Source organism: Hibiscus syriacus, unplaced genomic scaffold, assembly GCF_006381635.1.
Source record: "Hibiscus syriacus cultivar Baekdansim isolate YM2019G1 unplaced genomic scaffold, ASM638163v2 tig00110114_pilon, whole genome shotgun sequence".
NCBI lineage: Eukaryota > Viridiplantae > Streptophyta > Magnoliopsida > Malvales > Malvaceae > Hibiscus > Hibiscus syriacus.
The window spans coordinates 2,785,063-2,925,234 of NW_024062594.1; the positions used below are offsets into that span (position 1 = coordinate 2,785,063).

General features: G+C 33.9%; 6 protein-coding genes, 1 long non-coding RNA gene and 2 pseudogenes across 10 annotated transcripts; 5 read left to right on the forward strand and 4 right to left on the reverse strand.

Moving 5' to 3' along the window:
- Positions 1–47,839: 47,839 nt before the first annotated feature.
- LOC120215330 (probable methyltransferase At1g27930) lies at positions 47,840–48,732 on the reverse strand. Its single transcript, XM_039213047.1, has one exon. It carries the CDS (start codon positions 48,730–48,732, stop codon positions 47,875–47,877), a length of 858 nt encoding a protein of 285 aa, XP_039068978.1. The 3' UTR covers positions 47,840–47,874.
- Positions 48,733–49,897: 1,165 nt separating this feature from the next.
- Positions 49,898–53,292, forward strand: LOC120215331 (ranBP2-type zinc finger protein At1g67325-like). Of its 4 annotated transcripts, none has more exons than XM_039213051.1 (10): positions 49,898–50,031; positions 50,284–50,329; positions 50,416–50,531; positions 50,984–51,260; positions 51,498–51,568; positions 51,938–51,989; positions 52,088–52,197; positions 52,348–52,372; positions 52,450–52,601; positions 52,881–53,292. In XM_039213051.1, exons 1-10 carry the CDS (start codon positions 50,023–50,025, stop codon positions 52,881–52,883), a joined length of 861 nt encoding a protein of 286 aa, XP_039068982.1. In that variant the 5' UTR covers positions 49,898–50,022; the 3' UTR covers positions 52,884–53,292. The 4 variants fall into 4 exon arrangements, with proteins under 4 accessions (XP_039068982.1, XP_039068980.1, XP_039068983.1 ...); XM_039213049.1 differs by having other exon boundaries at positions 50,984–51,266; positions 52,881–53,290; XM_039213052.1 differs by having other exon boundaries at positions 51,938–51,983; positions 52,881–53,289.
- A 5,181-nt stretch (positions 53,293–58,473) lies between these two features.
- On the reverse strand, positions 58,474–60,602 carry LOC120215388 (4-coumarate--CoA ligase-like 1). The gene is given in 6 exon segments (XM_039213104.1): positions 58,474–58,733; positions 58,808–58,875; positions 58,973–59,023; positions 59,025–59,318; positions 59,395–59,982; positions 60,067–60,602. Coding segments are annotated over 6 exon segments (1,668 nt in total). The 5' UTR covers positions 60,496–60,602; the 3' UTR covers positions 58,474–58,495.
- A 5,454-nt stretch (positions 60,603–66,056) lies between these two features.
- On the forward strand, positions 66,057–69,851 carry LOC120215152 (annotated as a pseudogene).
- A 296-nt stretch (positions 69,852–70,147) lies between these two features.
- On the reverse strand, positions 70,148–71,554 carry LOC120215078. The gene is made up of 3 exons (XR_005524918.1): positions 71,409–71,554; positions 70,714–70,850; positions 70,148–70,355 (listed from the first exon to the last, which is right to left on the reverse strand). It is a non-coding gene; the product is annotated as an uncharacterized LOC120215078 (long non-coding RNA).
- Positions 71,555–78,926: 7,372 nt separating this feature from the next.
- LOC120215153 lies at positions 78,927–102,900 on the reverse strand (annotated as a pseudogene).
- Positions 102,901–110,816: 7,916 nt separating this feature from the next.
- On the forward strand, positions 110,817–116,292 carry LOC120215332 (histidine kinase 3-like). The gene is made up of 11 exons (XM_039213053.1): positions 110,817–111,305; positions 111,541–111,777; positions 112,044–112,213; positions 112,438–112,650; positions 112,912–113,098; positions 113,182–113,233; positions 113,371–113,600; positions 113,715–113,813; positions 113,959–115,067; positions 115,323–115,685; positions 115,768–116,292. The coding sequence occupies exons 1-10, from the start codon at positions 110,817–110,819 to the stop codon at positions 115,564–115,566; spliced, it is 3,030 nt and encodes a 1,009-aa protein (XP_039068984.1). The 3' UTR covers positions 115,567–115,685; positions 115,768–116,292.
- Positions 116,293–117,136: 844 nt separating this feature from the next.
- On the forward strand, positions 117,137–118,967 carry LOC120215333 (nuclear transport factor 2B-like). Its single transcript, XM_039213054.1, has 2 exons — positions 117,137–117,491; positions 118,594–118,967. Exons 1-2 carry the CDS (start codon positions 117,198–117,200, stop codon positions 118,666–118,668), a joined length of 369 nt encoding a protein of 122 aa, XP_039068985.1. The 5' UTR covers positions 117,137–117,197; the 3' UTR covers positions 118,669–118,967.
- A 16,963-nt stretch (positions 118,968–135,930) lies between these two features.
- Positions 135,931–136,140, forward strand: LOC120215182. Its single transcript, XM_039212917.1, has one exon. It carries the CDS (start codon positions 135,931–135,933, stop codon positions 136,138–136,140), a length of 210 nt encoding a protein of 69 aa, XP_039068848.1.
- The last annotated feature ends 4,032 nt before the right edge of the window (positions 136,141–140,172 follow it).

The following is a 140,172-nucleotide window of genomic DNA, read 5'->3' on the forward strand; positions in this document are numbered from 1 at the left end:
TTTGAATCTGAAATGAACCAGTTGATTACTGAACTTGAAGTCAGAGGCCAAAAGATGGAAGAATCCAATGTTGAAAAAGAAAAATGGGAGCTGGAAAGAAAAAATTTCAACACCAGACTTGAGGTAGAGCAGGAAGTGGTTAGAAATTGGATGCGAAGATGCAGAAACAAAGATGTTCAGATCCAAAAGCTTAATCAAAGAACGCAAGAAGCACGAACAAAACTTGAAGAAGATCTGGATCAGTCTAGAAACAAAAACTCAGAGTTTAATGCTTACATTTTGCAACTTGAAGAATCATTGTTTCAAGAAAAGGTTCGTCTAGGACCTAATGATCTCAAAGAAAGTAATGAGGAAAATGCTTCACTGCGAAGACGCATTAGAGATCTTGAAAAAATTCTGCACAATTGTCAAGTCAGAATCACTGAATTAGAGTAGACTCTTGGAGAAATGAATGAACAATGGCAAAAGTCAACTGAGTTCTATGTTGAAAGAAGTGAAGAAAGAAGTAATATGGTGTTCGAGGCCATGGTACAAATGAGCGAAGTTGCTAGATATGTTGGGGAACTAGCTGTTGAAGCCAAAATAATTGAGCATCACGTTGATCCAGTTTCTAAGTGCGGAAAGAAGGTGTCATGGTTAATGAAAGAAATTATAAAGCTTAATAGGAAAGCTACGCCTTATCTGTAGTTATGAACTATTATAAAGAAACTTTTGTATGCCGATGAAAGTTGTTCTATGACAGTTAACTTTTTGGGATCAATGTTTTTACATACATGCATTTTGCATACATTCATCATTCATTTCATAATTTTCGCTATGTATTATTATTTTATTTATTAAGTTAAAATTCATTAATTAAAATTTGAAAAAATAATATTAAAAGATTTTTCAATCGCAGTTACTCTGGCCAAAAGAGAAATACTACATCACTACGGTACTAGACAAGCTACTAAGAGAATTATGGAGGATAAAATACAGCGTATTGAGGAACAACATCATAAAGAACAAGAAGAAATGAGAATGAAGTTGGAAAAAATTGAAGCCAGTATTGCAAATTCACAAGACAGTATGATGAAGAAAATAGAGGATATGTTTAAAAGGCAGGCTATCAGTGGAAAAATGCATGAAAATCCTGTATCTTTTGACCAAGATCCTATGTATCCTCTAGGTTTTCCACCAGAACCAATTTATCATTCTGGTACTACACCTATACAAATCAATGCTCGTACATCTGCATTACAAGAAGTCAAACCACATGAAGATCAACAAGTGGATCCTGCATCTTCAAGCAAAAATCCGCTTATATCAGATGTGAAAATAGGGGATCTTAATACTGATCATTTGATCCCGGATTTGAATGAGCTGAATGAGAAACAAAAAGTAAATGAAGAGCTGACCAGACAGATCAAGAGCTTAGAAGAACGAATGAAATCTGTGGAAATAACTGAATCATTCTATGGGTTTGATGCTAGTGAGTTGAGTTTGGTTCCAGACCTAATCCTTCCCATCAAGTTCAAGGCTCCTGAATTTGATAAATATGATGGTACTACATGCCCTTCATCCCACATTACTATGTTTTGTCGCAGAATGGCAGGATATGTGAAGGACGAGAAATTGTTAATTCACTGCTTCCAGGATAGTTTGACAGGACCGGCTTTAAAATGGTATACTCAATTGACCAAAGCCAACATTAGATCCTGGAAAGATTTGGCTAAAGCATTTTTAGAGCAGTATCGCCATGTAACAGACATGGTTCCTGATAGATGGACTCTCCAAAATTTGGAGAAAAAGAATAATGAAACATTCAGACAGTATGCCCAGAGATGGCGTGACACTGCGACCCAAGTTCAACCACCTTTGTCAGAAAAAGAGGCCACAGTAATGTTTGTCCATACATTAAAGGCTCCTTATTTAAACCATCTAATGGGGAATGCAACCAAAAAATTTTGCAGATTTGGTTATTTCTGGAGAACTTATTGAAAATGTCTTGAAAAGTGGCAAGATTGAATCAAATGATGGGTCTAGTTCCAAAAGACCTACTTACCGGAAAAAGGAGAATGAAGTCAACAATGCCAATTCTTACAGCAAGGATTCATCGAAAAGTGTTACAATAACCCAGCCAAGGGTTAAGAAAGAGGAAACAAACACTAATCGAGCAGAGTCCAGAGGATCTCGAAAGGAAAATGAAAGGTTGTCTTTTACACCTTTACCAGTACCGTATGCAGAGATCTATGATTCGATGTTAAAAGCAGATGTTATACGGCCTTATCCCTTGGTTCCCATGCAACCACCATTCCCTCCTTGGTATGATACAAAGGCACACTGTGTTTACCATGAAGGAATTACGGGTCATTCCATTGAAAACTGTTTAGCATTCAAAAAGGGTGGTTCAAAATTTGATCAACACTGGGAAGTTGGAATTCAATACACCATCTGCATCAAATCATCCATTGCCAAATCATGGAGATAAAAATGTGAATGTAATTCAGGAAGAGAACAGAAAGAAAGCAAAAACTGACATTTCTGAAATTAAATCTCCGTTTGTTTGGGTATTCCAGCAACTCTCTTTAGCCGGTATAATTCCACAACAATTCAAGCCAAAGCAGAATGAAGGCAAGAATTATTGTGAATATCATCAGGAGAAAGGGCATAAAATTCAACTATGTCCTGAGTTTAGGGATTTGGTGCAAAAATTGATGAACAACAGAGAAATAGAATTCTTTGAAGAAGAACCAAAGAAAAAAGAAGATGATGTTTGCTCATCAGAGGATTCTAAACCAACTCAAAGAATAAATGATCCTGTGATCATTAATATAAAATCATCTACGGCGAGTCCTGCACCAATAAAGCCGAAAGTAGTTATTACCACTCCTCTACCATTTCCATACAAAGATACCCGCAGGGTACCTTGGAATTATACTACCAATGTTTCAATGGTAGGAGGATCTGTTTCTCTAGAAAAAACAGAAGAGAAAATACAAAGTCTGAGTACAACATCGGCATCTGAAGCAGTGAGCGAGGTCGGTTTCTTTACAAGAAGTGGGAGATGTTATTCTCCCGAAACATCCAATACTTCAGAACAAGTGAAAGCCAAAGGAAAAGCCATGGCAATACCTCAGAAGGTATTTGAGGATGAATCCCTTCCAGCATTTAATGAGCCTGTGACAGAAAAACAAGCTCAAGAATTTTTGAAATTCTTGAAACATAGTGAGTATAGTGTGGTTGAACAACTACACAAACAACAAGCGAGAATTTCTATTCTTGATCTATTGATGAATTCAGAAGCGCATAGAAATGCTTTGATGAAAATCCTCAATCAAACATTTATCCCCGAAGATATATCCCTCAATAAACTTGACAGAATTGTGGGACATATAGCCGCTGACAATTACATAACGTTCACGGATGATGAAATACCGGAAGGCGGAATGGGGTCAGTAAAAGCTTTGAACATCACGACACATTGTCATGGTCATGTGTTGCCAGGAGTATTGATTGACAATGGGTCTGCTCTCAACTTGATGCCTCTAGTCACACTTCAAAGAATGCCTCTGGATCAATCACACATGAAGAGTTATCAGAATGTAGTGCGAGCATTTGATGGTACTCAAAAAGAAGTGCTTGGGAAAATGGAAATACCTTTGTTAATTGGCCCAGTCGTGTACAATATTGACTTTGTGGTAATGGACATCCACCCCACATATAATTGTCTATTAGGGAGGCCATGGATTCATTCAGCAGGAGCCGTTCCTTCTTCATTACATCAAAAATTGAAATTTGTTGTTAATGGACAATTAATATGCGTCGGTGCTGAAGAAGAAATCATTGCGTCTGTAACCAGCGATGTTCCATATATCGACACCAATGATGATGCTCTTGAATGCTCTTTTCGAGCTCTTGAATTTGTAAATGCAACCTTTATTGCAGAAGGAAGCAAAATTCCATATCCCAGATTGTCTGATTGCACCAAGATGACGGTACAACAAACTTTAGGCATCGGAGCTAAAACTGGGAGAGGTCTAGGAAAGAATCTTCAAGGGATTTCAGTTCCTATCAGAATAAAGATGAAAAAAGACCGTTTTGGGCTAGGGTTTAAGCCCAATCTTCAGCAAAAGAACAAAGAGATGAAAAGAAGATGTGAAGACAGAAAGGCAAAATTGAAAGGGGGAGAAATCCTTTGGAAACACATGTCTTTCCCACAGTTGAAGACCATATTCAGATCAGGGGGAACAATTAATGTAGAACAGCAGCTTGTTGAAGCCTTTAAAGAAGAAAAGTTGATGAAAGATCAAGACATAGTTGAAGAAGCTATGAATGGATTATTTATCAACATGATCATGAATGACAACAAGACTGGCAAATACTTGGATAGGATTCGACCATGTCTTCCTGGAGAAACACTCACCAATTGGACCACTGAAGATCTTCCTATAGTTTTTAATATTAATACAGAGTAATATTCAGAACTAATCTTTATGTTTAGCTCAAAAATATGAAAACTTTTTGTTATCTTGTAAAAGAAATTATGTTAAATATAAGAAATTTTCTTTAAAATTTTCAGATGGCAATCATTCTTTACATTTTATTACATTTTTACATTTCATAAATTTACTATATTCTTTCGGAAATATGTCCGACTTAAATTTGCAGGTGTCACCGTGTTAATAGCATGTGTATTCCTAAATTTAATCCAGTGATAAATTTAGAGCATCCTATATGTCTGGAAGAAATCAATGGTTGTGAGGATGAACTGGAATGTGATATTCCTACTGACCTATTAAGATTGGTAGAAAAAGAAGACAAACAAATTCTACCCCACAAAGAAGAGGTTGAGACTGTGAATTTGGGAACAGATGAAGAAATAAAAGAGGTGAAAATTGGTACCACTCTGACAGTCCAGATAAAACAAGAATTGATAAATCTCCTTCAAGAGTTCAAAGATATCTTTGCATGGTCTTATCAAGATATGCCCGGTTTAAGCACAGATATAGTAATACACAAGCTTCCAATCAATCCAGAATATAAACCTGTCCAACAAAAGCTCAGAAGAATGAGGCCAGAAATGTTGTTGCAAATCAAAGAAGAAGTGATGAAACAGATCAATGCAGGTTTCCTACAGGCATCTAAATACCCAGAATGGGTAGCCAACATTGTTCCCGTACCAAAGAAAAATGGGAAAGTTCGAATGTGTGTGGATTACAGAGATCTCAACAAAGCTAGTCCAAAAGATAGCTTTCCATTACCCCACATAGACACATTGGTGGACAATACTGCAGGGCACGCATGGTTTTCATTTATGGATGGATTTTTAGGATATAATCAGATAAAAATGAATCCTGAAGACATGGAAAAAACAACATTCATAACCATGTGGGGCACATTCTGTTATAAAGTGATGCCATTTGGTTGAAAAATGCAGGGGCAACGTATCAAAGAGCCATGGTAACTTTGTTTCATGACATGATGCACAAAGAGATTGAAGTATATGTAGATGACATGATTTCCAAATCCCGAACTGAAGAAGAACATATTCAAAATCTGAGAAAGCTTTTCCAGAGATTGAGGAGATATCAATTAAAGCTCAACCCCGCTAAATGCACTTTTGGGGTAACTTCTGGAAAACTTTTGGGATTTGTGGTCAGCAAAAAAGGAATCGAGATTGATCCAGATAAAGTCAAAGCAATTCAAGATCTTCCACCACCCAATACAAAAAAAGAAGTTCGAGGGTTTTTGGGGAGATTAAATTATATATCTCGGTTCATTTCTCAATTAACTGACAAATGTGATCCAGTGTTCAAATTACTTCGAAAGAACAATCCTGAAGTCTGGAATGAAGAATGTCAAGAAACTTTGGATATTATTAAGAAATATTTATCCAATGCCCCAATTTTAGTATCACCAATGCCTGATAGACCATTAATTCTCTACTTGACGGTCTTCGAAAATTCGATGGGATGTGTACTAGGACAACATGATGAATCTGGAAGAAAAGAAAAAGCTATTTATTATTTGAGCAAGAAATTTACTGATTGTGAAGTTCGATATCCACCAATACAAAAATTATGTTGTGCTTTGGTGTGGACTACTCGAAGACTCAGACAATATATGTTATACCATACTACTTGGTTGATATCAAAACTTGATCCTTTGAAATTCTTAATGGAATCACCAGCTTTGACAGGCAGAATGGCTAGATGGCAGATGTTATTATCTGAGTTTGATATTGTATATGTCAACCAAAAAGCGATAAAAGGAAGTATAATAGCTGATTTTCTGGCCAGTCGTGTATCAAATGATTATCAGCCTTTGAACTTCAATTTTCCCGATGAAGATTTGTTATGCATATCCATGAATGAAGAAGTCAGAACAAATGATGAATTTGCAACTTGGAAACTTTATTTTGACGGAGCATCTAATGCTTTGGGACGAGGAATCGGGGCAGTGTTAATTTCTCCAGAAAATGTTTATTATCCCTTTACAAGTAGACTGGAGTTCTTTTGCACCAACAACATGGCGGAATATGAAGCTTGTGTCATGGGATTGAAAGCAGCTATAGAAAGAAAAATCAAATTTCTCAAGATATATGGAGATTCATCTTTGGTGGTGTATCAATTGCGTGGAGAATGGGAAACAAAAGATCCCAAATTGTTAGAATACAGAAATTTTACCCTTGAATTAGTGAAGGAATTTGAGAGAGTTACCTTCAATTATCTCCCTCGAGAAGAAAATCAAATGGCAGATGCTTTGGCTACATTAGCTGCTATGTTTCAGGCAACTAAGAAAGTTGATATGATGCCAATCAAAATGCAAGTATATGAAATTCCTGCACATTGTTATAGTGTGGAAGAAGAGGTAGATGGTAAACCATGGTATCATGATATTCTGCAATATATCAAAAATCAAAGTTATCCACCAAATGCATCAGAAATTGATAAAAGAACTTTGAGAAGAATGGCTGCTGGATATTTTCTTGATGGAGAGATTATGTATAGAAGAAGCAGTGATCAAATTCTATTGAGATGTTTAAATACCAGCGAAGCTCGAAACGTCATTGAAGAAGTACACAGTGGAACATGTGGAACACATGCAAATGGTCTTTCCATGGCCAGAAAAATAATGAGATATGGATACTATTGGGCTACTATGTACATAGATTGCATTGATTATGCAAGGAAATGTCATAAATGCCAGATATATGCAGACAAGATTCATGTACCCCCATCTCCTTTACATGTAATGACAGCACCCTGGCCATTTTCTATGTGGGGAATAGATGTCATTGGAGCAATCACACCAAAAGCATCGAATGGACATTGCTTCATCCTTGTGGCAATTGATTATTTTACCAAATGGGTTGAAGCTTCTTCATATGCCAATATTAAGAGGTCCACAATCTGCAAATTCATAAAGAAAGAGATAGTTTGCCGGTATGGCCTACCAGAAAGGATCATTACAGATAATGCTCTGAACCTGAACAACAAAATGATGACCGAACTTTGTGCACAGTTTAAGATCAAACATTCAAATTCAGTGGCATATCGTCCAAAGATGAATGGGGCAGTTGAAGCAGCAAATAAGAACATCAAGAGAATCATTACAAAGACTACTGAAATTTACAAAGATTGGCACGAAAAGTTACCTTTTGCTCTATATGCATACCGAACTACTGTTCGAACATCTACTGGGGCAACGCCTTTTTCTTTAGTCTATGGGATGGAAGCAGTATTACCAATTGAAGTTGAGATTCCATCGCTTCGAATATTGAGAGAAATAAAATTGGATGAATTTGAATGGATCCAAGCTAGATTTGATCAATTGAACCTTATTGAGGAGAAAAGATTGAAAGTTGTTTGCCATGGACAGATGTATCAAAAACGGATGATGAAGTCTCACGACAAAAAAGTACATCCAAGAGAATTCCAAAAGGGTGATCTAGTACTAAAAAAGATCTTGCCTATACATAAAGATTTCCGTGGGAAATGGATGCCTAATTGGGAAGGGCCATACGTTGTGAAAAAGGCCTTTTCCGGAGGAGCATTGATCTTGGCAGAAATGGATGGAAAAATTCTGAGAAATCCAATAAACTCAGATTCTGTCAAGAAGTATTATGCTTGAAGAAAAAGAAAGAAAAAAAAGAAAAAAAAGAGAAAAGAAAAAAAGAAAAAAAGAAAAAGGGGGTCAAGGTGAAAACCCGCAAAGGGCATCTTGTAACCAAAGGAAGGATTTGAGTTGAAAACCTGAAAAGGCGGCTCAAATGCAGGTTGATATTAGGCATCTGGCAATTGAAATATCTTAAGATTTTGACAGTTTGGGAGAAACTTCACATCTACAAGCATTTTGACAACGTTTGAGATCTTCCAGACAAAAGCTTACATCATTACTCTAAATTGTGTCAACTTGATTAATTTAGAAATACATATGATTATAATTTGTTGAGACATTGGAATTTTTATTATTCTTATGCTTGCCAAAATTTTGAATACAATTCTATTTATTTCAAGTTCAATTTATTTGAGATTCAATTTATTTTTGGAAATTCAATTTATTCTTTTTTATTGAATTAACATAATTTTGAAATAAATTAAAGATTTCTGAATATCACTTTATGTTAATACTTTTAAATACATGGAATACAAAGTAAGCAAATCATCACTAGCTTAAAGCCATGAACATCAAGATTATTACACGGGATCCTACCTACAACAAAGTCGAATCCGCCAAATCTACTCATCAATTGCTCCAACCGATCACCATTCAGTTCTTGCACATCTGTTTTCAAAGATATACTAAGACAGTAGAAGGCAACTTTTGTAGCATTGATTCCAGCAAAAAGAAACAAGACATTGATATCACTAGGAAACATGTCTCTATACAGATCCTTGTATATGGTTTTTTAAGGAAACCTAGAAGCATTTCCACCTCATCAGGTTCAAGTGGAGTAACTTTATTCCTTCCAACCCATACTAGATTCCATTTTCAGCACTCATCAAGAACATACTTCTGGACACTCGAAGGTGACTCATTGTCATAAGCTTCAAAAGCCTTACAAATCCTTTCTGTCAATTTGGCACTTCCTGTACATGTTTATAAACAGTTCAACTTTGTTCTTGGATCCCATGAAAGCCATCATTTCTTTGTCAATGGAAAAGCATCAGCACATGGAGGAAGCAGAATAAGAGAAAATCTATTCTTAATTGGCAGAATTATGAATATAGCCCTTTTCAGTGTAATAGCATGGAAATACTTCGAATCTACAAATTCTGGCTCTATATCAAATAAGTGTTGTGATATCTTAGTCCAATCATTGAATTTGGAAGATGAATTTGCTCAATAGCATCTTCTGGAAGTGTTCTTTGAGTTATCTGATCTGATTTGGCAGAACCAATCATTGAATTTGGAAGATGAATTTGCTCAATAGCATCTTCTGGAAGTATTCTTTGAGTTATCTGATCTGATTTGGCAGAACCAATCATTGAATTTGGAAGATGAATTTGCTCAATAGCATCTTCTGGAAGTGTTCTTTGAGTTATCTGATCTGGTTTGGCAGAACCAATCATTGAATTTGGAAGATGAATTTGCTCAATAGCATCTTCTGGAAGTGTTCTTTGAGTTATCTGATCTGGTTTGGCAGAATCAATCATTGAATTTGGAAGATGAATTTGCCAATAGCATCTTCTGGAAGTGTTCTTTGAGTTATCTGATCTGGTTTAGTAGGAACTACATAAATAATCATTGGAATTAAAAGATGAACTGCATGATCGTCTTTATTATGAAGTTTCTTTTCAAGCTTCTTTTGCTTATTCCTTTCCCAAAAATCATAGCACAAGTTTCGCCTTTGCTTGTAACTGGGATCATCACATAATGGCTTCCCATCTTTTACCGGAAGAAAGCTATTTGAAGTTTCAGCCCATGAGAATCCCATTTTTGTCAAGTATAACAGTTTATTCTCCTCATCAGAATCAGAATTCAAGATTTCTCGGTATTAGAAGAACTATCGATATCTGTGAAATCATCTTGAAAGGTCACTTCATAATCAGATGAATTGTTATCAGAATCAACATGTTGCCTGAATGCAAGCTTTTCAAGAGCCTATACTATTGAGTTTTATTCTCAAGAGGTTTTGTGACATTATATCTACATCTACATTTGTCAAAGATGATATATTCTTTGATTTGAAAAAGAAAGATCTATTGGGTTTTTACAATTGAAGAAATATTCAATTCACCAATCTGAAATCAAATAACTTAACATTCATGCATCATATTTTAGGTGTTTACAAAAATAGGTGCATTTTCATTCATTTTTATTTTTGTTGAATTTTTAACAGGAATTTCAAAGATTTTAGCAAAGATTCAAATCTATCATTTGAAAGATTAGCTTTTCCAGAGAAAGTTCATAATGAGAAGAACTCATCTGAAGAAGGAAGAAGAAGTTCATAATGAGAAGAATTTGTTCAACCTTTTACCTGAATCCATCATTTGATGGATCAGCTTTTCCAGAGAAAGTTCATAATGAGAAGAACTCATCTGAAGAAAGAAGAAGAAGTTCATAATGAGAAGAATTTGTTCAACCTTTTACCTGAATCCATCATTTGATGGATCAGCTTTTCCAGAGAAAGTTCATAATGAGAAGAACTCATCTGAAGAAGGAAGAAGAAGTTCATAATGAGAAGAATTTGTTCAACCTTTTACCTGAATCCATCATTTGAGAGATCAGCTTTTCCAGAGAAAGTTCATAATGAGAAGAACTCATCTGAAGAAGGAAGAAGAAGTTCATAATGAGAAGAATTTGTTCAACCTTTTACCTGAATCCATCATTTGAGGGATCATCTTTTCCAGAGAAAGTTCATAATGAGAAGAACTCATCTGAAGAAGGAAGAAGAAGTTCATAATTAGAAGAATTTGTTCAACCTTTTACCTGAATTCATCAATTGATGGATTATTTTTTCCGGAGAAGTTCATAATGAGAAGAACTCATATGAAGAAGAAAGAAGAAGTTCATAATAAGAAGAACTTGTTCAACTTTTTGCATAATTTTATCGCAGAAGGAGATAGATTAGCATCAGCCTTTCTAGAAAAAGTTCATAATGAGAAGAACTCATCAAGAGCTTATTCAACCTTTTGAATGACTCTATCACAGAAAGGAGGTCATCGTCATCCCCAGCAGAAAGTTCATAATAAGAAGAACTTATCTGGAGAGAGAGAAGAATTTATTCAATATCTCCATTATGATCAAAGTAAAGTCAAAATGGATAAAAAATTTTATTATCTTTTCATCTTTGCCCTATTCTTGTTAACACAAGAATGAGCAAAGAGGGGCAGCTGAAGATATTAATTTTTTATCCATATTATTATTATTAATATTATTATTATTATTATTATTATTACTATTATTAATATTATTGTTATTATTATTATTACTATTATTATTATTACTATTATTATTATTATTATTATTATTACTATTATTATTATTATTATTATTATTATTAAATATATATTAAATAAACATATATATATAAATAATAATTACAGACCAATTACAACTGGACCGGCCCAGTTACAAACAAACCAGAACCGGTCCAAATCAAACCAGAAACCCTAAACATTTGAGTTTCCAGTTAGGGTTTCCTAACCCTAATCTAAACCAGCCGCCATCTTCAATTCCAGCCGTTGGATCTAGTTTGATCCAACGGTCCACAGTTTGCCAGAGGAAACCCTAGGGTATCTATACCCTAGGGACACGTCCCAGCGCCGCCGCTGCTGCTTCCAGAAGCCTTCACTGCCGACACTTTCTCGCCGCCTCCGTAGCCGCACACGTCTTCCCCAAACGGTGAGTCACCACTGGGAATCCGGTGACTCACCAAAGAGCATTCTTCGAACCGGTCCGACGGCTACAACGGTGGTGGCTATAAAAGCCACCACCCCAACCTGAAAAAAAAAAAACAGAGACAGAGGCAGAGACGGAAACAGAAAAAAAGAGAGAACATAGAGAGGAAAAAAAACAGAGAAAAAATATATACTAAAATATACCAACGATCTCAGTCAACATCAACGCAGTAAGGAAAAAAGAGAGAAGAGAGGAAAGAAGCTTACCCTGTCATCGGAGAACCCCAACCGTCACCGGATCTCACCGGAACCTTCGAAACACCGAAGGTACTTTTGTAGATTCGCTCCGATTGGGAGCTTTTTAGGAGGAAATAATACCGGAACCGTCCTTAGGACGGTCCGATCTATCTATTAGTATAAAAATATTTTTTTCCGGCCACCGGATGCGGTGGCCGGCGGTTGCATTCACGGCGGCACACGGTGGCCGACCGGTGACCGGCTTCCCTCCGATGAGGGAAGCTAGAGAGAAGGCAGAGAAATTTGTTCTCTCTCAGTTAGAGAGAGAACAGAAATGAAAAAATGAAGGCTGGCCCTTTGGGCCAGCCGGTTTTGGACCATTTATAGTCCTTCCCGAACGACGTCGTTTCGGGAAGGACTATGCGCGTAATTATAAAATAGTTAAACCACGTCCGCAGTCATCCCAATTTGTAAACTTTACATTTTAGTCACTAAATCAAATTTATAATCCTTTTAATTTGGTTCTTTAATTTTAATTTTATTCATTTTAGTCCTTTATATTAAAATAATATATTTAGGATAAATAGCAGATTTAATCCCTTAATTTTAATAGATAATATTTTAATCCTTAGTTTATATTTTTAATTTATTTTATTATAATATCCGAATTTTAGATAATTTTATTTTAGTCACTAAATAAATAAAATAAAGAAATAGCATGTTTAATCCCTAATACTTTGATTAATATGAATTAGATTTTTAATTTTATTTTTACTGTAATTTAGTCATTTAATTTATAAGTTTTCATTTATTTTATTGCTTTTAAAATATATTGTTTTAGTGGTATTTTTATTGTTTTAATTTTATTTGTTTATATTTTTAAATATTTTTATGTATTCATAAATATATATATAATAAATCTGGAATAAATTTTTTAATGTTTATTTTTAATATCGAAGAAAAGGACAGTCTTAATACAACTGGATGTCCTATTCTGATATTTTTTAAACAATATTATTTAAATTAATATTTATCAATATCAAAGAAAAGAGCTGTCTTAAGGCACCTAGAATTTCTTTTCTGATATTTTAAATAAATAAATATTTTTTATATATAATTTTGAAATAATAGAATTATAAATTAAATATATTTTTGAATTTTTAAAATTTTAATAATAGAGACAATTTATAATTAAAAAGTACCAATTTTGGGCGTTGTAGGGGTGCTAATCCTTCCCTAAACGTAACCGACCACGAATCCCTTTTTATTATTAAGAACGAATTTTTGGTTATAAAACGCAGATCAGTTCATTTTTTTAATTGATGTTTTTTTTAAAAACTCTTTTAAAAGAAAAAATTTTAGGTATTCGACCTACCTGATCCAAAAGGTCGATGGCGACTCACAAATTATTTTCAAAATTATTTATTCACATCAATTTCCCCGCCAAATTTAATATTTCGTGCCCGGACGAAAACCGGTTACGACACATATTATATAAAACTGTTCCAACCTCCGTATCCAAATTGGTATGACATCAACGTTCATTGTGAATATCATGCCGGAGCTCAAGGACATACCATCGAGAATTGTCTTGCCTTCAAACACCGAGTCCAAAGTCTTTTGGATCATGGAACCTTACAATTTATGGTAAATGATCGACCTAGTTTGGTAACCGAGGGTCCTGATAGATTAATACCAAAAGTCTTCAAAGGTAAGAATATCAGTAGGGGCGCCCAGAGAGAAGAAGATTTACTGAGGTTTGAAGCTCAAATACGTCATTTGAAGATTGAAAACGATAAATTGAGCACCAAAATGGAAACCATACATGAAGACTTCTAGAAGGTCAGTCAAGCCTTTCATTATGCTGGTATAGGAAACACCCCAGAAGAGTGGATAGCAGGGGTCACCAAACTGAAAAAGAGTTGCAACATACATGAAGATCTTGTCCAAAAACTTTTTAAACACAAATGTTCTCTCACAAAGGAAAATGATCAACTCCAAGAATTGACATAAGAGATGAAAGAACACCAGAATGTCATGGAAGAAGCTGCAGTCCAGACAAGCAATATGGCCCATAAGCTGATAAACTAACTTGGTTTTAGAGAAGAAAATGGGAAAGTTATTCCCTATATGTAAAGTTTTGTTGAAGTTAGGACTGAAAGTTGTCCCCTACATGTAAAAGTTTTGTTTGATGTACTGAAGCTTTTGTGTTCAATGAAATCTGTTCTAAGATGATCACTCTTAAGTAACACCTTTTCATACATGCATTTACATTTTGTATCTGTGCATTTTCATTTTGTATTTTTACTTTTTATATATTTGAATTGCACATTTTACATTCTTATTTTTCCATTTATGCATTTTTCACATTTTTTATTTAAGTACTGTCATGTACTTTAATTATAAAAACATGTTAATAATTAATGAAAGGTTTTGTAACAGTAAAACCAAGGTCATTCATTCATATTACTTTACTGTCATCATGAAAACAATGGAGCAATCTTATAAGGGACTACAAGACCAGTGGCCAGAACAATTGACAGGGTTACCTCCGGATATAAGGAAAGAAACATCAGATTCAGTACCAGATGGATCAAATCAAATTATTCAGTATGTGACATCTGATAAAGAAGAGATAATTGATAAAGAGCAATCATGCTGTCAGATTGAAGAGTCGAAAATGGTAAAACCCTCAGGGGCATCCCAATAAAACCCAAAGAATAGCCTTGTTCATTATTCGCAATATGAGGAAAGATTCAAGAAGATGGATGAAGCAATCAAAAATATGAAATGTGTTGATACTTCCCACAAAGAATTAGAAGCAAGAGAGCTTAGCTTGGTTCCAGATTTGATTATTCCCCATGAATTCAAAATGCCTGATTTTGAGAAATATGATGGCACAAGTTGTCCCCTAATCCACCTGAGAATGTTTTGCAGAAAAATGGGAGGATATTTAAATTCTGATGACCTGTTAATTCACTCTTTCCATGATAGCCTTGTTAACCCAGCAGTAGTCTGGTACAATCAGTTGACCCAAGAACATATCAAGAAATTGGGTAGATTTAGCTGATGCATTTTTGGGACAATATCGGTATGTTAAAGGCTTAGCTCCAACATGTATGGATCTTCGAAGAGTAAAAAGGAAAACCAATGAAAGATTTCAAGAATATGCCTTAAGATGGAGAAGAGTGGCAGCACAAGTTCAACCTCCCATGTTAGAAAAAGAGATATCACGTATGTTTCGTGATTCCCTTCCAGCGCCTTTCTTCGAGTTAATGCAGGCAAATCCGACAAAGGAATTCGAGAATCTTGTGACAAGTGGAGATTTAATTGAGAATGTAATCAATGAAGAAAACTCAAAAGTCACATCCAAGAGCCCAACGGATCAAAAAGCGAAAGCTGATGATGTGAATGTATGTCGCATCCAGAATCCCCGCAACTGCAAAAGAAAAAGAGCAAGTAACTGTTCGGATCGACCAAAGAAAGTCATGCGATCAAGAAAAACTTTAGAAGTGTTCCAAACTTCTATTTCAGACTTATACCCTCATTTGGTTAAAGGTCAGTACATCACACCAAGACCAATGAAAATGTCATCAAACCCTTCTGCTCATAGCTATGATCAAAGTAGTGTTTGTGATTTTCACTTGAGAGTATTTGGGCATTCCACGGGCAATTGTAGGCAACTGTTAAAAGAAATAGAGATGCTTGTTGACAAAAGAGTCATGACACAAGAAATGATCAAAAAATGGGGGGCAAATAAGGACAATGACCCTGGTCCAAATATACATCCAACATTAGAGGAGGCATGATGTATAAACAAGTGGAAGTGTTATCTACCACTGTAGTACTTTCTATTTTCAGCATCTTGTTTTAACTTGTTTTTTTCCTTTCCTTTTGGCAATAAATAAATTTGTGTTGCTTTTAAGGTTATGAGCATTGAATCAATTTTGCAAGCTTCCAGTTCCTTGAATATCAACTGGATTAAAAATTCTGCATGATTAGAGTTGTAATCTTTGACAAAATATCAAGATTAAAAACCAGAAAAACAAGGACCCTTGACCTTACCCCAGAAGAAATACACCCAAACACTATCCTATTACAAATATGAGATAACCTTCTCCATTTGAAAGACATTACAAAAGGCTTGGTATTTATATATAGGAGCGTACAACATGGGGCATCATTGGTGTATTACATTACAAAACTGACTAGAGTATTTTTCTATTGATAACGTTCAATGATGAACGTAATCTTCACAAATAGGTAAATCTAGTTTAAGTCAGTTGCTTGAGAATTGAATTCTAACAAAGAGATTTTCTGAATTCCACCAAAACACCTAGACTATAACAGGTTCTTCTTAATAAGCTTAAGAAATTGGATTTGAACACCCATGTTATATTATTATACAATAAAGTTTGAGTTGTCCCTCTAGAGCAATTGGTTAATCGCCCTGGCTTTATGGATGATATTCAGCTATTCTATTATACTATTATATGCAATAAAGTTGTCCCTCTAGAGCAATTGGTTAATAGCCCCGGCTTTATGGATATGTTTCAATTAGCCTGATAAAGGTGATTATATTATTATATACAATAAAGCTGAATTCAGCTAGCCAAAATGGCAAATGTGTTAACAAATGGACTAAGGGAGTTACGAAACACCTGTTATAGTCAACTTCACACAAGCACTCAGAAATTCATTTTTAGACCGATATTTTCGCACTACTTTGATTAGATGAGTCTAAATGAAAGATTCCAGAGAATTGAAATGGAAGAATTCTAGAAGGTCTAGTGATTGGTAATCCTAGTTGCGTCATTTTGTACGCATCCGGTTAAAATACCAAGTCCTTAAAGTGAGGTATGTGACAAAGTTCACAAAGAGATAGAGAGGAGTGACATCTTAAATAGATGTAAACATAGAAAATAGGAAAGCCATCCTAAAATCAAACCAAATCTTGATACTTGTCAAAGAATTATAATTCTCAAACATTACAGAGTTGTTGATTCTTTTGATATTCTTTGAATTCATGCTTATGATTTGATTATATTGTGAACCTGAAAGGGGTAATACTTTACAAAATTCTTTCATTCTTCAATAAAGAAAGGAGAAAAAACATTTTCAAACAGGACAGTCTCAAATAAGGAAGGTCTTTGAAACAATTGTTGCTTATTCTACCTCTGTTGTAGAAAAAGAATGAATGAGGCCAGAATAATGAAGCACTTCACATTTTTGAAAGCAAGTGGTATGAGAAGCCAGAAAGTCTGGAGAATTGAACTTGTGACACTCTCCTATGACATTATTAGCAGCTCATCAAGAAAGATTATCGTTTATCTCATGTTGAGGTCGATAAGCATTACCAGACAAATTATTTTTCCCAACCATCAATTCATGTTCTCTAGAAGATTACATCATAGAGCCATGAAGAAGTCACTACCTGCACTCTGGTTATACCGTGATGCTGGCTCAAGTCTTGATACATCATTGCTGCTTCTTCTATGCCGATCACTTTCTTTGTCAAAATGATATCCATTATGTCATTCAGAAGATTGTTGAATTTGAATTTGAGGACTTATGGCACAAAATAAGACGTTGGAACAAATTCTACATTTGTATGCCGTACAGGATTCCAAAAGTTTAGATAACCAGTTTTACCATCAATTAAATCTTTCCATGGTTAGGTAAGAGTGGGATATGACAGTGTGTATTTTGGAGCAGCAGAAGAGACAGTCAATGTGGCAGTCATTGCAAGGAAATGCACCAACAAAAATCGTCTAGCTCATCCTAATGATGTTTATTTCTTCCAGTAAGGTTGTTACATGGGATGCCATCGACAACAATGTTGAATCCGCCAAATCTACTCATCAATTGCTCCAATAAATCATCATTCAGTTTTCAAAGATATGCCAAGATAGTAAAAGACAGCCTCTCCATCACTGATTCCAGAGAAAAGAGATAGGACATTGATACCACCCAGTAACATGTCTCTAGTAGATCTTCCTCTTCGTGTATGGTTTTTAGGGAAACCTAGAAGCATTTCCACCTCATCAGGTTCAAGTGGAACAATTTTATTCCTTCCAACCCATACCAGATTCCATTTTCAACACTCATCAAGAACATACTTCTGGACACTCGAAGGTGGCTCATTGTCATAAGCTTCAAGAGCCTTACAGATCCTTTCTGTCAATTTGGCACTTCCTATACATGTTTATAAACAATTCAACTTTGTTCTTGGATCCTAGGAAGGCCATCATTTCTTTGTCAATAGAAAAATATCATGTATAGTGTGTGGAAAAAACAAGATAAGAGGAAATCTGTTCTCAATTGGCAGATTATGAATATAGCTTATTTTCAGTATAGCATCATGAAAATGCTTTGAATTTACAAATTCTGGCTCTACATCGAATAAGTATTGTGATATTCCAGTCCAAACATTAACTGGAGCAAGTGCCACGTTCTCGTAATAGGAATAAGGAGACCCAATAGCATCTTCTGGAAATGTTCTTTGAGTTATCTGATCTGGTTTGGTAAGAACCTTAAAACCAATCATTGGATTAGGAAGATGAACTGCATGATCGTCTTCATTAAGAAGCTTCTTTTCAAGCTTCCTCTGCTGCTTCCTTTTCCAAAAATCATAACCTGGGTTTTGCCTTTTCTTGTAATTGGGGTCATTGTATAATGAATTCCTATCTTCTCCTGAAAGAAGTGCGTCAGTAGCCTTAGCCATTTGAGCAGCATATATGAAATCTGTCAACTCTGCAATTGATGAATCCATATTATATCTCTCCATAGTTATTGAAGCCTTAGCCTCTGAGAATCTCATTTTTGTCAAGTATAACAGTTTACTCTCCTCATCAGAATCAGAATTCAGGATTTTCTCAGTATCAGAAGAAATATCAATATCTGTGAAATCATCCTGAAAGATCGCTTCATAATCAGATGAGTTGTTATCAGAATCAACATGTTGCATGGGTGCGGATTTTTGATAAGTCTGTACCATTGTATATGTAGTCTTGCTATTGCATCAGATTACTGTTCGCATAAATTGGTTTTTCGCCCACAGAAAAGTATATTTCAGAGACGGCCTTCACTGAAAGATGATAAGCCACTGTGTCAGCCTGGAACGGATTACTAAGCTATTTTTATTGCTCTGTCCGACTAAATCCCTCCAGATACAGAAAATGGTCACCTCATTCAGAAGACACATATCTCAGACGTTTCTGTCAGAATGATTGAGTACTTCTTAAGTTTGTGACAATATCAATAGAATTTCTCAAGTTACTTGACAATATTACTGTTTAGTGACACCAGAATGAGAGTATTCAAGATAAACAGATTTGGGGCACGAATAAAGCCACAAGTACCTACAATAGTTCATTGTCAAAATTGGACCTCGTGGGAATCATGACATTTCAGTTAAACATACATTGAGAGTTGAATCAGAAGCAGATATTGGGGCAGACTGAAAGCCCATTTCAATTAGAATCAGAAATATTGATGTATCCTGAACGTTTATATCAGTAAAATGCTAGGGCATGCTGAAAACCCCTTTCAATCAGAATGAAGAATGTTGATGTATTTTGAACGCTCATATCAACCAATATTGGGTCATGTTGAAAGCCCATATTATCCTATGTCAAGATCATTGACTCGAACAAATATTTCCAATGAGATACAAAGATATGAAGAATGAAAATGGTGAAACAGTAACAGTCAATCTGACTACACATAATTGCTTCGTTCATCAGGCAGTTGCATTAGGGTCCTGTTGTTAAACAAATATTTATTCAGCAAGTATGGTTTCAAATACCCAATCTTCTTAAACCATGTGTCACCTGACAGTGTGTTCTTTGTTAAGCTACATCATGGTTGCATGAACAAAGATGGTCCCTTTGTAGACCATTCAATCCAAGGATCAGTTCCTCGAGACCTCGAAATCTGAATTTGGCCTTTTGTGTCTCAGTGATAATTGAAAACATTTCTTTGAGATTCCTGTCAGTTAGTTTCAACCATATTGTTGAGGTTACGAAGCTATTTTTCACATCAGTTTTGTTTAATTGATGACGTTGAAGAGAGAAGCTCATGTATATTACTCTTTCCCGATTGTTACTAGGGTTATCATTTTCAAGCCAGCTAGACTAAACCGTGTTTTCATCTATTTGGTTTATCATGTGCGTTTCATCCCCAGCATCAAGAATTCTACGGATATCGTTCTGTACATGGATCCTATAGCTGAAGTGTTTCTATTTTCTACCATGCTCATGACAGAAGAAAACGTGATCTGTATCACACTTTGCCTTTGCCCGAGATGATATCAAGATCAGTTGGTGTCTCTTATTCAATTCAACACTAGCATATCTTGTGGATTTGACTAATTTTTTGGTCATACCAACATCACACTTGAATCCCCATGGAGTTTTGTTCTCAAATGGTCTAGTGACATCATACAAAAGCTTTGAACACTAGACAATGAGTTTCAATGATTGAGAAACCTTGGCAGAAGCCACATGAAAGGATAAATGTGTTTTCAAATGTTTTACATCTGAGCAGAAACCACATAAGATGAAGAATGTGTTGTCAAATGTTTTACGAACCAGTAATTATGATGCTGAACCAATATTGTAGATCATATGGTTTTCCTTTAGTGATACAAGATGAAGTTTGTCTTCTTCAACTTCAAGATCAGAAATGAGATATAATGAAGATTTCTTTCCACAGAAAGAGAGCTGAAAAATTGTGACAACAATAAACTAGTGGAGCCAACTAAGGTTGAACGACATGTTGTTGTTAAGCATCTCGACATGATATGGTCCAAGTTGCCTTATTCGAGATCTGATTATATGTGGAGACATGAAAGGAATTGGAATAAATCTTCCTTATGATATGTTTCAAGAGTTAAATTGGAACATACTCTACTCTCTTAATTAATCCCTGCTGAGTCAGACATATCTACATCTACACTCTTCAAAGATGATAGATTCTCTCTTCAAAGATGATAGATTTTTTTAAAATATGACAGATTTTCTTTTCAAAGATGAAAGCTTTATCGGATTTCTGCACAACTCCAAGCAAAGAAAGTTGGTTTTATCCAAGATAAAATGGGGCATCAAGGTCATAGTTCTGACTACGACAAGAGTTCCACAAATGAAATAATTCTTCTGAGACTTTCATGAAGCAAAGAAGACAGCAAAGATACAAGTTGATCAGATGATTTTGCATAAATGCAAGCTTGATAGCATAAGTTGCGACACTGATATCCAGAGATAACCCTGGCAATAAATGATGAACTGAAGGAAGATCGAGTTCACCACTTTGAAGTCAAATGAAGATTGCATCAACATTCATGCATTCATAAAAATATCATTTACACAATAGCCAATGCATTACATTGATACATATGAGTGCATTCAAACATGAAGTTTTACAGATCTTCTGAAGAACAAGAAGATTTAGGGTAAAAAAATACCTTACACGAAGAAGGTATTCAAAACCACAAATACAAGAATCATGCAAACATCTGAAGGAAGATCGACAGTCAATGTGGGATATGACAGTGTGTATTTTGGAGCAGCAGAAGAGACAGTCAATGTGGCAGTCATTGCAAGGAAATGCACCAACAAAAATCGTCTAGCTCATCCTAATGATGTTTATTTCTTCCAGTAAGGTTGTTACATGGGATGCATCGACAACAATGTTGAATCCACCAAATCTACTCATCAATTGCTCTAATCAATCATCATTCAGTTTTCAAAGATATGCCAAGATAGTAAAAGACAGCTTCTCCATCACTGATTCCAGAGAAAAGAGATAGGACATTGATACCACCCGGTAACATGTCTCTAGCAGATCTTCCTCCTCGTGTATGGTTTTTAGGGAAACCTAGAAGCATTTCCACCTCATCAGGTTCAAGTGGAACAATTTTATTCCTTCCAACCCATACCGGATTCCATTTTCAACACTCATCAAGAACATACTTCTGGACACTCGAAGGTGGCTCATTGTCATAAGCTTCAAGAGCCTTACAGATCCTTTCTGTCAATTTGGCACTTCCTATACATGTTTATAAACAATTCAACTTTGTTCTTGGATCCTAGGAAGGCCATCATTTCTTTGTCAATAGAAAAATATCAATGTATAGTGCGTGGAGAAAACAAGATAAGAGGAAATCTGTTCTCAATTGGCAGATTATGAATATAGCCTATTTTCAGTATAGCATCATGAAAATGCTTTGAATCTACAAATTCTGGCTCTACATCGAATAAGTATTGTGATATTCCATTCCAAACATTAACTGGAGCAAGTGCCACGTTCTCGTAATAGGAATAAGGAGACCCAATAGCATCTTCTGGAAATGTTCTTTGAGTTATCTGATCTGGTTTGGTAAGAACCTTAAAACCAATCATTGGATTAGAAAGATGAACTGCATGATCGTCTTCATTAAGAAGCTTCTTTTCAAGCTTCCTCTGCTGCTTCCTTTTCCAAAAATCATAACCTGGGTTTTGCCTTTTCTTGTAATTGGGGTCATTGCATAATGAATTCCTATCTTCTCCTGAAAGAAGTGCGTCAGTAGCCTTAGCCATTTGAGCAGCATATATGAAATCTGTCAACTCTGCAATTGATGAATCCATATTATATCTCTCCATAGTTATTGAAGCCTTAGCCTCTGAGAATCTCATTTTTGTCAAGTATAACAGTTTACTCTCCTCATCAGAATCAGAATTCAGGATTTTCTCAGTATCAGAAGAAATATCAATATCTGTGAAATCATCCTGAAAGATCGCTTCATAATCAGATGAGTTGTTATCAGAATCAACATGTTGCATGGGTGCGGATTTTTGATAAGTCTGTACCATTGTATATGTAGTCTTGCTATTGCATCAGATTACTGTTCGCATAAATTGGTTTTTCGCCCACAGAAAAGTATATTTCAGAGACGGCCTTCACTGAAAGATTATAAGCCACTGTGTCAGCCTGGAACGGATTACTAAGCTATTTTTATTGCTCTGTCCGACTAAATCCCTCCAGATACAGAAAATGGTCACCTCATTCAGAAGACACATATCTCAGACGTTTCTGTCAGAATGATTGAGTACTTCTTAAGTTTGTGACAATATCAATAGAATTTCTCAAGTTACTTGACAATATTACTGTTTAGTGACACCAGAATGAGAGTATTCAAGATAAACAGATTTGGGGCACGAATAAAGCCACAAGTACCTACAATAGTTCATTGTCAAAATTGGACCTCGTGGGAATCATGACATTTCAATTAAACATACATTGAGAGTTGAATCAGAAGCAGATATTGGGGCAGACTGAAAGCCCATTTCAATTAGAATCAGAAATATTGATGTATCCTGGACGTTTATATCAGTAAAATGCTAGGGCATGCTGAAAGCCCCTTTCAATCAGAATGAAGAATGTTGATGTATTTTGAACGCTCATATCAGCCAATATTGGGTCATGTTGAAAGCCCATATTATCCTATGTCAAGATCATTGACTCGAACAAATATTTCCAATGAGATACAAAGATATGAAGAATGAAAATGGTGAAACAGTAACAGTCAATCTGACTACACATAATTGCTTCGTTCATCAGGCAGTTGCATTAGGGTCCTGTTGTTAAACAAATATTTATTCAGCAAGTATGGTTTCAAATACCCAATCTTCTTAAACCATGTGTCACCTGACAGTGTGTTCTTTGTTAAGCTACATCATGGTTGCATGAACAAAGATGGTCCCTTTGTAGACCATTCAATCTAAGGATCAGTTCCTCGAGACCTCGAAATCTGAATTTGGCCTTTTGTGTGTCAGTGATAATTGAAAACATTTCTTTGAGATTCCTGTCAGTTAGTTTCAACCATATTGTTGAGGTTACGAAGCTATTTTTCACATCAGTTTTGTTTAATTGATGACGTTGAAGAGAGAAGCTCATGTATATTACTCTTTCCCGATTGTTACTAGGGTTATCATTTTCAAGCCAGCTAGACTAAACCGTGTTTTCATCTATTTGGTTTATCATGTGCGTTTCATCCCCAGCATCAAGAATTCTACGGATATCGTTCTGTACATGGATCCTATAGCTGAAGTGTTTCTATTTTCTACCATGCTCATGACGGAAGAAAACGTGATCTGTATCACACTTTGCCTTTGCCCGAGATGATATCAAGATCAGTTGGTGTCTCTTATTCAATTCAGCACTAGCATATCTTGTGGATTTGACTAATTTTTTGGTCATACCAACATCACACTTGAATCCCCATGGAGTTTCGTTCTCAAATGGTCTAGTGACATCATACAAAAGCTTTGAACACTAGACAATGAGTTTCAATGATTGAGAAACCTTGGCAGAAGCCACATGAAAGGATAAATGTGTTTTTAAATGTTTTACATCTGAGCAGAAACCACATAAGATGAAGAATGTGTTGTCAAATGTTTTACGAACCAGTAATTATGATGCTGAACCAATACTATAGATCATATGGTTTTCCTTTAGTGATACAAGATGAAGTTTGTCTTCTTCAACTTCAAGATCAGAAATGAGATATAATGAAGATTTCTTTCCACAGAAAGAGAGCTGAAAAATTGTGACAACAATAAACTAGTGGAGCCAACTAAGGTTGAACGACATGTTGTTGTTAAGCATCTCGACATGATATGGTCCAAGTTGCCTTATTCGAGATCTGATTATATGTGGAGACATGAAAGGAATTGGAATAAATCTTCCTTATGATATGTTTCAAGAGTTAAATTGGAACAGACTCTACTCTCCTAATTAATCCCTGCTGAGTCAGACATATCTACATCTACACTCTTCAAAGATGATAGATTCTCTCTTCAAAGATGATAGATTTTTTTAAAATATGACAGATTTTCTTTTCAAAGATGAAAGCTTTATCGGATTTCTGCACAACTCCAAGCAAAGAAAGTTGGTTTTATCCAAGATAAAATGGGGCATCAAGGTCATAGTTCTGACTACGACAAGAGTTCCACAAATGAAATAATTCTTCTGAGACTTTCATAAAGCAAAGAAGACAGCAAAGATACAAGTTGATCAGATGATTTTGCAGAAATGCAAGCTTGATAGCATAAGTTGCGACACTGATATCCAGAGGTAACCCTGGCAATAAATGATGAAATGAAGGAAGATCGAGTTCACCACTTTGAAGTCAAATGAAGATTGCATCAACATTCATGCATTCATAAAATATCATTACACAATAGCCAATGCATTACATGATACATATGAGTGCATTCAACATGAAGTTTTACAGATCTTCTGAAGAACAAGAAGATTTAGGGTAAAAAAATACCTTACACGAAGAAGGTATTCAAAACCACAAATACAAGAATCATGCAAACATCTGAAGAAGAGATGGACGCAATCCACAAAAATGATCATTATCTTGAGATTGGGGTATGTTACCCAATCAACATGTTATTTTGAAAGAAAATAATAATAATAATAATAATGAGAAAACGATTTCCATAGTTTCTCATTCAATCTTTTCTAAAAATGAAATTGATGAAAAGTAAGAAAACGATTTCCTTAGTTTTTTTTACTTAGTAAACTATTTCCCACATCTGTAAGTCCTGTAGTGCATGATGTTTTCAAAAAGCCTTCGGGAGCTTTTTGATGTTTTCAAAGCCTTCGGGTCATCTGTAAGCCCTTCAGTGCATGATGTTTTCAAAACCTTCGGGTCATCTGTAAGCCCTTCAGTGCATGATGTTTCCAAAAAGCCTTCGGGAGCTTTTTGATGTTTTCAAAGCCTTCGGGTCATCTGTAAGTCCTTCAGTGCATGATGTTTCCAAAAAGCCTTCGGGAGCTTTTTGATGTTTTCAAAGCCTTCGGGTCATCTGTAAATCCTTCAGTGCATGATGTTTCAAAAAAACCTTCAGGAGCTTTTTGATGTTTTCAAAACCTTTGGGTCATCTGTAAGCCCTTCAGTGCATGATGTTTCCAAAAAGCCTTCGGGAGCTTTTTGATGTTTTCAAAGCCTTCGGGTCATCTGTAAGTCCTTCAGTGCATGATGTTAAAAATGATGTTTCAAAAAAAACCTTCGGGAGCTTTTTGATGTTTTCAAAGCCTTAGGGTCATCTGTAAGCCCTTCAGTGCATGATGTTTCCAAAAAGCCTTCGGGAGCTTTTTGATGTTTTCAAAGCCTTCGGGTCATCTATAAGCCCTTCAGTGCATGATGTTTTCAAAACCTGCGGGTCATCTGTAAGCCCTTCAGTGCATGATGTTTCCAAAAAGCCTTCGGGAGCTTTTTGATGTTTTCAAAGCCTTCGGGTCATCTGTAAGTCCTTCAGTGCATGATGTTTCAAAAAAACCTTCGGGAGCTTTTTGATGTTTTCAAAACCTTTGGGTCATCTGTAAGCCCTTCAGTGCATGATGTTTCCAAAAAGCCTTTGGAAGCTTTTTGATGTTTTCAAACCCTCAGGGTCATTCATAAGACCTCTAGGCAGAATGTTTTCAACATTTCCATATTACTCAAAATAAGCTAAATGAAAAAAATTATTGTCTTTTTCGTCTTTGCTCTATTCTTGTTAACACAAGAATGAGCAAAGAGGGGCAGCTGTAGACATCAATTTTTTCATTTTAAATTATTATTATTAAAATTAAAATTATTATTATTATTATTATTATTATTAATATATTATTTATTATTTATTAAATATTACAAAGCCCAAATCACAGCCCAATTACATTCAAATCCCAGACCCAACCCAAACCTAAATGGAAACCCTAAACTGATTTAGGGTTTCAGCTAGGGTTTCTAAACCCTAGCACTACTGTTGCTGTCGCCATTTCCAGATGCTTCCAGCCGCCTCTGATGATTCCAGGTGTCTCCTCTCGCCATTGCCGACGGTCAGCCGCCCCACGTTGATGCTTCAACTGCCAGGTGACCCAATCCGTTGCAACCACGACGACGCCGCCTCGATGAAACTTCCAGAAGCGCCAGTTTCTCCTCCACGTCGCAGCTGCCAAGGTGAGTCACCACATAGCCCGGTGACTCTCCGAGAAGCCCCTCTGTGACCAGTCCATACCGAGCACCATGGTGGCTATAAAAGCCACCACCGAACCTGCAAAGAAAAAGAGGAACCACATCAAGCAAAGAATGGAGACAACAACCAACAGACCAGAAAGAGCAACAAAGAGATACCGAACAGACAAAAAAAAAATAATAACAACCCTCAGCAGCAAACAAAACAGAAAGAAAGAAAGGAGAAAGAACTTACCGAGGAAACAACGCGGTGACCGAAGACGCTACGTACCGAGGAAACATTCGAAATACCCGAAGGTATTTCTCTAGATCTGCTCCGATCAAGAGCTTTTTAGGGCAAACCAAGGCCAGATTCGGCCTTGGGAGGTTCGGGTCTTTATTTTGGGGTCTTTATGTAAAATCCGACCGCCGTATATGGTAGCCGGCGGCGGTGGTCGAGACCAAAGCACGGCCGTCGGCCGGAGCTCAATTCTCTCAGATGAGGGAATTGAAGAGAGAACCGAGAGAGAATGTTAAATTCTCTCTCAGTTAGAGAGAAGAGGAACGAGAGAAATGAGGATGCTGGCCCTTCGGGCCAGCCATTTGGTAAAATATAAATCCCTCCTCAAACGACGTCGTTTTGGGGAGGGACCCCTGTGTAATTTTACATACCGGTAAAACCCTTTCCGTAGCCATCCTAATTTGTAATTCTTACATTTTAGTCACTAAATCAATTTATAATCCTTTTAATTCGGTTCTTTAATTTTAATTTTATTTATTTTAGTCCTTTCTATTAAATAATATTTAGGATAAATACGTATTTAGTCCTTTAGTTTTAATAAATAATATTTTAATCCCGAGTATATATTTTTAATTTATTTTAATCTGATATTCGAATTTTTTTATAATTTTATTTTAATCACCAAATTAATAAATCAGGAAAATAGCATGTTTAATCCCTATAATTTTAAATAATTAATTATGAAATAGGTATTTAATTTTATTAGATTATAATTTAGTCCCTAAGTTTAATATTTTCATTTATTTTACAAACTTTATTATTTTATTATTTTTTCATACCATGTTTTAATTGTATTTTAAGCATTATTTAATCATATGTTACTTTTATATATTTATGTTCATATATTTAATTATCATTACTATTATTATTATTTTTATTAATTATGTCAATATATAGTCTTATAAATATATAATTTTATTTATTTATTCTATTTTCCTATTTATAAATTTAATTTTATAAATTACTTTTAAGAAAAATAATCATATTTTGATATTTATTTATTTTTAATATCGAATTAAAGAGCTGTCTTAAGGCACATAGAAGCCATTTTCTGATATTTTTGAATAAATAAATATCTTACTATATTAAAATAAAATGTTTTTGATATTTATTTTTAAATATCAAAGAAAAGAGCTGTCTTAAGGTACCTAGAAGCCCTTTTCTGATATTTCTAAATAAGTAAATATCTTATTTATGTATATTAATATATTTTCTTAAAATTATTTGAAATAGTAGAATTATGAATTAAATATATCTTTGAATTTTTAAATTTCCAATAATAGAGACAATTTATAATTAAAAAGTACCAATTTTGGGCGTTGTAGGGGTGCTAATCCTTCCCTAAACGTAACCGACTACGAATCCCTTTTTATTATTAAAAAGAACGAATTTTTGGTTATAAACGCAGATCAGTTCATCTTTTAACTGATGTTTTCTTAAAACTCTTTTAAAAGATAATTTTTAGGTATTTGACCTACCTAACCCAAAAGGCCGATGGCGACTCCTAAATTATTTTAAAAAAACCATTTATTCACATCACTTTTCCCGCCAAATAAAAAATTTCGTGCCCGGGCGAAAACCGATTACGACAATATCTTCTAATTTATATTTCACTTTCTTATTTTTACATGAATCACGTACCACATATAGACACCTACATTACTTTCACATAACTGATATTAACTTACCGAGTCATTTCATATTTCTTGTCCCATATATCATATCACATAACATGTATCATATAAACATGTATTCACACATATCATTCAACATATGCCATAATCAATAATCCACATATATCATGTTAAACCTGTGTTGATATTAATGAATTCATATGATCTACTAATAGACTTGTCGCAAGTCTTATTTCCCATTAACATCATATACTAAATAATGTGCACTCACCTTAGCCTTATTTGATTCGAATTAATTTTATTTCTTCGATTGTTCTGGAACTTGTTTAGGCTCAATATCTACATAAACATAATTTTAAAGACAATTATCAGAAGCCTAAACATTATAACTAGATTCCAATAACTTAAACTAATTAATAAACATAATTTACATTTTTCCCCTTAAGGGGTATCAGTACCCCTAAGTACAATATCGATACTTCCATTTAGAAGGGTATCGATACAAAACTGGGGTATCAGTACCCAAATTAAATTCGATATTTTTATTTCAAGGGGGTATCGATACACTCCTTAAGATATCAGTACCATTATTGCATTCTGTGATTTTTCGTTCAAGAGGGTATCGATACTCTCTGCCCAAAACAGGTTTTTTCACCCCGAAAATTCATCAACTCTTCACTGAATTTCCTCATACAAAGCTCCTTTCATACCACCAAACTCAACTACAACCATTTTAACTAACTTATATCATTCTCACACCTTATTATCTCCCATATCTCATTCAGATTCTTAAAACTAAGAATCTTACTAAATTTTCCATGTAATCCAAACTTACTTCTAACACTTATAACTTCTTATTCACACCTATGACAAGTCAAATTCCATCTCAAAGTTCCATTATTAACTCTTTTTCAAAAATTCACTTTGAAACCCATTCTCTTTAATCTTTCATAACTTCTTCATCTTTTGATTATAAGACAACTTAAGCTTTCCTTAAGCTTAAGTATCGCATAAGGATCAAAACCCATACTTTAAATCAACAAATAATCAGACAACTCACATTTGCTTGGCTTGAGCTTGAGCACACGGGGAAAAAGAAAGCAAGAAGAAGAAAGCAAAAAGAAGAAGAAAGTTTTCAGATAACCCTCTCCCCCACGTGATTCATTCTTATCAAGGAGAAAATATATTTCTTATCAAATGACCGTTTTGCCCTTTAATTCCTTTGATAATTATTAACAACTTTCATGAAATATTTCCAAATAAATCATCGAACTTTTCAATTATTCTACTTTAATAATCAAATTCTGAAGTTTTACAATTTAGTCACTAACCCATAATTTGGGATGTTACAAATCTCCCCTCCTTTTAAGAAAATTCGTCCTCGAATTTTTACTGTACATCTTGATAAGAACATATCTTCTATTGTTCTCCTATTGATTCTCTTACTTAATCTTTCTTGTCACCATCAGAAAACTTGTTTTTCAATCCTTTAGTTTTTCAACTACCTTATTCCTTTATATATCCATCTAATGTCAATTATTATATAAACAATAACCATTAATTTTAATCGTTTCCAGTCAACATCATGAACCAAAATACTTCACTATTAATCTTCAATTACCTTACCACGATAACTAAATTTTTGGTTCTTATATCATCTTTATCCAAATCACAATACTAATATTCTTTTATAATGTAGAAAATAATACTCTTATCTTGTTTGATCCTTTAACTCTATCATTTTCATTTATTTCTCCCTTTATCCTTTTATAATCAAGATCTCTTTATAACATAACTAAACCATATCTTTCGCCCGTTTTCTCTTATTCTTTTCGTATAACTTATACTTATCTCTGATTACCTTTCGTTATTCCATTACCTTTTCCCTTATGCTTTCACAACTTTATCCCTTCATAATTTATAATCAATGATTTGCCTTCAATTTCCAAAGAACTCAATCCATTTCTGTCTTTTCTCTCATTCGATTCTATATTTTCCTTTGACCTTTCTAAAATCCATATAATGTCACTTATCATGTAGACAGTAGTATCCATTTTCATCACTTATCATCATAAATCCATCAAATTCCTCATAAATTTTAATTGCCTTGGAACAATAACCAAACTTTTATTCCATCCTTACTTGACTGCCTCTAAAACTTCTTTAATACATATAAATTATTCTTCATTTCTTTAACTACGTTTACTTGACTAAGAAACATAACCTGTATCACACCTGATCCTTTATACTTCATCCTTTTATTTCCTTATCCATTATTCCTTCAAAATCAAAATCTCCTTATACATAGATCATATCTTTTAATTCATGTTCACATACTCTTTTCCTATCACTTATAGTCATCTTTAATTATTGATCTTTATCACATCTTTATAACTTTGATAATCAGCTTCACTTATACAGAACATCATTCTTTACCATCTCTTATACTTATATTTTTCTTCCTCAAAGCTCCCTTTAAAACATGTAAATACTCATCTCCTTGCTCTTCATCATATATATATGATCAAAATACATAACCATATCCAGATCCATATCATACTTGATTAACTCATTTTATTTTTTCTTCTAATCCTATAACTCTATCACCTTTACTCTTACAGCTAGTCAATAACAATTGTTCAATCTAGGGCACATGCCCTAATCAATTAATCATATACACCCTTTCCAATCAGAATTATCTCAACAATAGTTTACTTACCTTATCAAATCCACACTCTTGCTTATACACAATATTATCCCTTTGTTCCAAATTCATAAACTCTGGCTTTATATATCTTATACGCTTATCACTGATGCACTTATTCCTGAACTCCTCTACAAATAATAACTACATCACATAATCTTTTAACATTCTCATGGTGACATTTGCCACCATACTCTAGCTTGTCCACATAATAATGAAACTACTCAATCTAATTTCTCCACTTTAGAGAAATAAAAACATTCTAACATTATCTTCATATTATTTAACTAAAGGTCTGTAACAACAAAACCTTCCTCAAATTCACCCTTAAACTCGGGTGCTCTTAACCCTTTTAACTATTTCAGTACATTCATTCAATGAGTTAAAGAAGCATAAAATTGAAAACACATCAGATTATCATTCAATATCATGAAAAACATTCTCTAATCTTATACAGGCACTTCCTGAGGTGTTCGCTCTTCATCCTACCTGGTCAGGGCAAGTGAATTAATATCACCATCAGGTTTACCTCTCACTTCTTTCCTTTCAAAACTCTCATTATCATACTTCTATTTTAACGTAATAATATAATTCTATTAGCAAGACATCACACTCCTTACACTATCAGATCAGAAAATTTTCACTCTGTGTTGGCATGTATACTTTTTAACACATTTTCGACCTCGATTTATGCCAAGAATCGGCTAAACCCTAGCTATTATACCATTAAATGTAACACCTCAACCCGTATAAGAGTCCGAGGGACATTAACTTTTCAAAATTCTGTTCTTTACAAATCCGTAAAATCTTAAATTCATCATTTAAGAAAATGAGTACTTTACATTAATAAATACAATCAAATTGTTTTCAAAACCGATCAGAGCATATTCAATTCAAATCTTGTAATTACATGCCAACTAAATTCTATATAACAAAATACATATATTCAATATGTTTCTGATCTGCTTTTTGTAAGGAAGATGATGATCTGTCTTTCTCCTCTTAGCTTATCTTCTCGCTTTCCGAAACCTACGTGTGAAACACTCACACACTAAGTCGATGACTTAGTGAGGCATATAAAACATATAATATTACTCTACTCATATCGATGCACAAACAATTAATACTATCATATCATATAAAAACATATATATTTTCCTATAACCAATACATACATATACATGTATCGCTAACATGCTTATCAATACATATACTATTATTATTTCACAACAGAGCACACATAATATCATATCAATTGATTTATTTACTCTCTTTAAAGCCCATGTACACTTATGAGAACTTAAGGTATATGAGTATATTGAGGTTGTTCATAATTATGTTGTCACCACAGCTCGTATAAATGTCCCGAAGGACCAGTCCATATGTTCCGAAGAACATAGGTAATCAGTCCATATGTCCCGAAGAACATAGGTAACCCTCGACTCTTGGCATGCCAACTATACCTATAGCTCTTATATCATATAACATGGGCATTCTCTTATAATCACATGTTCATTCTCTTCTATCACATACCACATGTATGTATAAACATTTATCTCATAACATATAACATGTATCACATATACATGTAATCACATATATCATGTCTCGTAGTCTATATTATTCCACATATGTTCATGTAACCAATCATGTCATATCTTGTTCACATATATTCTCATATACATCACATAGCATATAGAATAACATTTAATCTTATACATATATTCATGTACATACTTTCATATAGTCTGTATATCAGTGCCTTATAACTTATTTCACAATTTTACTTAATTACTTATATCACATTAATTATATATTATTTCCATGAATTCACTTATATTGAATTCACTTATCTTATATTACATATTCCTATAATCACTTATGTCAATACCACATAACGTGTATTCTAATTTCATATAATCACATCTATCATATATACATTTCTTCACTTATCTCATAGTGATGTATCATATTACATATAATTGTATTCACCTAGTTTATATTCTTCATTCTTAATCACATTATCCAATTTAATAACATATATCATATATGTATATAATAACTTAGATCATATCTTCTAATTTATATTTCACTCTCTTATTTTTACATGAATCACGTACCACATATAGACACCTACATTACTTTCACATAACTGATATTAACTTACCGAGTCATTTCATATTTCTTGTCCCATATATCATATCACATAACATGTATCATATGAACATGTGTTCACACATATCATTCAATATATGCCATAATCAATAACCCACATGTATCATGTCAAACCTATGCTTATATTAATGAATTCATATGATCTACTATAAGGAATAGACTTGTCGTAAGTCTTATTTCCCATTAACATCATATACTAAATAATGTGCACTCACCTTAGCCTTACTTGATTCGAATTGATTCTAATTCTTCAATTATTCCGGAACTTGTTTAGGCTCAATATCTACATAAACATAATTTTCAAGACAATTATCAGAAGCCTAAACATTATAACTCAATTCCAATAACTTAAACTAATTAATAAACATAATTTACATTTGCCCCCTTAAGGGGTATCGGTATCCCTAAGTACAGTACCGATACTTCCCTTTAGAAGGGTATCGATACACAACTGGGGTATCGGTACCCAAATTAAATTCGATATTTTTATTTCAAGGGGGTATTGATACACTCCTTAAAGTATCGGTACCCTTATTGCATTGTGATTTTTCGTTCAAGAGGGTATCAGTACACATACATAGGGTACCGATACACTCTACCCAAAACATGTTTTTTCACCCGAAAATTCATCAACTCTTCACTGAATTTCCTCATACAAAGATCCTTTCATACCACCAAACTCAACTACAACCATTTTAACTAACTTCTATCATCCCCACACCATATTATCTCCCATATCTCATTCAGATTCTTGAAACTAAGAATCTTACTAAATTTTCCATGTAATCCAAACTTACTTTTAACACTTATAACTTCTTATTCATACCTATGACAAGTTAAATTTCATCTCAAAGTTTCATTATTAAATCTTTTTCAGAAATTCACTTTGAAACCCATTCTCTTTAATATTTCATAACTTCTCCATCTTTTGATTATAAGATAACTTAAGCTTTCCTTAAGCTTAAGTATCACCTAAGGATCAAAACCCATACTTTAAATCAACAAATAATCAGATAACTCACCTTTGTTTGGCTTGAGCTTGAGCATACGGGGAAGAAGAAAGCAATAAGAAGAAAGCAAGAAGAATAATAGAGTTTCCAGATAACTCTCCCCCACGTGATTTATTCTTATCAAGGGGAAAATATCTTTTTTGTCAAATAACCATTTTGCCCTTTAATTCCTTTGATAATTACTAACAATTTTCAGGAAATATTTCTAAATAAATCATCGAACTATTCAATTATTCTACTTTAATATCCAAATTCTGAAGTTTTACAATTTAGTCACTAACTCGTAATTTGGGATGTTATAATTTTATTAATAATAAAGTCAAATACACCTTAAGCCTAAATTGTGTGCCTCATTAAAAAACCTCCTTAAGCCTATGTGGAGGAAAAGAGTACAACACAATCAAGCATTGAAACAATGTTAAAAACAAACACAATCTAACTCTGCTGATCATGAAAGCACCCTGGATCAACCTGCTGCAATTAACTTAACCTTGCAACACAAACAAAAAGCTTACAGATTGTAGCTAAAAACACAACTAAACCCATCAATACCTTTTCACCCATGCAAACAAAGCAAAGGCAAACACCCCAAAAAAGCCACCCTAATTCACTAATACATGAAAGCAAAACCAAAGATTAACTCGATGTATTCAAAGAAACCTCAACCAAAACCTAAAGCAGCCACAAACCAGACCATGAAACGTCACAACATAAGACAACACACAAAATGAAAATTTTGCAGAACAGTTCTCCCCACTTCCCTGTATAACCACAACTCCCTAAATAAGAATTTCTTTGTAGCAGAACTCTTACTCGATTCAGACAATTTCGTTACAGAGATTCATTACCACCACTCTTTAAATAATTCTTGTCTACAAAGACTTGCTTTTGTAAGTTGATCAGCTATGGCATTCTTCGTTCTTGAGACATGAACAAATAGAACTCTCATAATCTTAATCATCAATCGATCAATATCCTCAAAAAATTTCCACCACATCCAAGGCCTAAGAGTGACAGTCGAGATCCAATTTAAGGCTACTTGAGAATCCCAATGATCAATTCAGCTTTTTCGGTCCAGCTTGCCTCCACAAATAACTCGAGTGATTTTAATCGCTAAAACTTCTGCATAGTCTGACCCTAATCCAGGTGCTAGCCCTAATAACATTGCTATAACAATACCAACATCTGTTTGGAGAACTCCCCAGCAGCCAGCAACGTCTTTTTTGGCAGCCCCATCTATGTTGAATTTTAATTGGCCGGCTATAGGAGGAGACTATCTCAAACCTGAATACTCTCATTTGCATTCAGTTGCTATGCAGTCTAATGGATTCTCCCACAAATTATTCTCATTCTCAATCACATATTCTTTTATTGCTTTGCACCAGATAAGCGTCCGCATCTTAGCATAAAAAATTGGGTCCTTGAATTTTTTTCTCGAAAAGTTTCTCGTTTCTAGCGAGTCAAAAACTCCAAAGTGTCGAAGCAGCACAAATAAGCCAAATCGATTTTGCATCTCCTCGCAATCGAACTTGAAAGCAAAATTCTAATAATTCATCTATTGTCATTGGTTTCAACCAATTCACCCATCACCAACTGCAAATACAATTCCAAAAGAAGGATACAACCTGACAATTCACAAATAAATGGTTAGAGAATTCAACTTCAGACCCACACCACGAACACAAGTATTGATACTCCTCTAAGGCCACCCCTCCTATTTAGTTTCAACATCCAATTAAAAATTTTCACTTTTGGAGGAACCTTTAAATCCCATATTCTATCGAAATTAAATTTCGGATCGTTTATTCCAAAGTTCACTATCAATTATGATAGTATCTTAACTAAGAAAGTTCCAACTTTTTCATGGATCCAGATTAATCGATCCAGTATATTCAGATTAACTCTTGTTGACATTACCAATTTTTTAACCACTTCCAGACTCTGTTTTTCATGTTCCAGCAAGCATCATGCAAATAAACCTCCCATACAACGTCTTTCCAGCTACAACAACCAATTTCCTTTGAAGTACCCTATACAAACGGGGAAAACATCTATAATAGGCTTAGATCCACACCAACAATCCTCTCATAACATCATTGTTTTACCATCTCCAAGCTGCCATGTTGGAAATAACTATTTAAACTATCTTTCAATCACTATCTCAGAATTCTTTTCAACACTACGACTTTTTTTCCACTACGACATGTTACTTCATATACTTTTTAAATCAACGCAATTTCAATCTTGTGAATCCAAATTATCTTCCTTAGTTCAACAATTTTAACATCAGAACCCATACCTTTTATGATCCAAGATAAGATCCTCATCTCGGTTATTCCCCCTCTGGTTACAGCTAAAATTCAATGGATTGAGATTCACCTTCCAATTCTTCCACATCTATGATTTCCCGAACCAAAACCTCTTCCGAGCCTTTAAACTCTATCCCCAATTCTCTATCGATCTATAATGTTTCATTCGCTTTCTTTTTTTGTCTCTGCCATATTGCTTGTAGGTCAGAATCAAATAGGGATCTGCCTTCAAGTTCAGTCAATTCTTCCCCACTTTGCACTTTCTTCTAATTTTTCTTACCTCGACAGTTTTTATTCTTCCTTTGGGTATCTGCGCATCTATCTTGAATTCTTTGAAGAGAACTATATTTTTTATTTTTCCCCACCTTTGCTCTTTGATTCTGCATGGAATTGTGCGTAAAAATATCCTCACTCAATTGTGATGACAAAGAAAGTTTATGCGTCATATCCTCCCAAACTATCCCCGATTTGGGTTTTCCACACACCCGATATGCCAAAACCCCGTCCTGTTAGACTTCTTCTCCCTTAGATCTTTTGTTAACACAATTTTTTGTGAGACCCATATTAACCACATCCTCCACAGCCTTTGACTCTAATCGACCTTCCCATATAGTCAAATCTTTTAAATTATCCTTCATTTCCTCATTAACACGTGCAGTCTTAAATAATTTCATGTTGTCATCTTCTTCCTCTCTCTCCTCGTGTTTCACCACATCCTCGATTTACTTTTGTTCCTTCCCCGAACCATCATCATCATTCCTCGATCCCATAATTACTTCATCCCCTATGTTTCTTTCCTCCTCGTCCTCACCTGACAAGTAGCCGCCTCTAGGTATGTTCCCCATACAACGTAATTGACTGTCATCTTCCTCAAGCCACCTCTCAAAATTCTTCACCTCCTATGAGTCCACGCTTCTTCCTGCCGATGATTCAGAATCTACTACAACAGTAGCTTCTTTTTCTTCTCGCTTTCGAAGCGATGAGTCAATTCTCCTCACAACCCATTGCTTGAAGTGTGTTTTCTCCCATCGCTAAGAATTCTCCCTATTGCTCTGATATCCTCTTAAAAGTGCTATGATTACAGCAGTGTAGCGGCATTCCAAACATTTTAATTCATATTACTCTTACCGACGCTCTGTATGATTCTGACCAAGGTTGAACTTCCTGAAAAACTTCATTTAAATACGACCAGTTATGCTCCTTCAAGATTTTGTATAACTCTTCATCATATATTTGTAATAAGAAATCTCTCCCTCCCATAAACTTGGTCTTAATTTCTCCTAGACCTCCTGCTCGTAACTTGTCTTCCATTTGACTCGAAGAACAAACCGTCGCCATTGTTCCTACCAAGCATTTCTGAAGCTTTCGAACAACTTCCTTATCTATATCCCATGTATTAACCTGCTCCTCCTTCTTGCTTTCTCCTCCGAACTTTCTCTACTAACACTTTTTCATTGTTCTGCCCTGGTTGTTGCATTAGAGGTTAATGGACTATTCAGTTTCCAGTTTTGATTCTTGGCTCTATATCGAGCTTCTTTTACTGATAATATATATCCAAATAACCATAATCCATTTAATCTTTGGACAACTCAAACTGTGTCATCTATGTTGGAAAATCTAACAAAACCACAACGTTTTCCTGTTCTGTCATTCTTCCTTGCTATATACGAACTAACCACATCTTCATGCCTACCGAATAGTTGTCTCAACCCACTCCAATGATTTCTAGGTGGTATGTTTTGAGCAAACAATGTTACTATCTCACCTTCCTTCCATGAGCTTTGATCCGCCGTTTGAACTTTCTGCACCATGGATTATTACAATAGTTCTATTCAAATATTCTCATATTCTCTTAAGTAACGAGTTCTAGACCCATTAGGAGCATTATAATATTCTCTTCGAATCTCTTCTTCCTTTAGTCTCTAAATAGGTTGAATATTAGATTTAAAATTTATAAAAAATATTCATCATCTTATTCTCTTCTCCTAAACAAAAATTATTCACCATCTTAAATTTATAATAAGCTAATAAAGGGAAAAGGTCAGTTGATGTCAAACAGATGAAAATCCAACATTTATATAGTTTTTTTAACATCTGTTAGAAGTCATAAATAAACTGTGGTGGATAATACATAACCCTAAAATATGATTATTTTAATAAGTTATATATTTTACTGATGATATTTATTTTAAAATTTATTTGTCATCCCCATATAAATAATGTGTATTGTTAACATATGTATATCCACGCTATAAAATATTTTTAGATCTCACACTATAAATAAATGAAAAGTGCACCAGTTTGGTTTAGGGTTTACCCATTTGAAGCATACTGATCTCTCTCTCTATATATATACACGTAGGTACATGAACCTTGATGTGTATATAACCCAATTGAACGTCACCATTGAGAGCTGCATTTAATCTAACTTCTTTTGTTTGATTCTTTTTAGCTAGCAATCATCTATAAACATTGGGAAAATCGTTTTGTTAACTAGAAGATATAATTATTGACAAAAAGGGTTGATTCTGATTGAGCATATATATATATATATATATTCCGGAGACAATCTGAAAGGGCTGGATTAGGTAAAATATAGACAGCAAATGTTTGCATCAGACAGTGTTAGAAACAAAAAAACGTGATGATTGGTCGGCATCTAATCCCTCATCGACTCATATTACCTAAGAGACAATAACCCTTGATTATTGCCAAAGGAAAGGGAAGTTGAAGAATGTCAAAGGCTACTCAAATTAATTAAAGAAAAGGCCATAATCTACCCCTTTTTATTGTTCTCGACTGGTTCTCAGTTACGAACCCATGATTTGGTTTTAGGGACCAAAATAAAATTAAAATGATTGGGGTCAGACACATAAAATTTATGTTGTAAAGATTTAAATTGAATTTTAAAAACTGTAAAAAGAACTATTGTGGCAAATTGACCATTTAAATCTAGAGAGGCTGGTGCCCTTGCATATGTTATAGGGTTAGGGTTTCGATAATCGACCTTAGACAATCAAGTTCGAGTTAAATATCTAAATTACTGTGCAAAATAAACGTGAGAATCTAAAATTCTCTAAACTCAGATTTAAAAAGAACGGAATAAAAAATCAAGAGAATGCCACAAAGAGGAGAGAAAATAAGAGAACTTTTAGAGTAAATGCTTTGATTTTTCAAAGAATGAATCATATAAATGAGACGAGAAAGACTTCGATTTATAGTTGAGAGCCCATCTAACACAACTTAGATAACTAAAAAACAAAATCACCTCTTGATTTTTAGCATTCTTCAATGAGTAAGTCAAGTCAGATAGTCAAGTAAAGCCCAATATACCGCACAGAACCTCTTGGGAAGCTATGTGCGCATAAGTCTTGGCCCTATCTCCTGGTCTGTCACACATGCATACCTCTAGATTCGTTCCTGATCTTAGTGTTGTATGAAAATAAAAGAACTAAAAGCTTCTTAGTGTTAGCACTCTAAGATCTTGGTCGATAATTTGTTAAGATCAATGATAGGGCAATTGGGGCATGAAATGCCCTTTATCGTGCCCTTAGTAATAAGATTTAAAATTTGAATGTCAATATTTATAATCTTTTTGCTCAATTCTTTAGGGGAAAAAAGGGTTTTCAAAGTCTAAGGTCCACAATTAATTATGCATGTACAACTTAACTATGCTTAGTTGAGATGAATGTCTTAACTTTTGTAAGCAAAACAAAATGGTTGCTAAGAAAGTAGTCAACTTGAGAATTCCCTTTAGCAAACTAAAGTAAAACCATTGCACTTTAAGAGAAAGAGATAAATAGCTGCTAATGAATTAATTAAACTAGAGCTTCAGTCTAGTGTAATGTAATGAACAAAATTTCATCATATAATTTGTAAAGTGCTTCATTCATTTACATAGTCTTCATTTTTTTTGTCAGCAAAGCTATGATGTTGTATTTAATCCGGTGATCATCATGATATTAGCGAAATAGAATGGTAAAAAACTCGGAATGTTCATAATATAGCACAGATATTCCACACGTATAAATTACGTAATCTATTTCGATCAATCGGAAATATCTATATAATTATACTGATTGAATATTAATTTGTTGTATCTCCTAAAAATCTTAGATTCGAATTAGCTCTTAACGTATAAACATGGAACGTCTCCGTCTGCACATTAAATACAAAAGCATTGATTCAGATTTTAGCAGTACTTGCAAAACACTCCTCAACTGTATCAGTTGGTCAGCAATGGCACTCAAATGGTTAAAAATAGATTTTGAAATTTATGTAGTTGTTTTCGTCTAATAATAATAATAATAATAATGTTGGTGGCATGTGAAAATACAATGAGTGCCACAAACATAATGGGCTGGTGAAAGAAACAACATGATCTATTTTGGGACCAAACAAATGGGGAAGCATCCGACACAACAATTAATCCACTTTTCTTGTAAGAGGGTTTGGCAAAGTTGTTTTGGTCATTATAACAATCAAATTAATGTCCCATAATTTAGTACTTTCAGAAATAAAGAACTAAGTGATGGGTGTTGTCCTCCCCCTTACAGGCAAATGATGCCTATGGATTACAAATTTGATGAGAATTTGTGGGCGGAATAAAATCAAAATGAGATTTTATCTCTCTACCCTTTAGAGTGTCTCGGAAAGTATCACGAAGGGGGAAGATAAGGTCTGAAGATCGAGTAGAGTACATGAGTGTTGCATGATGACTTGGTGAAGAACTTGCCCATGTCGAGAACCTGAGTGTAGAACATGGAGAATTTGGAGGACTTGATGCAATCGAAGAGCAAAGGACATTTAGAAGACCCAGCTCACACCAAATCCCTTAAAGAGAATTCTCAACTTGGTGCTCCCATTGCTTGAGAATTCCCTTTAAGATATTTGGTGTGAGTTTGAGTTTCCTAAAAGTCTTCTATTCTCCAATTTATCCATTGAATCCTCTAAGATTTGACAACTCTGCAATTCAGTCTTCACTATTGCTAAATCTCTAATTAGATCATCGTGCGGTGCTACGGCGTTGGGAGGTAAGTGACGATAATTTGTAACTTTTGTACAAATAAATTTACAAACAATCTACATCTCGACGTATAACTTTTACACAAAGAAATAATCTTAGTTGTAGATGCTAAACCCTTCTCTTCGTTATAAACCGATTACCATACCACCAAGAATCTTATCCAATAATTTTTCAAATTAAATAAATTTAATTAACAAATAATCTTTAAACAATAAAATTATATTATATTAGAATATATTATATTAGAATCCTAATTAAATATTAATGAAAATTTGAATCAATCTCTAGTTAAATTAGAATTTAGTATATGTTTTAGGTTAGGGATGGCAAAAAAACCCGAACCCGACGGGGAAAACCGAAAACCGAATTAAACGGGAACGGAGAAAAATCGTTTATGCCAAACGGGGATGGGGACGGGTTTAGTAATCCCCGCCCCGATTACCCGGCCCGATACACGACCTGATAAATATTAAAAATAATTATATATATATATATATATATATAATATTAATAAATTTAATTTAAATTAAAAAATATATATAATATTTATATATATAATTTAAATATATATATAATATTTATATATTTAATTTAAATATATATACCCGGCCCAATACCCGTTTATGCTAAATGGGGATACCCGTTTCCCCGTGGTTTTCTCCGATTACCCGATGAAGATCCCCGTTTAAATCTCCGCGGTTTTTAAGCGGGGACGGGTACGTATTTTTTAAACGGGGACGGGAGACCAATACCCGACCCAAACCCGACCCGTTGCCATCCCTATTTTAGGTTCATAGGTTTATCTTATTTTAATTATGGGTGTAACAAAGTTTTATCATAGTATATAACAAATAGGGTAAATTATATTAATGGTTATTGAACTTTTAAAGTGTTTTCATTTTGGTTATCAATTTTTAAAATTTTGTATTACAGTCATTAAAATTTTAATTTGGTTACTATCGTGATTTGTCATTAAGAAATGTTGAGGTAACACATTAAAGTCTTCTTCCCAAAAGAAATTCTCTAAGGCTCTAAATTTGCAGTTGCCACCAAAGCTAAATTATAGATTAATGGAGCAGGTGTTCATCAATCCTAAAGGTGGGAAGTTGTTCGGCCAAAAGAGTAACTTGGTCTGGATTCAAGTTGAGTATATAGTTGACAATGACAGATCAATGAGTTTTAACTTTCAGTTTCGATAAGGATTTATTAGGGATTTGAGGATATTAGAATGTTTTCTGACGAGTTCAAATGAAAGGGAAGAAATGGAAGAAGAAGAATATTAGTAGTTTGGTGATCTTTTCGATAGAAGAAACCACCAAACGGCAGTATAAATGATTACAGAAGGAGACAAGGAATACAATAAAACTTTTTGATCTGACACTCTTAACCGTAAATCAACTTGAAATTAAATTATGTTAAATTCTTGGCCAAATGGAGGCTTCCCACTATTAGGATTGATTGTCATTTGCTTTGTTAATTGAAAATTCAACTGTTGTAATATCTGTAAATTTGAAAAATAGGATTTTTTTCTAATAACAACTAATGGCTGTCACATTAATGAAAGCGAATTAAAAATTTAATGAATGTAATGTAAATTTTAAAAGTCTGGTGACCAAAATGAAAGCATCCAAAAAGTTTAGTGACTATTAGTGTAGTTTACCTTTAAATGATTGAAATCCTAAGATAGTGATGAAAATATCATGTTGGAGTTGTTATTTAAACATTAGTCACAGAGATCATAGGTTGTTGCTTCTTGAGGCCGCAACTTAGGGTTTGGAAAAGAACCTATGGAGAAAGAAAACGACATGAATCTGATTGACCGCACACACTTTCTTGTCCGAAAGAAGAAAGAGATTTTGCATGTTGCCATGATTTTTGAGAGGCTGCTGCTGCTCTGCTCAATCCTCTTGTTGTAATTCTGAAGCTGATATAATTATTGTTCGCAACAAATCTTCATCAGATATAATTACAAGCACTAATACCCAGCACATGTCAGCATGAAAAAAAGAACAGAAAAAAGGATGGAATTCAAAGCTGTTTTATCAAGTAAAAACTTGGCATGGAAACCATGTTTTCTTGTAATAGATTTTCCCAGCTCTAATCAAACATGCTTTGATGTTGTTGGTAGATCACAAACAAAACATAATGGGATTTACCACTATTTTAAGATTAAATGGTATTAAATGTTTGAAAAACCACCGTTTTGTTTCCCTAAAAAAGTCTAAATTGTATTGTTTTCTGGTTGGTGCTTTTATTCTTTGTGATGGGTTAAATTTGTCCATAATTATGTGTGGATATAATAATTTGATTTCATTTGTTGTACTGGAAATTAAAACATAATTATGGCAATGAAAATATCATGTTTGACTCTTCATTGGAAGCTAAAATCATATGTTGCTTTTTATGATAATTTGTGTAATTTCATTGCATTTAATTTATGTTAGTTTTATGGAATATGATATTTTTATTGTTCTTGGGTAAAATTATCTTATAAAAAAATGATCTTCTAATTTGTATGTAATAAACTTTAATTTTTAACATGTAATCAAATGTGGATCGAGTCTTACTTTTTTTTCTTTCTTTTTTTGAATAGAAGTGAGCCTAAACAGAGAGGTTAAGCATGTCCCAAACGGACATAAGGAGGACCCGAGACATCTCGCTTAAGAAGCTCGTCTACGTGTGGCATCGGAGAGTTAAACAACGTCATATGGCCGGGGTTGGTGTCACCAATCTTGGTTAGAAAATCTGCGACTACGTTTGCCTCGCGTCTGATGAGTTTGAACTCTACACCAAGCTTTATTTAGGATGCTTGCTAAGCCACAGACCAAGGAGTAAGGGCTGTTAGGGGAGGCATTTTCGACGAGATGGTAAGCATTCGAGCTATCAACCTGGAGTTGAATCTTTTCAAATCCGTAGGACCAAGCGAGTTGGAGACCATGTAAGACACCCCAAAGCTCGGCTTCAACGACTGAGGTAGAGCCAAGATTTTTGTTAAAACCCAGAATAAAATTACCAAGATTATCCCCAATAACGCCTCTGGCTGAAGCTTTGTTATCTTGGCCAACTGAACCATCAGTGTTGAGGCAGACCCAATTGAGCAGTGCTGGGGTCCATTGAATCTCTACTGCATCGTCCACTAGAGCTTCGGAGAGTTTGTGCTTAGCCAAGGCGAGGCTTTGATGGAGAATGGAATCCACGCTACTCCTCCCTCCATTGAACACTGTCATTCCTCCCTTTCCAGGCGTGCCAAAGCATATAGGCAAAGAAGATATTCCAAGGTATGCCAAACTTAGGGTGGCAGCCTTTGATATTGAGATTTGTGAAAATCCACTCGTCAACCTGAAAAAATATTATAAGAGTTCGGTCAACATTCGAATGGAATGGATTCGACTCGAGTTCTTAATGAGTCGAAACCAACTACTTAATACTCGACTCAAAAAGCTCATGAATAACTTGAAAAAATATTATAAGAGTATTACATTTTTAATTTTTTAAAATTAAATTATTAATAAATTTAAGATTTATACATGTTTTTTTTAAAATACAATATAAACTTTCATGTTCTTAAGGTTTAGGTTCGAGTTTGAATTAAGCTCAAGTTTGAGCTTCAATCGAGCTAAATCTAAAAAAGTTCCAAGGTCAAGTTTTTTTCAAGCTTGAGAAGCTTCAATTTTGATTTCGAGTTTGAGTCAAGCTTTACAATTTTAAGCTCACGAGTTTTCAAGTTGAGTCAAGCTCAACCATACTCGAGCTTGATTCTACTCGTTTACAGCCCCAGAGAAGACTACCGCCAAGTTTCTGGTTTCGATACAAATGAGTTCCCAAAAAGAAAAAGCATATTGCTATGGTCATGGCTATAGTAAAGATGTTGAGGGTTGGGGATTGGGGTTAAGGATTAGGGTTAAGATATAGGTATTGAAATTGGGCATTTTATTTTTTTTATTTTTATTTTTATTAGACATTAAATATTAATAAATTTTTCATGTCATAATAATAATAATAATAATCTATATCATTGGAGAGTGATCAAAACATGAGTTATTCCAAAGTTTAATGATTAAATTGAATTTTTTTAAATTTGAGTGATTGAAATAAAAGTGAGAAGATAGTTGAATGATGAATTTTGTAATTTATCCTAAAATATATAAAGTTGTAGGTTCCAACATATTCAAGTACACAATTTCCTTATATTAGGGATATGAGCAACATGAATACCTTAAAGAAAAAAAAAGGGAAAATATTTGGTTAGGGGGTAAAGAAGCGAGCAAGTTGACATGGAAGAAGGAGGCGTTACATATAGAATAAAAGGGGTGTGGACCATAGCTTTATCTACTTTCAATTTGACACAAAATTGGTGAAAAAGAGATAAGAATGAAGTTGTGGCATCCTTCAATGTCTTCGTTTCCAAATAATTGATTATCGTTAACCAATAAATAAATAGCAAGATCAATTGGGTTCTTTTTCATTCTATTTGGACCTTCTAAGGTCTTAAAGAATCAAAGAGGCTTTCAAGTAAGTCCATAGTTGAGTTTATTGATTAAGGGCGAGTAATATTAAGTGGAAACCGACCAGATTGATTTAATTCGGTTTTGTTGGATCGATTTTAATTTTAAGATTTATGGTGTAAAATTTAGGGTTTAATTTGATAAACATATAATTTTTAGGTTTAATTAAAAAAATAAATGTTTAAATTATATATCTTGTTTATTTTAGGTATTTAAAGTTTTTTTTGGGGGTCAGAGTAGGTGTTTAACATTTATAAAGTTGTCATTTTGAGGATATGTGTATAGGCTATGTATTATTTTTTATTTCAAAAGTATTTTAAACTCAATATATATTTTTTGAAAAACAATACAGAATATGGATATTTGAGTTTTGTTTTGATGGCGACATTGGACTTGTGACAAACAGAAAGCAGAGTGTAATCCCAGCTCATTTGGTAGCTGAAGCAATTTTAACATTGAAAGGCCTTGGTCAGAGATGGTCTGGACCTATAACACAGCGAAATGCAATACATCGAGCAATATGTCTTTCCAAAATATCCTCAATGTTGCACTAGACTCGTTGAAGGCGGACGAAAGATGATCGACGTCGATAATCCAGCCAGCGGCGATGAATCCTTCGAGACTTCGCCGATACTAGTGGAAGAGAGTGTTTTCCGTCTTCATTATCCGGCTGATGTAAACATAGTCCCAGCGGGCTTTTTGCTTATCCGGCTGATGTAAATGAGACGACTATGCATTCTATGCATTGGTTCTAGGAGGTACATCGAATCTCATGGCACGTCGTCCTCGACACGACGAGGTTGGTTCTCGGTGAGGGTCAGCCGCTACCGTTCACGCTCCACTGACCGGATTTTGTGTTCTGTATGGTTGATAACACCCATGCTCAATCATCCAAGATAATCTGCCTCCTTTATGGACCACCTCAACCCTCAAGTACAATAATTAATTAAAATAGCATGCAAAATAAATACATTGATAATTAAAATATTTTTCTTATAAAAGTACATCTCATCATGAAAATCCGACGGTCGATACTATTTTCCCAAGCATTACCAGTAGTGTACTAATGAAGAGGAAAGTAGGGAAAAATAAATTTTCAAAAAATAATTTTACTAAATAACTAATATAGTGCGTTTTATTAAGAAAATTAAAAGGGCGCATTTTAGCAAAACCGATGGCTGTCGAGGCTGCTCATGTTAGAAGCTGGCGGGATCTCGAAATGCCAAAGCCTCCCCACGCTCTGCACCAAGTACTTCCTGCACAAGAACTCCTCGGCGAATACCTTCTCCACTCGCCGATTAACATCGTGCAAGAACACACGCGTCACGCCCGATCCTTTCCTGTTCCTCGCCATCACTGCCGCCGAGAATATCGCCGCCATCCTTCCCGGGGCCTCCGGGTACCATCCACGCGGCGCATCGATCATTATCAGATCCCACTCGGTATCGTAATACTCATCAGGAAATCCCGTCAAGGCAAGCCTGCACTTGTCGTTTCCGCGCAAGTAAGCTTTCGAAGGGTAACAGCTCGGCTCCGACAGGTAATGGGTGAGCAGATCGTCGGCTTCCTTGAGCTGCGTACGGTACTTGACGGCGTGCGCGTGTAGGCTCGGCGCGTCTTTGAGCACACTCTGGACCCATTTCTGGTCCTCTTCCAGGAATATAGTATTCCCATTAGGATTGAGTGCAGTCCACATGAGGGAGTCGTAGCCGAGTCCAAAGATGAGGAAATTGCAAGGAGATCGTTTCTTGAGCACGTCGAATGTTACGGAGATCTCTTGGAAGTTCTGCTGGGGGATGATCTGTGAAGTGGCGTAGTGGATGATGGCTTGGAGTTGGATCGGCGTGGCGGAGTATTTGTCAATGGCCATGGATCTGGTTTTCGCAAGCGAACAAAGGATGGAGTAATCGGCGGTTTTTACGAAGCTGGAGACAACTATGGAACCGGCGATGACAAGAGGGACGATCCATCTTTTATCGGCGAATATATGCCGATTCTTGACGGTCTCTTCTCTTTTCATTTTCTTTCACTGGTTGGTAATATGGTTGGTCGTATGGCTTTTGTTATATAGAAGTGGAGCAGTGGAAAGAAGAAATGCGTTTCCGCTTTGGGGGGGGGGGGGGAAGAATTTTCTTCATTTTCGTTCCAATTTTTCAAAGTGGAAAATACTAAAGTCGTTTGGTTGAAAATTAAAAATGGATATTTTCGAAATTAAAAATAAATATATAAAGTTTTTTTTCAAGTATATGTGAATTAATTTTGCAAGTATTGATGATTATTAGGCAAAATCAACGAGATAATACGTTGATTTTTTTTTTTACGAGATAGTGCCCTCGCCAGATTAATTGCTCAGATGGGGTGATCTCTACAGTCCCACGTCCCTGGGGGTAGGTCGCCATGCACGCCCCAACACGCTGGGCATCCGAGAGCAACCGAGGTCATCCGAACGAGCTATGCGAGGGCATCCGAGGGCAACCGAGCGAACTATGCGAGGGAATCCGAGGGCAACCGAGCGAGGGTAGGTCACCCAGAATACATGGCGACCTACCCTCGCTCGGTTGCTCAGATTCCCTCGCATAGTTCGCTCGGTTGCCCTCGCATAGCTCGTTCGGATAGCCTCGGTTGCTTTCGGATGGCCTCGGATGCTTTCGGATGGCCTCGGTCGAATGGCCTCGGATGCCCAGCGTGTTGGGACGTGCATGGCGACCTTTGGGGGCTGCATGGATTGCATGGCGACCTACCTAGGTAGCTGGGCGTGCATGGCGACCTACCTAGGTCGCTGGGCGTGCATGGCGACCTGGTTGGTCGCTGGGCGTGCATGGCGACCTGGTAGGTCGCTGGGCGTGCATGGCGACCTAGATGGGGACTGTAGAGATCACCCCATCTGAGCAATTAATCTGGCGAGGGTACTATCTCGTGAAAAAAAAAATTTCAACGCATTATCTCGTTGATTTTGCCATGATTATGATCTAATATATTTATAATTATTTAAATTTAGATTTTTTAGTTTTAATTCATTTGTGTATAATAAGAATAAATTTATCTTCTCAATTGTTTATGGCGAACATTTTTTATTTGGATAAAAAATCATAACTAATAAGATAACTATCATTGGCTGATATTCTGTATGAGAAAGATAAATAAGAAAAAAGACACGGGGGAGAATAATGTATATTAGAGAGATGTAAAATAGGGGTATAGCTCTCTCACCGCCCTTTTATCGCAGGTAGGGCAAATTCCTCTTCCCCCTCTCCCCTTTCGAATCTTAATACAGAAACAGTCATTATCTCCCTGTATCGCCACCGCCTCAATGTCTCAGGTAATTATACTTTCCAATTCTCTAAATTTCCCCTCTTTATTGATTTCTGCATCGAGTTTTAATAGATCTAATGATAGAAATATCTTGAATACCAATTCCCCTTTGACAAACTAGGTTTTTCTTTTTATTTCTTAGAACCGTTTCTTTTTATTGCTAAATTCTCCAAATTGTTATTGGTAAGTGGAATTAAATTTCGTAATGATTGATTGTATCGATTTATGAACATCTTTACGGTGATTAACTTGGGTTCAGGTTGACAATAGAAACTCTTCCGCAGCGAAGCGTGCTAGAACCGATGGTACGTCTATTAATTTTCATTTCATTTTGTTTAATTTTTTGATGTTTAATATTTACGATGTTGAAATTTTATGGTTAAATTTGTAGGTAGTCGTAGAGAAGATGATTGGACATGCCCTAGTTGTGGGAATGTTAATTTTTCATTTAGAACTACTTGCAATATGCACAATTGCACTCAACCTAGGCCAGCTGTTCATAATTCAGTAAGTCTTTATGTTTATTACCCAATACTGGCTTTTAAAATATTCCCGGGTTTTTAATATTGTTGAATCTTAATTGTTTTAGTTTTGGCTTATTGGTTTTGATGATTAATGTTCGGATTGAAATTGGTTTTTACTATTAACTGATGTTCAGATTGAAATTGTTTTTAACTGTATTAGTAATAGAAGTGCTGATTCTTAGGAATGTATGATTTGACTAGTTATTTTTAAAGAATTTTATACTTGGTCCTAAGCTGATTTAGCTGACTTAAAGGAAAAAGACCAGAGTATAGTTTTGTCCCTCTAAATCCCTTATTTTTGGGAGAAAAGACTGTTGTTCACAAAATCATAGATTGTTTCCATTGTTTATCTCTTTAGAAACTAAACTTTTGTAATCCTTTTTCTCCCATTGTTATTTTTTTTAAAAGATTGAGTTGGTGTATTTTCCCTTGCAGAAATCTGCAGGCAAGCCTCTCCAAGCGCCACAAAGTTACTCGTCATCTACTCCTTATGTAGGTTCTGGACCACCATCTTCAGTGTATCTGGGTGTACCACCATACGGTTCTTCCCTCTTCAATGGTTCATCTGTTCCTCCTTATGAAGCTCCTTTTTCTGGAGGACCGGCTTATCATTACAATTATGGCAGTCGTCTTTCTGTTGGCAGTCCCTACCGGCAGCTGCATGCGCCTACTGGACCACCCTCTTATTCTAGTGGGCCAATGATAGGGAATGGTATTGGTAACCTGCCTTGCATTGCAGTTTATAATTGTGATTGCTTTTCCTGCTTTATTGTGTTTTTCCATGTATACACTTGGAAGCTAAAATGTTGACCAAGAACATGTATTGATCATAATTACTTCTTGTCTGCAACCAACCACCATACGCATATTTGATTGACCTTAAGCATTACACTTGTATCGTTTTAGAAAGGTGTTGCTTTTCTTCTAATTTTTTATAAAAAAATTCCAGGTGGGATGTATGGCTTGCCCCCTTTGATGGACCGGTATGGCCTGGGGTTTCCCATGCCCCCTCCTCCAATGGTATGTAGAGATGCTTATTGCTGATTTGGGGTCATTCTTTGTTAGGAATGTGAAACTGAGATTGCAAGCCTGATAATGTGTTGCAACACTTCTTTGTTATGTAATTACATGTTTTCTAGGCTGGGGATTGTGTACTTGATTTATTTAATGTCTTAGCAGTTAACAATCTCTATTGAGCATGCATCCCAAACTCTTTATTTTGGTTTAGAAGCATTTAGCTGAAGCATGGATCTCCATTCTATAGGAATTCTTTGGATTGGTTCTGAAATTTGAATATTCTACCATCTAATATTTTTTGAGTTTTGATGGGGCTGGAGTACCTTATACATGAGTTACTGTTTATGATATAATTACACATTGAACCTACAGGGACCGAGGCCAGGATTTTTTCCAGATGATAAATTACACAAAAAGGGTGCAGGCATGCCACCTCTACTCTTATTTTTCAAAGAAGTGATTATCTGATACAGCAATCTTTTATGCAGTAATTTAATTCCTTTCTCTTTGATTACTTGTCAGATGCTACACGTGATGATGATTGGAAATGCCCAAAATGTGGGAACATTAACTTCTCCTTCAGAACTGTGTGTAACATGCGGAAATGCAGTACACCTAAACCTGGATCTCAGGTTTTTGTCAATTTACATATTTAATTATGATGCAATGTAGCTTCTCTTTTGTTTCGTAATTTGAAAACTGAAAATACATGATACCTGCATACGTTTTCTTTGATTATGAATCCATTTCTGATTTGTGACAATTTTCTTTTGTAAATGCAGACTCCAAAATCAGATAAAAGCTCAAGTAAGTGCTTTTAAATTTGGAAGCATCATGATGTCATATGTTTGAAATTTGATGCATATGTATTTCGTGCTTTTCAGAACAAAAGATGCTGGAGGGAAGTTGGAAGTGTGAGAAATGTAGCAATATTAACTATCCGTTTAGGACAAAGTGCAACAGACAAAATTGTGGGGCTGAGAAACCAGCCGAGTCAAAGAAGTCCCCCTCACCAACTGCAAATGAGGATGATCAGGTTTGTGATTTGATGCATTTCCTTTTTCTTCTAGTTTCTTATTTGAAGTTATTGTTTCTGGTGAGCACATTTGTACACTTTAAGAATTCAAGAAGCTTTCATTCCTTCAAAATGTTCCCAGTTAAAGAAATTTTCAGGTTACCTTTGTGTATTTTTAACTATTGTTTTTTACTACAGTTTCTTGCCTTTCTATAGTGAAGAGATTCTTGAAGTTTATTGTTTAACTGAAATTTCTTTTTTTCTTTCTTTTCATTGATTTGCAATTGTCTACTGTTCCAGTGAGTACTAGGACATGTTTGAGGGTTGAGAAGGTCCAGAGTTATCATCCACCATTGCTCAATATGGGTGTCTGAAAGTCAGTCTTGTCATCCTTATATTGCAGCGATTGTCAAGTTTCTCTTCCTTCTCATGATCAGTGTCCAGTTTTTGTATTAATACTATGGGACTTGTGGTCTTTATGGATTGTTGCTGCATTATGTGTTAGCCATCTCAATCCGAAAAATGTTTACAGGTTGGTTTCTGTTAGGTTGGTTTTGTATTTTGCAATCAGCTCAGCTATTCTAGTGAGCATGTTACTGTGAATTTAGATATATTCGTAGTAGGTAAAGACACTGCAGATTGCACGTTTGTCGGTTTCATTCAGTTCCGCTGTCTGTGTTGGGTTGTCGTTGTGTCAACCAAAATCTTTTATTTGAAGCATAGAAGTTCTCAACTTCCGATATTTAATTAGATCTATCATTTTGTAGTGCTAGGAGTAGGAAATTTTCAATGTTTTTTGCACTTAATAATAGAATGTGGTGGCCAAGTTTGTATTATGTTTTTTTCTTGTGACATAAACATGGGTCAGTTAGATCTTTGAGAAATTACATGAATCCATTAAGATAATATCTTTCTAGGTGTGATTGGTCACACTGTCTCCGATTTTGCACCATTATAGGTTAAGCTTAGTATCTTGATGGTACATTATAATTACATGTGGTGGTGAACTGCTATATATGAAGTATGCATTCTTCCCTTGTCATTGGAAGGTGGTTACGTTTGATCTTGAGAAGTCTTTGGTTTCTTGTTAGTGTTGGATGTTGCATTCAGTCCTGTTTTCAATGTTTCTCGTAGCCTTGAAATTTTGGTCATTCTAGATTGAAATTGTTTCCAATCAAATCTACTGAGATCAGATGGTACCATAGTTGCGAGTTGGATTCATATGTAGGTCTAGGGTTTGAATACAGAGGCATACTTTTCGGGGACAAATCCTTGAAGGACCAATGAGTGTCCTAAGAGGACATGGTTGGCGTGTGAACATAAAACCATGTGATAATGCACTAAGATATGAGAATAACTGATCAGTTTGGTGGGTCATGCCATTGATATGTTTTGATTTACTAAGGAAGGAAATAGAACTTATATAGGTTAGTACATTCAAACTGGTTAGAATGCTAACTTCAAAAGATTTGCTAAGGAAGGTAATATAGTGGCAAAAACTCTTAACATCTCAAGGTTATCCGGTTGCTAAGGAAGCTATGCACCTTTTTTTTTAAACTGAAGTGATGTGACAAAATCACTTGGGATAAGTTATCTTTATTGTTTGTACAAGAGTTTTCCTTAAATATCAATGCATTCTCCAATAAACAATTCCAAGTAATTATGAATAATTATTCATTCAAATAAATCCTATTAACAAGATTGTCAGTGTTATCTTGATATTCTAATGGGATTTCTGTTTTGCAGTCTGCTGAGTTTCATGTTTTAGAGAAAATTATTATGATGTTTACTCATTGCAAGGTAAAATGAGCAATGAGTGGGGTGTCACAATTGATCAATTAATGAATTTGTATGTGAATTTTTTAAGACGTGAACATATTATCATAACTAATCACGATCTTGATGGGATGTATGTTAAAGAATTGTGAAATTGTTAGCTAAAATTGAGAAGAAGAAAAATCTTGCTGTATAACTCATCAAGATCTTGATCAGTCACGTTCATAACATGCCTATATTTCAAAGAATTCACATCTGATTATTCCTTCTCCCACTCCTGCCCAGGAATATTCTTGATATTTTTTCTTTAGTATTCTTCAAAACTGGTTAGTGGTGGCACCCCTAACGTTGTAACACTTGTTTTTCTTCTAAAACATTAAACTTAGATGATTACAGAACAAAAAATTCATTAGATATTCAAAATAACATTAATAATCTAGTTCGCATTATTTGTTTGATTGGATTAGTATTCATAGTTACATAGAATTGTTTAGTTGAATGCACGGAGATTCAAAACAAGTTTTTGCTTATACAGCAATTGATTTTTTCTAATGCTCTTCCGCAGTATTAGATAACTCTGGTATATTAGGAGTTGTTGACGTTTTACTGGTATTATTAGTGTCTTTGTCAAATTTGAACGATTTTTAAATCTCAAAGTATAATGCAATCATCTAAGGACTAGGTTAATTAACAAGATGATTGAATGATATTCTAAAGTTAACATTCTAACGGGGTTGAATGCACTAGCTTATAAAGGTTTTATTACCTTATTTAATGAAGTTTTTTGTCACGAGAAGCACGTGAACACTTGAATTCTATATCGATTCTAGTATATAGTTGACTTAAGATACTTGATTCATCACTGAGACTGTTGTGGATAACTTTGAGATATTAAGAGTTTTTTTTTGCGTGTTCTATTGATGTTAACATCTTTGTCAAGTATGAGTAAAGATTTTAATTAACCTCCCCATTTATCTTTTAAAAGATCATCATTTATTACCTTCTTCAGCATCCAAACTGGTTAATAATATTCATGTATTTGGTTCTATCTTTCTTTTGTTCTTGTTCATGGTTTTTAGTTATTTGTTGTTGTTCACTCTAAACATTAGGAGTGAGCACTTGATGGAATCGAGTAGAAAATGTTCAGTAAGTCGAGTTGATGAGTCCTATATTATAACTCAAATTTTAATTGAAATTTTTTCGAGTTGAGTTTATGAAATTCAAGGTGAGTTGAGCTGTTTGAGTTTCTATTTAAATTTAGTTGTAAATATTTATAATGTTAGGATACTAATTGAGTTCAATTTAAACGACTTCCTTTAACCATATATGAGATGCATATATAGTAATTTAAATTTTTTTCAATATACATATATCATGTAGAGTCCAATGACTCAACTTGAAAATAAATCTAGTTTATATTTTGACTCGAAATTGAACTTTTTCTAAGTTTATGAAATTATGAGTCCAATCAAGTTAAATTCTTTAGCATCGATTTTTGTTCATACTTGTTAAACATGATTTAATATTATCGCTTCAATTGGTCGGATCATTGATTGCGATTCAATGGAGTGATTGGTCCGATCCGGTTCAAGCAACATTGGGTTAGTGTAAATCATGACAGTAAGCTACGTCGGGTTGGTTGATTTTGTTTTGTTCTTTTGATTTATTTTTAATTTAAACTCTTGATGCATTTTTTGTTTTGTTTTGACAACATTATTTTTTCTATTTAAACCTTAAATTGTTAGTTTCTCTCCTTTTCTTTTAAATTATCATTTTTGCTTAAAAATATCAGTTCCAACAATAAAATGTAACGTGTTATATTATTATTTATTATTTTTGGATAAAAATGTTTAAGGGATAATTAGAGAAAATAATTCATAACTCAAAGTGAAGAAATGAGTGTAAGGTTTAAGAATTAAGTTATTTTCTCAATACTAACGCCTTAATTTGTAATCTCCATCCTACAAAATAACTTTTATAATTTAATTTTAAATTATTTTAAAATTAAATGTCCCCAAATTATTTTAAAGAACTAATTAAATCATCATTTTTAAAAAAGATATCAATTAAGCTCTTTTATTACCACATTTATGTGTGTATTGACACATCAACATTATGGATTGTTATAAAAAGTGACATTAATTATTTGTAATTATTTTTGTTTTAAGTATTTGATTGAATTTAAAAAATTGAAACTATTTTTATTTCAAAAAATTGAGGACCTTATAACTGTTAAGCGTGAAATATATACAGCTTCAAACTCATCAACTTGTTTGCATTATTACTAAAATGTGGACAATCACATCAATTTTTTGTCTAGGGTAAACTACATTGGTGACCATTCAACTATTGCCTATTTTTATTTTGACCACCAATGTTTAGATTTAATCAATCAACCCACTCAACTATTTAAATGTTTCAATCAAGTCATTGGCTGTTAATATCTAACTGAGGGGATGACGTGGCTATTAAAATAATTGGTATAATTTTCTTTTAATCCTCAATATTTACACATTCTATTAATTTAGTACTAATTTCAATTTATTCAATAAATTTAATCATTCAATCAGATAGTGGCACATGTCACCATCTAATTAATTTTTTATTAATTCAAATGATTTTTTCTTCCAATCATACAGTGTGACATGTCATTATATAATTGGAAGAAAAATTCAAGTTATGAATCGAGCTAGAGGGGGTTCGAACCTACATCCTTTGCAATGATATGATACTAGGACACAACCCAAATATGTGATTTTAATTCCAAAATTGTGTATACAACATTTATCAAATTATTCCAGGAAAAAGAAAGAAAAATAAACAGTTTGGAGGATCTAAAGAATTAAAAAGCACTTGAATCTTTGAACCAAATATAAAAATTAATTCAAGTTGGATAGATTTTAATATATATATACTTTAAACTGTAATTAATATAAGATTAAAAAATAAAAACGAATTTAAAAAATTTCTTTAAAAAATCTAATATTTTTTAAAGTTAATCATTCGATATTTATATATGATAATTTACTATTTTAATTATTTATATTTAATAATTTGTAGTCGTATTAATAGCAAATGATTACATTTTTTAAAGTAGAATTTTAATTAAAATAAAAATTAAGAAAAATTAAATTATTTATTTAAAATTTTAAAACAATAAATTATCACATATAAATTGGGAATGGTTAACGTTTTTAAAAGTTTAGATTTGATTTAAAAAAAATCATAAATTCATTTTTATTTTTTACTATTAAATAAAAATTTATTATATTTCAATTAATTTTTAGGCTTGGTTAGAGATTTAGGTGTTTTTAAACTCTTTAGATGCCTTAGTTCGAATCCCCAAATCATTTTTATTTCTTTGTTTTCCAGGTATAACTTAATATGAATTGTATACAAAGTGTTAGAGTTGATACACTATGCATTTTATTTTTCCAAATGGTATTTTATGGGTACACAGGTTCGAGTCTCCCCAACTTCGTTTATGGTTATTTAATTTTCTTGAAGCTTTATTTATGTTATTTAATTTTCTCACAATTATATAGTGACATATGTTACCGTATGATTGGAAGAAAAATTCATTTAGATTAAATAAATTAAAATTAATAAAAAAAACTTTAATTAGATGGTGAGATGTGTCATTATCTAATTGAAGGATTAAATTCATTGAATAAATTAAAGTTAGTACTAAATTAATAGAATGTCTAAATATTAAGGACTAAAAGAATAATTATACCAATTGTTTTAACAGCCACATCATCCCCTCCTTAATTATAACGGTCAGTGGTTTTACCGAAACATTTAAATAATTTAGTGGTTTGATCGATTAAATTAAAATATCGGTGGTCAAAATAAAAATGGGCGATAGTTGAGTGGTCAGCCGTGTAATTTACCCCTTTGTATGTAAAGTTTAATAAAATAGAAGCAAATCAACCAGCGGTCATAACGATTTTGCTAAGCACGAACAGATAATAATATAGTTTGCTATTATTAATTTATATAGGAGACTCCAAGCATTTTTTTTTTCTTAACATCATAAGTTATAACAATGAGACAACTTTCTGTTTTTGATCGAAATGAGATAACTTTGAGCCAAAAGAGTTCATATATATAATAGTTTATTTAGGCAAATGTTAAATTTAGGTGTTGGAAATGTTTCTGGCCATATTTTCAATCATCTTGTCTTTCAAAAGCCTTCTCATGATCTTCCCAGATGGGGATTTAGGAATGGTGTCCACAAACTGCAGTACCCTCACTTTCTTGTAGTGTGCAACATTGGAGGCCACATAGTCCATGATGTCCCTTTCGGTTTCTTTCGCATTCGGGTTCATTACGACGCATGCCGCTGGGATTTCCCCTGCTTCTTCATCAGGTAACCTGCATCGATGGAGGTGAGTAATGCGTTTGACACGAATATGGTTATATTGTCGAAAAACATAGCTTATACTTACGGTACCACTGCTGCATCTTCGACCGAGGAATGAGTAAGAAGGATGGCCTCTAGCTCCGCCGGAGCTACCTGTGAAAGTATCAAACAAACTTAAAGATTTTAGCCAACTCGAGTGCTCTCAGATATGCCAAAGATGGCTAGAAAAATGCTGAAACCTTGAGCTTACTTGAAAACCCTTGTACTTGATTAACTCTTTGATGCGATCGACAATGAAAACCATCACCATCATCATCTATATAAGCAATGTCACCTGTATGTAGCCATCCATGTTCGTCAATGGTTCGATTAGTCTCCTCCTTGTTCTTATAGTAACCTTGCATAACACATTGGCTTCTGACACACAATTCACCCGGGGTATTCTTCGGAAGAGATCTACTGGTATCTGGATCGATGAACTTTAGCTCGAGATTAGGAAGGATAAACCCAACTGAGTTTTTCTTTGCAGTGTGATGACCTTTCATGGGATTTCCATGGGTGAGTGTGATGCAGCTATGCTCAGTTAGTCCATATGCCTAGTAGCAAACAGTATTAAGCAAATTTTTAAGTATATAGAAATTTCAAGTGATTCAAAGGGGCCATTGCTCTCACCTCTTGGACTTGAACACCGGGGAACTTGTTTTCGAATGAAGCGAGAAGCTCGGGAGCTAATGGCGCTGCTGCAGTCATTACAGCCCTGAGTTTGAGCTTACTGAGATCGAATTCATCGACTATGGGGTTCTTAACCAGGGCAAGAATTATCGGTGGCACGATGGGGGCAAATGTAATCTCATGCGTGATCAATGCGTTGAGGAACGTCCGGAGATCGAACCTATTCATGACCACCACTTTCCCTTTGTTCCTAAGCGTGGCGCAACAAATTCCGGTGATACCGTAAATGTGGAAGAATGGAATCAGGCCTAAAGTGGTGACTTCACCAACCATATCCAGTCCGACACTGAAGAGAGATGAGCATAGGTTAGCCACTAAGTTCCTATGGGTTAGCATTACACCCTTTGAAATCCCTGTGGTGCCTGATGAGAATGGAAGTGCACATAGATCACTCTGGAGAACTTCTTCCTTAGTAGACCGAGTGCCTGCACCTGCACGATCCCCGGCTTCCAGCAGATCGTCCCAATTCGTGGCGCCTTCAATGCGCTCCTCGCCTAGTACAACGACAGGTTGCTCCAGATCTTTCACCTGTAATTCCAAGCACAACTTAATGTTTTTCCATTGTTAGATTTCATAGTTTTTAAGGAGCATGTAGGCATTTAATTTCATCACCTTTTCATAGTTCGGACCATTCGTCACTATCAACTTAGCGTTTGCAGCATTGGCTTGTTTCATTATTTCCTCCGTGTGCGACGCCGGGTTCGCACCTGAGAAAACACCTCCGGCAGCCATGATCCCAAGAGCAACAATGCCATACTCTGCAATATTTGGTAGTAATACCAGAACCACATGGCCTTTCCTAAGACCAAGCGAGCTCAAGGCCTTTGCGAATCTTCTTGTGTCCCGAACCACTTCGCCATACGTATACGATTTCCCCAACACAGCTTCCACGAACGCTACCTTGTCAGCGTATAGCTCGGCATCCTGGAGAACAAATTCCGGCAATGTCAAGTTATCCGGCACCGAAACCGGTGGGTATTTGCTAAGGAAAACATGTTCATTGTCATCTTCGGAATGTTGCATCGGAGTCGAAGTTTCCATAGTTGATACAAGGAATCGCAAGGAATGAATTGAAAGAGAAGTGGCCTGGCCTTTGCTTTATAATGGAATGTGAAATTGTAGAAATAAATTGGTAATCATGAAGGGTGCATGGGATCACAAGTAAGAAAGAAACAAGTAGAATGTAAGAATATTGCAGCAAGAAAGAAACATCAATTGTCTATGTTATCATTCATTGCATGTGAAGTACTCAACACTTACCCTCCAACAAATGTAGGTATCTTGGAAATCTTCATAACCACACATTAATGCATTTTATTATTAAATTTTAAATATTAGGGAAAAAAATGTTTAAGCTTGGCTTGTTCTTCGTGTAGGTTAAACTTCTTTACTATCGATAGCATGTGAAGTACTCAACACTTCCAACAAATGTAGGTATCTTGGAAATCTTCATAACCATTAATGCATTTTATTATTAAATTTTAAATATTAGGGAAAAAAATGTTTAAGCTTGGCTTGTTCTTCGTGTAGGTTAAACTTTTCTTTACTATCGATAATGAACACCATGCACACGTAGCTGTTCAAGCTCAAGAGCTCTTGAGAAAATAATATTCCCTTAGCCACTGAAGCCACTTAACGGATTCTACACAAATATTGATATCTGTAAATTTGTTTCATATTAAAAAATTATGATAAGATATTACATTATAATCGTTTAAGACTATTAAAAGAATAATATAAACATTTTACATTGTTGTGAAAGTACTCCACTTTATGAATGCCAGGCTCTTAATTTTGGGCCTTACTTAGATGTCTCGTATATGTCCAACGTCCATTTATAAGTAATAATTATGCATAACCCATTAAAAGTGGACCGATGTACGGAGTGTATTATTATGTCCTTATAGTTGGGCGAGTAAAAATCGATTTAATTCGAAAAAATTGAATTTTTTTTATTTGATTTAACTTTATTTCACTTATAATTTCATAAAATAAACTAAAAATAATTAAATAAATTTTGAATTATAAAATAAGACTCGAATAACTTGAAATTTTTAGTAATTAATGAATTAATGTTTAAGTCCGAGTCGAGTTCATCAACTCGGTATGATATGCGTATAACATAAAAAAATATATGAAGAAATATATATGTATATCATATATGATTATAGAAAGTAATTTAAATCATAATCAATTAGTATCATAATATTATAAATATTTATAATTAAATTTAAATAGAAACTCGAACAACTCGAATCAACTTGAATCAAATTTTATAAACTTGACTCGAAAAATATTGAAATAAAATTTGAATTACTGAATATGAATTATCAACTCAGCTAATTCAAAATTTTTTTTTTTGACTCAATTCAACTCAACTCGGTCAAATACTCACTCCTAATTATATTCTTACAACATAGACCAAATATTTTTAAGATTTAAGGTGTTTGTATAATTATAAATATGTATATAAGAATTTTTAAGTTTGTTGTAGGATTTTGTATGTATTATAACACGTATAGGTTTTGTTTTATGCATATTTTATAATATTTCTTATTTTATTATTAACATAGTAAATTTTTTATCATCTATTGTGATTTACACATTTATAATATATATTTCACTTAAAATTTACACATTTATTTTTGTTGTTATGGTTATTTTACAACCAATTATTTATTATTATATGTTACATAATCTAATACACATATACAATGAAACAAATCTTTTCTTACTGTATTGAAATTGTAAAAAAAAAAAGTAATTTATAAACACAAAAATATCCGAACTGTAAACTGTAAATCTAATTTTAAAAGAAAACCCTCTTGATTTTTTTTTATTTTTTTTAGACAATTTACTACCTTATAATAAAAAAAATAAAATATGAATCAAAATAAAAAAATGGGTTAATTATCTATTTGCTATCTCATTTATTTTGTATTTTTGTTTTTGCACTAATTTTTTTCCAATTAAATCATATTTAACGATTTTATTTTATTTTAATTTGGTATCTCACTGTTAATTTTAACAGTTGATTTAATAAAAATAAATGGTGTGATCCAGTATAATAATTATTTAATCCTTAAAATTAATATATTTTATTAAATTAATTCTTATTTTAATTTAAAATAATTAAATAATCCCATAAATTAGTCCTTCATTAAGACGAAAACATGTGTCCCCATTTAAGGTTGAAATGGTTCGAACCTAAAAAGTTTAAGAGTAAAACTTAACCATTAGATTAAGCTAAGAAATTAATATATCTTTGACTAAAATAATAATCATTAGGTTATTAAATTATTTAATTATTTCAAAAGGAAAGTAATTATCAAACTGATATGATTTTTAAATACCAATGATTAAATTAAATTTATTAAATTAAGATTAAATTGATAGAATATATAAACTTAGAAAATTCAAATTATTATTATATCAGATCATATCATTATGTCCGTTGAATTATCAAACTAAATTGACGGTGGTGTATCAAAATAAAATAAAATGTAATATTAAGTGCTCTATAATTTTAAAAAGTAATTAGGGTAGAAATAGAAACGTGGGAAAAAATGAGGCACCGAATGAATAGTTTACCCATAGTAATAATAATAAAAAGAAAGACTTTGTGTTCCCAAGAGGAGAAGAAATGATTGCCCACCGCCATTTCATAGCCAGGTTTTGAAGAAACCTCATCATTATTGATCTTTCCTAAATTACCCTTCATCGTTACTTTCTTCTCTTTTTCTCTTTGAATCTTTAAATCATTAAACGTGTAAACTACAAAGATTGGATTGTTTGTTTGGACCTGAATCTTATTTACTCCTATTTAAATTATAAAAAAAATCATTCAAATGAGTTTATATATATATATATATATAATTGATCGATAATTAGAATAGATTGAGAAAATGTTAAAATTGTAATTGTAATCTTAAAATTTTTAAATTATTATATAATTTTAATATTTTTTATATTTTAAAACTTTTAATATAATCTTTTTATTAGCTTGTGATTATCATAAGATAACATATCTTCATAATATTTTTATCTAATTTATAACATACACACATTCTGTAATGTTCATTACTCGAATCTAAAACCTTTTAAAAATAACAATAACTAACATTTTATAATTTATTAAGTTTGCATATCATATGATATAAAATGTTATATTTATGTTGGTTACAGTAAGGAAGATGAAATGTAAGCACAGGTAAGCGGAAGTTAAAATGTTAAAGATGGAAGCTCTACGTTGAAGCAAACCTTGGGCGGTCGTCTAAGAGGCGTTTGGGTTGTTGAATGCATCATTTCCTCGCTTGCCTTTCCACTTGAGGTTTCATGACAATGAACCCTCAACTGCTTTCCTTTTTACCTATATAGTTACTTTTATTAATATGAGGTAATTATATATAAAATTTGATTTAATTCAAAAAAATTATACACAGTTCACTTGAAAATTTGTCTCGACCTAAATTCAGGGTGATTTCACTTAACTCAAAACCTGACTCACCAAGATAAAATTTGAATTCAACCTAACTCAAATCGAGACAAATATATTTATAAAAATATTAATTATATTTAATAAAATATAGATCTATTGAATAAAATAATATAGAGATCGAGTATTACTTCAACCATCCATAAATATATAAGATATAATTATATTACTTTTAGAGTCGGATTAATCAACTATTTTTAATATAAATTCGATTCAAACTTATTTTCTAAAAAACCTCAATACGACCATGATTTTTTTTCTTCCAATAAATCTCGATTCACTAAAATCAGGTTGGACCGGAACCCATAAAATCAAATCACGTGCTGATTATAATCTACACACGATCTTTATACAACCACGTTTATCTTAACGTTGAACCTAAACACTAACAATCAAATCCTAAATCACACAAGTTTTTATAGTATTTATTATAATTTAAATTATTCCATGGCTATATATTGCTCAAAGTTATTACAAGTTAAGTTATATGTACTAATTTATTTCGGAATGATTCATATTTTTTTATTAGGTGAACATATATATTAGATATTTGAATTTCATTTTAATATTTAATTTGATATTTAAATTTTATTTTCTAATTAGATATTCAAATTTAATTTGATATTGACTTACTTATAATTTTAAATTAATTTAAACAAGAAATCAAATTTATATAATAATTTAAATAAAGATCCAAATTTAAATATTTAATTGACTAAAAATATTAAATATTTAAACTTAAATAAAAAAAAACACAGATACCAAAGTATAATATTATTTTTTTGGTAAACTACACATTTAGTACTTAAACTATTAATTTTATTTTGTTTTAGTACCTAAACTTTTATTTGTTTCAAAACCATACTTAACATTTATTTTTTGTTTCATTTTAGTACATACTGTTAAAAACTCAATGGAACTGCAGCATGTGACATTTTTATGGATAATAACATCATTCATCACTTAACTATCTTCTCATTCTTATTTTGGTCACTAAAGTTTAAAAAATTTCAATGTAACTACTCAACTTTTAAATTACTCATGTTTTAATCACTCTAATTTGTTTTATTAATATTTTTGTGACATGTCCTTTTTATTATTATTTTATTAATATATAATTAAAATTAAAAAAATTAAACTTGAAAGTTAGAGTGATTAAATAAGAAATAATTTAAAAGCTAAATAATTAAATTAAAAAATTAAACTTCGGTGAGCAAAATAGGAGTGAGAAGAGTTGAGTGATGAATGATGCAATTTACCCATAAACGTGCCATGTAAATTTTTAACCTTTGAGGTACCAAAACGAAACAAAAAGTAAGCTTCATATGTGATTTTGAAATAGATGAAATTTATGTACTAAAATGAAATAAAATTAATAATTTAGGTACTAAATGTATAGTTCACTCATTTTAAATATTTAATTAAAAAGTTAAATATTTAAACTTAAATGTAAAACAGATACCAAAACGTAGTATTAATTTTTTTATAGGATGAAATAATAAATTGATAGAGGGAAGACACAGGTCATGAATATAATGATGGACTCAGTACTTCCGTAAATCTAACAAAATCATCATAAAAATTAAACTGGAATAAAGGTCGGGTGGGGACAAATATCATAACGGAGAAACTCCAAGTCCATTGAATTTTTTCAAGAGAAAAAAATAATTAAAATATATAAAATGTAGAAATTTATATTATTGATGATTAAAGTAGTGAAATTTATACATGATATGATAAAAGTTATAATTAAAATGCTGAATTTTGCATTTATGGACAATAGTAAATCCATTTAGGCTAATGAAGAAAGCATAGAATTTTGTTGAAGAAATGATTTTGAAAATAGTAAGAAGGATTTAGCTTTATTTGTTTTTGAATTTAAAAAAAAATCCTAAATTGGAAAAGAAGGAAAAGGGATGATTACGATGACAAAAGAGCGTGCGGGTGAGAATAATTACATGAAATTATGGGTTTATAGGCCAAACTGATTTAGTATTAGATGACTCGCTTCGCTTAACTCACAACAAAACAGCATTTCAATGGCACGAAGAAAGAGGCATAGAGAGACGATTGAAAGAGGAAAAGGAGATTTCTTTTGTTGTTGTTGTTGTTGATGGTGGGCATGGAAGAGCTGGCCATGCTCAGGTAGCTCATCGCTCAGCTTCAAGACTTTTTGCAACTCTACGGCTGTCCTCCTCCTCCCTCCGACCACCACCACCACCACCACGGGTTGCTTTCTTTTAGATAGATCTCTTTAATTCCTTCTTCCTCTCTCACCACCCATTTTCTCTTTCCCCCTTCTCTGCTTATGACATTTATTTGTTCTGTTTATTTTGATAAAAGTAAGGTGATTTACTCGTAGGATATTGAATTCCAATGTGTTTTTTTCTCTCACAATTTTATATATACGTTCTTATGCTAACTGTCATATTTTTCTCTCAAATTTCCTTTTTTCAGGTACTTCTGCTTGTTAATACATAATTCCATTAGATTTTTTGGTAGTTATTCCACCTAGTTTGCACTTTTTCCTTTGCAAAAATTATTGATTTTTAGTGTAATACCATTTTTTTTACTCCCTTTTGCTTTGCTTTTCCTTTTCCACCTTTTGCATGTTTCTGGGTTTTTTTTCTTCCTTTTCTTTTGTTCTCTCTTCATTTGTTAGGGAATGATGATTTTGTTTCAAATCTTGCCATGCTTAACTTTGAACTTGTTGACCACTGCCTTTTGATAAATGATACTTGAATATTTCTTCTTGGTTGTGGTAAATAAGTGATTGTGGTTTGACAGTGTATATGGAATCTTAGACCTATGGTTCTTGTGTAATTATATCCCATGGCCAATCAGTTCTTTTAAAATTTCCCCTTTTCCCTGCTAAGTATGAATAAAAAGATAGTTAATTTACTAGTAATTCAACTCATCTAGGGCTATGGGGTTTCAAGTTGGACTTCATTTGTTTCAAGGTCTCCTTTAAAACTTTGAGTTTTAAAAATGCATGTTGAATAGCTTCTTGGTTAATTCATAATGCTCAGTCAGTTTGTTGATATGCCACAGTAGGGCCGTAGGAATCTCTTTCGCAATATTCCTTCATATCCATGCTTTATGGAATGTGGCAACGTAACTGAGAACATAGTTGAAAATTTCGTTTAGTAGTGCACGTAGTTGGAATAGAGGTCATTTGTTGTGCAACTAAAACAAATACCAGCTGGTGAAAGAAATCACAATGTATTGGGTGAATTTTGCATGCCAAATTAGGTCATTAGCCTTGTTGTGGTATTTTTTTCATCACTATATATGCTTTGCGTCAATGATCTCATTTATGACAAACTCTGATGAGTACTAAGCAATATGGTCCATATATAAGTTGTGGACGCAAATTGCAATATTGTTCTAGCTAAAGTTAATCTTTTTTTGAATAGTTTGGGGTGATTGTAAGGTAGTATCTGTTCATAATCCTTCTTAACCATTAACAACGCACATACTCTGTAGATGCAGTTGCTCGAACCTAGAACCTCAAGGAATAACAACACTCCCTTTAACCAATGAGGCCACTCAATGGGTTCAGTTAAAGTTAATGTTTAAATTATTTTCTAATGAAAATGTTTGGTGGTTGGTATCTATCTTGCTAATGTGTATTTTTTTAGGTTCCCTTTTAATGAAAATGTTAGGTAAAACCAGTCAGGAAAATATGGTAAGATCCGCTTTTTGTTAATATGAAGACGTTGAGATGCATTTTGCATGCCTGGAAGCATGATTTATATCATGGCCGAAGCATACAAAGCTCATGGCGTGATTGTTTATCTTGGTCTTGTTTTTTTCTTCTTTTTTTGTTGTTGCAAAAATGGCCATAAAAATATGTACCTGTGAAAACCGGCAGTCTAAGGCCTTGGCTAGGGTGACAGGCTTGATGATCAAAGTTCAAAGGTAATGTGAATGTTGAAATCCAAATGGATTGCTGGTTACTTGTATGACCGCCTACTAAATTTGGTTGTAGTCTCTAGCACAAGTATAGGTTAATCACGAAACATGTTGCTGCATAGACACAAGGCTTCTTTGCTACCTTTTGGATGCTTTGGCTGTAAACTTTTTTCTTTTTATCAATGTACCCAGTGGCAGTGTGTATGAATTTGTTTTGATGAGCAAACTTAGCTAATAGGGAATATTGGTAATTGATTACATTGCTGCAACTATTGATCAATAAGATGGTGAGGCAAATTGATGAACTATCTCTTTGGACATGCATAAATCAAACAGATCGTAATTACTCGAGATACTTACTATATGGATTGTGACATGGTCGATGGTGGAATTGACACATCTAATAATGTTTTAAACATGTATAAGCTTAATTATCTATTGTAGTTGTCTAGTTTATGTAGAAAGCAGCAATATGGTTACTCATGTTAGCTTCCATGCAGGTGGTTTGTGCCCCATATCAATGATACTTCTGCAGACAATTACTAGTCTCGTAATGGCTGCCGGAAAATCTGGAAGTTGTAAGATCTTGGAATCTTTCGAGTCTCCACCAAGCAAGAAACCACGAAAGGATCTGAACAGAGAGAAGTTACATTTTAGTATCGATATACCTGAGGTGGAGGTTATGGAACAAGATATTTGGAAAGATTTCCCTGAAGACCTTTTTGAAGCTGTTGTTGCTAGACTTCCCATTGCCTCATTCTTTCGTTTCCGCTCGGTTTGCCGTAAATGGAATTCCTTGTTGAACTCGCAAACTTTCTCTCAACATTGTGCTGAAATCCCGCTAGGCGATCCCTGGTTCTATGCTTTTACTCATGACAATGTGAATGTTGGAGCCATGTTTTATGACCCTTCCATGAGGAAATGGCACCGTCTTGCGTTTAAACCAGCAAAAATGATTGCTCAGCCAGTTGCATCTGCTGGTGGTCTAGTTTGTTTTCTTGACATTGGTCATAGGAAATTCTTTGTCTGCAATCCCTTGACTCAGTCAATTAAAGAGTTGCCACCTAGGTCAGTCAAAGTGTGGTCGTGTATTGCTGTGGGGATGACCCTGAACAGGAATTCAACCACCGGAGGCTACAACGTCATGTGGGTGGGAGGTGACGGAGAATGTGAAGTTTATGATTCGGTGAAGAATTCATGGAGTCAACCAGGAAGCATGCCCTTAAACATTAAGGTGTCACCCTCACATAACTTTCAGTCACAGGCTGTTTCTGTTGATGGCACACTTTACTTCATGCAGTCAGACCCCGGAGGGATTGTGTCCTACAACATGGATACCGGGGTATGCAAACAATTTATTATCCCGGCCCCTTTACATCTGAGTGACCACTCGCTTGCAGAGTATAAGGGAAGGATCTTGCTCGTTGGATTGCTGACGAAAAATGCTGCCACTTGTGTCTGCATATGGGAGCTGCAGAAGATGACGCTCTTGTGGAAGGAGGTTGACAGAATGCCAAACATATGGTGCTTAGAGTTTTATGGCAAGCACGTTCGAATGACTTGCTCGGGCAACAAAGGTTTGCTCATGTTGCACTTGAGATCGAGACAAATGAACAGATTAGTTACATACAATGTGATGAGCAGGGACTGGCTGACAGTTCCTGCATGCATTGCACCACGGGGGAGAAAGCAACTGCGGATAGCATGTTGCATCGCCTTCAACCCCTGCTTGACTGCTACTGCTTGATTTCCAACCCTTCTTTGTGCTTATAGCACTGGCAGCATTGGGACGTCAAGAAGGTTTTTCTGAATTTGCTACTGCAATTATGCTCGGCTGCCAACAAGCTTTTGCTGCTACTTCTGCCGCCGGATTTTCTTTTTGGTTACATGGAGTAATATAAATGACCATTTTCTTTATTTTCTTTTTTTGTACGAACATGTGGATGAATTACTATAGTTTCAATTCACACGCGTTTTTAAGGAGTGAGAAAACCTCCTATGAAGGGCCTAAATACGGCGAATTGAGATACAAGTAGTGAAAACAAGAGAGAACCATGAATGAGATCTTTCCGTATAAAAAGTATTCATATGTCAGTATTATGAATAACTCCACGAGCATTATCTAAGTTGTGCAATATTCTAGTGAAAAGGGTTGGAATAATAGTAACAGGAAATATAATCATTATAGAAAGAGTGACGATATTTTTTTTAATTTGAGTCGACTTGATTTGACTTAACTCGAATTAATTTTTTTCCAATCGGACCAGACTAAAATTGGGTTAAAGTTTTTCCAACTAAGTTCGGCCGATGAATTGCTCTAATAATAACATGAGATGCTTATACATTTTAGTCCATCTTGTTCAAGCATAAATGTATCATCAGTTCCCTGCAAAACTAACAGAAAAGGAGGGCATTACAAGACCAGTCTCTGCAACTTCTTAACATTGCTTTTGCAGACTTACGCCATGCCTCCGCTGGTAGCTGAAGAGAGCTGTTACATTAAATAACAAGAACTTGATCAGTATATCATGGCATAATATCCACATAATGCATCATTAATGCACACAAATTCAGATTATAAACATGCATCAATTCTTCATATGCACTGCTACAAATCATACACACTCATGCACAATTACCTTACTTGCAATGTAAGCAAACAGCCATGGGCACAAATGAAGAAACAATACTCATAATCCGTACGCAGGAACAAATCAAAGCACAAGAACTCATCTATGTTATCATGGGATGTTCTGACCTACTAGTATAAAAGAAATTCATGCATTGTATTTGATTGTATTAAGAAGGGAGAAATTGAATACGGAAATATAAGGGCAAAGAATCCTTACATGATCCAATGACTACGAAAATGAAGAACCCGAGCAGTACAGGGCGACGGGATAATCATTCCCCTTCTTTGTGGTTGTCTCAGGCACAGCTCCTCTCTTTGTTATGTTCTTTTGGAACTTCTCCACCTTCCTCTCGCCTGGATGTTGTCCGCCCAAACCAGAAAATAAGAGTCATCGACTCATCATAATATTCGTAACTAAATAAAAGAATAATTTCATGGCCAAAAAAGTTAAGAACAATTGGGGGATAATAGGTAGGGTTAGGGTATCCGAGTCTCTGCCTGGGACTAATTTGGGAATGGATATTATGGATCTAAACATTTATCAATATTCATGATGTTTCGAATCTTGAAAAGAGAATTAGAATACAATCATAAACGCACTATAAGAGAAAATGCAACTAAAGTTTACACTAAAAAACTGATTGTTCGAGATGATTTTGAAAAAAAAAATACAGTATCAAAGTGCGAGGCATGTAAATATGGTAAATTTAGATCTATAATCTCTCAGAAATGTACAATCGCTTTTTCAGGCAATGAACGGAAAAAGTCTAGATCGGAACTGTTCAGAAATAAGCAGATCAAGAACAATATATAATCAACAATAATAATCAAATTAATAGGAAAAACAAATATTAAAACATTTAAGTAAGACAAAAAACTAACATTATTTTAAAAAAAGAAATAAAAACTCACCATGCTAACGAATGGATCAGGTAGCCGGAGATGATTCAAGCGAGCAAAAGCAGGAAAATTTGAAGCTCCCACAATTCCCTACGAATTATTTCCTCTCTCGAACGCTCAGTTTCTGGAGAAATCTGCGGAAATGATAGAAAATGACAGCTAATTCATCCGCTGTATAGATGAAGATTAAGGGGCTGTTTGTTTAATTTTAAATAAAATTATTCAGTATTAAATGTTGAATCGTTTAGTATTTTGTGTATTTATTTTTTATCTTTGAATAATTTAGTGTTAACTGATTCAGTAAAATAATATTGGATAATTCAGCATCAAAGTATATTCTGAATGATTCAGAGTCATTATCAAACAATAAGTCACATTCAGAATTAATTCATACAAAACTTATGAATCATTCAACATTTGAATCATTCAACATTTGAATCATTCAACATTTGAATTATTTAACGAAGTAACGTCACCGACTACAATCTGACTGGGTTCTGAAACTTTTTGGTATATGTGGCGAGGTCTAATTGGTTTGTCGGATACACGTAGACGTTTCCGCTTTAAGACAACTCTCAGTCCGTTTTACCTTTCATAAATAAAACTGTACATTTTATACAACTTATTTTGAATAGTTTTCAAATACTATATGTTTTTATAAAAACTAATTATTTAAAATATCAATAATAATTATGATTAAGATTTATAAAAAGGTAAACTGTAACTTTTGATGCCTAATTTTGATATTTATATGAAAAGTGGTATTCAACCTTTTTTATGCAATCATATACCTTTAATGTTGTAATTAGGTACCTAACTTTTCTCTTTGTCCAATTAAGTACCAAACTTTTTCTAATTACATATGGTCAATTTTGATTGATTCAATCTTAACGCCGTTTAATTAAAGAGATAATGTGTATTATATATTTTCAAAATTAGATGCTAAAATTTTCAGTACGAAAACAAGTAACTTTTTTTAAAAAAATATTAAACATCAAAGATACCTTATTACACCATTAAAAAGAATTAGATACCTAATTACGTAATATGTCCCCGTATGAATGTGATTTAATTCTCGTTGATATTAAAGAGCTCAAATATTGTTGAGTTCGACTCGACTTAAAAAGTTTAAAACTGAGCTCAACTCGATTCCAAAACTCGTGAACTTTAAAATTATCAAGTTCGACTCAAAATCAAAAATTAAAGTTCAACTCCAACCCGAGAAAATTTGAGCTCGAAACATTCTCAAACTTAGCTCAATTGAAGCTCGAACTCAAATTTGGTTCAAAATCGAACTTAAACTTTAAGTATATGAAAATTTTATATTACTTTTTTTTAAACCGACAACGTATAAATGTTAATATAATTAATAATTTAATTTAAAAAATAAAATTTAATATATACTAATTTTTCGAGTTGCTCGCAATATTTTCGAACCAGGTATCAAATAGTTTTTTTCAACTCGTTAAGAACTCGAATCGAGTTCGAACTCCAATCGAGTCAATTCAAAGCGAATATTAATCGCACTTCAACTTATAATCAGTCTTGTCGTATTTACCGTTACAAAAGTGTAACACCTCAATCTAAGAGTTAAAATTTCGTATTATATTAATAAAAATAGTCTTACTAAAATATTGGATCAATAAGGAATTTTGAAAAAAATTAAGGACTCTATGTATAATTTTAACCTTCTTTGGGTTAAGTTGATTTTAAAATTAACGTGGTTTACCTGAGTTTTATTTGATATGATTTTATTATTATTATTATTAGAATAATATGGTGAACCACCACTTGAAAGATATTTTAGTGGCCATTTGTGTTTTATTTTAATCAAGGTGTCAGACTAAATAATCAAGAAAGACAAACAAGCAATAATCATAAAATAGGTAGAGATAAGATCCTAAGAAAACAACAAACATGAAAACCAAATCGAAGCAACCTACAGTTAAATAAGACCCTACAAATACAAATCGTCTTCTTCCACGCTTTTTTTTTTATCAAAAATCTTCATTTTCACTTCTTTTAGGTCTATTTTCCAGTCTGTTTCCCTCTCTCTACGTACCCTTTCAAACTCTTCAAAATAGGTTGCTTTCACTTCGAATTCCAGCAAGGCAAAGGCCATGGAGAACAGTAGTAGCTTCTGCTGCAAAGGTTGAAGGGGTGGAAGGACAAATTCTTCGAGAGGCTCCAAGCACATATCCCTCACGGTCTCGAATGATAGCTCCTGTTATGTCCCTTCGATCGGCAGAAACATAGGTAGCATCAACGTTCACTTGCATTGCAGGTTCCTGTGGAGCTTTCCATCGAATCATTTGTTGGGGAAATAGAGATTTAAAAGTTGCCAACTTCCATGATTACAGCACGAAAGAAAACTTAGTTCCAGTTTTTGATTACCCTCAAACTTTTAAGTTCCAGCAAGCACGGATTCCAACTGTAGATAGCAATAGCAATGGATGCTTGCTGCATCAAAGGTATGGTTTTTTCTGAAAATGACCAGCTTTCAAGTAGAAGTAACACCGGTTCTCTTAACTCCATGACCTGAAACGGTGCTACAGTTGTTGAATTTCATGTGCAGGAGGAAGCTAATATTGGCTGTTAACATCCAATAAAAACACTGAAGAGAACCTTCAGTTAGTGGCCGAGAGAGGGTCTGAGCTGTTATGCAATCATCGAGCCAAGCTCGTCGATTTCGCGAGCAGCGCCGAAGTCGTGTGTAAGCTGGAACAGTAACGACGGCGTTTTTAATAGTTGACCAAGATAAGCCTCGACAATCTCTTTCATCTTCGTCAGGACCATGGAGGAGATTTCTTCAACAGCAAATTAATAATAATAAAAAAGGGTTTATCAAGGGAGGGAAATTTTGATAAAATGAGAAGGGCGAAATTACTAGGTTAGTCATCCAAATTTGGTAAAAACTTAACCTTGTCTTTTAGCTTCCGTATTATTATGATTATGGTATAATGGTTTAAATAAGATCAATTTAGTCTATGATGTTAGTAATTAAATATTACTGGCTCTTCAAGTTTTTAGTTATGCAAATTTGGGTTTCCAAATTATTATTTAAATTCTAATAAGCTATCTTTATGGCGAGGGAATTTATTTGGATACGAGTTAGTAATTTTGATGGCTTGGATCGTGAGGAAAATATTGGAAGTTAATTTCAAGATCGAGGGAGTTCGAATAGAGTTTAAATGGTCGATCAGTATGACACAAAAATTGAGGTAATACTTTACTACTACCTCTTTATGTTTTATGAAACATGCTGATATTGGTAAATGCATGAATAAGATAATGTGGTCACTTTTGTGGAGTTGATTAATTTCTACACTCGTTATGAATAAGGTAGAAATTCGGTAATTGAATACGACTCGAATGACTAATATAAGAAAGTGAGGAATTGTTAGAATTAAAATTACAAGTTCTGCGATTAATGATAAAAAAATCAGCCCTGGATATGTAACTTATAATTTATTTCATCAAAGATTAAATGTTAAAGGTACTTGGATGAGAAATTATGAGAATACTCCGGTAAAGTAAAATTACGAAAATACCTTTATGTTGTAAGATAACAAGAATTTTCCCTGGAAGTTGGATAATAACTCTGAAAAGATATATTGATCCGATAAAATTACAGATTTGCATAAGAAATGCTAGTTTTGCTTAGGAAATTTGGATAACTGATTTTTAACCCCAAGAGGGTTTGTGCAAGATACTAGAAGTATATTAAGGGAATCATTTCAAGAACAGAGAATGTTTAAGAAAGTAATTAATTATAAGATCTCTAAATTATATTTATTTTCGTTAAGAGTTAATACTAAAAGTATCTAGGTGCGAAATTACGAAAATGCCATTGATAGTTGAAAATAGTCCAAGTTGACTCTGAATGAGAGAGTAACCTGAGAATTTGTTTATAAATCGATAAATTACTGATTTGATTGTTGGGATCCTACCTTTGTATGGAAAATTTCTGAAAATTCGTTAGTAACATTTGAAAAGACATTTAACCTGGAAATTACCGAATTGAGTAAATACCTGAAGAATGATTTATCGAATGTGCTCTTTGGTCAGAATTTTTTGAAAGGACTGAAGTAAGTGATAACATTAAGTTAAATAATAAGATCAGACGTAAGGAAATGATGGAAATACATTAGATCTATAAAATGACCAAAATACCCCTGGAATGGAAATGACTCAAGAATATCACCAAGCTCATGAATGAATGGATATACTCAAGCTTTGAAATGAATAAAAAAACGTTGAGTACCAAAATGACCAAAATACCCTTATGACCTAGAATAAGTAAATGTCTTGGATTAATTAAGAAATCCAAATAAACATGGATGTTGTGCTACCAGTAAAAGTTATGGAACGCAGCTTAAGTGATCAACCAACGCTAGTGCTATATCATTACCTGAATGATAAAAGTACCACTTGAATGTTTGTTTATCTTCTCAAATTTGGATCGATGATAATTCTGGAAGTACTTGGCTCAGCTCTACTTTAGAGCGCATACAATACTAATAAGTGGGTATTCGTGAGTTAAATCAACCACGAATACCAGAATGACTTTATTATATGAATAAATTGAACTGAAAGGAAGTACAACATGTATTTGAAATTCAGAAATGTCTGAGTTATTCTGGAAAACTCTAAAGTAACCGGGATAAACTTGCTTACTAAACAAACTAAGTAACCTCAATGACTGAGGATTAAATAGGTGATTTGATGAGTTTGGAAACACTGTTGAACTTACATGATGAATTATCCTTATGGGTTATGAACCATGAATCAAGTACGTCCGTATTTCCAGATATCGTTGAAACGTGGAAATGAAATGAAGACCGTTGGAAGATCTATTCAGCGATGATTATGGGGATGATCTATGGATATGCATTATGGTATTAAAGAGTGAATACACTAGAAGGATAATGAATTGACTTGTTGACATGCATCAGTTTGGGAGTTGTGTAACTCGAGTTATTTGATAATACGATCGGTAGTCATAGATTGTAAATAACTTGAATCTTCGATTCTATATTTTCATCTAAAATCACTTCGGTCATGTTTGAAAATGCAAGTAAAGCATAATGAAAAGATTCTGAATACCTCATTTGGTTCAATTGGGCTGAAATCCTATGAATTCAAAGTATATTCCTGAATACCCCTGATTGTTTGGGTAATAGAATCACTCACAGTAAATCTGAATTTAGAATTATTATGTATAAAGGTTCCTGAACGTTTTCATGATGCACATGAAAACATAGTGGGATTCTAAGTATAAACTTTAGGTGTCTGATTAGATCGGTTAGTAATCAATCCTCTCCAAATGAAACCTTGTTCTTATAATACAATCAAATTGCACAAGTTTCATGTTATCCATATTGATAACTATAAAATACCTCTGGAAAATACTTGGATACTCTAGTGTGTTCCACGTGTACTACATGACTGTTTTATATGTTTTGAAATGAGTTTTAACAAAATTATTGATTTACTGGTTTATGAACCATGGCAACATGGTATGTGATATTTGATTTCAGTTTTTATCAAAAACTATGAATTGTTCTGGATTTATGGAATCATGAAATTACTGGTTTATGAATTATGGGTACCTGAAATGTGTTATCAGGATTCTTGTGTCACTGGAATAAAATGGTGGTTATTGTTTTATGGACCATGAATAATACTGGTTATTAATAGAATTGTTTTATTGGGATATTATATGGGTAGACTAGAGTATGGAGGTACAACTCTGATCAAGCTGGTAAATCCTTACGGACTTAAGGTGATCATTGGATAGGCTCTCAGGCCCCAAGGCACCCCCTTAGGTTAATAATTGGACTACATATGGTGTACAGGCAGAAATCAGTTATACGATTTATTTTCATTATTATGATTATGACATATTACTGGATAACGGTCCAAGTATTACGTTTTATGGCTAAAACTGATTTCTACCGGATTTTTATATGGATAGGATTCTGGAGTATGGAGGCACAGCCCTGATCCAGCTGATAAGACCTTACGGACCTAATGATACCCTTGGGTAGGCCCATGGGCCCCAAGGCATATCCTTAGGTTGGCTCCCTTTGCTGTGTGCTTAGGGTAAGCCCTACGGACGCAGTTCTGGGGAATTGCATAATGGAGTTTGGTTGGAGGGTTCCGCTATGATTTTAAAAAGATTTATATCTTTTCACTGTTTTTGATTGGAACACACTAGACAATCCTTTTCGACTCATAAAAATGAGATACTATGAATGCTTCTTATAAACTATGATCTTCATAGCTTTTACTCGATGAACTTCTAATGGAACCCCAGATTATTCCGCCCACTGGTATACGTCTGATTCAATAAGAAAATTATGATTTCTCATGTATTTGCATGTCATATAGCATCATCTGGTAGTTCTGTATTACTGAGCTTTCCGAAGCTCACTATATATTACTCACCATTTCAGGTTAAAAGAATTGTACCAGTGCAGTTATCGACTTCAGTAAAGGGAGTTCTTTCGGTATTGTTCGCAGAATATGGTACATGTGATTAGGAGGCATGCAATTGTATTTTGTTTCATATATGAGTCTGAAAATCTGTTTTATTTCGAATACTGATAAATTTTATTTTGTACTCATAAATGATTTTAGGAGTTTACATGTTTTAAGAAAAGTTTTAAAATTTCCACTATTTTTTCGGTGGGTCGTTCCGGTAGCCTTAATGTGACACTCCAGATCGGATCGGGCTATCCGCATCGGTCTGAGGGGTTACAAAAAGGGTATAAAAAGACGCCCAACAACACTAAAAGTGGTACACGGGTAACAAAAATACTTGGAGCAAAAACCAAGCATAAACACCATGGGAACACTAGCGAATCTGATGAGGGGATCCATGATCAACTGTCTGAAGCTTCAAACACTTCTCCAAGAGTAGGCACAAAATCCAAAGCCTAAGATTGAAAATAAAGACAGCTAAGAAGTAAATGATCATTACAAATATGATTTAAGGTGTAATTCTATCAACTCACAATATGCAGTGTTATTTAACCTCTAATCTGAGCCAACGGTTAACTCTACAACCAATTACAAAAATGAACATGAATCCCTGACTATTAAATGCTAAAGTTGAGAGAACTGAGCAAAAATTGAAGTAGCCAACCACCTTCATGTTGAAGAGTTATGATAGAGAAAAGGGTCTCAAGAATGAAATGTCATCGAATAGCATGTGTAACTTGTTGCTTTTGAAACCCGAAGAACTTCCATTTACCAGAACTAGCACCAAATTGAGCTTTCACGATGAACCTTAGGAAGCCCCAAAAACTGTGTACATCTACTCGTTGAATTTCATCAACTTGTAGATCATCATAAGGTAAAAGCTCCACGTAGTACGCATTCGAAGACCAATCCAGGGCATCTGAAAGTCCATATAATGTGTCCGTACCAAACCAGTTAACTTTGAACTCAATTAATCAGAGCCTTGTTCAGAACAGCTCCAGTATACCATCTTCTCAAGTATTTCCAACATTGGATAAAACTTCTGTTTCTTCAAGACCTTTAGAAGCATTTGTCTTCATCCTTTTCTTTTTCACAGTTTACCACCATCCCTTCATAAGTAGCTTTTTTGACATCCACAACATTATCTTCACCAATCATCTTACCGTTTTCCAGAATCTCTTCGTCCTTAACATCCATAATTATCTGAAGTAGTTCCACTGGTGTAGCAGCTGGGTCTAGCTCCCGGCAACCCTTTGGAGCATTGGGAGCTTCTTGACCTGTAATCAAGTATGAAGGAACTTGATGAGAGAAACGGAACATCTCTTCTCTTGGAATCCTCCAGATTTCTCTGTGATCGAGATGGCGGTGAAAGACCGTCTTGAAACCAGTAACTTTGACAAGAGGAGTAACTCTAACACCTAGTTCTTCCTTGTAGTCATCAAGCATTTCTACCATATCATACTTGTGTATTACATCATTGGTTGTCAATTCATTCCAGTCACGAGACCAGTGCCTATGGATAGCCCAAACTTCACCCTTTCTTGGATATATAAAAATGGCTCCACGCATCCCTTTAGTCCACCTAACTTTGTGTGAAAAAGAATTAAGTGAGTTGTTAATCTCATGCCTACCTATTCTAAAGTCCCCGCATGTTTTTGAGAAACCAGAACCTACCCAGTCAAGTGGACTGAATTCACTGTTAGTTTTTGAATTAAGCCAGCTGATCCTAATTTTGAATGGATCATAGCATAATATCGAGGCATCCCATCATCGTCATCATATGCAGCCCATACCTGGTTATCTTCAAAAGATCTTTTGGTTCGATCCCTGTCAAAATCATGAAAATCTGGATCGGGGACATTTATGGACATCGCTTCTAATGTTTCTGCATCTAAACCAACACCAAAACTGCCAGGAAAAGGCTTGGCAAAATGATCCCCATTGATTTCATCAACAGACCCCTCAGCCTTTTTCCGATTCCAAGCATCGTTGTTTAACAAAGATTTGTTTTGTTTATCATTTGAATTTTCATTGCCTCTAATATCTTTGGATGTAGTCTTAGCTGCCGGTGATGAATTCCATTCATTCAATTTCTTTCGAATTTCTCTCTTAGCCTTATGTATCAGCATACTTTGAATTTCTACCTGGGAAATATCTCTTGCATTATTGTACTTATTGGTTCCATTAATCCACCCCGCTTCTATACTGCCTAGCTTGGGTCCTGATAGATTGGCTGGACCACCATTTCCTACACCCATTTGATTGGTAATATTAGTTCCATGGGCACAAGCACTACCATCTTCCATGCCTCTCCTTCTCTTTGCAGCATTAGTGTATCCACTTGAAGAAACACCAGCCCTTTTAGAGCCATGATACTTTTTCCGCATGGCTTCTTCTCTTTTGGTTGCTGCCTGTGCTTCCTCTCGCTCTCTCCTCGCTTTCTCATATGCCTGCTGAACCACACTTGCAGCTTGAGCTGCAGTTGAAGCACCACTGGTCCTAGAAAAAGGACCACATTGGAAGTTGCTTTGATTATATGAATCGTGACTAGTGAATCCCGCAGCATTATAAGAGGAGGAATGGTTTCTTCCCATATTATTTGAGCTTTTGTTACTAGCTTGACTATTTGAGTTCTGTCGCTGCTGTGAAAATGTCCAAGGGGTCGTGGTAGATGTAGTTGGGGGAGCAGTTTCTACAGCCAAAAATGGCTCATGGCAGTTGGGGCACAAAAGGTTATGATTAAGATAAACTCTCAGATATTCATAATGCATCTTGCATTGATGACAGATAGTCCAAAATGTATTTGGCTTTGGCTTATGAGAAGACGCAGGGTTAGATGACTGACCAGAAGGGGTTGACGACTGAGCTCCATGAGGATTACTACTCTTGGAAGTTTTCATGCTTGAAGTGCTTGTTTTGGCGGCATTGTAAAAACCATTTACCGTTTTTGACGCCTTTGAACTCCCACCAAGTGCTGGAACCGCTTGTGCTACTTTCCCACCCCTCCTCTTGTCATATGCTACTCTCCTAGCCTTATCAGACAACAAACTCCAAGACTCCGAAATAAGTTTAAACGCCCCTTCAGCTCCTATAGACTTGTTTTTGTCAGGGTGCAGCATTAGAGCCGGCTTCCTATATTGTTTCCTCGCCGCTTCGTCATCAGCTTGTGGATTCACACCTAGTATGGCATACCAATCTGCTTCCCCATTGATTTTGCTCTCTGCCGAAATATAAACATAGAGTTGCGATCATTTGGGGAATAACCTCGAGATCAGGATACAAATTCTGGGCTTTCAAAGCAAATTTCTTTGCCCCCTTAATATCCTTTGCAGTGAATTTCCCGGCGTCACTCTCTGATAAAAGAGTCGCCAGTGGAGAACTCTTGAATATCTCAGCCACTTCCCCCACTTGTCAATTCCTCAAATTCCGACCTTTTCTCGTAATTGAAAAAAATGAAAAGTCCAAAGCTTAACGGAAAACACACTGCAGAAAATCATTAAAAAGAGGAATTTTCACAAAAAATAGAAAGTATACGAAAAGTGCAAACAATACACGGTCAGGACAGTCATCGAACAATGAAAATGCAAAGCAAAAACAGGGTTAGATGGAAAAAAATAAAAGAAGAAGAAGAAGAAGAATTTTCTCCTACATGAACTATCTGGTGATTATCGTACACAATGATGCATCGAGTGGTACTAAAGAAACGTTTTAAGAATCAAATTAATCCAAATAAACACTAAAGCAACATCCATGGATCAACTTTCTAATTCAGCCTATGCATAAAAAAAATCTCAAACCAAATAAAGGAGGGATCACGATTGATCAATCAAAACCCAGAATTTTTTAGTACTTAGGTGATTAACTTATGAAGAAGACACTGTAATACCTTACAATAAGAACAGTGCTAATAGATTGAACATTCTTTTGTATCAGAGAGACACCATGGACATACCTCCACCACCAAATTTTGTTTCCTTTTATACCACTCTTTTTCTCTATGGAATCTTTCTTTAAAAACCACCCCAAAAAATCTGGACCTTTTTCAAAAAAAAAAAAAAACCTCTTAACCTGAACAAATAGCCCCTTCCTCAATAACCAAAAGCCAAAAAAAAAAATTTAATTTTTCTCTTTAAGAAAATCGAGTTTTAATTATATCGATTATAAAATGAAATATTGTTCTCTCTATAGATTTAAAGAAATATTTAATTAATTATTAAAATAATATCTTTTAGTGTCATAAAATAAAGACGCGATCAATTAACATATGACAAATTTTATTAGATAACGTGAAAAACGCAAATAATTAAGTTCATCTTTTACGGATTTAAATTTATTTTAAATTAAAGTTTGATTGCGAATGAATAAAATAAAAAAATTATATGTTTAAGAGAACAATTATACGAACTTTGTCGAAAATGTGTGGTATGTGTTATCACAAGTAAGAGCATGAGTTAGGTTGAGCGTAACTTGTATGTATGAATTTTATCTTAAATCATTCAATGAATGAATGTTTAAAAGGTATATTTATGTTATATATTGATATTTTCATATGTTTAAATATATCATTTTTATCAATGAATGAACGTTTAAAAGGTACATTTATGTTATATATTGATATTTTCATATGTTTAAATATATCTTTTTATCAATTAATGTTTAAATATTTTTGACATACTATATACTCAAACTTAAAACCTATAAAGATAATAATTATCCTTTCATCAATAGAAATAAAAAAAAAAATTATTTTAAACATGTACTCATTAAATAATTAAAAATAATATTCATACATGTGTTTTACTGTAAGCACTCGGAATAATGTTTGTACTTTTACCAACACATTGCTTTGACACTTACTATGTGTGTTTCCACTTTTTAGACAAAATTAATATATATATATATATTTTACTTTGATACATATTTTTCATTTTGAATCTTTGATACACCCTTTTAGTGCTATAAATGGGGAATATATGTCACTTCAGACACAGTTGGCATGATGTATTTTCTAAAAATGAGTCAAATATGATATATTTTACAATATATTTAATTTTAATAATTATTTTTATAATAATATTTAAATAAAACTAACCTAATATCAATTCAATTAAAACTAAAAACATATAAACAATATCCCCTTTGTCTCATAAAATATATCCATTACTATTTTTTAGTTAAAATTTTTAAATTTTGACTGATTATTATTTAAAATTTAATATTGATAAAAATATGTAAAAATATATTTTAAAACCTTTAATCAAGTAGTTTTCAAATATATATTTTATAAAATTTAATTACTTAAAATATTTAAAATAATCATGATCAAAGTTTAAAATTTTTGACTTTTAAAATAGTCAATAAGAGACATTTTTTATGGGACGGAAGGAGTATTAAATTTTATGACACTTACCATATGAAAAATAAAAATGTTACATATATATATATATTATATAATTAACATCAACCTTATGAATAATAACTCAAAATAATTATAAAAAAAGTCACATCAGTATTGAAAAATTATAAAAAAAAATCAGATCAACATTACCGTTTATTTTTTTAACGACAAAATATCAAAACATAACCAAAACTCAACGTTATGTATGATTTTTAAAAAAAAATAGTTGAAGTGATCAAAATAAAAATAAAGTAATAAGTATATGACCAAATAGGTAATTTGACTCTTGCTAAGGCGGTACTACATGAGATACCTGTATGTGTTTCCTCCTGGTTACCTAAAGGAATTTTAATGGAGATGGAAAAAATTATCTAAAATTTTATTTGGAGTGCTACGAATGACCAAAGTCCAAGGAGGTATTCACTTTATAAGCTGGAATGTTTTGCAACACCCGTTGGTCTTGGAGGATTGGGATTGAGGAAATTAGATCTCTTCAACCAGACCCTCATCATGAAGATTTTATTTCCCATAATCTGCTGGAATTTGTGGAAGGAACGTAACCTCATTATCTTTAACGAGAACTTCATTGAATATGATAACATTGTTACTCAAAACATGAGATTGCTGCAGGAAATCATCGTTGGGCGTGATTCCACACACCTTGCTACAAATACAACGTCGGGGATTTCTAAATGGAAGCGACCACCGGCCAGGGATGGATCAAGGAGAATGCAGATGGTGTTGTTCGTTGTCACGACATGGCGGCGCTGCGGGTGGAGTTTTAAGATGTGAACAAGGGAGATGGTTGTTTGGATTTGCTAGGAGTATTGGAAGTTGCTGGGGTTTGGTTCGCTTGAATGTTTATGAGAGAATTGGAATCTGTGAATGAATTGAAATCTGTCAGGAATTAGAATCTGTCAGGAATTGGAATCCAATTTTATATTCTGTTTGGTTCGCAGACATATCAGATGAATTTAATTTCAGTAATGTAAAATGACAGAATTACCCTTCTTATTTTTTTACTTTATTTTAGTTTGTTTTACAACTTACATGTAGTAATATATTATAAAAAATTAAAAAATATTAAATTTTCATTTTATTGATTGATTATTCATTTCAATAAATTATAAAAATCATGCTAATAAACATCATAAGTTAAAATCATCGCAATCAAATTATGTTAATAAGTTACCAAAAGATAGAGCAATATTTCGATACATTTCAATCGGAGTATGTTAATTAGTTACCAAAAAATATACCAAAAACTATTTTTATTCAATATATGAATTAGAAACCCGACCTGACACGACAAAAAAAAAATTATTCAATAAAAACATTGACTTAATTGAAAAAAATTATATATACAGGGGTATTATTGTAATTATTCCTAAATATATAAGGTAAAATTATATATTTTTTTCGAGTCGGTCCGGTTTTTTCACCCTAAACCCGAACCCGACCCGACCCGAATATCACACTTAAAAAATCCGACCCGAATATCAAACTTAAAAAACCCAACCCGACCCGAACAAAATAAAGTTTCACCCGACCCGAATATATGAATTAGAAATCTGACCCGACCCGACCCGAAATAATAAAAAAATATTTGTATTCAATAAAAACAGTGACTTAATTGAAAAAATATATATATAGAGGAGTATTATAGTAATTATTCATAAATATATAAGGTAAAATTATATATATATATTTTCGGGTCGGGTATTTTTCACCCTAAACCCGAACTCGACTCGACCCGAATATCACACTTAAAAAAACCGACCCGACCCGAATAAAATAAAGTTTCACCCGACCCGACCCGAATATATGAATTAGAAATCGACCCGACCCGAAATAATAAAAAAATATTTTTATTCAATATATGAATAAGTTACCAAAAGATTGACGAGGACAGTATAGTCAAATTTCAATTCCCTCCAACAAGGGAATTGGATTTCATCAATTCTTGGATATAATTCACTTTCCCTCATTTGATAGAAAGTTGAAGCCATGAGGGATTTCAATTCCCTTGGAAAACTTGAATCAAACATGAGAAAGTGATGAGATTGGATTCCAATTCTCCTAATTTCAAGAGATTCCATCCAACCAAACGTCACATAATATGCATGAAGATTAAGTTTCCAAAAGGTGATTGTAGAAACCGACAACGCTGAGGTCTACAACCTATTATCATCGTCGACTATATCTGCTCGAGGAACTGCCCTTGTTGAATATATTAGAACATTTATTGAGCAAGATTGGAGAACTTTTCGACAAATCACCAGCTGATGTGTCAATATTGGTCTCCCTGATGTGTCTATATTTGAGGTATTAGTTGGAAAGATATACAACTGGTGTCAATTTAATGAAAGTACTCTGATAATGAAGAATGTGAGGGAGAAATGAAACGACATTGGTTAGGACCCTCTATTACTGCAAACATTGTGTTGCTTACTTCAATTGAATTTAATCTGCGGGCTTCTCATAAAAAAATATATATATATTATTCAACAGCTGTAGTGATCATATTTTAAGTTATGTTTATTGCGATTGCAAACATAACAAATGTTATTATGCTCATTATAGGTATCGCAATTATGCAATAACAATTTCAAACGTACCTTTAATGCTATATTACTGTCATTACTCTGATAAGATCACTTGTTATACAACATCAATATCCAAGCTTGAACAAAGTACTTTCTAGTATGACATCTCATTATTGATGATTACTTAATCACTGTAGGGATGAACTAAGGAAAGTGTGCGAAAATGATTGTTTTTCCTAAAATTTTTAAATTCTTATATATTTTTTATAATTTCTTTTAATAATTTATTTTAATCCCTAAAATTTTATAAATACATCCTCAGGATAAAATCTTATACCCGTCTTGTTAATAGGATATTAGTAAAATCAAAGTTTCCTTTTCAACACATTGGAAAGCCAACTTTCTAAAGAAGGTTAAGCTGATGGATTCATTTATTAAAATAATCACTTTGATATTTTTTTTAAAACACTTTAATCTTCAATATTTCATTTTTAATTAAAATATCTTTTTAAAGTGAAAATCATTTATTAACTAATGATGAACACTAGATGGCATATATCCCCGATATTCAAGCAATTGTCTCTATGTACCATAACCTACATTCTTGAACCTCTAAATGTGGATGGTAAGTTGGTAATTGCCACCTCATTTGCAAATCTAAACTTTTCCTTTAGGCTATACCCAATTATGTTACTCGGACTCGGGAGTAAGTATCGCACATAGACAAGTTCATTTTTTTCTCAAGATTTCTTCAGTATAAAGAGTATAGAGGAATATACACCATACCATGTCTGTAAATGAATTGAACACAAAAGTTCAATATAAATATTTCAAGAAAAAGGAAGCGTCAAATACTCAAAGCGACATAAATGCCCTATTTATCCATTCACCGCCATTTGTTTAACATTGAAGGTAAGTAGTTGGTCAGGAAATGATATGATATCCACAGTGACACATAAAATTTATGGGCAAATATCATCTGCAAAATAGATAACTAATAGAAAGAAATTGGAATTTTAAGGTGAACACTTACCCATTCTGAACAACACTTGCATCTGTTATTGGATATCATGTTCCAGTATGCCAACTTCTTTGATGCCTTTATTAGAAGCCTTTTAATGAAATGCTTTGCCTGGGGCAGCCATTTCTCCAACTGAGTATTAGTTTGATGCATATGGCTAGAAAATGCTCTAAAATCGCTGTGTCATGCATGTTATATCCAGTTTTGCTGATGAAGAGGTCACTATAATGGGGCAACAGTACTTATCTGCAGTTTTCGCAAGGATTGGACCTGAACTTTTATGCGGTGACAAAGTTTCACGTGTAAGTATTTCTCAAGCAGCCTTTTTCTATCTTTTGGTTGTAATTCTTAGCCATATATGGATGCCACTTTATGAACAGTGTTTGACAAGAAATAGAAAAAAGGTAAAGATAAAGTTCAGGACCCCATGTTTTCTAACATGAACACCTGGAGCCAGTATGTATCGTATTTAGCCCTTCAATAATTTCAACTTTTGTCAAGTATTATTTGTCCTACTCGCAATGCATCAAACGGTCATGCTTTTCAAGTGAGCCGATACATAGTCGAGTTAGCTTACTGGAGTTATACTATCATGCTTAGTGCTGTTTAGGTTGGATGATAGGGATATACTCTAATCTAAAATTTTAAAAGTTCGTCCCTTACGACTTAGTTACTTTTTGCATGTAAATGATTTTTGACGACTTCTTCCTTTGCTGGATGTGTCTCACTTTTTTTCCTTTTTTTTATCAGGAACGAGGGATGGATCGAAGAGATTAGTGAGGATAGTCATTTCCGAAAAAATTTAAATTCTCATAGATATTTTTTTTGTTTTCTAAAATTTTCGTCCCCTAACTCAGGATCATGTGTCCTCCGACAGTGATTGAAATTACCATAGGCTTGGCCTGCAGATTGTGACCTGATTAGCGGAGACATTTCCACACTAGCATTTCAAATGGCTCTGATTGATGGATTCTTTATGGTATATTGCCAGAATTGTCTACTACTGCAGCCTGCTAGTGGTTTCTGCACCAGCCATGGTGGCTGGTCGATCTTTTTTCACCATTCAATGTGTCAAATGTTGCTGTCAAAACATTGTCCTTATATTCCAAATTTATCCATTTTTTTTCACGAGTTTCACAGGAAAGAAAAGACATGCACTATACACAGCTAATCATATGTTTGGTGTGTATGTACTGAGACAAGATAATTATCTTGTAAAAAATATGTCTGAACTTACGTTTACGGAACAGGTTCCTCAAATTCTATCAAAGTTCCAGTTTTTCACTTTGCATTGATTGGCATAAAGCCAAAAAGAAAATACTTATGATTGTCGCAACTATTGCGGTCTGAGTCATTCAAAAAGAGCACCATGCGGCGCTTAGGCAAGCCATATATGTAGTTAACGGCGGTGTTTGATTTTATTTCTTATTTTTTGTACTATTCACAGTTTGTGTTTGTTGTACTGCCTCCGGTCCCTTATTTCTTTCTGCTGTTGTTCTTTTATTGCTTAATATCCAAATAAGTGGCCAAATTTACTCTTTTTTTCGAATAGGTGCCTATAATATTTTTTTGTCAATTCAGGTACCTAACGTTACAAATGTTATCACTTTAGGTGCTCGGGCCGTCAACATCGTTAATTTCCTCCGTTAAATGACATGTGTCACAATATGATAATTTTAAACATTTTATATAAAATTAAAAAAATAAAAGTATATATATATATTTTAAGAAGAAAATAAGTAAATTTTGAAATAAGCCCAAAACTTTGAAAACCTTCATTTCAACCCCTAAACCCACGCCGCCCATCGCCCTTTGCCATCGATGAATCTCCACCCGACCTCACTCCCCCCCGATGACCAAAACCCCTACGAAATCATGACCGACTGACGATGAGACGATGTTTTATACCCTACTAACCCTAAGATGAAAATCGTGATCCCACGCTATTATGACGACCAATCAGTGACAACTACTGCGGTGCATAACTATGATGATGGTAGGGACTACGTCGGCGGCAGTGGTCGTGATCGAAAAGGGCGGCGGCGGTATGTTCGTGTTAGGATTTGGGATTTTAGGAATTTTGAGACTTTTTTGTAATTGAAAAGAAATTAGAGTCTTTTTTATAAATTTTAAAATTATCAGATTGTGACACGTGTCACTTAACGGATAAAATTAACGGTCGTTACGTCTCTGACACCTAAAGTGATCATATTTGTAACGTTAGGCACCTGGATGAGCAAAAAAATACTATAGGTATCAATTTGGGTAAAAAGGGTAGAATTTGAAGACTTATTTGGGTATTAAGCCTTCTTTTATCTATAAACCTACTAGGGAATTCTTCTGTTGATCAAAGTCAATGAAATTCTTAAAAATATTTATAATTTTATATCTTTCGGTTGGTTATATTCTCTTGATATGACCACTGATAAAATAATATAATCTGTCAAAATCAAATTTATTATTTGATCATTATTACCGCAACAGTCTTTCGGTTGGGCCCGAAATTGGGCTTCGACTTGAATAATTGGGTTAGAGTCGCCACCGACCATTTTAAAACGAATTTAAGTGGGTTGGACACCATCTTACATGATCTGCGTTGTACCAGAAACATGTCGGGTTCGGGAGTCGGTTACGGTCAAGGAAGGATTAGCACCATTGAACCGCCATTTCGGTACCAATTAATTTTTCGGTTGTCTTTAATTGCGAAAACTAAAAATTTTAATTAAAATTTAAAATATTCGATTCGAATTACTTACCTCTGATTGATTGGAATTACTACCGAAAAAAGTCAAACAAATATTTGATTCAAACATACCCAATTTCAACAACATGCATCAAAATTATTATTCAAATTCTTAATTAAGGCCAAAAGAGAGATAATTATTGAATCATCAAATTATTTCCCTATAGTCCAATTACGAATAAGAATAATTAATGTGAGTGTCTAGGTGTCAAAACTAAAGTCAATTAAAACCAAATAATAAATAATGTGAGTTTAGCAATATTAATTATTTAAATTAAATCCAATTATTCCATTAATAAATTGTTTCTAAAAAAAATACTAATCAATCATGGAGATCAAAACCTAATCAAAAGATACAGGCTAAAAATAACTTCAGTTATGCGAGTTTATACCAAATTGAACCAATTAACGTTTTAATAACAAATTAAAAGTTATGCTCAAATATGGATCAAGACGTGAAATTCTAAAGCCATTAATGGCACATTCTATTTCGTGCAAATCAACTATGGAAATAAAATTTACAAACTACATGTCGAGAACAAATTAATTAACCAAGCTGCTGAAATCTGATCGCCAATTATGCACATTAATCACGTTAATCCACAGTTGGCTAATCAAGGACATAAATAATTAAGACATGTTTCACAATCAAACTAAAAAAAATTAAAAAGCAACCACGTAATTAAGGGTAAAATCAATTCGATAGATACCACCATTCAAACACTGATCAGAACAAGGATCTTGATTAAATGAATTGAGCAATTAAAGCCAAGTTCAGCTAATCAAATTAGAGACGAATGAAAACATTAAACAATTAATCACGCAAAACCCAAAAACGTGTAGATATACCAAGAAAGTAGTTCCAAATTTTGATTATGTTACCTTCTTAAAGTCTGGAAATTCAATGTTGAACGCTAGCTCATTCAAGACTTAAAAGTTCGTTGGCCACTTTGATGCTTTTGTTTTGCCTCCCTCGATCTATAGAGCTCTTTCTTTTTCTTTGCACAGATTTCTCTTCTCAAAATTCTGTGTTTTTTGTTGTTTTTCTTTTCAGAATTTTTCCTCCCCGTTACAAGGTGTGAAGATGGGTTTAAATAGGGATGTATGAGAGATGATGGTGAGAGTCCAAATTGTATGGGATTCTTGGGGAAGTTGAGTTGTAGTGGGATATTGGATTTCATGGGATATGGTGGTTGTTAGTTTAAAAGATATGGAGGTGGAAGAGTCCTCCTAGGAGAGTAACTCTTGTTATTTCTATTTTGTGGAAAAAAGAAAAAAATAATAAGAAAATGGGTGTCTACAGCTGCCCCTATTTATCCTTTTTCGTGGAACAAAAAATAGGACAAAGATAAAAAGACACAAATTTTCGTTCGGTGGAGTTAAAGAATAACTTCATGTCGAAATTGAATTACGGATGACCCATCTGTCGTGAAGTTGAGTCCATCTTGAAATGATTCGAAATTTGAATCGGGATGCAGTTTCTTGTTGCCATATTGTATTCAACTCCGGTCTTATTCTCGGTTTAAAGACCATGATTTGAAAATTCGACTGGAAAATAATTCTTTGACTTCACCAAGTGGTTGATAGGCACTCAAGCTGAATGAGGTCGAACTCGAAAGGTCTTCGTTGACAGATAATTTTTCTCGACTTAAACTATGTTGCAAATGATGTGCCTTTGAGCTGAGCGTAACTGAAGTTGAAGGTTTGGTGTTTCAAGAGAAACAATATCAAAGGTTTTTTGTGTTTCAAGAGAAATTGTATTCAAAGATTGAAGTTTCAAGGGAAACTGTCTCAAGAGAGGCAAAATTTGTTTCAAGAGAGACAAAAACTTCCAAAAGAAACTGTCTCAAGGGAGACGAAATTTGTTTAATGTAAAACATATTCAAAGATTTTGTTTCAAATGAAACCGTTTTCAAAGTTTATGTTTCAAGAGAAACTGTCTCAAGGGAGACAAAAATTGTTTCAAGGGAAACTATCTCAAGAGAGACAAAATTAATTTCAAGGGAAATGTTTTCAATGTTTATGTTTCAAGAGAAACTGTCTCAAGGGAGACAAAATTTGTTTCAAGGGAGACAAAATTTGTTTCAAGGGAAACTATCTCAAGAGAGACAAAATTCATTTCAAGGGAAATGTTTTCAATGTTTATGTTTCAAGAGAAACTATCTCAAGAGAGAAAAAACTTAGTTCCAAAAGAAAATGTCTCAAGAGAGACAAAATTTGTTTCAAGGGAAACATATTCAAAGATTTTGTTTCAAGAGAAACTATCTTAAGAGAGAAAAAATTCATTTCAAGTGAAATGTTTTCAATGTTTATGTTTCAAGAGAAACTGTCTCAAGGGAGACAAAATTTTGTTTCAAGGGAACCTATCTTAAGAGAGACAAAATTCATTTCAAGGGAAAATTTTTCAATGTTTATGTTTCAAGAGAAACTGTCTCAAGAGAGACGAAACCTATTTCTAAAAGAAAATGTCTCAAGGGAGACGAAATTTGTTTCAAGAGAGACAAAATTTCTTTAAAAAAATAGTCTTGAGTGAAATGAAATGCCTTCTTTCGAGTGAAAACGGTCTCAAGTGAGACAAAGTCTGTTTTAAGAAAAGCAAACTTGAGTGAAATAAATCTTCTTTCGAGTAAAACAGTCTCAAGTGAGACAAAGTATGTTTTAAGAAAAACAATCTCAAGTGAGATAATCATCTGCATTAAAAGAGACTGTCTCAAGCGAAAAAAAATTTATATTGGAAATGTTGAATATGAAGATGAATGTCGATATTTTAATCTGTCGAGTTGGCTTTTAATCTCATCTTCTCCTGAAAGATCTATAAAATGCATTTGGATGTAACTATCCTGATGATGGATGTTTAATGTATGCCAAAATGAAATTTATTTACTGTTAAATTTGTCCTCAAGAGTGGAAAAATCAAGGTTTATATTTCTTATGATGATGAATGCAAAGATACAAATTTCATGTGTCATGTATATATGTGTTGATGTATATGTTGATATGTGAGGGGAATGGTTGCGTGTGCAGTCTTCATTCTATCTCTGACTCAGTTTGTCTTTATTTCCACCAGGGTGTACTCTTGCAGACCTCAACCTAAGACAATTTTCCTTCCCCTATCAAATTTTGCCCCAAAAATGGCTTCCTTTACCTCAGCTTCAACCTTGAGCTTCGAAGCGATATTTGTTGAATTCCAAGATATGCTTCCAGAGAACTTATCTTGTTTGAAAATTATTTTCTTTTTTCGAATTTTCAAAATTTTGAAAAATATCAAAAGGAATTTTGAAAAATACTGCCCCCTTCTACGTTTTACAATTGAAGCAAATCATAAAATAAGAGTTCTTTGGATATCACAAGAATCAAATTCTCTTTTAAGCTTTGATATCTGCAAATCTTTGACAAATAACAAAATCGAAAAGTTGATTTAGAGGTGGGTTTGTTTTATCGATTTGGTCAGGGCTAGCCCCTCTTTCTTGGTTTGATATTTTAATCAGATGCGACCAAAATAACACAACTAGCATAATCAATGGCTAGACCTTTCAGAACACTTTTGTTTCAGTTCTCTGAAATCTTTCGTTTGTTTAAGTTTTGTAAGCTCCTCTAACAAATGTAGTGCAGAAATATTGGTCTAAAAATGAAATTCTTGAGTGCTCGTGTGTATTTGACTATAACAGGTATTCCTTAACTCCCTTAGTCCATTTTCACCGAAACTCCTTATTTAGATTTAATTTGATTTAATTTGTCATTGTCTGGCTATCTGAATCCATAAAGCCGGGGAATTCAACCAATTGCTTTAGAGGGACAACTTAGTATTATAATTACTTTTATAAAGTTTAACTGAAGGGTTCGTCTCATCACAAAGTCTTCGGTCGGACAATAGCAGTGGAGCAAGCACCGAATTGCCAAGTGTTCGAGCAATGTCATGGTTTGAACGTAATCTACTCATAAGGCCAGGGCTTTCAAGTTTCCTCTATAACCAATTGCCTTAGTGGAATAACTCAGCTTGACAGATTTAATTTCTTAAGATTGTCAAGAAGAACCTATTATAGTCTAGGTGTTTTTTGAAAGTTAAGGGATCTCATCTTTAGAGTTCAATTTCCAAACAATTGACCTAAACTAGATTTGCTTACTCGACTATTCCATTTGTGAAGATCATTATCATCACTGAACATCATAAACAGATGTATAAACCAATTAGTTTTGCAATCTCATGTGCTAGTTGCCCCATTCTGTTCGCTCTTAATACGTGTCTGAATGCCAAACCTTGGATGGACTCTTCATGAGAAGAGAAAACTTATCTCGGTAAGAGAAAAACATGTAGTCTGATGTATCTTTTAAATTAGGACCAAGGGGTCTTTGTTTTACAGGGTCCAATCTTGTCATTTGTCAAAGATTTACAACCTCAATTATTAAACAATTTTTAATTAAGGTGATATTCAAGGAATTCAAGATTAAAATTTACTCATTTCCTAAGAATGAAGCATTTTATTTAAAATGTTTAAATGTAAAGTGACTTAAAAGCGTTCCCTCATAAGAAGTACGAAAGAAAAACAAGTTCAAACAAGATGATATATTTGAAAGTGCAAGAAAATTCTTGATGAATGCCTCATCCGACTCTCGATCAGAATGCCCCTGAGTCGATCAGATCTTGAACCTTACGTTTCAATGTCCCACAATTCTCATTGGTGTGCCCTGAGCTCCCAATATGATAGTTGCATACGGCGTTAATATCATGGCCTTCAGGATATGGGACCTCTCTAGGTTTGGATTGAACCGGAGTCACAAGATTCTTCTCAACTAGAGTTGGGAGTAGCTCCTCATATGTCATTGGGATTGGACTGATGCGAATCTTTTCTTTCCTTTGTTCTCTCTGAGTTTGTTTGGAAGTACCAGATGGTACAGCTACAACAGTTTTTGGACTTGAGATCGTAATACCTTTGTTGGCGTTGTAGGTGCTGACATTGTTGATCTCTCCCTCAATTTTTCCTTGTTTTTATAGCTAGCTCGATCATTTCACCAGCCATGACTAGATCTGAGAAAGTTCCCGATGTATTTGCCACCAGGTGCCCAAAGTAAGGTGCCTTCAGGGTCTGTAAAAACAATATTTTAGTTTCCTTTTCATCCAAAGGTGGATGAACTTGCACAGACAAATCCCTCCAATGTTGTGTGTATTGTCGGAAACTCTCGTTGTGCTTCTTCTCTAGGCCTTGTAGCATAACCCGGTCTTGTCTCATTTCGTTAATATGCTTATATTGTTCCAGAAATGACTTGGCTAAGTCTTTCCAAGTCTTGATATGGGTTCAGCAGAGCTGGTTGTACCACCGGATGGCTGAGCCCGACAGACTCTCTTAGAAGCAGTGAATCAGGAGTTGGTCGTTTCTTCCATATCCCGTCATCTTTCGGCAGAACATGGTGATGTGTGCGGATGGGTCGATGTTCCCGTTAAACTTCTTCAATTCAGGGGGCTTGAATTTTGGAGGAAGAACCAAGTCCGTGACTAGACTGAGCTCCGCGGCATCGACTCCAGGGTAGTCATGATCTTCTTTAACTAACTTCATCTGGTCCTCCAATTGCTTGATTTTCTCCTCCATCTTCTTTGATTTGTCCTCTTCGTCCGAATCCGGTATATGATAATAATCTAAATTGTTGTCAAGGTTAAATACAGAGGATGAGGGCTTCGCTTTTGCAGCCGATGAGTCCTTTCGAAGTTCTGATATGATTTCAGGTGAGACAACCACTTGTGGGGTAGGTGATATAGTTATCCCTTCCGGTGAACCTACCCCATGCGCACTGGTCTGTTGTAGGTCAACTAACTTGGCAACGATCTGATCAACCTAAGATTCTTGGTTCTTCAAGATTGTATTCAGAGTACTCAGACTACTCTGGTTTAACTTATCTTCAAGTTCTTTTTGCAATTTTTCCATGTTCTTCTCGATTTTCTCGATTCTAGCTTCCATCTTCTTTTTTTAGGTGGGTGTTATGCGGATGAGGTGCGTCCTATGCTTGAGGTGGTGTATCCAGTATGTATTCCTTTTTGATGAGACATGCTTCTGTTAGATAATATGAATGCAAAGAAAATAACAAAATGCAAAATATGTCTAAATGCATGATGCATGAAATGCTCGAGGCATTGATCCAAAAAAATATCTGACATGTTGACTAGTCTTCTGCCTTCGTCTTTCACCATTTGAATAACCTATCAAAGCACTCCGACTTTTCTGGATGAACCATGAAAATATTGAGTTGATTTCTGGTACTGGCCCAAGAAGTCTCGAATGACTGCATCTCCGGCATCTATCCTTGGAGTATGTTCCCAACAAATACGTCACTAAAGCCCTTAATTGGGAGGAACTATGTGAAGTTCATTAGTCTGTTTCTTGAGTTCATTAGCAATGGTTTCCAATTTCAGCTATCGTTTTGCCATTGTTGTCTTCGAAGGGACTCCCAAGATCAGAAACCTTCGTCTTGCCCCTACAACCTCAGCTAGTCAGTTCTTGAAAGATAGACTTTCATTGTGCTTGATGTAGACCCGGTTCATTCTGAGCCCTTTATAATGCCGCAGAGTGATGTACTCTTCAATTGTGGGCACCACGTCTTCTGGATTGAATACAACACATAGTCGTCCTACAGACTGTCCTCTGTATTACAACCCCTTTGTCCATTAATTCAGATTATTTAAGTTTTAACAAACACGTTTTAGTGGATCAATAGTCTCATTTATGATGCAAGTGCTAAAAAACCAACACAAAGGCAAAAAGTTAGTAAAATAAAAATATAAATAATGAAATAAAGAAAGAAAAAAAAGTAGAAAGACAAACAAACATCATGGTTAGGGTGGAAAAGTCCTAGGGTTTGAAATGAGGTTTCGGGGTAGGCTCTATTTCCTCATAGTCTCCCAGTTTAGGTTCTAAAACTGGTTCCCGAGTTCTCCTTACTGGCGCCCCCTTGGGCTTACCAGACCCTTAGTCCTAAACCCATCACAGGCTTGTGTGGACTAAGTTAAACTTGAGAGGACACATTCTCTTATGTCTGTGCGGTGAATAAATTCACACGAAGACATAAGGTATATGAATCCCGAATGCTAATTGCTAGGCTTGTACGGTGAATAAATTCAAACGAATGCGTCACTTTCACCCCCACTTAGATAGGGTTCGGAGCTCGGGTATAAAGCCAGAGATGAAAACTTTTCAAAAATATGAAATCATTAAAAAAATGTCAGTACAACTATTTATTTAAAAAATAATAAAAGGTAAATAATTGAAATCGAATAAATAAATTCAAATTTAAATTTACTATTTTTGCATAAAAAGACAACCGAAAATTAATTATAGTCTGACTCACTTATCTGTCCCCAGCAGAGTCGCCAAGCTGTCGCGGCCGTCTTTCGGTTGGGCTCGAAATTGGGCTTCGACTTGAATAATTGGGTTAGAATCGCCATTGACCATTTTAAAAAGAATTTAAGTGGGTTGGACACCATCTTACATGATCTGTGTTGTACCAGAAACATGTCGGGTTCGGGAGTCGGTTACGGTCAAGGAAGGATTAGCACCATTGAACCGCCATTTCGGTACCAATTAATTTTTCGATTGTCTTTAATTGCGAAAACTAAAAATTTTAATTAAAATTTAAAATATTCGATTCGAATTACTTACCTCTGATTGATTGAAATTACTACCGAAAAAAGTCAAACAAATATTTGATTCAAACATACCCAATTTCAACAACATGCATCAAAATTATTATTCAAATTCTTAATTAAGGCTAAAAGAGAGATAATTATTGAATCATCAAATTATTTCCCTATAGTCCAATTACGAATAAGAATAATTAATGTGAGTGTCTAGGTGTCAAAACTAAAGTCAATTAAAACCAAATAATAAATAATGTGAGTTTAGCAATATTAATTATTTAAATTAAATCCAATTATTCCATTAATAAATTGTTTCTAAAAAAATACTAATCAATCATGGAGATCAAAACCTAATCAAAAGATACATGCCAAAAATAACTTCAGTTATGCGAGTTTATACCAAATTGAACCAATTAACGTTTTAATAACAAATTAAAAGTTATGCTCAAATATGGATCAAGACGTGAAATTCTAAAGCCATTAATGGCACATTCTATTTCGTGCAAATCAACTATGGAAATAAAAATTACAAACTACATGTCGAGAACAAATTAATTAACCAAGCTGCTGAAATCTAATCGCCAATTATGCACATTAATCACGTTAATCCACAGTTGGCTAATCAAGGACATAAATAATTAAGACATGTTTCACAATCAAACTAAAAAAAATTAAAAAGCAACCACGTAATTAAGGGTAAAATCAATTCGATAGATACCACCATTCAAACACTGATCAGAACAAGGATCTTGATTAAATGAATTGAGCAATTAAAGCCAAGTTCAGCGAATCAAATTAGAGACGAATGAAAACATTAAACAATTAATCACGCAAAACCCAAAAACGTGCATATATACCAAGAAAGTTGTTCCAAATTCTGATTATGTTACCTTCTTCAAGTCTGGAAATTCAATGTTGAACGCTAGCTCATTCAAGACTTAAAAGTTCGTTGGCCACTTTGATGCTTTTTTTTTTTGCCTCCCTCGATCTATAGAGCTCTTTCTTTTTCTTTGCACAGATTTCTCTTCTCAAAATTCTGTGTTTTTTGTTTTTTTTCTTTTCAGAATTTTTCCTCCCCGTTACAAGGTGTGAAGATGGGTTTAAATAGGGATGTATGAGAGATGATGGTGAGAGTCCAAATTGTATTGGATTCTTGGGGAAGTTGAGTTGTAGTGGGATATTGGATTTCATGGGATATGGTGGTTGTTAGTTTAAAAGATATGGAGGTGAAAGAGTCCTCCTACAAGTAACTCTTGTTATTTCTATTTTTTGGAAAAAAGAAAAAATAATAAGAAAATGGGTGTCTACAGTTGCCCCTCTTTGTCCTTTTTCATGGACCGAAAAATAGGACAAAGATAAAAAGACACAAATTTTCGTTCGGTGGAGTTGAAAAATAACTTCCTATCGAATTGAATTGCGGATGACCCCTCCGTCGCGAAGTTGAGTCCATCTTGAAATGATTCGAAATTTGAATCGGGATGCACTTTCTTGTTGCCATATTGTAGTCAACTCCGGTCTTATTCTCTGTTTAAAGACCATGATTTGAAAATTCGACTGGAAAATAATTCTTTGACTTCACCAAGTGGTTGATAGGCACTCAAGCTGAATGAGGTCGAACTCGAAAGGTCTTCGTTGACATATAGCTTTTCTCGACTTAAGATATGTTGCAAATGATGTGTCTTTGAGTTGAGCGTAACTGAAGTTGAAGGTTTGGTGTTTCAAGAGAAACAATATCAAAGGTTTTTTGTGTTTCAAGAGAAATTGTATTCAAAGATTGAAGTTTCAAGGGAAACTGTCTCAAGAGAGGCAAAAAAATTTTTCAAGAGAGACAAAAACTTCCAAAAGAAAATGTCTCAAGGGAGACGAAATTTGTTTAATGTAAAACATATTCAAAGATTTTGTTTCAAATGTAACTGTTTTCAAAGTTTATGTTTCAAGAGAAATTGTCTCAAGGGAGACAAAATTTGTTTCAAGGGAAACTATCTCAAGAGAGACAAAATTCATTTCAAGGGAAATGTTTTCAATGTTTATGTTTCAAGAGAAACTGTCTCAAGGGAGACAAAATTTGTTTCAAGGGAAACTATCTCAAGAGAGACAAAATTCATTTCAAGGGAAATGTTTTCAATGTTTATGTTTCAAGAGAAACTATCTCAAGAGAGACAAAACCTAGTTCCAAAAGAAAATGTCTCAAGGGAGACAAAATTTGTTTAAAGGAAAACAGATTCAAAGATTTTGTTTCAAGAGAAACTATCTTAAGAGAGAGAAAATTCATTTCAAGGGAAATGTTTTCAATGTTTATGTATCAAGAGAAACTGTCTCAAGGGAGACAAAATTTTGTTTCAAGGGAACCTATCTCAAGAGAGACAAAATTTATTTCAAGGGAAATTTTTTCAATGTTTATGTTTCAAGAGAAACTGTCTCAAGAGAGACGAAACCTAGTTCTAAAAGAAAATGTCTCAAGGGAGATAAAATTTGTTTCAAGAGAGACAAAATTTCTTTAAAAAAATAGTCTTGAGTGAAATGAAATGCCTTCTTTCGAGTGAAAACGGTCTCAAGTGAGACAAAGTCTGTTTTAAGAAAAGCAAACTTGAGTGAAATAAATCTTCTTTCGAGTAAAACAGTCTCAAGTGAGATAAAGTATGTTTTAAGAAAAAATAATCTAAAGTGAGATAATCATCTGCATTAAATGAGACTGTCTCAAGCGAGACAAAATTTATATTGGAAATGTTGAATATGAAGATGAATGTCGATATTTCAATCTGTCGAGTTGGCTTTTAATCTTATCTTCTCCTGAAAGATCTATAAAATGCATTTTGATGTAACTATCCTGATGATGGATGTTTGATGTATGCCAAAATGAAATTTATTTGCTGTTGAATTTGTCCTCAAGAGAGGAAAAATCAAGGTTTATATTACTCATGATGATGAATGCAAAGATGCAAATTTCATGCGTCATGTATGTATGTGTTGATGTATATGTTGATATGTGAGGGGAATGGTTGCGTGTGCAGTCTTCATTCTATCTCTGACTCAGTTTATCGTTATTTCTACCAGGTTGTACTCTTGCAGACCTCAACCTAAGACAATTTTTCCTTCCCATATCAAATTTTGCCCCAAAAATGGCTTCCTTTGCCTCAGCTTCAACCTTGAGCTACGGAGCGATATTTGTTGAATTCCAAGATATGCTTCCAGAGAACTTATCTTGTTTGAAAATGCTTTTCTTCTTTCGAATTTTCAAAATTTTGAAAAACATCAAAAGGAATTTTGAAAAATATTGCCCCCTTCTAGGCTTTACAATTGAAGCAAATCATAAAATAAGAGTTCATTGGATATCACAAGAATCATATTCTCTTTTAAACTTTGATAACTGCAAACCTTTGACAAATAACAAAATCGAAAAGTTGATTTAGAGGTGGGTTTGTTTCATCGATTTGGTCAGGGCTCGCCCCTCTTTCTTGGTTTGATATTTTAATCAGATGCGACCAAAATGACACAACTAGCATAATCAATGGTTAGACCTTTCAGAACACTTCTGTTTCAGTTCTCTGAAATCTTTCGTTTGTTCAAGTTTTGTAAGCTCCTCTAACAAAAGTAGTGCAAAAATATTGGTCTAAAAATGAAATTCTTGAGTGCTCGTGTGTATTTGACTATAACAGGTGTTCCTTAACTCCCTTAGTCCATTTTCACCGAAACTCCTTATTTAGATTTAATTTGATTTAATTTGTCATTGTCTGGCTAACCGAATTCATAAATCCGAGGCATTCAACCAATTGCTTTAGAGGGATAACTTAGTATTATAATTACTTTTATTAGGTTTAACTGAAGGGTTCATCTCATCACAAAGTCTTCGGCCGGACAATAGCAGTGGAGCAAGCACCGAATTGCCAAGTGTTCGAGCAATGTCATGGTTTGAACGTAATCTACTCATAAGGCCAGGGCTTTCAAGTTTCCTCTATAACCAATTGCCTTAGTGGAATAACTCAGCTTTATAGATTTAATTTCTTAAGATTGTCAAGAAGAACCTGTTATAGTCTAGGTGTTTTTTGAAAGTTAAGGGATCTCATCTTTAGAGTTCAATTTCCAAACAACTGACCTAAACTAGATTTGCTTACTCGACTATTCCATTTGTGAAGATCATTATCATCACTGAACATCATAAACAGAGGTATAAACCAATTAGTTTTGCAATCTCATGTGCTAGTTGCCCCATTTTGTTCGCTCTTAATACGTGTCTGAATGCCAAACCTTGGATGGACTCTTAATGAGAAGAGAAAACTTAGCTCGGTAAGAGAAAAACATGTAGTCTGATGTATCTTTTAAATTAGGACCAAGGGGTCTTTGTTTTGCAGGGTTCAATCTTGTCATTTGTCAAAGATTTACAACCTCAATTATTAAACAGTTTTTAATTAAGGTGATATTCAAGGAATTCAAGATTAAATTTTGCTCATTTCCTAAGAATGAAGCATTTTATTTAAAATGTTTAAATGTTAAGTGACTTAAAAACGTTCCCTCATAAGAAGTACGAAAGAAAAACAAGTTCAAACAAGATGATATGTTTGAAAGTGCAAGAAAATTCTTGATGAATTCCTCATCCGACTCTCGATCAGAATGCCCCATTATATATTGAAAGAATGCCCCTGAGTCGATCAGATCTTGGACCTTACGTTTTAATGTCCCACAATTCTCAGTGGTGTGCCCTGAGCTCCCAATATGATAGTTGCATACGGCGTTAATATCATGGCCTTCAGGATATGGGGCCTCTCTAGGTTTGGATTGAACTTGAGTCACAAGATTCTTCTCAACTAGCGTTGGGAGTAGCTCCTCATATGTCATTGGGATTGGACTGATGCGAATCTTTTATTTCCTTAGTTCTCTCTACGTTTGTTTGGAAGTACTAGATGGTACAGCTGCAACAGTTTTTGGACTTGAGATCGTAATACCTTTGTTGGTGTTGTAGGTGCTGACATTGTTGATATCTCCATAAATTTTTCCTTGTTTTTATAGCTAGCTCGATCATCTCACCAGCCATGACAAGATCTGAGAAAGTTCCCGATGTATTTGCCACCAAGTGCCCGAAGTAAGGTGCCTTCAGGGTCTGTAAAAACAACTTTTTAGTTTCCTTTTCATCCAAGGGTGGATGAACTTGCACAGACAAATCCCTCCAATGCTGTGCGTATTGTCGGAAACTCTCGTTGTGCTTCTTCTCCAGGCCTTGTTGCATAACCCGGTCTGGTCTCATTTTGTTAATATGCTTATATTGTTCCAGAAATGACTTGGCTAAGTCTTTCCAAGTCTTGATATGGGTTCGGCTGAGCTGGTTGTACCACCGAATGGTTAAGCTTGACATACTCTCTTGGAAGCAGTGAATCAGGAGTTGGTCGTTTCTTCCATATCCTGTCATCTTTCGGCAGAACATGGTGATGTGTGCGGATGGGTCGCTGTTCTCGTTAAACTTCTCGAATTCAGGGGGCTTGAATTTTGGAGGAAGAACCAAGTCTGGGACTAGACTGAGCTTCGCGGCATCGACTCCAGGGTAGTCATGATCTTCTTTAACTAACTTCATATTGTTCTCCAATTGCTTGATTTTCTCCTTCATCTTCTTTGATTTGTCCTCTTCGTCCGAATCCAATATATGATAATAATCTAAATTGTTCTCAAGGTTAAATACAGAGGATGAGGGCTTCATTTTTACAGCCGATGAGTCCTTTCGAAGTTCCGATATGATTTCAAGTGAGACAACCACTTGTGGGGTAGGTGATATAGTTATCCCTTCCGGTGAACCTGCCCCAGGCGCACTGGTCTGTTGTAGGCCAACTAACTTGGCAACGATCTGATCAACCAAAGATTCTTGGTTCTTCAAGATTGTATTCAGAGTACTCAGACTACTCTGGTTTAACTTATCTTCAAGTTCTTTTTGCAATTTTTCCATGTTCTTCTCAATTTTCTCGATTCTAGCTTCCATCTTCTTTTTTTTAAGTGGGTGTTATACGGATGAGGTGCGTCCTATGCTTGAGGTGGTGTATCCAATATATGTTCCTTTTTGATGAGACATGCTTCTGTTAGATAATGCGAATGCAAAGAAAATAACAAAATGCAAAATATGTCTAAATGCATGATGTATTATGCATGAAATGCTCGAGGCATTGATCCAAAAAAATATGCATGTTATTATGAATAATCCTTATTGGGGACAAAAGTGTTTTATTTTTTAAGAGACAAAAATATCCTGACAGCTTCTGATATGTTGACTAGTCTTCTGCCTTCGTCTTTCACCGGTTGAATAACCTATCGAAGCACTCCGACTTTTCTGGATGAACCATGAAAATGTTGAGTTATTTTTTGGTACTGGCCCAAGAAGCCTCGAATGACTGCATCTCTGACACCTATCCTTGGAGTCTGTTCCCAACGAATACGTCACTAAAGCCCTTAATTGGGAGGAGCTATGTGAAGTTCATTAGTCTGTTTCTTGAGTTCATCAGCAATGGTTTCCAATTTCAGTTATCGTTTTTCCATTGTTGTCTTCGAAGGGACTCCCAAGATCAGTAACCTTCGTCTTGCCCCTACAACCTCAACCAGTCAGTTCTTCAAAGATAGACTTTAATTGTACTTGATATAGACCCGGTTCATTTTGAGCCCTTTATAATGCCGCAGAGTGATATACTCTTCAATTGTGGGCACCACGTCTTCTGGATTGAATACAACACATAGTCATCCTACAGTATGTCCTCTATATTACAACCCCTTTGTCCATTAATACAGATTATTTAAGTTTTAACAAACACGTTTTAGTGGATCAATGGCCTCATTTATGATACAAGTGCTAAAAAGCCAACACAAAGGCAAAAAGTTAGTAAAATAAAAATATAAATAATGAAAGAAAGAAAGAAAAGTAGAAAGACAAACAAACATCATGGTTAGGTTGGAAAAATCATAGGGTTTGAAATGAGGTTTCGGGGTAGGCTCTATTTCCCCTTAATCTCCCAGTTTAGGTTCTAAAAATGGTACCCAAGTTCTCCTTGCTGGTGTCCCCTTGGGCTTACCAGACCCTTAGTCCTAAACCCATCACAGGCTTGTGTGGACTAAGTTAAACTCGAGAGGACACATTCCCTTATGTCTGTGCGGTGAATAAATTCACATGAAGACATAAGGTATATGAATCCCGAATGCTACTTGCTAGGCTTGTACGGTGAATAAATTCACACGAAGGCGTCGCTTTCACCCCTACTTAAATAGGGTTTGGAGCTCGGGTATAGAGCCAGAGATGAAAACTTTTCAAAAATATGAAATCATTAAAAAATGTCAGTACAACTATTTATTTGAAAAATAATGAAAGGTAAATAATTGGAATCGAATAAATAAATTCAAATTTAAATTTACTATTTTCGCATAAAAAGACAACCAAAAATTAATTATGGTCTGACTCACTTATCTGTACCCAGCAGAGTCACCAAGCTGTCGCAGCCGTCTTTCGGTTGGGCTCGAAATTGGGCTTCGACTTGAATAATTGGGTTAGAGTCGCCATCGACCATTTTAAAAAGAATTTAAGTGGGTTGGACACCATCTTACCTGATCTGCGTTGTACCAGAAACATGTCGGGTTCAGGAGTCGGTTACGGTCAAGGAATGATTAGCACCATTGAACCGCCCTTTCGTTACCAATTAATTTTTCGGTTGTCTTTAATTGCGAAAACTAAAAATTTTAATTAAAATTTAAAATATTTGATTCGAATTACTTACATCTGATTGGTTGGAATTACTACCGAAAAAAGTCAAAAAAATATTTGATTCAAACATACCCAATTTCAACAACATGCATCAAAATTATTATTCAAATTCTTAATTAAGGCCAAAAGAGAGATAATTATTGAATCATCAAATTATTTCCCTATAGTCCAATTACGAATAAGAATAATTAATGTGAGTGTCTAGGTGTCAAAACTAAAGTCAATTAAAATCAAATAATAAATAATGTGAGTTTAGCAATATTAATTATTTAAATTAAATCCAATTATTCCATTAATAAATTGTTTCTAAAAAATATACTATTCAATCATGGAGATCAAAACCTAATCAAAAGATACAGGCCAAAAATAACTTCAGTCATGCGAGTTTATACCAAATTGAACCAATTAACGTTTTAATAACAAATTAAAAGTTATGCTCAAATATGGATCAAGACGTGAAATTCTAAAGCCATTAATGGCATATTCTATTTCGTGCAAATCAACTATGGAAATCAAAATTACAAACTACATGTCGAGAACAAATTAATTAACCAAGCTGCTGAAATCTGATCACCAATTATGCACATTAATCACGTTAATCCACAGTTGGCTAATCAAGGAAATAAATAGTTAAGACATGTTTCACAATCAAACTAAAAAAATTAAAAAGCAACCACGTAATTGAGGGTAAAATCAATTCGATAGATACCACCATTCAAACACTGATCATAACAAAGATCTTGATTAAATGAATTGAGAAATTAAAGCCAAGTTCAGCGAAGCAAATTAGAGACGAATGAAAACATTAAACAACTAATCACGCAAAACCCAAAAACGTGCAGATATACCAAGAAAGTAGTTCCAAATTCTGATTATGTTACCTTTTTCAAGTCTAGAAATTCAATATTGAACGCTAACTCATTCAAGACTTAAAAGTTCGTTGGCCACTTTGATGCTTTTGTTTTGCCTCCCTCGATCTATAGAGCTCTTTCTTTTTCTTTGCACAGATTTCTCTTCTCAAAATTCTGTGTGTTTTGCTGTTTTTCTTTTCAGAATTGTTTCTCTCCGTTACAAGGTGTGAAGATGGGTTTAACTAGGGATGTATGAGAGATGATGGTGAGAGTCCAAATTGTATGGGATTCTTGGGGAAGTTGAGTTGTAGTGGGATACTGGATTTCATGGGATATGGTGGTTGTTAGTTTAAAAGATATGGAGGTGGAAGAGTCCTCCTAGGAGAGTAACTCTTGTTATTTCTATTTTTTGAAAAAAAGAAAAAAATAATAAGAAAATGGGTGTCTACAATTATATCTATTTGTCTTACTAGTACACATGTATTAAGCATAATTTTAGGTTAATGCCAATATTAAGATTCAATATATAAACTATCAAGCATGATTGAAAGAAAACTTAAAACATGCTCTCTTTTTCTCTCAACTCATTAAAATCGTTAATTATTATTCTCTATTTAAATTAAAAAAATCGTCAATAATCGTGGTAATTAAAATTTATCTTTCAACAACTTATATAAGGTTAAATATATGAGATTATTGGGTCTAACAGTAACATATGCTTGATGATAGTGCAAATTATTTTAATATTGCTTTGATGTTACAATTAGTGTTAGTATTATTTTTAGCTTTTTAGGCTAAAAGGAGAATAAGGTTTGGCAAATTCCGACCAATCTATGAACGACGCATGGAAATCTTACGTGAATTAGGGCGAGTTGGTCCACTATTGAAATGTTCTATGCACAAATATCAACGTTTAAGATTAATATAACCCCTTTAATAAAAAAAATTAATATAAACCCAAACTCATTAATATAATCTATAATTTATAATACGAATCAATCGACTTTAATAATTAAAGAATTATTATTATCTTTTATGTTTGAATATCATATATATATATATATAACTATAAATATTTATTTTCAAAGTGATTGAAAGTATATGAACAATACTATTATTGTATCCAGCTAGATTTAAAAAAATATCCAACTTATAATTTTAATAATCCAATTTCTCTGACATTGGTTCTTTCCACGTCAGCATAACGGATGGTTTGTATTGAACCACACGATACTGACGTGTTGGATTCAATCATAAATAATTTAATATTTCTGAATTTTTATCTTCCGTTTGTGAATGTAATCACAATTAAATTTACATACAACAAGTAAACTATACATTTAATGCTTAAACTATTATTTTTGTTATGTTTTCGTACATAAATTTTATTTTTTTTTAAATCATGTTTAATATTTATTTTAAGTTTCATTTTAATATCCCGTCATTAAAATCTAAACGAAACTCTTGAATGTGGTATTTTTATGAGTAAATTACATTATTCGTCAATTAACTATCTTCTCTCTTATTTTAGTCATTAAAGTTTAAAAATTTCCAATTTAACTACTCAACTTTCAAATTGCTCTTTTTTAATTACTCTAATTTATTTTATTAATAATTTTTGTAACATGATATTTTTTATTATTATTTTATTAATATATAATTAAAATAAAAAAATAAATTTGAAAGTTAGAGTGATTAAATTAAGAGTAGTTTGGAAATTAAATAATTAAATATAAAAAAAAATTAAATTTCAGTGACCAAAATAAGAGTGAGAATATAAACGAGTATGAATGATGTAATTTACTCATAAAAAATGTCACGTATAACGATTTCATTAAATTTTTAACGGCGATGTACTAAAACATAATAAAAAATAAACGCTATGTATGATTTAAAAAATATCAAAACAACACAAAAGTAATAGTTTAAAATTTAAATACTAAACATGTAATTTACCGTAAAATAAAATATTAAACGTGGAAGATGATTGGAGTTTCAGGTTAATGGAGAGTTGCCTACTTTAGGGAACTTCCTCCGCCTCCCTGTTGACGACAGCAGCTAGTCAGCCCTTTCTTTGGGTGGCGATGCCGTAATCTCGCCTAGTTTGTTTCTGATAATAACTATGACATTTGATAGGGTTTATGAGAATAAATTAATAATCCTCTTGGTGCCACATTCAAAATTTCCGCCCCCTTTTTCTTCCAACCTTTGCACGTTTAACCTAAACTGATTTTTTTTAAAGTTTATTTTGTTTAATATATACAGGAAATGTTTGGTCATTGCTTTTGGAACTCTGACTAAAATCATATATGAAAAAGATATAAATTGCTTTGGAACATCATCAATAGCTAATTATAAATTTAATAAGAAAAAAATAAAATTAGCTTTATTCTAATAACTTCTGTTTTTTACTTATAAACTAAATATAAAATCAAATTAACATGGTTCATTCAAGTGGTAAGCAACTTGATATCGTTTAAGTAATGTCTCGAGTCAAAAGTTCTTGTGTATGCAGAAAATCTCTGTTGAGAGACTCATCCACCAAAATCGGCGTACAACACTGTCGGTCCAAATTAATCAAGACAGAACCTTGAAACCGAGATACAACAAAAAAAAATTATGAATTGAAACATTACAATCTGAATTGATTTTTAAACATTTTCTTTTTTTAGATAAAAAACATGGCCCGCAATGACCTAACACTTGTGAGACAATATATATATATATATAGAATTCATTTAATATATCATCAAAGTCTTTGTTGCTTTAATATGAATAAATTCATTTGTTTCTTTTATGATATAAAGTAATCGATTATTATTATTATTATTATTATTATTATTATTATTATTATTATATATATTAGGTCAATAAAACGAACATTGCACCTTTCGCCTAACCACAGCCGACCCCATAAATTAATTGAGGCTTGTGTCTGTTGTTGCAAACATGAGTTTTTGCTTATTAACAAATCTAAATTGTCTGTATTACTAGTTAATTATTTTATTAATTAAGTTCCAAGTGTGGAATTGCCTGGCACATTACAGGGTGCACAAAGTCGCAAGTTAGCTGAAAAATAACAAAGGGAAATGTATTTTATTAAGCCTACAAGCTTGTGGGGTTTCGTGTTCGAATCCTAGATTGAAGCCAGTGATAAAAAGAGAAAATTACATATTTAATATCTAAATTATTATTTTTATTTTATTTTGGTACTTAAACTTTAATTTTTTAAAATCATATTTGATATTTAGTTTAAGTTTCAATTTAATATTTCGTCGTTAAAAAATTAACAGAAATACTGATGTGATATTTTTTTAGTTTTTCAAAGATGATATAACATTACCTTATGATGACATATCAACATCACCATAAGTTTTTAAAGTGAGGACCAAAATGAAACATAAACTAAATGTTAAATATTGTTTTGAAAAGAATAAAGCGTGGGTACTAAAGTAGAGCAAAAAAAATAGTTTATATATTAAACGTGTATTTTACCCAAAAAAATAAGACATCCAACTTTCAAGTTTTGAATTTTTTTATATGGGCACGAACCAATTTACCTCAATGGTTAAAAGAATTGTAATTGTTCATAGAGGTCAAAGGTTCGAGCATCAACAACTGCAAGTATGATTGGGTGTTCAATGTCAAATGATTGAGAGTATTTAGAACATATATTACTTTGTAATTACCTTAGCTTAATGAATTTTTTATACGGTGAAGTGAAATGGAGAAATACATAGATCCGATTAAGAGAGAGTAAAATTCGATTTGACTTATAAATTGATTTTCTGTTTAATTTAACTCGAAAAAATTCAACTTCAATTGGTTTGACTCGAAAAAAAATTTTAAATTCAAGTCTAAGGACGGAGCTAGAAAAATAAATTTGACGTGTCAAATTTAGAGAAAAATATTTTGGAGTGTCAAATTTAAAAATTGTATGAAAATTGTCTTTTTAAGTAGGTAAAAATGAATAATGAGTGTTAATATGTAATCAACCGTGTCAATATTCATTTAAAAATATATTAATTTTATTTTCTTAAAAATATTTTTATATTAAGTTTATAAAGATTTTTTTTCCAAATGTTTTTGGGTTGTCACTTGACACTCCTCACTTTATGTTGGCTCCGTTCAAGTCGAGTTATAAAATAAAACTCAAATAATTTATAGTAACTTGAATAACTTAATTTTTTTAATAATTAGAGGATTGATATTTAAGTTAAAATAACTTTTGTAAGAAAAAATTAATTCAAAAAAAAATTACTTTTGTAAGCAATGAATTATTATTAGTTTATGGGTGTCGTGAATGATATGGATAGAGATAATGGCTTATGGTAGCAGACATTCTACAACTATATTCCTCTCTTCTTTTTTCACATATTCTTAGTGTCATCTTTTAAGTACATAATAAGATCTACTTTGTATTAAATCTTATTTTAGCTTCATAGATCTCTATAGTGGGATGTTATTTGGGTCCAACATTAATACCCGCATCTTTGATTGTTGTCTTTGCTGCTTGATTTTAGGAATTTAAGGATTTCCTGTCAGATTCTTTTACCTCGAGGAAAGATTATCTTTAGCTAAGTTTTCATTGATTTGATATCTATTTTTTTAATCCTTTGTTTTCTGGACAAGTTTGGCTCATTCTTCTTGTTCTGGACTTTGGGTGCTTGTTAGAAAATTGAAACTCAGAAGCTTGAGGGATTCTTTTTCTTTCTTATGGTTATTGTGAAAAAAAAATTCATCATCTTCCTCAATTACAGGTCTTATATGAATATCTTACATTTCACAGATAAGATTGCATATTTTGTTCCTTTCTCTTTCCCGCACGGGTACAACACCTTCCAATCAATCTCTGCCGTCTAGTCAATTTGGAGTTTGCTGCACTTTTTTTAATTTTATTTATTCTCTTATTCCAAGGTTCTTGAGATTTTCTGGTGATGTTAGATTTTACTCGACAGTTTTTATAGATTTGACAATTGAGTTACTGAATATCCTTTACTTAGCTGTTAGTTGGTTACTGTTTCTTGGATGAATCTGCTCCATGTTTTTGGGTTTGGTTTAAAGGTGGGGCATCTGGTTTGGATGTTATGTTGCTGGATAGCATCGACGATCTCGATGAATTGGTTCATTAATGGTGGATTTAAGGACCTCAAGGGTGTCCTCCTTGGTGATAGTGGTAGCAAGATGTGGTTCAAATGTTGGGATGAAATCTCAAGCTTCAGCTTCAGGATGCACCATCAGTACTACCAGTATATTGGTTCCAAGAGAGTTTGCAAGTCATGGTGGAGAAAGCTCATATTTTCATGGATAATTGGTTGGACCTTGGCTTCTGTTTGGATCTTTTGTTATATGAGCACTCTTGCTACCGAAAAGCGCAAGGAAACGCTAGCGAGCATGTGCGATGAGAGAGCTAGGATGTTGCAGGATCAGTTTAATGTAAGCATGAACCATATCCATGCTATGTCTATTTTGATCTCAACTTTCCACCATGGGAAAACCCCGTCTGCTATTGACCAGGTAAGCCGTATCGTCTTCTTGGAACTTTTAGATAGGATCATAGAACTACTTGAGATAGATAATTATGTGCTTGATTGCCATTGTTCAGTGTTTCATTTTTGTTCTGCTCAAATCAGAATGTTGTTTAAGCATGGTTATTTCAGCTTAAGAAAAAAGAGATTTGTGTGTTTCACGTTATAAATTATGATCACTTGTGTTTTAGTCGACAAAGGGAACTCACTTTAAGAACCTGTAGAGGACTTTTGCGAGGTACACCGAACGAACTGCTTTCGAGAGGCCCCTCACAAGTGGTGTAGCATATGCCGTAAGGGTGCTCCACTCCGAAAGAGAACAATTCGAGAGGCAACAGGGTTGGACTATTAAGAGGATGAATAATCTTGAACCATCACCAATTCAGGAAGAATATGCTCCTGTTATATTTGCCCAGGATATCGTTTCACATGTAGTTTCTCTTGATATGCTGTCGGGAAAGGTGAGTTCCTTCACTATTTTCTAAAAAGTTTCTTGTGATTCCTTTACTAGCCATGGTCCATAGCGATAAATTTCACCGAAAGGTGTGCTATTTCTGATTAAAGAAAATAGCATAGAAGAGAAACCTTAATTTTTATTAAGCATAACAGAACTGAAGAATTAATTTTTATCACTTCCTAGTTTGGAGGAATATGAAGAATTTTCAATCTATTAAGACCTTTAACTCTAGTTGAGTTAAAATATTTTTAATTTATTTTGTATCAACAGGAGGATCGTCAGAACGTGTTGCGTGCCAGAAGATCTGGAAAAGGAGTGTTAACAGCTCCTTTTAGGTTACTCAAAACAAACCGTCTTGGAGTTATTTTGACATTTGCAGTTTACAAGAGGGATCTTTCCTCAAATGCAACTCCTAACGAGAGGATTCAAGCAACTGACGGGTATGTTTTTGGTACAAACAATAGTTATTGGAATGATTAACCAGTGTCTCCTTGTTTTATGAAAATTAGTGGGAAGATAATTTCATTATGCTTCCCATATGTGGAGACAAAAGATGATCTCTTTTTAACAAGAGGGTCCTAATGTGATGCTTAGCAGCTTTGATAAGATGATCTCTTTCATGATAGTCAAAGAGAAGATATATACTACCTCATTGCTCTATCAGGTATCTTGGTGGAGTGTTCGATATTGAGTCACTAGTGGAGAAGTTGCTACAACAGCTTTCAAGTAAACAAACAATTCTTGTGAATGTGTTTGACACATCAAATCAGTCTTACCCTATCAGTATGTATGGTTCTAATGCATCCAATGATGGGTTGGAGCACGTCAGTCATCTTAATTTTGGAGATCCTTTTAGAAAGCACGAGATGCGCTGCAGGTAATCCATAGATATTGCATTATCTATTAGTATGGGCCCTGGGGTTCAGCTTCTCTTCAATGTGGACCTATCTTTTGATTTTTCACCAAATTCTACTATTTCCTTGAACACCTAGGATTCTAGTAAATCAAGCTTTGCAAGTGACATTCCAGCCGTTAGTTTATGTCCATAAACCCAATCTACAAGAGGGTCTAAGTTCTTAAAAGCATGTCAAAGATAAAGAACTTGAATATACATGGACTAAGTTTGTTCTTTATATAGGTTTAAGCAAAAGCCTCCATGGCCATGGTTTGCAATAACTACTTCAATTGGTGTCCTTGTAATTGCATTACTTGTTGGGCATATCTTCCATGCAACTGTTAATCGAATTGCTAGGGTGGAAGATGATTGCCATAAGATGATGGAGCTCAAAAAACAGGCTGAGACAGCTGATGTTGCCAAATCTCAGGTATATGATAATCTGATTTATACTCTAAAGCCTTTCAACCTGTCATGGACGTTTGGTCCTAATTATTTGTGACCTTTTTGCAGTTTCTTGCTACCGTTTCCCATGAAATCAGAACCCCAATGAATGGTGTTCTTGGTGAGTCTCGAAAACTTCTGTTATTTCTCTGATGTTACTTCAAGCTTTTTATGATTATACTTTATAGAATTAAATTAAATAATTAGCAGAGAATATGGTTTTCTTGGCCATGAAATGAGATGCTTTTATTTTTGCAGGAATGTTGGATATGCTTATGGACACAGTTTTAGATGTTACACAACTAGATTATGTCAGAACTGCTCAAGCTAGTGGAAAGGCACTGGTTGCACTCATAAATGAGGTTTTGGATCAGGCTAAGATTGAATCTGGTAAGCTAGAGCTTGAGGAAGTGCAGTTTGATCTACGAGCCATCTTGGATGATGTGTTGTCACTATTTTCTGGGAAGTCTCAGGACAAAGGAGTAGAGGTGAGACACTAACTTATCTGATTTCCTCCATCTCCTCTCATCTTTCATTTCTTTATCTTTTACCCTTCATACGGTGTTCATCCAAGAGTCTAATGAGAATGTGGGTGAGTGCAGTTGGCTGTTTACATTTCTGATAGAGTGCCTGAGATGCTAATTGGTGACCCCGGGAGGTTTAGACAAATCATCACCAATCTCATGGGAAACTCGATTAAAGTATGTGGTTGGTAATTCTTTAATGTATATAAAACTTGTTGAGACTTGAGATTTATTTAATTTTTTTCTATTTTAATTTCAGTTCAGTTTTATCTGAACTATGCTTTGATATCAATAAATTTATAATTCACTTATTTGTTGTCAGTTCACTGAGAAAGGGCACATCATTGTTACTGTTCATCTTGTGGAGGAGGTAATTGATTCAATAGAAGTTGAGACAGAATATTCATCAAAGAACACCTTGAGTGGTTTCCCTGTTGCAGATAGACGTCAGAGCTGGAAAGCATTTAGAACTTTCGGTCAAGAAGGATCCGTGCATCCTTCCTCTGACAGCATTAATCTTATTGTATCAGTTGAAGATACAGGAGAAGGAATCCCCCCAGAAGCACAGCCTCGTGTTTTCACTCCTTTTATGCAAGTTGGCCCTTCTATTTCCCGAACACATGGAGGCACGGGCATCGGATTAAGCATAAGCAAATGTTTGGTTGGTCTAATGAAAGGAGAAATTGGTTTTGTTAGCATTCCCAAGGTTGGTTCCACCTTCACATTTACTGCTGTTTTTGCCAGTGGCAGCTCTAGTCCAAAGGAGTTCAAGAGCCAACAAATCAACAGCCAGTCTAATACTGTTTCCTCAGAGCTTCATGGGATGAGAGCATTAGTTATGGATCCTAGACCTGTCCGGTCCAAGGTGTCAACATATCATATTCAACGTCTGGGAATTCATGTTGAAGTAGTTTCTCATTGGAAACAAGGTTTATCTATGAACAATGTAATCCACATGGTTCTCATCGAACAAGAAGTTTGGGATAGAGATCTAAACAGTTTGGGTCTATTCATCAATAATTTGGAGAAAATAGGTCACGGTACTCCTCCAAAGGTATTCCTTTTTTCTAATTCCATAAATTCTTCCAGAGGAAATACTACTACTGGTTCCTGTGACTTGACCATCATCTCAAAGCCGTTGAGAGCTAGCATGTTAGCGGCATCTCTACAACGAGCTATGGGCATTGGGAACAAAGGGAATCCCCGTAATGCGGAGTTACCAAGCTTGTCTCTTCGGAATCTTCTTCTTGGGAGAAAAATTCTAATTGTAGATGACAACAATGTGAACCTGAAAGTTGCTGCTGGTGCTTTGAGAAAATATGGAGCTGATGTGATTAGTGCCACGAGAGGAATAGCTGCTATTGAACTGCTTACACCACCTCACCAATTTGACGCCTGTTTCATGGATATCCAAATGCCGGAAATGGATGGGTACTTAAACTCATTTTGCATTTAGATTCTAGAACTTTCTTACGCAATTTTGATCTGGAAATCGAGTTTTGAAACCTTCAGAATAAGATAACAAAATGGGGGGGGGGAATTCTCTAGTTGATGCAATGAGCATTGAAGATGCCTTTTGCAATGGTTTTTTATTTGATGGCTGCAGTTTGCACGCCATTAGTTCTCAATCTATCATATTCCAACTCAGTCATGTTTATAGCAGACAGTCTTTTCTTCTCCCTACAGGTTCGAAGCTACAAGGAGAATTCGGAATGTGGAACAGAACATCAATAATCGTATTCAATTTGGAGAACTATCAATAGATGCTTGTAAAAATGTTTTAAACTGGCATGTACCCATCTTGGCTATGACAGCAGACGTTATCCAAGCTACACACGAGGAATGCCTACGGTGTGGAATGGACGGATATGTGTCGAAACCATTCGAAGCAGAGCAATTATACCTGGAAGTTTCACGATTTTTCCAATAGAACATTATTAGATCAGAATCTGTAGGAAGAACATCTACTCGTAACATGCCATTGGCATCAATAGGACTGCCTCCACTCCGGCATTCTTTGGGGTAAATAAATTCAGATACTTCCCAGCAGTGAGTTCCTTTAACCTCGACTAAAATTCTCTGATTTTTCAAGTATTTCCATTCATCTTTGTAATGGTTGATGTTTTTGCAGGGAACATTTGTTTTTGGTTGCAGAGTGTACATAGAATCATATGCTTGAACATAGGGATTTGCTTGTGTTTTACAATGAAGATAACAAAGCTTGCTGATCTTGGTAAATTTAGATACATGTGCAGTAAAAAAACTTATTGACTCTGGGGTAAGGAAAAAGAAGTTACCAAATGGAAATGGATAGAAGAAATTCAATTCCAGTTCCTGTATGTAGAAAATTGCAGGTATCCTCCCTTGTGTCGGTAATAAAAACTCCTGCAAATTGAAACCTGTTCTCGCTGGACATTATTTATTGTACCATAGTGACCAATTGAATTGAAAGAATTGAAGGTTGCTTGCTTCTCAGAGACTCAGGTGGAGATTGCACCCTTTTACACTAACCTTGTATGAATAAACGACTGATTACTTTTTCTTTTTTTGGTTAAGCCTGTTTACACTATTAGAGAAGTATAAATAGTTTGAAGATCAGTTTTGTATAAATTATATATATTTTATTTAATTATCAGTGTCTGATTTATTATTCGACTACTTCGGATAGTATATTTACAGAATTTCATTATAGTATGATTCTTCAAATTTAATTTTTCTATTCATAATATTAGATTTGAACTTCTGGTCTTATTTAAGAGATGTAATACTTCATTGTGCTAGACAAGCTGGTGATAGTATAATATAAAAGAGTTGGGATTTGAGAATCTGTTAGCTCCTTGAATGTTTTTTCACGTGGTATTTTGTAGTTCACTTTGGGATGCTATAATACCTGCCAAAGAGCATGCAATGTATTAAAAAAAATTCTAAATTTCGACAGTTTTATTATTAGATACACATGTTTAAAAAAATATTAATAAATTATTACAAATTAAAATGAAAATTATATTCAAGCGTTTTTTTAAAATTTTAAGATTTATTGAATTAGTTTAAATTATGATCAAATTAATATAATGTGAAAGTTTTGAGGATTAAAACTATTATTGTAACATGTTATATACTATTTTTTTAATCAAATCGAACTACGGATGATCAAAATAGAAATGAAATGTAACTATAGGAATAATTTTAAGAAAAATAATTTAATGACCAAAATGAAAATATAGAAATAAATGGGTGACCAAATAACCAAATCGATATTTTACCTAAAATTAATTTTATGACCAAAATAGAAAAGAAACAATAAATTACTGAAGAGTGGTGTAGTTTACCCAAAATGAAAACGCAGGCAGCTACTGTTTGATACTTTTATGATTCAAAATGAACCGTTAGATCGACCATCCTATAAATTAGTAAAAAAGAAAAGAAAAGAAAACCCTCTCAACTATCTTCGCTCGCCAGTCGCCTCTCAATTCTTCATTAATTTATCTGTCAGCTGCTTTGTTCTCTTTCGTCTCGTGAATTTGAAGCAGCCGCCCAAATTCTTTAAATAAAAGAAGAAAAATGGATCCAGATGCAGTAGCGAAGGCCTTCGTTGAGCACTACTACTCCACATTCGATGCGAACCGGGCCGGTTTAGCAAATCTCTACCAGGAAGGTTCCATGTTGACCTTCGAAGGTCAAAAGATCCAGGGCTCTCAGAACATCGTCGCTAAGCTCACCAGCCTTCCTTTCCAGCAGTGTAAGCACAACATCACCACCGTCGATTGCCAGCATTCCGGCTCCGGCGGCATGCTCGTCTTCGTCAGTGGTAACCTCCAACTCGCCGGCGAACAGCATGCTCTCAAGTTCAGCCAGGTAATTTTTCATAGCCTCTGCATTATTTCAATTTTCTTCTGTTAGGACTTTAATGTTTACTTCTCTGATCGGTCTACGGCTAATCTATGTTGTCACTGTTGATTCCATCGAGTATACATTTCGTGTCAATTTCGCGATGCAATTATTAATGGATCCTGTGTTGATGTTTCATTGTTTTGATCTGACGCAAGTTGAACTGGGAATTGAAATGTTTACAATGGGATCTTAATAGTGGTCTTAACTGTGATGTTTATATCCCCTTAGTGCTCATCGGATATGCTTAAGATAACAAGATTACTTTTCCAGGGATTGCTCGTTTTTCGTTAATTTTGAATCTACATTAATTGTATTAAATATAAGTGTTATTTAGGCTAGATACCTGATTTCATATAATTGTGCCATGAATACGTTTTGGAAAGATTTGGATTTTTTTTTGGATCTACCATCTTTCCAAAGAACCTGCTGCATTTTTATGCCCTGGACTGCACTTTACATCTTCATAATCATCACTTATTGTACGCTATGCTCCTCAGTATTCCTACCCTCTTGCCTTAAGCATGCCGTGAGCCTTAGTTTTGCATAATATGTAAGTAACTGTATGATGATTAGGTAGACTGCATTCAAGAGCTTTATTCCGTTTCATGGTGTTTATTATGCCAAGCTAAGCATCATTTGCCAATGCTCTTTTATTTATTTATTTTACTTATGATTTTTGCATGATTAAGTGGAGGAGGGTGCTCTCGTTGCACACTGAACAATTATATACCATCATTCTCGATTTTGTTTCTTGGGACACTGCAGGTTATAAAAGATAATATACTTTGACACCTCCTCTCTTCACCAAGAGACATTGATGATTTTCCTTGTGGTTTATGTCTTTCCTTCATTTGGAGCTAACTTATAAACGTTTTCATCTGTGTTGATTGTTCACTGATTTATGTTGCTGGCATTATTTATGCGGAAACATGTTTTGTTTTGCTCCTTAGAGCACGTTTTTCATCTTCTGTTCAGACAACTAAAGGATTTATCATCCACCAATTGTTCGCATTGGAGCTAAACTTATATACGTTTTCATTATCTTTGTCTTGCATTTTGCTCCCAGATGTTTCATTTGATGCCAACACCACAAGGAAGCTTCTATGTGTTGAATGACATATTCAGGTTGAACTATGCGTGAAGACAAATGGGTGGTGATACAATGTCGAGTATTTTAAAACACATTTGCTTATTTTTGGCATCTTGAATGAAAATTGGAAAATTCTTTTTTGTTGATCATGTTTCATTATGGTTTCCATGTCTCTCCACATTTCAGAGATTTCTTTTTTTGTGATTGGTTGAATTGGTGGGAGACGCTATCTTATGTTTTGGATGTTTGATTATAAATTTTAGTTTAGCTTATGCTTTTCAGAAACAGATTTTCCATCAATGAATCATAGATATATGCAATTGATGATTAATATGAATGGTCTTTCTGTTTCCTTGTGTCAATAAAAGTTTGATTTCTCGAATCCTATCTGATTATAGTTGAAATTCGAAATAATGTTACATTACCATACTTTACTACTACTTACATCTCAAAATAAGAGAATAAAGTAGTCTGGGATCAAGCTCGTTCTTGGCCACAGATTCGAACCAGGGCAAGAGCTGCCATTGTTAAAACCTTCAATGGCTCATTGTCCTTCACTCGATCTCATGTGTGGAAACTCAACATTTGGAAGCTCGGGTAATTGAGCTTAATTGTGGGGGTGGATTTTTTTATATATATTTATATTTGGCATAATGTCAAAAAAGACTTATGTTGATTAAATAGTTATTTTGGCCCCTTTTTTTTTAATATTTTGACCCCTGACATTTCATTTTAGGTAGAAAGGCTCTTATGTGGATCGAAACTGTTAGTTAACAAATGATCAATACTTCAAAATAGAGGGGTTTTTTTTATTATAAAATGAAATATTGGGGTCAAAATGCTTCAAAACAAAGAATAAGAGTTAAAGTAATTATTCAATCAAATGAATTTTAAAATATTTTAAAAAAATGGATCAAAATGATCATTTTGATAAAGTTTGAGCTATCTTTAATATTATGCATTTACATTTTACAAAGTTTTTGCTTTTTTGAAGAATTATTTTGGTACGAAGTTGTTAATGTTCGTTTAATTTTTAACCCCAAGTATTCTACAAGAAGTCCCTTCATTCAAACGTTTGCATTATTTAATAAAAAAATGCATATGAATGCTTGCAAATGTTACTATAGGAGAAAGTTTTCCACGATTTCATATAGTTTTTCTTTGGTCATTAGTAAAATAATTATTTTGTATCAATTATTGTATATTTTCTAACTTATTTAATAAATTTTAAATTTAGTTTATAGAGATATAATTAGTGAAATCATCCATACAAGTGTAAAGGAGTAACCATTTTTCATAAAAGATATCATGTCGACTTTTTAGAGTACTTACAAGGATTTTGAGGTATATTATAGGTTTATCATGAAACTCAATTGGATCCAACAGTCATTTAACAAATTTATTATTCGTTCATTTTTTTAGGAGAATAATCACCCATTTCATTTCAAATCTAACAAATACTAATACTTGATCGATTAATTTCATTGTTGTTATTTTCTCTTTTTAAAGGAAAAAAAACTTCTTTTTATTAATAAGAGATTGCTGGTAATAAAAAGAAGTATCTTACATTACTTGGATATGCACTTCTTAAAGTGTTTAAATATAGAAAAATTCTACGGTGCTCATTCAGTGTAGATGAGCACAGTTAACGATGAACACCATTAAATTAATTTATAAAACATTAATTATAAAGTACTATACGTATAATTATAAATTAGTTAAATATTTAAATGTAATTTAATTAAAATACAATATTTATAAAACATTAGTTTTTATAAAATATTAATTTGAGAAATTTATAAACCCTAATTTATTTTCATAATTTTGAAGCTCCCTCCGCCGCTACGTTGTCGTAGCCACCACCGTCACTGCCGCTGTCACCGTATCATCTTTCGCCGTCAATTTAGTCTGTCGTTCACCGGTGGTGAAAGATGATACCGGTGGCGACGGCAGCGGTGGTGGCGGGTGCTTCAAAGCTACGAAAATAAATTAGGGTTTATAAATTTCCCAAATTAATATGTGATCTAATTATAATTAAAATAAGATTATAAAAACTAATATATTATAAATATTGTATTTTAATTAAATTACATTTAAATTTTTAACTAATTTATAATTATACGTTTAGTATTTTATAATTTAACAATTTATAAATTAATTTAATAATACTCCTCGTTAATCGTATTCATTCATGCTCGTCGAGCGTAACAATATCATCCTTAAATATAATCCCATAAATTTACTCTCACCACTATGTACCCATCTTCTCTTTCTTCTTCTATTTCTTTCTCTGAAAAGAGCAATCTATTCGAATTCCATCTTCTTGATTCAGGTGTAAGAATTTGAAAACTTCTTTGTTAATTTGGGGGCGATGTTTATTTATACAGTTACATAGAGATGGACCGAGATCCCTCAAACTTTTTTTTATTTTCTATTAGAATGATACTGTCATGTTCGACGAGCAGAGATGAACACCGTTAATGATGAACACTATTAAATTAATTTATAAAATATTAAATTATAAAGTATTAAACATATAATTATAAATTAATTAAAATCTAAATATAATTTAATTAAAACACAATATTTATAAGACATTAGTTTTTAGGATAAACTATATCATTGACCACCTAACTATTTACCCCTTTTACTTTAACTACCGATTTTTTAATTCTGTCAATCGGTTCACCTAACTATTTAAATCTTGTCAATCAAGCCACCTATCGTTAAATATTAAAGGAGAAGATGACGTTGCAGTTAATAAAATTTGTGAAATTATACATTTAGTCCTCATTACTTACACATTCTATTAATTTGGTCTTAACTTGTATTTAATTCAATAAATTTAATTCTCAATCGATGATGATATATGTCACTGTGTGATTGGATTTTTTTAAATATTTTTATTTAATAAATTTTCCATCCAATCAAATGGTGTCACATGTTACCAATTAAATGAATGGAAAATAAATTAAATCAATAACCATATCTGATAAGATTTGAACCTAGGATCCAATTTGAAAATTTGAGCACCCTAACCACTAAGTTGGACCACTAAGTTTGCCTAGTATTCATAACATAATCTATATAATTTATAATATATTTAATGGTAATAAATGACCTTATAAGGACTCAAACATTAAATAATTGAATAGTATGAAAATATATATATATATATATATATTGTAATTGATGAATAAATAAATATGTATTATTTATATTTTAAATCACATTTAATGCAAAAATTAAAATAAAAGTGAATTTAATATGTTATAATTGAAATGTATCATTTTACATATTTTAAGTTAATAAATTATCTTCATTATTCTAATTTTTTGAACTAAAATGTATCATATCTTATTTTTTAAAATATTATAATGTCGATTGGATTCTAATCTTATTTAATTACTCTATATTAAAATTAAACTAATTCAATAAAATCAAGTTTCCCCTAACATTTTCTTCAAATATATAATGAATAAATAATAAAATATAAAATTCTTACTCTAACCGGGATATAAACAAATCAATGCATACGAACTATTATGAAAACTCTAAGACAACGAAGCACTTCGTTATATTTCAATTTTAATATATTAAAATTATTTTTTAATTTTTATAAAAATAATTTAAAATAAAAAAATACATTCACATATTAATCAATTAAAATATTTGTGTATATATATCATATTATCGTATTATTCAATTATTCCTTGTTGGGGTTCTTATTAGGTCATTTTCCCTTTTTTATTGCTATTAACTATGTATATTATGTCGTGATAGGTTTGTCATTTAAATGGTGTGGCCCAATGCTTGGGGCTAGGGCTATAAACGATCCGAGCCGAGCTCGAGTATTGTGGACCTCGACTCAAACTCAAAAAGTTTAAAATTAGGCTCGACTTTACTCGAAAACTCGCGAGTTAAAAATTCTCAAGCTCAGCTCTAACTCAAAATATGATATTAAAACTCGACTCGAACTCGAAAATGCTCGAACTCAAAAAAATTCAGGAGCTCGATTCAAGCTCAAACTCAAACTCGAATTTGAACCTACACAAATATTATATTACATTTAAAAATATATATTTTAAAAAATTATAATTATCAATAATGTATTTTTAATATTGTAATTTTAAAAAATCTAAAATTATAATATAACATTTTTTCGAGTAGCTCGAGAACTTTTCGAGTCGAGTATTAAGTAGGTTATTTTATCACGTTAAGAATTCGAGTCGAGTTCATTCGATTCGAGTGTTGATCAAGCTTTGACCGAGTTGATCTCGAGTAGCTCGCGATTTGTCTCGTCTCATTTACAGTCCTACTTGGGGCATTTGCTTCATCTCCTCACAACTTGGGTTTAAACTCTACTAGCAACGGTTATTTATTCAATTTATTTTCTATTCATTCAATTAAATAAAAATATTAAGAAAATACATCCAATCACATAGTGGCACATGTCACCGTCTGATTGAGGATTAAATTTATTGAATTAATTAAAAGTTAGGACCAAATTCATAGAATATGTAAGTAACGAGGACTAAATGTGTAATTATACAAATTTTATTAACCGTCACATCATCTCCTCCGTTAATATTTAACTGCAGGTGGCTTGATTCACAAGATTTAAATGGTTAGGTGACCTGATTGACAAAATTGAAAAATTAGTGGTTAAAGTAAAAGGGGTAAATAGTTAGGTGGTCAATGGTATAGTTTACCCTAAAAACTAATGTTTTATTATTATTATTATTATTATTATTATTATTATTATTATTATTATTATATTTTAATTAAATTACATTTATATTTTTAGTTAATTTATAATTATATGCTTATTACTTTAAATTTAATGTTTTATAAATAATTTAATGATGTTCATCGTTAACGCTGTTGTCACCATCGTCTTTCGATTAGGCCCAGGAATTGGGCTTCGACTTAGATTAAATGAATCGGAGTCGCCACCGACCACTTTAAAACGAATTTAGGTGGGTCAGACACCATCCTACCTTATATGTGTTACACCAGAAACGTGTCGGGTTCGGGAGTCGGTTACGATCAAGGATTAGCACCCTTGAACCGCCCTTTCGATACCAATTAATTTATCGGTTGTCTTTAATTACGAAAATTAGAATTTAAATTTAAATTATTCGATCCAAATTATTTTTGATCGATCGAAATTACCCCTAAAAAGATAAAAATATTAGATAAAAAAAATAAGAAATAAATATTAAATAAATCTAATCCACCAATTTTTAAATACAAATGATAAAAGAAAATACATTAAAAAATATGAACCTAGCAACACCACATGTTCCAACTCATAAAGAGTAACAGTATAGTGAAAAGCTATGTTACACTGATACGGATACGGGGACAGATACAAGGACGAAAAACGGTAATTTCTAAAATTAAAGGGTACGGAGACAGCAAGGGTACAGCATATAAAAAATTTTAAAATTATAAATAGATATAAAAAATCGTAAATAAAATTAATACTTCATTGAAAATTAAAAAATAAAATTCATAAATAAATTATAATATTAAATTATCAAATCTCAATACTCAAACAATAAATTAAGTCTAAAATAATATTAAACAACACAAATCAAACATTGTTAACATATTCCAAATTAGAATAAGTACTCCAATTTTTATTCTTTTTTAGTACGTAAATTTTATTTTTTTAAATCATGCATAACATTTAGTTTAAGTTTCAATTTGGTATCCCACCGTAAAAAAGTTATAGATCTATTGACATGATATATTTTATTTTTTCTCACTAATGATGTAACATTATTTTATAATGACAAGTCAATATTATCGTTAAGTATTCAACGTTAGGAATGATTTAAAAAAATAAAGTTTAGATACCAAAACAATACAAAAATAATAATTTAAGTATTAAATGGGTAGTTTACCCAAGTCTAATAATTGATTTTTTTATGTCAGCTTCACTCTGCTGTTTAGACATTTAGTCTTCGTCTTTGTCTTCGGCTATACAAGTTTTACTTCATAAATACTTCAACAGGTAAACAAATATAGGTTCTTTTCTTCTCTTCTTTTAGGTTGTCTTGTGATTTTGTTGTTCTATGTTTTGCTATTCCTGTGTTTGGTGGCTAAGCAAATCTGCGAAACTGATGGAAGCTTCATCGAACCGTTGAGTATTCCTGACCGGGGACGTATGTGATAATCACATATTGTCCCTGAAAAATCCCCAGATCCCGATCGACCATCCCTGAGATTTTTCAGCCGTACCCTGCCACTGTGGCACGTTTCCGGTACGTCCCCGTGTCGTCCCCGTGCCGGGGACGTATTGGGTACTTGAAACGGGACTGGTATGCCGTCCCGGTGCTACATAGGTGAAAATCCTGTAGCATTCAAAACTTGAGGTTCAGAGTATAGTAAGGTACCTACATGCTCATCAATCTTTGAAAATAGCTTTATAACACGATATTCTTTGGTCAATGAGCGCATGCCCCTTAGAAATTCAATAGGTCTTAAAGCTTTGTTTCAAACTGCCTTCAATTATAATACTCCATCGCCTTGTGGTCCACACACGGGGAATGTGCAAGATACAGACTGCCTCTTGTGAGTGGCTTTCTCCATTGCCTTTCTGCTACAGCCATGGTAGATGGCGAGGTCGTCAAGAACACTCAAGGCGACACCGCCTGTTACAGTAATCAAGACGAAGGAAACTACTTTTCGAGGAAACTACTTTTCGAGCAAACAACTTGTTCTTTTCATCATTCATAGAATTCCCATTGCTGTAAAGCTTCGAAGATGGATAATTCTCATTAGATTTCCAAGATCACTATGAGCGTCAACCAAAAGAGGATTTAATTGCAGTGCTTGATGGCAACACTGTGCAGCCTCGTTTAATCTTCCTTTTCGCATGTAAGCACTTGCTTTTTCCTTCCAAGCATTTGCCATATTTCCATAACACCATTTGATGAGCTAGAGCCAGACGCATATCTTCATCAACTTCACGTGAATCATGTCCACTACGAGGCACAATACCAAGCAAAGAAGACGGTTCAAGATCAAAGGCCTGGAAGTCAAAATCGACGGAAAAGATGTGCAGTCGATCAAATGCCCCCGCTTCCCTAAACGAACCTTTCTTCTTCCTTTTTCGTTTCTATTTTTCTTTTCAGCTAATTTTTCTTTCTGTTCCAGACCTTTCACCCCCTTTTCAATCCTGGAAGAACCATCCTTTAAATAATCTCCAAATGAGCAGTTGAAGTTTCAGCACTTTGAGAATTGAGAAGGTGGGTGATTAGTGGTGGGATACATGGGGGTTTAGTGGGTAGGTAGATTATAGGGCCTAAAAATGAGTAAATAATAATAAAAAATAATAATAAAAAAAATAATATATTATATAATATAATATATATTTTTAAAAAATTTGTTTTAAAACTATATATAATATATATTTCAAAAATATTTTCAAAACCACATACTATATAATTTAAAAAATGTTTTCAAACCATATGTTATATAATTTTCAAAAATGTTTTAAAACTATATTATATGTTTTAAAAAAATTAAAATTATATTATATATATTTCAAAATTATTTTAAAAACTATATAATATATATATACATATGTATAAAAAAATCAGACGAAAATGTGTGTATACAGCTGCCCCTCTTTATCCTTTTTCGTGGAACGAAAAATATGACAAAGATAAAAAGACACAAATTTTCGTTCAGTGGAGTTGAAGAATAACACCCTGTCGAATTGAGTTGCGGATGGCTCCTCCGTCGCGAATTTGAGTCCATTTTGAGATGATCTGGAATTGAAGCCGTAGTTCGAAATTTGGACTGGAATGTGGCTTCTCGTTTCTAAATAGTAGTCAATCTCAGTCTTCTTCTCGGTTTAAAGACCTTGGTTTAAAAATTCGACTGGAAAGTAGTTTCTTGACTCCACCATGCAATTGACAGGCCCTCGAGCTGAATGAAATCAAACTCGAAAGGTGTTTGTTGACAAATAGCTTTTCCCGACTTAAGCTATGCTGCCGGAAAATAGTTTCTTGTCACTAAGGCACGGTTAACCCGGGTCTTCTTCTCGACTTGAAAACCTTGATTGTAACTGGACAGTAATGTGATTGACTTGTCATCAAGCTTAATGGAATCAAACTCGATAATTTTATTGACAGATAGCCCTTTTTGCTTCGAGCTATGCTGCAGATTTGGTTTGCCTCTGAGATGAGTGTAATCAGTCTCAAAGGTCTTCAGTTGGCAGATAACCCTTATCGAATTAAGCTATGCTGCAAATGATGTGCCTTTGAGCTGAGCGTAGTCGAACTCGAAGGTCTTTGGCAGATAGCCCTTTTCGACTTAAGTTATGCTGCAAATGATGTGCCTTGGAGCTGAGCGTAGTCGAACTCGAAGGTCTTTGGTTGGCAGATAACCCTTCTCGACTTAAGTTATGCTGCAGATGATATGCCTTAGAGCTAAGCGTAGTCGAACTCAAAGGTCTTTTGGTGACAGATAACCCTTCTAGCTTTGAGTTATGCTGTAAATGATATGCCCTCGAAGCTGAGCGTAGTCAAACTCGTGGGCCTTTGGCAGATAGCCCTTCTCGACTTAAGCTATGTTGTAAATGATGTGTCTTGGAGCTGAGCGTAAACGAACTCGAAGGTCTTTGGTTGGCAGATAACCCTTCTCGACTTAAGTTATGCTGCAGATGATATGCCTTAGAGCTGAGCGTAGTCGAACTCGAAGGTCTTTTGGTGACAGATAACTCTTCTAGCCTTGAGTTATACTGTAAATGATGTGCCCTCGAAGCTGAGCGTAGTCAAACTCGAGGGTCTTTGGTAGATAGCCCTTCTCGACTTAAGCTATGATGCAAATGATGTGCCTTGGAGCTGAGCATAGTCGAACTCGAAGGTATTTGGTTGGCAGATAACACTTCTCGACTTAAGTTATGTTATAAATTATATGCCTTAGAGCTGAGCGTAGTCAAACTTGAAAGTCTTTTGGTGACAGATAACCCTTATAGCCTTGAGTTATACTGTAAATGATGTGCCCTCGAAGCTGAGCCTAGTCGAACTTGAGGGTCTTTGGCAGATAGCCCTTCTCGACTTAAGTTATGCTACAAATGATGTGCCTTGGAACTGAGCGTAGTCGAACTCAAAGGTCTTTTGGTTGGCAGATAACCCTTCTCGACTTAAGTTATGCTGCAAATGATATGCCTTAGAACTGAGAGTAGTCGAACTCGAAGGTCTTTTGGTGACAGATAACCCTTCTAGCAGTGAGTTATACTGTAAATGTTATCCCCTCGAAGCTGAGCGTAGTCGAACTCGAGGGTCTTTGGCAGATAGCCCTTCTCGACTTAAGCTATGCTGCAAATAGTTTGTTTAAAAAATGGCTTCCCTTTATCGGTCGAAGCCAGTCATGATTCTTTAGGTGGTTCCTTTGAGCGAGTTTGAACCAAATGAGACAATCTTTGAATGACTCCCCTCTTACGGGAAAACTCACTGATGAATTCTGATAGCCAGATATCTTCCGTTGTAGAATTAAAATCTCGCTTGAAGACATTAACTGGAAACATGATTCTCATTGTTTAGTTGAGCTGAACTGGATTTGATCTGAATTGGTTCTCGAACCTATCTGAAATTGGTTTTAAGATCTGTAGATATGTCAAGTCGGTTGAGGTGTAACTTCTCACTGCTGAGTTAAGCAACCACCATCGTTCTCTAAAGGCGCTTACGAATCGAGTATCCTTCATCCTGAAGTCGAAACTTGACTCCAAAAGCTGCAAAAATTTGGTATGCTAAAATGATGAATGTGATGCACCTAGGTATGTCTAAGATGCATGCAACATGAATGAATTATGTTTTATCTCTTGGACTGAAGTCTCGTGTTTTGTCTGTCAATCTGGTCCATAGAATCGATCGTTCCCAATCCTTTTTTCAAGCTTGGGCTTTACAGACCCTTCATATCTGAGACTGTTCTGTTTGAAAATATTTTTCTCCTTTTTCTTGTTTGATGAGGGAAAATGATAAAATGTTTTAAAATATTGTTCGCAATTGAATCAAATTGTAAATGTGAGTTCAAAGAATATCAAATGAATCAAGAGCTCTTTTAATGCTTTTAGGGTTACAGCTCTTTGACAAATGTTCAAATGGATGAGTTGGCTTTAGGTTGGCCTCCTTTCTAAGGTTTTGGTAACCCAAAATGTCATTTTTTTTAAATATCGCAACATGCTTTGGCATTTCAATTGGGTAAGGACAAACTGACGCAACTAGCATGATTAATTATTAGACCTTTTATTTCGGTCCTCTGAAATCTTTCAATTATTCAAGCTTTGTAGGCTCCTATAATAAAGGCAGTGCAAAAAATATTGGTCTAAAAATGAAATTCTTGAGTTCTCGTGTGTAGTTGACTATAACAGGTGTTCCTTAACTCTCTTAGTCCATCATTACCGAAAATTTCTTGCTTAGATAAATTTGATTTAATTTTCGTTATCTGGCTAGCTGAATCCATAAAGCCAGGGTATTTAACCAATTGCTTTAGAGGGATAACTTATCATTATAATCAATTTTATCAAGTTAATTGAAGGGTTCATCTCATCACAAAGTATTCGACCGGACAATAGCAGTGGAGCAGACACCGAATTGCCAAGTGTTCGAGCAATCTCATGGTTTGAACGTAATCTACTCATAAGGCCAGGACTTTCAAGTTTCCTCTATAACCAATTGCCTTAGTGGAATAACTCAGCTTTACGGATTTAATTTCTTAAGATTGTCAAAAAGAATCTGTCATAGTCTAAGTGTTTTTGAAAGTAAAAAATTTCATCTTTAGAGTTCAATTTCCAAGCAACTGACCTAAACTAGATTCACTTAATTGACTATTCCATCTGTAAAGATAATGATCATCATTGAACGCCTTAAACGAAAAGTATAGTAATTGTCATATGCAAATGATGCCCCATGTTGTCTGCACCTTATGAAAGGAAAATGTTATATTGGTTAATTACAAGAGCAGGGTACGGTGTTTGAGTGTATATTCTGGGTAAAAAGTACTTGTTTTAAATCATGTTACTCCGTAAAAGATCTGTAACTTTGAACCATTTACAGAGTTTCTTAATTCAAATTATATTCAAAGAATTGCAAGTTTGCAAATGTGATTCATTGCTTAACGTCTTTAAAGTAACATAAATTTATTTAAAAGTCCTTACAAAAACTTGAGAAAAAAATGAAAAACAAATTCAAACAGAATGCCTCAAATGATGAAATGATATTCCTCACTTGGATGCCCCCAAGTTGCTGAAGTCGATCCATATCTAGTTACGCAAATTCTGCATGACTCTCTTGAATGTGTAACAATTCTCAATTGTGTGCCTTGGGACACCGCCGTGATATTCACAATGAGCATTTTCATCATACCACTTCGGGTACGAGGGCTTCATGGGTTCCACCGGATATGGTGACACTACGTGAGTGTCAAGAAGTTACTGGTAAAGCTCCTTGTATGTCATGGGAATGGGATCGAAATGCTTTTTTTCTCTCTTTTGCCTAGAAGAGGGTATAACTGCAAACGATTTTGAAATATTGATGATCTCTCTTTCTTTCTTCTTCAGAGGAGGCTTTCCACTCGTTCTACCTCATGGTTTAATGATAATTTCTACCCTCGTTGTTTAGACCTCTTCATCAAATTTTGGAATGCGGTAGCTATCCGAATTATCTTAAAGTCCTAGTAAGATTCTGGGTGAGACAACCACTTACGGGGTAGGTGGCATGGTTACCCCTTCCAATGAGCCTGCCCCAGGAGCATTTATCTGACAAAGGCCAGCTAACTTGGCAACGATCTAATCGACCAAGGACTCTTGGCTTTTCGTGATTGCATCTAGGGTACTCTGGCTATTCTGATTTATCTTTTCTTCTAACTCTCTTTGGAGCTTCAGCATGTTCTCTTCGATCTGAGTAATTTTGGCTTCCATCTTCTTTTCGGTTTAAATGAGGATGATACATGTCCGAAGCTTGTGGAGGTATGTCCAGTGTTTGTACCCTTTCATTATGAAAATCTCTTGTTAGTTCACGTGAATGCAATGAAGAAAAGAAAATTATGTGAAATATGCAAGAATACATGATGCATGAAATGCTCGAGGCATTAATCCGAAAAATGTGTCTGTTATTAGAAATAATTCTTATTGGAGACAAAAGTGTTTTATCTTTTAAGAGACAAAAATATCCTGACAACTTCTAATATGTTGACTAGTCTTCTGCCTTCGTCTGTCACCGGTTGAACAACCTGTCGAACCGCTCTGGCTTCTCTGGATGAACCGTGCAAATGTTGAGTTGCTTTTTGTACTGGCCTAAGAAGTCTCGAATGACTGCATCTCTTGCATTTATCTTATGTTGGACCTTTTCCCAACGAATATGGCATTGGAGTCCTCAATTGATAGGAACAAAGTGAAGTTCGTTCGTCTATTTCTTGAATTCGTCAACAATGATCTCCAGTTTCAGCTATCGTTTTGCCATTGTTGTCTTTGAAGGGACTCCCAAGATCAGTAACCTTCATCTTGCCCCTGCAATCTCTGCCAGTTAGTTCTTCAAAGATATACTTTCATTGTGCTTGATGTAGACCCGGTTCATTCTGAGTCCTTTATAATGCATCAGAGTGATATACTCTTCAATTGTAGGCACCACGTCTTCTGGATTGAATATGACACATTGTCGCCTTGTAGATTGTCATCTGTATTTTCATCTCTTGTATTACAACCCCTTTGTCCATTAATACAGATTATTCATGTTTAACAAACGCGTTTTTGGTGGATCAACACCTCTTTTAAATGATGCAAGTGATAAAAACAAAATAAAAGATAATAAAAATAAAAAGAGTGAGTGAGGTAAATCAAAATAATAATAAAAATGAAAAATCTTATGATATCTACCCCACATGCTTATAATTTCTACCCGAACATGATCTCTATCCCATAAGTTGATTTTGAACAAGTCCTAACCGCATAAATTTTTAGTTCACATGCTTTGAACAGAAAATAAAGCAGAAAATAAAAACCAAGCAGCCTAGGGTTTGCAATGAGGTTTTGGGGTGGGCTCAAATTCCCTGTACTCTCTGGGTTTAGGTTCTAAAAGGGTACCCAAGTTCTCTTTGTTGGTGCCCCTTGGGCTTGTCAGACCCTTAGTCCTAAGCCCATTACAAGCTTGTGTGGACTAAGTTAAACTCGTGATGACACATTCTCTTATGTATGTGCGGTGAATAAATTCACATGAAGACATAAGGTATATGAATCCCGAAGGCTACTCGTTAGGCCCGCACGGTGAATAAATTCACACGAATGCGTCGCTTTCAGCCCACTTAAATAGGGTTTGGAGCTCGAGTATAGAGTCTGAGATGAAAATTTTTCAAAAATCTGAAATCATTCAAAAAAACGTTAGTACAACTATTTATTTAAAAAAAATAATCAAAGATAAATAATTGGAATCGAATAAATAAATTTAAATTTAAATTTGCAATTTCGCTAAAAAAGACAACCGGAAATTAATTTCGACATGACTCACTTACCTGTCCCCAGCGGAGTCGTCAAGCTGTCGCCGCCGTCTTTTGGTTGGGCCCCGAAATTAGGCTTCGACTTAGATTAAATGAATCGGAGTTGCCACCGACCACTTTAAAACGAATTTATGTGGGTTAGACACCATCTTACATGATCTGCGTTACACCAAAAACATGTCGAGTTCGGGAGTCGGTTATGGTCAAGGAAGGATTACCACCCTTGAATCGCCCTTTCGATACCAATTAATTTATCGATTGTCTTTAATTGCGAAAATTATAATTAAAATTTAAATTTAAATTATTCGATCTAAATTATTTTTGATCGATCGAAATCACCCCTAAAAAGATAAAAAATATTAGATAAAAAATAAGAAATAAATATTAAATAAATCTAATCCACCAATTTTTAAATACAAATGATAAAAGAAAATACATTAAAAAATACGAACCTAGCAGCACCACATGTTCCAACTCATAAAGAGTAACAATATAGTGAAAAGCCTGTAGCATTCAAAACTTGAGGTTCAGAGTATAGTAAGGTACCTACATGCTCATCAATCTTTAAAAATAGCTTTATAACACGACATTCTTTGGCCAATGAGCGCATGCCCCTTAGAAATTCAATAGGTCGTAAAGCTTTGTTTCGAACTGCCTTCAATTGTAATACTCCATCGCCTTGTGGTCCAGACACGGGGAATGTGCAAGATACAGACTGCCTCTTGTGAGTGGCTTTCTCCATTGCCTTTCTGCTACAGCCATGGTAGATGGCGAGGTCGTCAAGAGCACTCAAGGCGACACCGCCTGTTACAGTAATCAAGACGAAGGAAACTACTTTTCGAGGAAACTACTTTTCGAGTAAACGACTTGTTCTTTTCAATATTCACAGAATTCCCATTGCTGTAAAGCTGTGAAGATGGATAATTCATCAGCCCTTGAGCCTTCATTAGATTTCCAAGATCACTATGAGCGTCAACCAAAAGAGGATTTAATTGCAGTGCTTGATGGCAACACTGTGCAGCCTCGTTTAATCTTCCTTTTCGCATGTAAGCACTTACTTTTTCCTTCCAAGCATTTGCCATATTTCCATATCACCATTTGATTAGCTAGAGCCAGGCGCATATCTTCATCAACTTCGTGTGAATCATGTCCACTACGAGGCACGATACCAAGCAAAGAAGACGGTTCCAGATCAAAGGCATGGAAGTCAAAATCGACGGAGAATATGTGCAGTCGATCAAATGCTCCGCTTCCCTAAACGAGCCTTTCTTCTTCCTTTTTTGTTTCTATTTTTCTTTTCAGCTAATTTTTCTTTCTGTTCCAGACCTTTCACCCCCTTTTCAATCCTGGAAGAACCATCCTTTAAATAATCTCCAAATGAGCAGTTGAAGTTTCAGCACTTTGAGAATTGAGAAGGTGGGTGATTAGTGGTGAGATACATGGGGTTTAGTGGTTTAGTGGGTAGGTAGATTATGGGGCCTAAAAAAATGAGTAAATAATAAATAAATAAGAATAATAAAGAATAATAAATAAAATAAGAATAAAATAATATATTATAATATATATATATATATATATTTTAAATTTGTTTTAAAACTATATATAATATATATTTCAAAAATATTTTCAAAATCACATATAATATAATTTTAAAAAATGTTTTCAAATTATATGTTATATAGTTTTCAAAAATGTTTTAAAACTATATTATATGTTTTCAAAAAAAAAATTATATTATATATATTTTAAAATTATTTTAAAGACTATATAATATATATATACATATGTATAAAAAATCGGACGAAAATGAGTGTCTACACGTGTTTATCCACCTCGACGAGTATTGTAAAAATTTTCTTTCTATTATTAATTATTTTGCTCGATTTTATATATTACCATAATCCTGCTAATATTTTTATTATATTTATATGATCATCGTTGTTAATGTTATGTTTTGAAATATCTCGAAATTTTCCACACAAATAAATAACATCCGGTGGAGATGCTGCAAGTCATGTTTACTTTAATTCAGCAATGAAATCAAAGAGAACGATTAGACATGCTAGTGACTTTGGAGCTTCTCATGGAGGGCTTCAAGAAGATTTGATTGGACCTTTTAACCAAAAACTTAAGGGTAAACTACACATTTAGTATCCAACTATCACTTTTTAGTCATCCAACTATTTTTTGTCAAAATCATACACTGTTAAATTTTTTCTTAATTCGTGTTCGTTAAAAAAAATTAGTTAGACTTTCTTTCTTTCGAATGAAATAATTTTTTAAGGTAACTACTAAAAATTATAAAAAAAAAGTTAACGAATTGATCGCGAACTTATCGAGTCGAGCTGGGCCTTGTTCGGCTCAACTCTTTAAGATCTCGAGTTTGAGTCGATTTAACCTGAATCAAGCATTGACTGAATTTTAACCAAGTCGAATTCAAACAGCTCACGAGTTGCTCAACTCATTATAATTATCTCAATCCAATTTATTTTATTTATAATATTAAATTTAAATCTTGAACTTTATTTAAAAGATTTAACATCTCATTGGTTGATCAATTATAATGAAACTTTAATTTTTCTTCTTTCAATTGTACTGTATATATTCCCTTTTTTATAAGGTAATTTCCTTAAACAGTCAAAAATGAATTTTTACATATAAAGAGAAATAGATTTGTTCAAGGATTGAATTTTGTTTTTTCTTTTAATTTAAAGGATCCTTTAATATTTGAAAAGGTTAAAATATGTTTGAGAAAAATAATAAATTTATTTAAAATATTAATTGAGATTTTATTCTGATATTGAAAGCTTGAGTATAGCTCAATCCACTTTCAAGTTTAATTTTTTTTATTTTCCATTTACTAGATATTAAATGAAATAAATATAATACATTTTGATGTAAATATTAAAAATTATTTTAATTCATTTATGTTTAAAAATTAAATAAAGAAATATATTATGATAGTGAAAATCGGTCGTGGCTAGGTTGTCGGGGGTCCTGTGCAAATTCTTATAAAGGGCCCCTATTTTCTACATATATTCGATTTCAGGACCCCTATTTTTATGCTTCTTAATGACAACAACTGATATATATACTCGATTTCGGGGCCTCTATTTTTATGTTTCTTAATGACAACAACTGATAGATATACTCGATTTCAGGACCCCTATTTTTATTCTTATTAATGGCAACAACTGATAGATATACTCGATTTCGGGGCCCCTATTTTTTGAGGGCCCTACGCGGTCGCCCACCCTACACACCCTCAGCCATGCCCCTGGTGAAAATAGATAATTGATATTAACTTTTTGTTATTTTTTTTCATTGAATGTCTTTTTATTTCCTACTGTTAATCTCAATCATTTATTTTTAATCATCCAACGATACTAAATCTATATAAAACTAAAAAAAAATATTATATTGTGTAATAGAATCTTATCTCTTTATATATATATATATTAGTGGTACCGTCCCTGTTCTTTTCTACTTCTTAATCATACCATGAACGAAATATTATATATACATTCTCTTAATTTCTTAAGATTTATCTTAATTAATTTAGATTAATTTATATCATACATCTAATTTTAATAGATAATTTTTTTAATAAAAAATCTCTGTATATATAAAATCTCAAACTTGAGATATGTTTAAGTGAAACGATTGCAGTTTACAAAGTCATGGGAAAGGGACAGACGTCCCATGATGTTGCCACATCATCAGAGCACAACTGGTCTTCTTCTTGTTTGAAGGACACCCCAGAATTCCATAAGTGAATACCGTAAGAAGAGAGTGAAGAAAAGCATGGCGGATTGGGTACCGGTGGTGATAGCGGTGGTGCTGTTTGTGGTTTTAGGTCCTGGATTGTTGTTTCAGTTGCCGGGGAGGAACAGAGTGGTGGAGTTTGGGAACATGCAAACTAGTGGGGTTTCCATCCTCGTTCACGCTATAATCTTCTTTGGTCTCATGACTACCTTCCTCGTCGCCATTGGTGTTCACATCTACACTGGGTAGCGACCACCCATTACTCTCCTGCTTTACAGTGTTTCGTTTTTTACGATGTTTGGTCGTTTTTTTTCATACCCTTCTGATTGGTTAATGCAATGCTTCTTGTTTTGTTTGGTTTTGGATAGTTATCTGCCGCCCTTTGTAATGCGAGATGATTGGTGAAATAACAAAATTGTGTTTTTATTGTATGTTTGGACTCTGGGTTTTGCATCTGTTCTTGCTTCACTAACTGATAACAGCACTATAGCGTAACTTACTGTCAAAATCAGCAGCGTTGTTGATTTATCAAAGCGCACAAATTACTCCAAATTTAGGGTAGATAATACCCTTTGAGACAGTTATATTACATAGACAAGATCTTTGACAAGGATTAAAGTGTGAAATACTAGAGTTTGGAATACAAATTGTTTGGAAACTAAGGGAATATTTGACTAAGTTGCATTCGGGAAAGAACTTTGAGCCAAAAAGATTAACTCTAAAGAAATCAGTGGCCTAGTGTGTAATTTACCCATTTTGTTAGAAATTTGAAACTCAGTCAACCAAAAAATATTTGAGGCTGTCAAGGCTTGAATCCATGACATATAGGTATAAGCACACATAACTCTACCACTATGCTAGGCCAATATTTAGGTTTTAATTAACAAATATGCTATTTCATCTAACTTATATCAGATTAAAAAGCCCCCAAGCTATCAAGCCTCGTTTGCATCTCCCTCGTCACTGTTTTCTCTCCGGCCTCCGGTGACGTGCACCACCACCACAGAAGTGTTCGTCATCCAATCGCGACCAAATCCCTTCAAACCGTTCGTCGAAAACTGTCATTGTTCACCGTGAATCAGTGTTCAAAATGTTCGTCGAAAAATCGCCGACCATCGTCATTTTTCTTCAATTTCCCATTTTCGAACTCTGTTAGTCTCACCGCCCCCAACAGTGGACTCCCCGTCGCTGTTTGACCAAAGCCCGACCATTTTGGTCCCTCACCATCGTCGCGTCGCCGTCGTGGGGAGTGAACGTTGAATGGGTTTTGACTGTTCGTAAATTGGGTTTTTGATGCTCTTCGTCACAAAATAGCACTTGCACGAGACCCCCAAGGTGCTGATCTATGAGACTGGAAAATTTCACACCGAGCCGAAGACTGGAGATCAGCACCAGGGGAGTCTGTTGACTGACTGAACCGGTCTGGAACAAGCCGTTTGAGTAGAGCCGAGCTGAGCCATTGACTAGGCATTGACCGTTGACCAGGCGTTGATCGCCGATGACTGGTCGTTGACTTTTTTGGGAGCACTTATCCTGATGTTTTTCGATGTACTGAGTCTGTTTTTAGGACCGTTTCGCCAAATTCGAACTCGGTAAGCTATTTTCACTGATTAACCTCTGTTTTTCATCATTAAGCTCTATTTCTGATGTAATTTATGTTGATATGTATCCGAGATATTATTAGACGTTAGATTCAAGTTTGAGAGTGATTGAATAGAGTTTAAATGTTCGACAGGTATAGCTTGAGAATCGATGTAATACTTTACTATCCTATGCATGTTTTTACATTACATGTTGGTATTGCTAAGTGCATGGATGAACATGTTTGGTATCATATGTATAGTTAATTATTTCTAAACTCGATCCGAATGCGATAAAAAGTAAGTAACTGAATAAAATTTAGATGGCTCGTATAAGGAATTAGAAGATTGATAAGGACTAATTCCAAGTTCCGTGATTAACCAGTGAAACGTTTAACCTCATAACCCTTAAATTCATATTATTCTTGTTAAAAATTGAAACACCGAAAATATTCAGATAAGAAATTATGAAATTACCCTTGAGAGGTAAAAATAGCCTGGATTGACCTCAATTGAGAAAGTACCTTGAGAGTTCGTATTTAATCCGACAAATTAATGATTTAACTGTTAAGTTCTTGTTTTGTTCAAAAAAAAATTTATTATCAGTTCGTAAGCTCTGAGAAGGCATTAGGCCCAAAATTTCTGATTTATGAGCAAACACCTGAAGACTAACTTATCGAAAGTACTCTTATTGTCAGGATTATTCGAAATGACTGAAACAATTGACAAGATTGGATTAAATGGAAAGACTGGATTGAATGAAAGGAATGAAATACCATGAATGTTGAAATGACCGAAATACCACTAAAATCCTGAAATGAAATACCCTTATGTTTCAAAATGAATGAAATACCCTCGAGTCTTGAAATGATTAAATTAACCTCAAGTACCGAAATGACCTAAATACCTTCATGGTCTAGAATAAGTGAATGCCCTTGGATAAATTTTGGTCATATTGATAAAAATATAAATAAAGGTTGTATCGCCCCTAAGATTCAAACATGTCCCAAGCATATCGGTCATGCTTGCTACTATTACACTATAAGAATAAAATAAATATAGCCTGAATACTCATTTGTTTTCTCAATATTCGTCAAATGATGGTTCTGAAGGTGATTAGTTCGAATTTATAGTGCAATCAATAATAAGAAATGAATATTCGTGAAATTACTCTACCTACATACTTGGTTAGTATCGTAGGTGCTAGGATCAGTACAATTCGATCGGACTTGGAAGCATGATAAGATGCTTAAAATCTGAAATATTGTAAATCACTCCTTACCTTTATCAAACTGAATTACCAAAATATCTCAAGAATTAAATGACTAAAATGTCATTATGAGTCTGATTAATAAAATCACCCCAAGAAATTCTTGAATCTTAAGTAATTTTGATGTAACAATTCCTTAATATCATTTGGGTATATTCAAATATTATATAATCATGGTCGAACTCTTTAAAAAGGATCTCGTTTCTAAAGTTTGAATAGTTTGCAGAAGTTTCGTGGGTTTTTTCCCGCTTGATAATTACCAAATACCTCTAGAATATAACTTGATCATTTAGTGTGTTCCCCGTGTGTTATATGATTGTTTTATCTATTCTGAAATGTGATTTGTTATCTAGTTGGTCTACGAATATTTTAACTGTTCGATATTCTGAATTACTACTTTATTGATTTACTATTTATGAACTATGCTTACATGATATATGCTCCCTGGTTACATGTTTTCACTAGAAAATATAATTATGTTTGATTTATGGATCGTGTAATTTACTATTTACTATATAAACTGATTATTGGGATACTATTTGGGTATGATTATGGAGTATGGAGGTTCAGTTCTGATTAAACTGGTAATTCCTTACGAACCTAAGGTGACATTGGGTAGACTCTGAGGCCCCAAGGCATTTCCTTGGGTAGGCTCTAAGGCCCCAAGGTACTCCCTTGCGTAGGCTCTTAGGCCCTAAGGTACTCTCTTGGGTAGGCTCTCAGGCCCCAATATACTCCCTTAAGTTGGCTTTTACGCCCAATGGGCCTAAGGTAAGCCTTTATGGATGCAGTTCTAGGGAACTGCATATTGGAGTTCGGTTGGAGAGTATTACTGTGGTTTTAAAATATGTTTTAAATTGTTAATGTTTTAAAAGATTAGTATACTTCCTCTGGTTTTGTTGGAACACACTAGACTTCTCTTCGCAGTCTCCTGAATCTGTTTTTCTAAACGTTTCCTTCAGACTGTAAGTTTCTCGACTGTTACCTAAAAAATTAATTAATGAATCTGGACTCACTTCTAGAACATGATGATGTTTGTATCGTTAAGAAAATTTACGCTTTACCTTATACCTGATGGACTATTGCATTCATCTGGTAGTTTTGTATTATTGATGTAACACCCCCAACCCGTATCTGACCCGGATACGAGTCCGAAGTGTCACATTGACTTTTCAAACATTTATTCGTATAAAATAGTGAGTAATTTAAAAACTTTGATAACATTTAACTTATTCAAAACGTTTACAAAATATATCAGAGTTCATACAATTTATATCTTTAGACTACATGCCAACTACACTCTATAAACAGTACATATATTTTCTGAACTGACATTTGGTAAGGAGAACTGACCTGTCTTGCTCCGCATTACTCTTTACTCTTCTCGAAACCTACGTGTGAAACAATCACACGCTAAGTCGAAGACTTAGT

Excerpts from the sequence above, each read along its gene's own strand:
- LOC120215331 (XM_039213049.1), top strand. Across the intron at positions 52,198-52,347 it reads CACCTAAACCTGGATCTCAG|ACTCCAAAATCAGATAAAAG; the intron begins GTTTTTGTCAAT and ends TTGTAAATGCAG. Across the intron at positions 52,373-52,449 it reads AAAATCAGATAAAAGCTCAA|AACAAAAGATGCTGGAGGGA; the intron begins GTAAGTGCTTTT and ends CGTGCTTTTCAG.
- LOC120215182 (XM_039212917.1), top strand. The coding sequence starts at position 135,931 with ATGGCGGATTGGGTACCGGTGGTGATAGCGGTGGTGCTGTTTGTGGTT.
- LOC120215332 (XM_039213053.1), top strand. The coding sequence starts at position 110,817 with ATGAATCTGCTCCATGTTTTTGGGTTTGGTTTAAAGGTGGGGCATCTG. Across the intron at positions 111,778-112,043 it reads TTGATATGCTGTCGGGAAAG|GAGGATCGTCAGAACGTGTT; the intron begins GTGAGTTCCTTC and ends TTGTATCAACAG. Across the intron at positions 113,234-113,370 it reads CCCAATGAATGGTGTTCTTG|GAATGTTGGATATGCTTATG; the intron begins GTGAGTCTCGAA and ends TTATTTTTGCAG.
- LOC120215330 (XM_039213047.1), bottom strand. The coding sequence starts at position 48,732 with ATGAAAAGAGAAGAGACCGTCAAGAATCGGCATATATTCGCCGATAAA.
- LOC120215333 (XM_039213054.1), top strand. The coding sequence starts at position 117,198 with ATGGATCCAGATGCAGTAGCGAAGGCCTTCGTTGAGCACTACTACTCC. Across the intron at positions 117,492-118,593 it reads ATGCTCTCAAGTTCAGCCAG|ATGTTTCATTTGATGCCAAC; the intron begins GTAATTTTTCAT and ends TTTTGCTCCCAG.